Source organism: Lytechinus variegatus, chromosome 2 (genome assembly GCF_018143015.1).
Source record: "Lytechinus variegatus isolate NC3 chromosome 2, Lvar_3.0, whole genome shotgun sequence".
In the NCBI taxonomy this organism is placed as follows: Eukaryota; Metazoa; Echinodermata; class Echinoidea; order Temnopleuroida; family Toxopneustidae; genus Lytechinus; species Lytechinus variegatus.
The window spans coordinates 58,046,307-58,165,284 of record NC_054741.1 but is presented as its reverse complement, the minus strand read 5'-3'; the positions used below and the strand labels follow the sequence as shown (position 1 = coordinate 58,165,284).

At 36.5% G+C, this 118,978-nt stretch overlaps 6 protein-coding genes across 6 annotated transcripts; 2 read left to right on the top strand and 4 right to left on the bottom strand.

Moving 5' to 3' along the window:
* Positions 1–2,377: 2,377 nt before the first annotated feature.
* Positions 2,378–34,477, bottom strand: LOC121408467 (carboxypeptidase B-like). The gene is made up of 10 exons (XM_041599946.1): positions 34,156–34,477; positions 32,339–32,426; positions 11,388–11,639; positions 8,728–8,829; positions 8,005–8,121; positions 7,351–7,464; positions 6,014–6,113; positions 4,474–4,691; positions 3,855–3,939; positions 2,378–2,861 (listed from the first exon to the last, which is right to left on the bottom strand). The coding sequence occupies exons 1-10, from the start codon at positions 34,251–34,253 to the stop codon at positions 2,632–2,634; spliced, it is 1,404 nt and encodes a 467-aa protein (XP_041455880.1). The 5' UTR covers positions 34,254–34,477; the 3' UTR covers positions 2,378–2,631.
* On the top strand, positions 16,168–29,225 carry LOC121408468 (carboxypeptidase B-like). The gene is made up of 10 exons (XM_041599947.1): positions 16,168–16,288; positions 17,661–17,742; positions 19,063–19,269; positions 20,703–20,804; positions 21,333–21,434; positions 22,747–22,860; positions 23,384–23,471; positions 24,731–24,933; positions 26,433–26,529; positions 28,257–29,225. The coding sequence occupies exons 1-10, from the start codon at positions 16,224–16,226 to the stop codon at positions 28,430–28,432; spliced, it is 1,236 nt and encodes a 411-aa protein (XP_041455881.1). The 5' UTR covers positions 16,168–16,223; the 3' UTR covers positions 28,433–29,225.
* A 6,891-nt stretch (positions 34,478–41,368) lies between the features above and the next one.
* On the bottom strand, positions 41,369–50,187 carry LOC121406884 (carboxypeptidase B-like). Its single transcript, XM_041597755.1, has 8 exons — positions 49,933–50,187; positions 49,203–49,304; positions 48,181–48,291; positions 47,537–47,650; positions 46,384–46,474; positions 45,461–45,678; positions 42,719–42,803; positions 41,369–41,782 (listed from the first exon to the last, which is right to left on the bottom strand). The coding sequence occupies exons 1-8, from the start codon at positions 50,185–50,187 to the stop codon at positions 41,547–41,549; spliced, it is 1,212 nt and encodes a 403-aa protein (XP_041453689.1). The 3' UTR covers positions 41,369–41,546.
* Positions 50,188–58,229: 8,042 nt separating this feature from the next.
* On the bottom strand, positions 58,230–66,526 carry LOC121408466 (carboxypeptidase B-like). The gene is made up of 10 exons (XM_041599945.1): positions 66,427–66,526; positions 65,928–66,009; positions 65,366–65,611; positions 64,813–64,914; positions 63,691–63,801; positions 62,012–62,125; positions 61,490–61,580; positions 60,693–60,910; positions 59,348–59,432; positions 58,230–58,530 (listed from the first exon to the last, which is right to left on the bottom strand). Exons 1-10 carry the CDS (start codon positions 66,495–66,497, stop codon positions 58,298–58,300), a joined length of 1,353 nt encoding a protein of 450 aa, XP_041455879.1. The 5' UTR covers positions 66,498–66,526; the 3' UTR covers positions 58,230–58,297.
* A 3,627-nt stretch (positions 66,527–70,153) lies between these two features.
* On the top strand, positions 70,154–97,380 carry LOC121408465 (ATP-dependent RNA helicase DDX55-like). Its single transcript, XM_041599944.1, has 18 exons — positions 70,154–70,357; positions 79,528–79,578; positions 80,080–80,166; positions 80,600–80,751; positions 81,805–81,954; positions 82,614–82,761; positions 83,097–83,138; positions 84,005–84,061; positions 84,335–84,492; positions 85,507–85,599; positions 90,645–90,759; positions 91,164–91,249; positions 91,697–91,785; positions 92,622–92,748; positions 94,562–94,652; positions 94,921–95,016; positions 95,738–95,806; positions 96,706–97,380. The coding sequence occupies exons 1-18, from the start codon at positions 70,262–70,264 to the stop codon at positions 96,793–96,795; spliced, it is 1,797 nt and encodes a 598-aa protein (XP_041455878.1). The 5' UTR covers positions 70,154–70,261; the 3' UTR covers positions 96,796–97,380.
* Positions 97,381–98,431: 1,051 nt separating this feature from the next.
* Positions 98,432–116,765, bottom strand: LOC121408464 (leucine-rich repeat and WD repeat-containing protein 1-like). The gene is made up of 16 exons (XM_041599943.1): positions 116,662–116,765; positions 114,706–114,845; positions 114,109–114,351; positions 113,698–113,811; positions 112,450–112,602; positions 111,594–111,783; positions 110,696–110,925; positions 108,650–108,770; positions 108,037–108,143; positions 107,199–107,409; positions 106,719–106,788; positions 105,938–106,078; positions 105,066–105,199; positions 104,564–104,722; positions 103,251–103,354; positions 98,432–102,246 (listed from the first exon to the last, which is right to left on the bottom strand). The coding sequence occupies exons 1-16, from the start codon at positions 116,672–116,674 to the stop codon at positions 101,116–101,118; spliced, it is 3,261 nt and encodes a 1,086-aa protein (XP_041455877.1). The 5' UTR covers positions 116,675–116,765; the 3' UTR covers positions 98,432–101,115.
* Between the last annotated feature and the right edge of the window lie 2,213 nt (positions 116,766–118,978).

The window sequence follows — 118,978 nt, the reverse complement described above, 5'->3', positions numbered from 1 at the left end:
AAGTCAAATGGGTCCTTATTTTCAAATCTGTAAAAACGGGAATATTGTATGATTCAAACAATAAAGAATATAAGAGAAATTTCAAAATGTAATAACTTTCTTATTTTACATCCGATTTTAGTGAAATTTTCACCTTTATGCCTATTTGAATTTTCTCTATTGATTCATATCCACAATTTTCTGGGATAGACTTGACATTTAACAAGATTATACTCTCTCTCTCCTCTTTATGTCTCTTCTTCTCTCTTTTATACCCTTTCTCTCCTCTTAATAAGACATATGTTTCTACCTTCTCCATCTCTCTCCTCTTTCCCGCTTTATTCGCCGACCCAAATATGTGCTAGTAAAACTTCAACTCTTATTCGACTGTTCAAAAATTAGTGAACATCGCCACAAAATTCACTTCTTCATGCCGAGTGTTAAACAAGTTCGGCGAGCCCAGAGAAACAAATTATAGGCTACTGAATGTAATATCGTATCACCTGACTTCACAATCAAAATTTCTAAAACATGGCAGAACGTGAACACTTTATATAATTTTCATTTTCTTGTGGGTTCACTAATTTTTCAGCATATATATATGTATGTATATGATATGTTTCCACTTTCTACATCTCTTTCTCTCTCTCTTCACTATATATTCACCCAACTATACTTTTATAACGTCACCATGTCCAATGACCATGTCTCTCGTACTTTTCTTTCTTCTTTACCGAGATTGGCCCATAAAATATTTGACTGACACTGTGCGAATCATTTGTAGGTTTCCAAAACTATTTTGCGTAAGATTGCCACTGTAATTAGTAATGTGTCCCGATATGTTCGAATGATTCTCCAAAATAAACCCTATTACCCATGTGACCCGACCCTGTCTGTCTGTCTGTCTCGATCCCTTTATTGAAATGTTGACCTTACTGAACTTACTGAAGTCATCCAGAAAAGGCACAACTGGAACGCTTCTGCCTAAGTTCTCTTATATAACTTCGATCAAGAATCAACAATCAAGAGAACGAAATTATTGACAGAAGTAGGGCGATCCCATTTATAATTCACATTTCTTTCTTCCGCAATCGTTGTTGTTGACCACACCAAAGCTGTTTAAGACAGCCAATGATCTATTTCATTTTTTAAATTCAGAATAAGTATTTAAAATGCTCATGATATTTTCTCCGGGCTTAGCTTTGGAAATAAGTCAGTTCCCAGACAGTTTTAAACTTCATAATCTTGCCAAGTCGACTAAAGAATAAAACATTTCGCGATAACAGGGAATGTTTGACAGTCGACTTTAATAGTGAGATATGCCTACCTTTAAATACGTCGCAATGCCAAATGGATGTTTGCACCACGAGGCAGAACGCTTTTAAGAACATAGAAAATGTATTGTCAAATGCCCTTCATGACAATGAGCATCCAAGAAAGTCTTTGTCGAAAATTGGTGAATCATAACAGAGCTTCGTCCTAGACTATGGACAAATTATATTACATTTTTTTGTCACCAATATTTCACAAAGACATGTCAGCTGTTTATTGTCATTTGACGTGCAATTTCAATACATTTACTGTGCTCTAGCATTCGTCCTGAGTTGTAGTGCAAGAACTCGCCATTGTCACGCAAAGGAAACTGGCTTTTTAATGAAATTTAGACTGATCCCATTTTGAAAGTAAACAGAAATCCGAACGTGGATTTTATAGTGATTTGGGATCAATATTTTACATTCAACAAAAAGTTATCTAAATTTCTAATTTCAAGATTATCTGTTTGGACAGAGTTGACGGGAAATATGGTATAAATATATCCATTGTTGACATCCAAGTTCAATCCAGGTTTATTACGAATAAATCCATATAGGTTGTATAGTAAGTGTATACGTATAGATTAATCATTTCCAAAATAAACAACCAGTACATTGTGAATATTAGTATACGGGTATGTCGGGTAAATAGGTTAAAATGTTTCTTTTATCAACAACGTACCGTTCAATACAATTTTGTACACGATAAATAATTGTAAAGGTAATAAGTTTTTTTTCTAATTAACATACGTTATTCAGAATCAATTGCTCAAATATAACTCGCAAAAGTATTTTAATAAATGTTTAAACAAGATTCAATGAGAGCTTCAAAGCTAGAGAAAACAAGGTTCGAAGTTTGGGGTTCACAAAAGCATAAAATGTCCTCTCTGATCTTACATTTACAGTGAAACTTAGAGGAGGTCCGAAAAAATGATTGTCAACGAAACTCTTATATAATTATGTTCTTAAACGTAACTTTACAACGCAAAATGTATACAGTGTGAAGAATAATCATTCTTTCAGATAAGATAGTTTAACAACTGTTTTCATTTTTAAAGACCAAGTTGACATTATGGTTATTTACAGAGAACCTTCCCTGACGACTGTTTTTTTTTTGGAGGAGGGTGACTAGTCACATTTAATGTTATGTCCTAACTCCCTGATGTATTTTCAACAAGGGCTGATACAAGTTGTCCTCTTAAAACGTTGGCTAGTGTTGCTGGTAAGACATATATTTTTTATGGTTTGTAGAAGAATGTTTAGATGGGAATTATAACGGAGGCAGTTATGATATGTTTCGCCATTGATGGCCAAACTTTGTGTAACGAAGACCTGGAAGCTACGGAATAAAGCCAAGTTCTCTAAGAATGTAATCCCCGATGGCCCGGACCCCAGCGTACATCTCTTCCCCTACGGGTTGAATCTGGTCCTCGGGCAGCAGGAAACCATAGGTTCCCTTGTCACGAAGTTCCACAGTATAAGAGTACTTGGCACCAAGACCACCCCTAAACTTGCTGGTCTCATCGTAAGGGACGTATCCCCAATCTTTGCTGGATCCTGCGGCCTCGTCTGAAAGAGGTGAAAATGATACATTTCATTAACCTCTTGATGATAACATCAATACTGTCTTGATGATAACATCATTACAGTCTTGATGATAACATCATTACTGTCTTGATGATAACATCATTACTGTCTTGATGATAACATCATTACTGTCTTGATGATAACATCATTACTGTCTTGAGGATAACATCAATACTGTCGAGATGTTAACATTATTACTGTCTTGATTATAACATCATTACTGTCTTGATGATAACATTATTACTGTCTTGGTGGTAACATCAATACTGTCGAGATGTTAACATCATTACCCTCTTGAAGATAACATCAATACTGTCTTGATGATAGGAAGTTTTTTTTACAACGTTACGCAGAACGAATCCCAGAACACAGCAAATGCATTGAAAATGCAAGTTAAATCTCAATGGTTCGATTCCCAGCCATGGCATGCATTCCTTCAGCAAGAAATGTATCAGCACATTAAAATAGTGAAAAGAACATAGAATTTTAATAAACGGAACATCTTTCGAAGTTCACACCTCATCATCAGCCTAAAAAACCTTTCGAGGATTGAACTTCGTCGAAACATGTTCCGTTTGTTAAAATGTTACGTTCTTTTCCTTATTTTTGGCTATAAGTTTATATTGTGCCGTTCTTTGGAAATACTAAGGATATAACATCGATTTTCACACTTTTTTCCTTCCCCTTCTTTTTTTTTTTTTGGGGGGGGAGACTGTCGTTGAAATGTTTGGACGTCAGTGCCCCCAAGCGTACGTATACGCCAGTACCACCAGCCTGTGATATCGACAGCTGTGCAGCTGAGACCTTGCTTGGCTCCAGTCGTTGTATTTGAACTTGACATATATCACCGTTCATCAAAGAACTTCTCACACCTAGCATGTTCTGCCAATATTTCCAACAATTAAATGACCCTAATAATCATGCAACAACAAAAGAAACATCGATCTTATGAATTAAAAATTCCATCATACTTACTCAAGAGTTCAATGGATGAGCCGCTCTGAAAGACTGTACCGTGGACGGCTGCTATGGCATCACTCGCAGCCTTACCCATTGCCATCTATAGAAAGGAACCAGTAAAGGATTAGAAAGTATAAAATTGGTGAAAATTTAAAGGGGAATTTGCCAAAAGTAAACATCATACGAACTGACGAAAAGTTGAAGGAATATCCGAAGAATCGAATCGGAATAAATTCCATCGAATTCAGCTACATTGTCGAATCTGCCTTCGGAATTTGAAGCTGATTTTGGCAGTTTTATATATACGGTAGTAGTTTTCTATTTGATATTTTCCATTGTGTATTTCTTAAGTTAAAAGTTACATGTTAGTGGATGGTATAATTTTCCATCGAGTTGTGTGATAAGGGCTGTTATTCCTGTCATGATTTTTTGTTCAATGAAAAAGGACACTTTGATCATCAGAAATTTTCATTTCAACATTCTTGATATCAAGATTATTTTAGCGATCGCCAATATCATAATTATTCTTAAATTAATCAAATGTAATTATCCAATAAATTAATTTAAGTGTGTAATAGGACATCAAGGAAATGATCCAGAATTCATGAAAGGGGCCACTAAAAAATGTCCTCACCATTGCGTCATAGTCGGGAGGGTTTGGGGCGTAGGCCGAGTAGGACCACGGAGAGAGGAAGTATTGTCCGTAGCTGTGCCAATCGAGGAAGATGAGGAAGTTCTGGTTATTAGCCTTCAGGTTGCGAAGATATTCAACAACGCCATCGACTTCGGGTTCAGAGAGAGCCGATTTGCCGTGATAGATGTTTGAACACGGGAATGGACTGGTGCCGTTTCCTAGGATAGTGATCATATTAAGGTAGATATAATTAATATAAACAAGGATACCATTTCACTAGATGACCATTAGAGGTCACACCTTTCTTTATTTTGATGAGGGAGTGGGTGGAAGGGCCGGGTAAGATGATCCAAACGCGACGTATTTTGTTTTCTTCTGAAAAATAAGGATGTGATAGAATTAAACGACCAAATATCTCTTGTATACTTGAAAATATTTTCTTTTTATTCCTCTTTGCTTCCTTTCATTTCCCCTCCCTTTTCTCTTTCTATTTTACTAAAAATTACAAGAGGGAAGTAACCCCTGGCTGCCCCCCCCCCCCCCCGGCACCGCAATTTGGCTTCTCGAACAATCAAAGCCTATGAGTTCTCTGTACCTGTCATAAAATATGCTTTGCTAGTGATATCGACTTTTAAGAAACGTTTCCTGTTCTCTGTTATGTTGGCATTCTTAACAGGTATATCAGTATGTCTTTTTAGTCACGATTTCTTTTTATATACATTTATATATAATTTATTTGACTAGACGCCACTCCTTAAAATGGGTGGAGGTGCAGACTACTGGGAAGTTGACATTGTCAATATAATTCTCTAAAGTATCTTCTACCATTTGAACCATGTGACATTGAGTGGGGCGAGGTTGGAGGTATTTGAGACCTTTCGTTTTCTGTGACGTGCCATGTGGACGTACGAGATTAAGGAATTTTGGGAGCACTGCGCATGCGCGAAGTAATCTGTGACGAGCCTTCTCGTCCACTGACCAAATCTGTGACTCGTATTTGAGGGTTTTGACGTTCGGTGTCATAGTGCTCGAACGAGCGCTAGTTCGTACATGATGACGTCATCCCAGCTTGGCAAAAATGAATGAAGCCGCATCAACACTCGAGTTTCGTTGATTCAGCAGGGCTGGTAAACTGCAAATTACTGCTTGTTACCAGCTTTTCCATTACATTTAGTATGTCCTGTTTTCAGACACTACATATCCGATAGGTAATTTATGTTTTATTTCCAAAGAACCGTGTTTTTCGGCTTTTTGCGCAAAAGTGCAAATGTTGCACCCACACAGTCGCCCAACTGGTTCGTAGCGTGATGCTACGCCTGATTCTCCGGCCAAGCATCGGCCCACGGCCCGCTCACTATCACGCTGGTATATGCTGTGGCGTGGTACGGGTACGTCGACTTAAATCGAAACTGTTTTCATCAATGTACGAACGTGATACTGAACGAGCGGTGTCACCACTTCCGGTGAACTAGGAATACGTTGCAGTCGCAGACAATCGAAATCTCTCTATTGTTTCGACCCCCGGATTTAATTAACTTACCGGCCCATCCGAAAGGGAAGTTGCGGTTCGGATCGGCTCCCCTGCAACCACTACCTGTGCTGTCTAGATTATCCGATCTGGTCTTTCGCCAAAGTCGGTCCTGAAAATGATGAAAGGCGAAGACTAATCAAAGTCGATTAATGAAATTGCAATGGTGAATAGAAATAGAATGTCAAATATTTAACCAGTCTCATCTGTTTTAAGGGAGTTTTTTCAGCAGCATGTAAATTTTCTTTGATCAATTGAAAACATATTTACTTTTTGCATTTGGAGACTCAAAATAAAATTTATTTCTTAATATGTTGCAGGTTTGTAGTCCATTTTTAAACTAACTTTTCACTACTCAATTTGTATAGATATCTATATAAACTAATAGGTTGCTATTAAATCAACTTGATTTCATTAAAAACGACAAGAATTCTCGGAACTATGATTCTATTAATTTTAACAAAGTCATGCACATAATGCGCTGCCATATTTCTTTGAATTTGACTTGATTGTCTCAGAGTCTACTGTTTCCTACAATTTCGGCGTATTAACATATTCAGAGAGATCAATTCTTGTTCAATTGATAGATTGTATTTGTGTAATTTCAATTTGATCGTGGTAAATAACATAGTTCATGTACTTCGCAAAATATACAGGCACGCTCTGTTTGCAGTAGGGATACGAATAAACATTTCCATATTTCAACATCAGCTCATGTGGCTAAATTGATTAATGAACTCATTTGGGGGTTTCCCTAGCCTTGTCGTTCAAAATTTTACCAGCAGTTTATCCCCCCCCTTTCCATCCGAGATTTTTTTTAACAACTTTTAACTTCAGGGACACTATTTTTTCCTGCACAGTAAGAAAAATAGGTTCAACTTTGTGATTTCAAAGGTGCACACCGAATGTTACACTGGGGAAAACAGGAAAATATGCATCTTTGCACCTCTCTAAAAGAAACAAATTATCACCATAAGTGCATTTCATGCACCCCAAAGCTTGCTCCGCAAAGTTTTTGCACCCCAAATTCTTAGTGTGTGGGTACCACTTATGAATCCAGCATTTACCAACAGGCCACATGGGGCACACTTTCTTTTATTTTTGACAAGCCCCCCCCCCCCAAGTCAAAGCTAACATGCATATTCCCAATCTATTACAAACCCTACACAGAATTCGGTGATTTGTTTGTATTGAATAAGGCGAATAAAAGTATATTTCCAACATCATAGTTATTTTCCATTAAACAGTGCTGTCAGGGGAATTAGAATAAAATCTCATCATGTAACAATGAGGGATTTCGTCAATGTAACGTCCATTTTTGAAGTGGTAACAAATCCCGTCTTCCTTACGTTAGTCCAAGTGTAGGTGTAGCCATCTGGATTAAGAGATGGGACGATGTACCAGTCCATGTTATCAAACATACTCATAGCCAATTCATCACCGTCTTCATAATCTTGTAGAAGCTTCGTGGAAAATAAAGACGTAAAAAAAATGTTAATACGTGCTCCTATTCTGTGGAGCGTAACCCATCTTTACAATGGCTTTTCATTTTCGAGTTTTTACAAATATATTGGTATATTTTGATTCATTTATCTCTAAATGAGCAAATAGAAATGATATGCAATTTGTTTAAACGGGGTGATTCAATATTTAGTTTATTAAGAAAGAACTATTTTTACCATTCAAGCGGTTCTATATTACAAAACTACAAAGAAAAGAATGTTGCATTATGCTGGCCCCGTGCAAGTAGTTGAGGGCATGAGGTGGCGCTATTAAGGCTAATGCATATCTCTTTTCATTAAACAAGCGTGATTATTTTGCTCCCAAAATACAGAACGGGAAATAAAAAATGAGGTCACATAAATGCTATGATGTTAAAGGTACAATGAGATATTCAAACAGCAAGAATTATATAATTTAGGGTGACATATTTAAAAAAATAGAATGTACATATAGAAAATTGAATTTAATCCACAAACAAACATCTGTATAGGCCTATTTACCTGTGCTGTAAACCACATAACGGTGGCTGGGCTGATCCACTCTCTGGCGTGTATACCGCCCTCAAACCACACCGCTGGGGGAGGAGGATCACTGGCAACACTGTTTCTTCCTCTGATCTATACAGATGAGAAAATGGGGGGGGGGGTGTATACCCCTAGTCAATTAATTTTGTGTCTTGTTTTCCTTTTTTTAAAATTCCACCTTGAAATTTAATTACAGTGTTTATAACGTTTATTTTTTCTTCTTTTCTGTCTCTTTTCTTTCTCTCTCTCTCGTCATCTTCTATCTCTCTCTCTATTTGCCCTCGCTTTATGGCATTTTATATGTTGTCTGTCTCTCAGTCTGCTTCTATACTTAGATTTATGTTACCTTTCTTTCTTTATTTATTTCTTTCTCTCTTTCTCTCCCTCTCTCCCCCTCCCTCTCTCTTTCTTTCTTTCTTTCTTTCTCTCTCTCTTTCTTTCTTTTTTTTCTTTCCAATTAACTGTAATATTTCGCTTCCATTTAAGGGGTCCCCTATCTCTATTTTTTTCTCGTTCTGTCTCTCTGCCCTTCTTCCTCATTTGTCTCCCTTTCATCCCCCACCCCTCCCCCCCCCTCTTAATTCCTTTATGCCGCTGCCTGCCTGTTTCCGAGTCCCTTGGTCTCTCTTACCCCCTATACTCCCATTTTATAATCATAAAGTTCTAAACTGATTGTCATGAAAGTGTCGAATTGATTACTCGGAATCCATTGATTGGCCTTCCTTCATATGACGTTGTAAGCAAAAAGTGAGATGTGATGTCACTGTACTCTGTCACAATATCTGATACCCACTGCTGGATCTGAAAAGAAAATAAGATAAAAACTGCGGTGTTAAAACTGACACCAATTGGTGTTAATAGAGGACCACACACTGAGGTGTTAAAATTACACACTAGAGATTAAACATAACACCAAAGTGTGTAAATGTAACAACAAACGGTGTTGCAATAACACCTACAGGTGTAAAACTAACACCACCAATTTAACACCGGTGTAAAATAACTGGTGTGGTCCTCTATGTATACCGGTTAACACCACAATTTTTGCTGTGTTAAATCAAAGAAAGTTATTAGCTTTACCCATGATATGAAACATTTATATTGCATTTGCCATAATTACAATATTTCTGTACCCTGGCTTTAGCATGGCAACCAGGCGCGTAGCCAGGGGGGGCGGTGGGGGCGGTCGCCCCCCCCCCAAACGTCCCCAAAAAGAAAAAAGAAGGGAAAAAAGAGAGGAGAAAAGGAAAAGGGAAGGGAGGAAAGGGAAGAAAGGTAGCTTTGTGATTTTTTTTCTTTTTAGTCTTTACTTTTTCTCAAAAGAGAAACTCCTTCACTCTTCTTGCTCTAAATTCATATATGAATTTTGCTTCCGCGCTGCGCGCGGTTAAATGACAATATTGAAGTTCTCCATTGTTCCCCCACCTTTAGCTCTAACCCTGTTTTTCCACCTCAGCTATGTGCTTCTTGCCAGTTAAAGTTAAAATTGTATACATTAGGGCATGAATTTGAGTAAGGTTAGGCCGAAGTAAATATATGAAGTTATCTTTTTTTCAATTGATCGCGCAACTTCTGGTCTGGTCGGCTCCGAGCGGGTAAAATCTTTATATCAGTTTCTGCCGTCACCTCCATAAAGTCAACTTCTCCCGCTTTTCAGCTCATTACTAAACAACCATAATTTGGGGGCAAACAGGTTCCTAATCTAAAAAGAGGAAGGTATGGAATTCGTGTCGTATTAAATAAAAAAAAGTACAATATTTTTTTATCAAATTGTATTAAACTTCATGTCATTTCCCTGTATACATTCATCTCGTGTCCTGTTTTGCGCCCTCAGTTTGAAATTTTGAATGACACTTAAGTTTCTTTATATTCAAAATGAAGCGCTTCAGGATAAATAAAAAAAATTATGCATCCTTTTTTATATAGATAGATGAATTCAATAAATCACAGAAGTTTCAACTTTTTGCGCACTGTTTTCCTTATAATGAAGTTCAATAATCTTAGAAAATCAATTGAATTAGAGCCGATTGGGTATTAGAGATATCTACATTTGATGAAACGTCCGCCCTTTGAAATTTCAGAGTTTCATTGCTCTGCGCGGGGAGGAATATCTTCCTCTACCAATCTTCTCCTCTGTTTTGCGAGTTAAAAATATGCACTGATGCTAAATTGTTTGTAATCAAATCTGATCTTTCCAAAGAAAGTTTCAATATATCTTTGAGAATACCCTTTTCTCGGGACCCTTTTTATGGCAAGAAAATTGATAAAACACTTTAGCTTCCGCGCTTCGCGCGGAGTTATTATCATTTTAATTTCCTCCATTGTATACCTCTTTTGTGCGTTCACAATCACTTTTGAAAACAAGGTTCAAAATCGCAATATAGTCAACCGAATTGGAGGTACTATAGACAAGAGAAACGGCTCCTTTTCATTTTAATTTATGAAACACTAAAAGCTTCGCGCTTCGCGCGTCCCTGCACCCACCCCCTAGGGAGCGCGCTTCGCGCGCTCTGTAAGTGTTGGCACGCTTCGCGTGCATTTACCGCCCCCTCCAAAATGAAATCCTGGCTACGCGGTTGATGGCAACCACTTGTGCTCGAGCATTTAATGATTCTTTCCTTTCGGATACACATTTACTACATATTGGAGATTGGCAAATGCACATAAATTTCATTTCATTTATTTCCATTTTCAACAATTACAGTTTGTTTTGTACATTTTGACATATAAATATAACAAAACGTATTTCAAGTATCCTGTACAAAAATTATATTCAAGATCAGGTTGGAAATGGAGGAGGCTGCTAAAAAGCGGAGCTTGTAGATGCAACCTCCTAATAAATATTATTGCAGTTACATAGCACATAAAAATCAAAATAACAACTTGAGCATAAACCAGCTAAATTAAAAAGAAATAGACGAAATCAAAATAGAAAAGGAAATAAGAAAAAGGGAGATTAAAGGTCTCCACAATCCAGCCCCAGCACTCACAAACGGACCTCCTTGATCAACAGGAAAACGAAAGAGATGGAAAAATGTACGTCACATAATAATCATGTTTGATTAAAAAAATGAGAGTTTGAGTAATGAAGAGTTAATTCAATGGTTATCTTGGAGAAATTTTTTGAACTTATATTTGAAAGAATTTAGGCTTGGTGATTCTTTGATGTTATTATTAATAGTTCCCCAGAGTCTTGGGCCTTCAAAAGTAAAAATGGATTTTGCAAGGATGGTCCAGGGAAGTACCTTGCCAAATATTTCGAGGGTGGTTGCACTGAGATTTGAAACCCGGGCATTGTGGTTCGAAGTACTGAGCCACAATACCTTTACTTAAAGAAATTCCTTTGATGAATCCCTTACCTCATCGTAAGTGTGGTACCGTGTGTAGTCGAAATCTGACAGGGCTGCTGTACCGACTGGCTCGTTCGCGCGTCTCGTTTGAATCTCTGACATCTGGCCAGTCACTAGAGCTCCAACGTCAGGGATGTTGATTTCGATGTCGAGAGAAAGGGACGTCAGGATGTCACGGAGGTTATTACGTAGGCTCGGTGGAACCATGATGTCGACCGGACGGTGAAGCGACGACGGTGTCGCCTCTCTCCAGAAGTCGACCTTTAAGAAATCGATAAAAGAGCGGCAATTCTTAGACGACAACTAATCATAGTATTCCACGGGGTGTTTTATTCAAGAATATGGATACATTAGAAAATATTTTTTCACAATGTCCCCATAAAATGTCATAACATATAAGATGAACATTATAGTATAATAGATTAAAGAATATTATGCAACATTAATAGAGTAATTCTTACACTATTTCTAAGCACTGCATATTGTCCAGGCCTTAGCATGCACGGCTACCCTCTTCAAGCGCTCGAGCATTTTCCCTTACTATAGGGTACCCATCAACTACACCTGAGGCCCGTAACACAAAGCGTGACATTGATCGTCGAACATTTTTCTACGATTGATTTCATTGACTACAATGTACAATCCATCGTAAGAAATCAAGCGTACAATTATTGTTAAACTTTGTGTTATGTGTTACCGGACCCTGGATGGAGAGTGTAAAATGTAGATAAACGCCGTGCAAAAGGACGCGAGTGCAGCTGCTGCGATGGGATATGAAACATGAACCCTTTTTTTCTTTTGTTTGCTTTCTTTTACTCGATTTTTGTCCTTTGTTTTATTGTTGTTGTTTTTTATTTCAATTTGTCTGTTCTTATACTATTTCGTATGTCTTGTTTTTGTATAAATTTTTGTCATGCCTTGTTCTTGTACCGTTCTGTCACGTCCTGTTTTTGTAACGTTTTGTTTTGTGAGTCCTTTTCACTTTTTCTTCATATCTTGTAATATAATCAAGCCTAGCTTGTTCATCATTTACTTGGGAGAATATGTTAAAAAATATATTTAACAAGGATTTACATTTAATTTCTACAAGAAAGATATGATGACTTACAAGTGTATTATATATATTTTAAACTTCTACAAGAAAGATATGATTTGTATATATGTATTGAACTTTGTATTCTGCATTAATATGTCTTATTTATTGAAGGAAACCTTCAATAGCAAGCTTTGCTTTTCAGAAGGTTTCTATTTCATTTCATAATGTAATATTATATTTTGCTTTATTTTGTAACCTTGTTGAAATTTTGGAACGAAATGAATTCGTTATTAATCAATCAATCAATCAATCTAAAACCTCGTGCTAAAAGTTCGGCGACTTGCAGTGAGTCAGACCATTGTGTTAACAGAGGGGCTTGTCACGATTGGGCATATATGCTACTGATTCATCAATAAGATATTGCTAGAGATATTTACAAAATAGGTAATTCAATCTGTACAAATTTTCATCATCATCATCATCATCTTCTTTTTTCTTCTTCTTCTTCGTCTTCTTCATCTTGATTTGATTTATTTATTTCCACATTCCAATAATATCATATACAAGTGAAATAATGTTTTTTTCTTAGCATAACATAAGTAAATGATATAACTAATAACATATACATTAATAACATATACATATATACAATCTAATAATCTAATTAAAATATATTTATACCTGACATTTTTATTTAATTGTTACAAAAAATGGCAGAAAAAATCATATATATATATATATATATATATATATACATATATCAACATAGTACATTTTGAAATATGGAAGACCTTCATCTTAAGCTTAGAGCTTGAAATTGATGAAGGCCTCATCATCATCTATTTCTTCTTTTCTTCTTCTACTTCTTCTTCTTCTTCTCTTCCTACTTCTTACTTGTAATACTTCTTATTTCTGTTAATATATATATTTTTTCTCTCCATCATCTTCCTCATACATCCTGCTATTGTTATGTAGAATTTTGATCCGAAGATATTTGCATCATGGCTACACTGTTAAAAAAAACCCTGATTTTACAGAAAAAAAAGAAGATTTTGCAAAAAAGCAATAACAGAATCATTCTGTAAATTCATAAGACAGGAATTTTTCTGCAATTTAATAGAACAGGTCTGATTACAAAGGGGAAAAGGGTGTTTTATTAAAGGAGATGTGAAAATTCCATACACCAAATGCCAATTTCCTGTAATCCTATGACATAATGTAAGATTACGCAATCTGGTAAGATTACAGGTGTTCTCCAGAGTCTGCGACAGGAACTTCTTTTATTTTAACATGTTTAAGGATAAATGTTCTAACAGTGTAGTATATCAATATGTATTTAAATTTCATTTTGATGTAATTTACATAAGTAAAACAAGGCAATAATTTTTAAATAATCAATGGTTAATTAATTGCAGCATTCTGTTAAGCCTTTGATCTATTTGATTTCTTTGAAATGGAGGATGCACCCATGATCAAATATACATAAAAGAAGTTGAATAATTTGAATAAAATCACTCATGTAAGGATACACGTATTTTTCACGATCAACTAAGAATAAAGATTCTCGACCCTATAACCTGATGATGACTTATGAAATGATGTAATATTAAAACAATCATATCGTATTTTTTATACTAACTTAAACATCATAATCAAACAAATGATAACAGAGAGCTATGGGAATTTATGCAGCTGTTATGTGGAATGATAAAACTAATATCTGCGGTTTTGGTATATACCTACGTTATGCTGTATGCACAGCTCTGGGCTACAGTCCCTCCATCAAAAAAAAACTTTAAACCGATATAAAAGATGGTTAATAACGTGATAGCTTTTGTCGGTCTGGCCCCTCTTACAAAGAGTTGCGATGGATCCAACCGATATATGGAAAGCCAACAACGCCAACATTTAAAATGCATGTTTGTTCAAACTGTTTTCTAGGTCAGATGCATATTCATACATTCATTGTTGTCTTGACGATTCGATATGCTCCTCCTTGTTTTCAAATAACACTGTGCAAATTTCCGGTCGTATGACACTGGCGGATTTCCATATAGTTGAGTTTGGTCGGATCAAACACGACTCTTTTGTAAGATGGGGCTTTGATATCAGTTTCGCTGGTATTATGCACGACAGGTTAGTGCAAAAAAATCAGATCGTCAAGCTTTCTTATTTGAGTATCTTTGATCGACATGCAATCACTTTTATGATCACTAGAAAATAGATAGCCGCCGTCGAAATACAAGCATACAAAATAACAACGTCGACTATCTACTTTAAATTAATTATATCCCGGGAAATGTGTAAAAGTATCATTATGTATAGGGAATTGAACCCTGGACCTTGGCATCTTTTCCATTCATAAATATATACCAATAGGCTTCTACCTCTACGGCTAATTGATTATGAAAGTTCAACTTTCGAGGTGAAATGGTTTTGAAGAAAAAGATAACGTCGCTGAAAAATAACTAAAATGCCAACAAGATGATGGGAAACAAAGGATGTTTATGACATTATCAGATCAAAGTGATGGATGTGACGAGGAGTGGTTGCCTAGCAGACCGCCGGTGTGCAAAGTCGTGAATCGTGTGCAAAGTCATGGACCGTGCGCAAAAAGACAGAGGGTGGAGCAATGATCTGTGGATTTGTTGGGTGGAATTGGAATGTTTAGAGAAATAATTCTCTTACCATGCTTACTATTACTTTCATTTCGAAAATGAACGTTGTTTTTTTTCTCCCTAAATGTCTATAAGTAATTTGATTCGTGTATAACAAAAAAATCTGTATTGAAATAAGTGTGTTACAAAATAAAAAAAAAGTTCATACACTATACTTCAGTAATTGAGCAATCATTGCATTGTTACATTCACTTTATTGTGCACGGGGTTTAGATAATTCATATTTGATGATTGATAGTGACGGCAGTGCATGGACCTATACAGATGTCCAACATCGATGTATCATGTTAAACTATAATATGTTTTGATCATTCTGAGTTTGAATTGTACAATTCTTCTTTATTTACATTATGTATGGCAGACCTGTTTCGTACTTATATTGCTTGTATACTAATGGTATTCAATCTATATATATATATATATTTTTTTAATTGTTTTGGGGGACCTTGGCATCATTTTATTGGAAATGAGAAAGACGAAACAAACTGAATAAAACTACCGTCAGAATAAAGCAATTTTTTGTGAAAATGTTATTAAGGTAATAAATTGTCTTCCACTGGGATGACGACAAATACACATGATACATGATTTAAAATAATGATCACTGAGTCCCGTATTCTGAAGTCGGGTTTAACTTAAACTCAGGTTTAAAGTTGTGGTTAAGTATGGGAAGCCATACGTATCAACATTTTTATGAAGTTGTATGTTTCTTGTGTTTACTGTGCTCTTTCTTGATTCATCAATGGTGAATACAATCATATATTTATACTTCCTACACAATTATGAATGATTTGAGAGCCAAATGAGCTGAAGTATGATATCCCTACTGTTAGTGATTTATGCAACAATTGGCTATCCATACTTAAACCACAACTTTAGAACTGCTATCAGAATACGGGCCTGAGTGTGCAATTGTTGAGAAATTAATATGGGGAGGAGGATGTTGTCTCCTTTCAGCACCCGCTCCGTCTCCTAAAATTATGTACCCTTAAGTCGTTGAATATTCATTACTTTTATCTATCCCATAATTATCTATTCCCCAGGTGGGTGATAGTGAACGACTATTACAAGTCATGATGAACTGTTACCACTTTATTCTTTGCTACCGTTCCTGATAGAACAGAAGTGAAGATGTTTCGTGTTCTGACATTTGCCGTTCTTTTAGCCAGCGCGCTGGCTGCCAAGAAATACAATGGGTACGTTAAAATCTAATTAATTTCAGAGTTTCCTTTTCAAAGTCTTTTGGCAATAATAATGTGATATTGTTTATCAAACATAATCATATTTTTTTTCATTACGTAAATATGTTTGATAAAATATAGAGGAAGGGAAGACGAGAGAGAGAGATTATTTTATTATAATATATTTCCTTTTTTTCAGATTTGACGATGAAGACACACTTTAACGTTTGTTTATTTTATTTTGTTTCAGAATAGTAATATATTTATTATATATTATGAACAATATACGGGTTACATGCAAATGAAACAGTCGATGATATTTCACACACTCACTAATGCCTTTATATTTTATCAAACGAAAGATAAAATATATGTTTTGCTGACTTGAAAATGATGACGCTCTCCGTTGAATCACCATTGTAGTTTTTAATTATGGTAATTCCGCATGTTCAGCAGCTCAGAAAGAAGGAATATTTTACATTATCATGAGGGGAAAAAATGGAAAAGTAATAGCATAAGTAGTATATGATATCACTGTTTCCCTCGTATGCATACAACCGTGACGTGCATATAAATGTTCTTTGAGAGTAAGGTAAATATTGGAATGCCATTACTTTGCACCCGATTTTTTTTTAATGTTCATGGTTTGTAAAAAAAAATTCTTGAAAACGTTTTGTTCATGTGGACTTGGCTTTTACAGCAGAAAAAGATAGATTTGTGACAAAAGACCGTAAGTCTGATGTTGGGCAACATACTGTACACTGTGTTGGGTAATGTACGTTGGTAATTTATATATTCTGGGCGATTGTTATCCTAAGTAAAAGAAATAACCAGTTGTCTCACAACGTAGTTGGAAAGCGACGTTTCGTCTTCAAGCTGCTGGACTTCGTCAGGCAATGAGCAAAGACGCTGCCGCGCACGAGTTATCATAGCGTCGGCAAGTCTTAGGGGGCTGGTGCAGGCGCCGCGCGATGTGAACAGTGGACGGTTATTAGTGATGATTATCCTATTGAGCAAATTCATTACCTAGTTATTCGTTTTTATTACCCAACTTGGGCAGATTTTAACCAATAGTTGTGTGGATAGTGTATTGCTCAGGGTTGAAAGTTGGGCATCCAAATCTTGGCAGTGTGAAAGATTTACATCAGGTATTTTTGGTCAACCAAAATGATCTCTTGAAGGGCCAAGCGTTTGATCATCATGAGGAAAAAGAAAAATTGCACAAAGTCTGCAACAATTGGAAAATTCTTAATATTGGAAACGGCCTATTATCGAAAGTGCTTCAGTATCACTATTGCTACAACTCGAATACTCAGCAGTTACCTCAAATGAATAGTGTATTATCGTATGATATTAATTTCATTTATTTTTTTCATCTTCGTGTCAGATACAAAGTACTCAGGGTAACTCCTAAAAATGACCAGGAGCTTGGGAAACTCTTCTCACTTAAGGACACCGTGAAAGATTATGTAAGTAATGATTCCATAATAACACTTGCCATTTCTTATAATGATTTGCATGTAGGTTAAATAGAAATATAGCAACCTTTTCCATACCTCCAAAGGTGTTGTAATAACACCTATAGGTGTTAAACTAATACTGTCAATTTAACATCGCAGTAAAATAACTAGTGTGGTCCTCTAAGTACACTGGTTAACACCAGAGTTTTTGCTGTGCAAACATATAAGGATTACATCATGCTGACGAGTTGCTCCAGGTGTTGCAAGTTTCTTGATATCTTTACGAATCGTGTTTACGAATATTCATGAGATGTATTATTTGACGGAATAAATCTTGTTATTGGGTTATCTGCCGCAGGAAAGAAAAAATATCTAGCGTGCATGCGACCCTGTTGAAGGTGCAAAATCCAGCAAACTTTCGCAGTTGCAACGCGGACGAATTCTACAACGTAGAAAATCTATTGAAGATACGAGTCAAATCACAGTGGACAGTTTGTTTGTATTTATTTATTTCCATATAAAAAGATAAAATATATACATGATCAATTAAACATAACATACAGATGGAGGATGGCCCATTTCAGCGGTTTCAATAATATACCACTGTGCTTCCATGGGATCCTTTCAGAGGCCTTTGTCGAAAATCGGTGGACCGGGCCAGCTGGTCGTCCTAAGATTCGGAGCTGACGAAACATTGTATATTTGTCGTTTGTCCAGAGTCCAGGACGACACAGCTGTTTTGATTCAGCGATTTTCGACAAAGACTACTTTGTCATGATAGGCTTTTGACAACAGATTCTCTACGTTCCAGAAAGCGTCTGATACGAAAACGACGGACGTAGTTAATTTGTTACCTCTGTGCATGAATGCACTGTGGAAGAGTCGTGGAGTAGTGGTTCTGACTCTCGCCTTGTAAACAGAGGGTCGTGTGTTCGAATCCCACCGCGGTCTTGCGTCCTTTGGCAAGGCGTTAATCCACACTTTGCCACGCTCGACCCAGGTGCTAAATTGGAACCCGGTAGGATGCGAAAGAAATTGTATGTTTGATTTTGCCAGCGCCATAATGTGGCTGCGACGAATGCAGCCACATTGTGCACTTTTCGTGCTTGATTAAAATGAATCCAATGACCGGGGTAATAATATGCTGTAACGCACTTTGGGCCATTCTGAAAAAAGCGCTTATTAATGCGCCCTACGTCTCGGAGCAAAATACACGCTAATGAAAGCGAGATGAATTTATTTGTAAAAAAAAGAAAGAAAATTAATGTACCCCGAGTCCCGAGATGTAATATTTTTAGACGAAGTTTATCATGTTTATGTCCCTTTTAGGTCGACTTCTGGAAGTCCCCTACCACAGTCGATCGCCCTGTCGACATGCTAATCAGCCCTCTGCACCAAGATCTTGTTGTCGGTCAAATCAATCGTCGCAATCTCGAGTTCGAAGTCACAGTCCAGGATCTTCAAAAGGATATCGATGGGGAGAGGGTGGAAGCGGTGCCTGGCTTTAGCTACACCGATTACAACACCCTTGATACGGTAACTATATATTTTTTTATATATATATCATGATATAGTCTGCAAGCACAGGCCCTGATTGGAACTTTGATCAACAAGTGTGCCTCCACGCAAAGACTAGCACATGCAAAACTTAGAGCCTTCAGTACGCAAGGCATGAGAAGGCTGCACATTGGGTGATTTCAAGTCCGGTGTTGGTGTTGAAATTTTGATTGCTTCCCTTGCTCCAAAACTTACTCAGAGTTTGTAAAACTGATCCAGATCATATTATTGACATCTCATCAACTAGTGAGTGACTTTTCGGGACCAACTTCATTTTATGTTTGGTGTTATAATCGTGTAAAAATTGACCTAACACCCACCAACACCAAAAGGTCAACACCGAACTTGAAATCATCCATTCAGACCCTTAACTCGAGTGAAGGGTTTGCCCAGCACACTACGGCCCGGATTGGAGTGAAACTTTCCAACAACTGATTAGAAGAACATATGCACAGTCATGGTTGTAGACCAGTTGTAATGTTGCCTTGCTCAATGAACCGCGTGGCTGGAATTTCGTGTATAACGGACCCCTTAGACCACTCTTCCATGGTACCTCTACTGGCTCTTTCCTCTCTCTTCATTAACAAGATGGTAACATAGAAATTAATGGCAATAACCAACTCTGACTATTATAGGCCCTAGCATTTTGCTTTTTTTATTTTTATGCGATAGATAATGGAGACACTCAATAGCAGCTATACAACACGCTTACAGATTTTTTAAAGCGATTTATTTTTCTTTTATAATGATTTTGTTCCTTTAAATTACGAAAGAAAAAAATAAATCTATTATTGAAACGGAGTATACAGTTTCACGTCCGATCCGGGATGCTTCTTCAAATCATCTTGTCTGATTATTGATTTTACTCCGCAATGTGTGAATAACTCAATATTGTATTTGGTCTCGAATCAAAGAAGAGATTCCAATCTTACGAGTAACGATGATTTAATGATCGAAACATATTATTGAGCTATCATACTCTAAATACGGGTTTCCTTTTATTTTATGTGGGAGACACTGTATAGTGGTTCTTGTCATCTCTTCCCACTATATCGCTATTGAGCCCACGATGAATCCCCTCTCCCTCCCTTTCTCTGTCTACCTATCTCCACTCTTATTTCTGCGGAGTAAATTGACTCGGAATCAGTGCAACTTGGAGTCAACTGTATTCAGAGTGATAAATTATCCGCTGAAAAATACTCAAACTCCGACTGAAAGTAACTGGGAAACGAGTTACTTGCCTCGAAAATGAATTGACACCCAGTTAGCGCCATTCATTAGTCAAATTGACTCCTCAGAAAGAAAAGTGTATCTCTCTTCCTCTCTCTCTCCGGTCTGATCTTCTCTTCATGATGATATTCACCCACCCGCGATTCCCTTTTTTTCTCTCTTTTTGTTATTTCTTTTTCCAGATTAATAACTGGATGGACGACTTGGCTTTGTCATATCCAAATCTCGTAGAAGTCGTTGACGTCGGAAGTTCTTATGAAGGACGGACGATTCGGGCTTTAAAGGTTTGCTTCAGAAGACCCCAGTAAAAAAAAATGAGCACAGTTTTATATTTTAGCGTTTATGAGTGTCAAGATGACTAAAATAAAAAGGTCATTGACTAATTAATCAGAATGCAGTTTTCTTATTTTCAAGCTGCTAAATGTCCTTGGCCAATATGGAAGAGTGATCTTGATCCGATCAAACCAAAACAATTTTTTTTTCAAACTTACATTATATGAAAGCATTGATTTTTTTTAGCTTTGACATAATGCATACATTATTTGGGTTCAAACAATAAATTACAAAGTGAAAACAGTAATTTTTGTAGAATGTCTTACTTCCACAATTTCTCCTGTATCACAAATGTTTTAAATATACGGATAAAATCCTTTTCTTTGAACAACCCCCCCCAAAAAAAAAAAAAAATCAGTATGAATCAATCAGAATAGATGTCTGCAATTTGTATCTGAAAGCATATAGCCAATAATGGCGACCGTGCTTTTTTAAAACATAATTGTTATTACAGCGTTGATTTGTGTTTCTATCACCAGATAAGTGGAGGAACGGGAGGAAAACCGGTCGTTTGGTACGAAGGCGGCATCCACGCCCGCGAGTGGATCTCCCCAGCTACAATTATTTACATGACTAAACTGGTATGAGTATTGATAAGCCTACACACTGATGCTTATTATGAAAAGCTAAATGTTATTTCAATTTGTATAAAAGTGTTGCAAGTTTTGGTAACGACATGAATATTCGGGGGCTTTATAATTATGTCAAAATACTTGGACGGTTCCCGGGGGACGGTTACACAAACTAACACAACCGACTTCTAGAGAATATATCCTACTCTATGACAGTGTCGTAACCAGATTTGTTTATGTGGGTGGGGGCATACATGTAAGTTATTTACTCGGGGGGGGGGGGTCTCCGAAGAGGTGTGTATGTCTTCCCTTTGAAAAAGGTGTGTTTTTCTTTAATACCTCAGATGCAAAATAGTGAACCTTCTGTAACATAACTATTTTTTTTCGTCGTAACAAAATCCCAATTGACCTTCGATTCTGACGGAGGGGAGGAGCAAGTGTCTTTTACTCGAAATGATGTTGGAATGGTTCCTGTGACGAGTAGAATAAATCGGATTGATCTTTTGATAAACACTTGAAATGCTTTCATAATCACCCGTAATCAAGAAAAAAAATGTGCATTATAGTATACAATCCTCTCGCTGTATTCGCCTATAGATCAAACAGGGAACAGTTATGTAGACCAGATAATGTGAATTTCCTTACCAAAATTTGTTCGCAATTTGAAGGCAATTAGGCGCATACTCATCTCAAAATGAATGCTTTCTTCGATAACGTGATAACATATTTGGGTAATTTAATTGACAATAATGCACATTCTTACACTAATTTGGATACTCTCCTTCAATATTTTCTTGTTTTTAATTTTTTTTTTCAATCTTATTTCATTTATTCACTATTTTTGGTGGAGGGAGGAGGGGGGGGGGTCAAATCTTATATCTATGTTGTTTGCATCCTACTAAAGGAAGAGCTTTTTCACTTTTGCTACGAAATCAGTCAAAAATTTCCTTTTTTCTTTTCAACGATGTAAAATATGTATGAAATGTTATTTGTCACATATTTGATTAAGATGAATTGTTTTCAAGAAAAATTAAACTCCATATGGATTTATAGAGAAAGATTTAAAAACTTTTAGTGTTTTGAGTTGATGAGAGCCGAGTGTGTTTATTCCATTAAAACTACACATTTTGCTTCTTTTTGTCATATAATGTCATTATCCCTCTCGAAAAAAAAACCACAAAATAAAGCTCAAGTGGGCCTTGGGGTGGAATGCCTTGATCTAGTCGAGCAGTCGTTAAACTCCATGTCTTTTGTCGCAATTTTAATGCATTTAGAGCATTTTGAAATTCATAATGCATTATTTTTTTTTTCTTTTTTGCAGCTCGTTGAAGGTTACGTGGCCAACGATTTGGACGCAAGAGATATATTGGACAATTTAGACGTGTACATGCTGCCTGTGTATAACGTCGATGGTTACGAGTTTACCTGGACCGACGTAAGTATCTACGATTATCTACGATTTCATAGCGCAGGTACGATGACCGTGTGGCCTAATAACTCATTCCCATTGTCGTGCGATCTTTATACGAACGACACGATTGGCCTATCGTAACTGATCGCAAAAGTTTATGAACCATTCAAATTTTCTTCTACGATCAATACGATCGTCACGACTGATGTGATATGATCTGATACGATCTGATAAGATCACTAAGATCACTTCACGATTGAGTACGTTTGAATCGTGAAAGTGAGAACTTGGTATAAGGCCTCATGACAATCCTGGGCTTATCGTTAATCAATTAAAGGAAAATACCATATGCGTTATTGTTGCAAGTGTGTACTTGTGTTAAAAACATTAAACGCGATTGTGATTATTATTACTCTTCTTCTTCTTAAATACTCATTGAAACGTTGTTAACTGATGTTGAGCATCCATTAAAATACTCCTAACTTGACGTTGAATATTCATTAAACCATTGTTAATTGATTATTTGCTTGTCATTTCCTTTAATAAGGATCGCATGTGGCGCAAGACACGCAAACCACTTCCACTCTCATCGTGCTATGGTGTAGATCCGAATAGGAACTGGGATTACGAGTGGGGTAAGTTTCCTTAGTTCAATTCAATTCTTAAATCTCCCGTCTTTGATATGTATATATATATATATATATATTTCAAAAAATAGTATATTGTTGAAGCCAGTCACTCTAACAACAAGTTGTTTAAACTTTTTAAACAACTTATTTGAAAAGTTTAAACAATAAGTGTTAAACGACGTGCTTCAAATTCCAAACAGCGTTTTTACAGTGTATTTTTACTCATTATATACACACACATACTCAAAAAAATGCTCCAAGAGGGTAATTATGTGTCCAACCAATATTTGGCATTTCTTTTGGGCAATTTTATTTATGCAGCGTGATGAAAATTTTTGAAAAAGTAAGTGCTGCTTATTTTTTAATCTTACTGAAAAACATGCTTCCCGCATTGGGTAATATACTGCCCCAAATCGGTTGGACACATAATTACCCTTGCGCTGGTTAAAATGTTACGCAATGTTTTTACAGTGTATATAAACCACTGCTGGTTTTCTTAAAATATTTCATGCATAAGCCATAAGCCTATATTGTACATTATATACAAAAGAAAGGGGGATGGAATGGGAGGAGTGAAAGAGAGAGCGATAGGGCTGTGGAGGGGATATAGGTAGAGAGAGCCAGTGGCCACGGAAGCGGAGGGCTGGTGGGGGGGTGGCGCTTCAGCCCCCCACTTTTTCCAAAACCGTGCACAAAAACGTAAAAATGACCATATATGATTGTGATTTTTTGCATGGTCAGCCCAACTTAGAAAACCGTTCCGCGCCCCCCTAGAGCAAGGGAGGGGTCTGCCTCTTCACATTGCCCTGGGAAGCGGGGGTGCTACATGGCGTGCTGAAACACATCCAAATATTTATCTCGGGGGTTATACACCATTGGCATCACCTTTTGAAAATAAAGTTGTTGTACCAAAAAGTAGAAATTTGACCAAAATCACCTTTATTTTGGATCAAATTTTTTTCCCCTTATGCTTGTCATTTTTGTTTTATAAACGTGTTCACCTTCATTTTTTAGAGCAACGACCTTTTTCAAATTACTGTTTGACTCTTTACTGCCTATTGAATTGTATTTAATCGTATCTTGAGATGATGAACCCAATACTTATTTCTTCCAAAATAAAGAAAACAAAATCTTAGAAAAGAAATCATGATTTACCGATTATAACACATTTCAATAAGATGTATTTTTTGGACGATTGTTAATATTGTCCGTGTAATGAATATGCTCACAATTAATTAATTTTCTTATCTTCTACATGTCTTTAGTTGCATCCTCGATTAAGTGTTCAGAGACATACCCCGGTCCTAACGCATTTTCCGAAATTGAAGTCTCCTCGGTGACCGATCACATACAAAAACTTAACAATGAACGTGGCGTTCTTGCTTTCATCGACTTTCACGCATATGGTGAGATGTGGATGACTCCATGTGGATACACAGAGACTTTACCACCAGACTACGCCGAACAGGTGACTATTGTTAGCACGGGAGGATCCGGGGCCGTGCCCCCACCCTCGAGAGGCACAATGAGAATTTATAATGAAAAATGGCGTTTAAACTGAAGTGTGCCCCCCCTTGAAAGTAAAGACCTTATTATTATTTTCCTTTTTTGTTTTCTTTTTGCTTGTCAAAATTGTTCGTGGACGAAATGTACTTAATATTTTGAGGCTGAGAACTTTTTTGTTAGGTTTATTTATATGTTTGCTCGCTCGACCAAGAAAGCCGACAGTGCACTGAATGGATTCCAAACAAGCAACTGCATGCGCGTATACCCGCAGAACTGCGTCTAGTTCTAGTCCTTTTCCTTCATAGACCAGATGATTTGGTCTAGTTACACTTGTAGAAAACAAATATTTCATGTTTTGTCATTCGTGCTGATGTCACATCCCCACTTTCCTTTATGCTTTTACATTAAATCATACTTGTTTTCATGTTTTTCATACATGCGTGAATGATATATCTCCCTTATAATGACATAACATCAAAATCTGATAATAGATAGCTAAGTTATTTATTTTTTAAGATTAGCAATATACTATTGTCAAAACAGTTTCATGCATGTCGTCATGAATATTCATGAGACGGGCTGATGATATTACATCCCCACTTTCCTTTATGCTATTACATGAAATCATAATTGTTTTCTTGTTTTTCATGTCATGTGTGAATGATAATATGTCTTCCTTATAATGAAATGTGATTGAAGCAAATAATTTCGAATGCACTAAATGATTTGTCAATCGATTTCCTTGTTAGCTATTGGAGGAAAAAAATGAATAAACCGAATTCATATAATAAACTACAAACGAACAAGAGGGGATATGCAGTTTGCTCACTGAATGTTCATCTTGAAAAGGCCATAACTTCGTAATTCCTAGTCCAATCTTTATCAAATTTTTAGTGTTTTGTTTGTCTGATTTTTCTTCATCTGTTCAAATCCTATTATTTTGAGGTAAGGGTACTACTTTGACTAGAAACATTGAAGAAATTTCAATAAAGGAAGACTGACAAATAAAATCGTGCATGCGTTATTTATACGCAGATGCGCGTTTGGGCGTACACAATTTTACGCAATATTGCAAATAATGTATAGTAGAAAGCAAATATGTCCTACAGGAACGAGCACTTGGAGGGAATTTGACGATGACGATTCACCAAATATCCATTATATTCATAGATGTCTCATAATTACTTCGAAATCGAGTGTTCATGTTACAATTTCAACCTACGATGACACTATAAATTGCTCGTTTTGTAGTCCTATACGTCATTGTTTTGCCTCCCGAGGAATGAACGATTTCGCTGACTTAATTTCTACCTGCATTGTAGCGTATATGACTTCGCTTGTGTAAAATTTATGTCATTAATTTCTTATCGATTTATTATTATGTTACAAAATAAACAATGGAAAACTTCTTCTTCTCATTCCTCTTCTTCTTCTTCTTCTTGCTCTTCTTCTTTTTCCCAGATTGATGTGGCTACTAGGTCAGTAAGTGCACTGCAAAGTGTGTATGATGGCGAAACAGTGTACCACACCAATTTGGGTCCAATTGCTACAGTTATATGTGAGTAATGTATTTCATTTGTTTGGATATTCCTTAGTGATAAATATTGATAACAATGATAACAGTTGTACAAATAATGATTAAAATAATACTAATAATATTAGTAGTAATAATGATAATAATTATAGTAATAATAATGACAATGATAATAATATCAATATATATACCAATAATAATAAAGATAATTACAATTTGTTGATAATAACAATAACAACAACATTGTTGATGGTGACTATGAAAATTAGAACAAAAAATGAATAATATTATCATTATTGACACATACCGCCTTTGCTCGGGAATTCGAATTCAAACCACAGTTTTCGAGTGAGCGTGTGAAAGGTCCGATTATTCTACAGACGAATTGCAGTCATAATTACAATGATGATTTAAGATTCACATGTGAAAAGGCCCTGTCATGCAGGCCGCCTTCTGCACTGTAAAACTGTGGTGTTAAAACTGACACCAGTTGGTGTTGATAGAGGACCACACCCTGAGGTGTTAAAATTACACCCTCGAGATTTACCAAAACACCAAATAGTGTAAATGTAACAACCAGTGGTGTTACAATATAACCTATAGGTGTTAAAATAGCACTGACAATTTAACACCGGTGTAAAATAACTGGTGTGGTCCTCTATGTACACCGGTTAACACCACAGATTTTGCTGTGTGGAAGATCAGTTATAGCATCAGCGGCTACCTTGCTTGGGTAAATAAGGATTATTGTTTGTCTGTATGACAGATCACTTATTGGATAATAAGTGCGCTAGAAAAATACCTTTTATTATTGTTATCTTCATTATTATTACTATTATTATCATCACTATTATCAATTTCGTCGGAATCATCTCTATCATTTTGTTTTAATCTAATAGCCATTTTCCCCCTTCATTATCTCAAAATCGACCACTTCCTTCACCATACTCACTTTCATGTCATCTATGGAGGTTACTATGGATATGTGCAGCGAACCTTTTTCAATGTCATCAGGTCATAACGAAGTCTTCAAGGCGCCGTTTGTTAAATTCCATCAATGATCACATCAACATTACGGATCACTATAAATATTTACATCACATTATTAAACTTCCGAGTCGACGGAACATATCGACGAAAGTAGACAAAAAGTCATGAAGCGCGCGTATTTTCAAGCCCGCGTAAAAATCAAATAAGTGCTCAAAATTGACCATAATAATAATGATGATGATGATAATAATAATCATGATAATAGCGGCTACTTATATAGCGCACGGGTAAACATTTCAGTGCTCATGGCGCTGACAGAAAAGCATTTCAAAAATTTGTGCCCGCGTTTTCGGAACAACGAACTTTATTTCGTTTTCGGAATCACGAACCTTCGGAATTACGAAGTGTAACCATCAAAACTAGGGTCATACTCAATACTCCTTACCATGTATATGTCCATGATTGTTTGTTGAAAAGTAAAATAAACTGAACCGAAGCGATGCCATACCGTGAACGTTATCACCATGCAATACCATCAAAATCACTAATACCATACCACCACTATCATCATTATCATAATTATTATCATTATCATGATCATCATTTTCATTGTAAAAAAATATTCTCATGATTATCATGATCAAGATCATCAAGGAGTTCATAATGTAAATAATTCTTTTGCATATTATGTTACTAAACACTGCATGAAAAATGACGACCAACTACTTATTTGTCTACTTTTCATCATTATTGTTACGTAGATGAGGCGCATGGGTCGAGCGTTGATTGGACGTACGGAGAGCTTGGCATTGTTCACTCGTACGCCGTGGAGCTTCGTAATACGAGGAGTTTCATTATCAGCTCGGCGTACATCGAAAAATCCGGGAGAGAAACGTACGAGGCTCTGAAAGTCACATCTTTACACGTTATCCCCTAATTCTTCAGCCTGGGTGGTTGTCTAATTCCATTCTATAATTCTACAGGCCTAAAAATGTGTTTTAAATTTGTGTGGAGGTAGTATACTGCATTCATAAAGCATCCCGAGCGACATTGTTAATCAGTTTTGTTAAACCAAGTCGGAGGTTTGGTTAAAAATTAGTCACAAAAAAGTCACCAGAAAAATAATTCAATATTACAAACAATATCAATGTAGGATATGGGAAATTACTGTTTAGATTTCAAATCTCTTGAGTAAATTTAAACAATTATGATCATTTCTTGTAATAAAGGTTCTTATAGTATACAAGGTTGGAGAATAGTGTTTTTAACGTATCAACTCGGATTTTTAGCATAGCTTCTTTTACTGAACAGCAATGTTACATGTCTAGGACTGGTAGATGTTATCACATGCCTGATAACTTGAACTTGAAATAAGAAAAAAAATAATAACTGTTCCAATCTAAAAGAACTGTGCGACGCCATACTGCTGTCAATATATACGGTGATGATCTTTCAGAATAAGCAATCCAAATAACAAGGTTTGGATACATTGGCATCGCATCTGTGCTTGTTCTTACAATTTACTTTATTTCATCCCATTTTTCTAATTCTCAGATTTTTAACAAATCTATTGGACTGTCATATATTTCGTCAAGGGGGAAACTAAAACACCAAATAACACAGTGTTGAAGGGTTTCAGAAATACACAAAATACCGATGCCTGCACTCGCAGTATATCTATAGCAATTCATAATCTATGAAGAATAAATAATTATCTCCTTTGTCATTGACTTGTAAAGAAAAATTATGTAATACACGCAGACCCCTGTAAGTCATTAAAAGTGAAGTACAAATCATTATAATAAACTAGAACTACGAATGTTTCGCTATGTGAACCTCGATAAACTCGAATTAAAAGCAATATAGAAAGTTTATTGTCTTCGTTTTTTGTGTTAAATGTTTAGAAATATTTTTATCATGCTTTATATTTTTTTTTTTACAAATATCAACAATCCCACATATTCAGTTATGTTTCTCACTATTGCCGATGCTTTGCTTTTTATGATATCTTGATCAAGAAACATAATTCATGACAAAGCTTTAATGTATGTTCAAAGGGCTTTAGTATTTCCCACGCTTGATATTCTTTCAAATGTTTTTTTTTTACGAATGCATAATGGCATACTTGGATTAAATGTTAAGTCTGAAAATTTTGAATACCATACGTGTAATTCATGTTTTAGGATGAAATATTTTGTGATAGGACTATATACCTACTAAGTAGCCAGATATTGTCCAATTGTCTTTACAAGCACATCACACTATATTCAAAGAACTCCATAATCGTTTGGCAATTTACTAAAAAAAAGTCTCTGCTCAGCCTTTCGCAGTGTGACTCGGGCTAAGCTCGAAAGTTCCAATAGCCCACAAAAATTCGTATTCGCGGAGTTGCATGCACAGATTTTGTCATCATAGACCCCCGTTATTGATAAAAACATATAAACAGTAAAGCATCGGCAATAATGAGAACGGGGGAGGGCGTTTCATGAAAGGACTTGTCGACGTTTAATCCGACAAGTCCCATTTTATCCGACAGTTACCATAGGAACAGTGCCTCTCAGCCGATCAAAATCATGGAAAGATGTCAGATCTGACAACTTGTCGGATAAAAATATTGATGAAACGCTAACTGAATATGTGGGATTCTTGATTTTTTTTTGAACCAGACTCGAGGCGCCCCGAGTCTGGTTTAAAAAAAGCTGACCTAAATTGTTGACCCCTTATTACACCGGAATCGTTCCGAGTCTCGGGGAGCCCCGAGACAGCTATCTACGCGTTTGCACCGACTTTACCAAAGCTGTCTGAGGTTTGGAAGGGCTCCAAGCGCGCGCTATGTAATCTTTCCACATGGAGCGTATCAAGCGAACCTGTTTCGGACCAGTCTCGGGCGGGTTTGCGTTTACACCGAATCCAAAGCGTCCAAAGCAGTCTCGGGGCGCCCCGAGACCGGTCTTGGAACACATTGTTAGTTGATCCGAGCACTAGCGTAAATCCCGGGGGTGGGGGGATATATCCTTTACAAACATCCCCCACTTTTTACGAAAGAAATGAAAAAAAAATCACAAGAGATAATTGTTTTATTGGTGAAAATTCTTCCTGAAATACCACTTAACAAATAAAACAATATTATTGAATCATAAAATGCAAATAACGAGCCAGTTCACCATTTCCAAACGAAATACTTATGTCCTTATTATAACATTGAAGAGAAATTCCCGTTTCTTCCAAATCATTAATGTTGGGATCTTTGGGAAGGGATTAAGATGGAATTTCAATTTTTTTAATGTAATCTCTAATAAACCATTAATCCATCATGGGATAAAGAGGATAATAATATTGGAGGGGTATTTGCCATATGGACATACAGTGACGTGAACTACGGGGGGCATGGGGGGCACGTGCCCCCCCCCCCCCCCCCCCCCCATCGGACGAACAAAAACCCCAAAAACGGGGAAAAGGGGGAAAATGAGAAAAGAGGGAGAAAGGAAGAGAAACGTATAGTGGGAAAAGAAGAAAATATTATTCATTATAATGTTATATTATAATTATGTTATGTTACATTACATAAGAAACATTTTTATCAAAACTTCATGAAACATAATTTGCCCAGGGCCTACGTTTTCATTGTTCCCGGTGCTTGCATTGTCTGTTAACGAGATATATAATCCTGTTGTACTGAAACATCCCGTTTTCAAGTCAATATAAACCAAATATATTTCCTAGCACTTGAGTTATCATTGTTTTATGTAGTGGCATATGCTTCGTTTTCATGACTCAAAAAGTGATTGCCCCATGTTAAAGTCTTCGTATATATGAAACATTTCCTGTCCGTGATTACGTTCGCATTAGTGGATTGGTGAGATATGTCTGCTCTTCATGAATTCCTAAAATCAGTCCTTAAACTGTCCCTTCTTCTGATCTGAATATCAAAAAAATTTCAGCTAGCGCTTCGCGCTCGCATCATTTGGATAATGAAATACGTATGGTCCTAGTTAATTCCTACAAAGAAACATTAGAATGCCCTACTTCAGGGTTGAATTATCTAAATTTCCAGCTCGCGCTTCGCGCTCGCAATATTTGATTAGTGAGATGATAATCATGATTGCAATGGCTACAAAAATTGTTTCATGTGTTCAAATGTAATTCTTATAAACCAGCAAGCGCTTGACACTCGCATTAGATGACTATGGTGAGATATGCATACTCTTAATGGGTTCCTATAATATATTCCTAAAAATCTCGCTGTTTGGGGTCAAAATATACAAAAACTTCAGCTCGCGCTTCGCGCTCGTATTGTTTAGCGAGACAGGTACCTATCATGATTACACAAATTTGATTATAATGTCTCTTTTTATGGGCCTGAATATAAAAAAAATTCAGCTCGCGCTACGCGCTCGCATTATTTGATCAGTGAGATGCATATCCGTTTAGTGACATTGTCCAGAAAACTGAGGTCAGTGTAACAGGCAACTGAGCGCGCTCACTGAGTGATTCGAACATTTTGCTGGTGCCCCCTCCCCGATGCCGTGACCCACGGTACGCCACTGTGGACATATCAGTGACAATTCCTTGCATATCTAAAAACTTGATTGCCAAAAAAAAGCCAAAATATTTTAGTCATCCCCCCCCCATCAACGCGGATTTACGCCAGGTGGATCCGAGATAAGTTTGCTGAGAGGGTGTCTCGGGTAGGTTTTTGCGTTTACATCGAATTAGAAACCTACTCGAGACTACTTAGGAAATCCGGTGGAACAGGGGTCATTATCACTTTCAGTCATTAATTGTAATTTAGATTTGATTGTTTTAATTCCCACGATCCAAGTAAATAAATTGTGTAACTTACTAAATCGAATCCATCGAAGTTGTGCTCGAGTTTAATGAGACTTCTGATTTGGTCTACGTTGGTAGGTACTACGCGCCAAACTTGATATCTGTATGGTATAATACAAACATGGAGGTATAAGTGGAAATTTAAAGATAAGGACACCCCTAGACGGGTTTATTAATTTAATTCAGGATCGACGGTTTTTTCTCTCTCCCACAGAAAACACTGTTAAAAAACACCTGATTTTACAGAAATAGGAAGATTTTGCAGAAAGCAATAACAGAATAATTCTGTAAATTCATATAACAGGAATTTGTCTGCAATTTAACATAACAGGTCTGTTTAAAAGGGGAAAATGATTGTGTTTTATTAAAGGAAATTTGTAAGGTTCCACACACCAAATATCAATTTTCTGTAATTTTATATGATCTGGTAAGATTACAGGTGTTCTCGAGACTCCGCTGCAGGAACTTTAAGGAAAAATTTTGTAACAGTGTAACTGCAAACCTTAATAGGTCAGACAGGAATCGCCTGATAATTTTAAGTTGATCGGTCGCTTACAATATTGCTGCAATGATGTTGACTGCAGTCATAAGCGCCCATTTGGATGCTTAAAGTTTAAAGTTTCGTACTGTAGGCTATGGATGTTGGATGTTGTATTTTACGAAGCATGATTATAATAATGGTGATTATGAAATATAATTTTCAGAGTTCTCTCTTGAAACTTTATTGGATGCACTGACAGCATGTTGGGTCTTAAAGCTCAGCTTTTTTTTTTTTACAAATCTCCACAAAGTTGCTCAATCCCCGTAAAAAGGATATGGTCAAACTAACAGAAATAATGTGTAGGTGATGAATAACGGTGTCCGACCGTTGACCAATATCAACCCAAATTCTGGTAGATTCCAGCAATGAAATAGCCCGGTGAAATAGTTGATTTTTACCAATCCTTTTTAAAAGTTTAGAAACACGTAGATGAATAAGGGAAGAAAGAATTAGCTATTTTAATGAATGGAAGACAGAAAAATACAGAAAATTACTAAGCGGGACAAATGAAAGAAACTGAAGGAAAGGGGAAAGATGGAAACAGAGAGAGATGAAAACAGAAAATTCATGGTATTTTCGTACCTTGATTTAAACCTCGTCTTTTGTCTTTAAAAAAATCTAATATCGTTTCGTAATGTTTTAAAATTTTCAGGGACTGCCACACCCCACCACTATTTCATTCTGTTAAAATTCGCGTTTCAAACCAATTTCTGACAATATAATCAGGATATAGGTTAGATCTATGATCACCTGTTTGTTTTATTTACTTCATGTATTAAAATAATATTCACATTGACAGAATAGAGTGTTATGTCGGCAGATGAAAATACATAGTAGGAATAAATTGTTGATGCATGGTTGAAGGAAGACGTATCTTAAATTGAAAAAATAAAATTAAATTAAATCTAACAATTAAATAACAAAACTGCACAAAGTAAAGTAGGCCGATGTAACCTAACAGAGAAATTGGGGGTATGAATAATTCAGTGTACAATATGGTAAAAAAAAATGATACTGATGAGACTGCTAAAAAGCTATTTGAAAAATATTTTCCTTGTTTATTTTCATCGTCATAATCTATGGCTAATCAAGGAAAGTCGATGCATTTAATACCTCGGTCATATTTGCTCTACGGCGGCTGTAAGGCGAGTGGAAAACAGCCGTTTTATTCATTTTTATTCAAACCACCCATATTAAACTGGTACAAAAAATATGAAAACGGCTGTTTGCGACTCGCCGGACGGCCGCCGTAGAACAAATGTGACCGAGGTATTACCAAATACACTTACCCATTATATTTGTCTCCAGGACCTAAAACAGCAAGTATTGATCCACAAAAGAACGCCAAAATCCCAAATACAAGAACAATTCCTTTGCACCAAACCATCTTGAAGCATTTGCAGGGAGTCTTGCGTAGGCCTATACCGAAACCTGAATTTGTTTCCGATTACTACCGCGAAAACCTGGAGCGCCTGTGCAGAACTAGGTTAAAATATCCCATCAGAGCTAGCTGCCCGTTTGGTGCTGGACGCACTCCTCAAATTACAGTTGTTCGCTAACAAAATCTTCAAGAAACAAATACCCATTTAAAAAGATACAGTGATAAAGTGTGGGAAAATGAACATTCCTTCACGCCTTCTAATTTCTTAATCGACGTTAATTAGTCTAAGAATTTAAGGTGATAACGCGTTGGACAGTTGAAATACGAAACGCACCCCTGATGATTATAAAATGTAGAAATATACTAGTGAGAATAAAAACAGGTGCTGGAGGACACTACAGGGGGAATAGCGGTATGTATGATTATGTTTAAGTTCATATTTGGGCTAGATAATATATAGGTTGCTCGATTTTATTCATAAATTAGTTATCCTTTAATTTCAAGACGGTCTACTCGGTATATGGGCTGAGTGGGGCTAAGTGATAATTTCATCTTACTTGCAGAATATGATGGAAGATTAAAATTATATCAAAACATAAATAGAGAGTGGAAAATCTGTCTTTAGTAGGATTATTTGGATCTCGCCTCCGACTTCGGAGGCAAGACCCTACTGGAGAAATTGAAAAGAATACCATTAGGACGTCTGCCTCGTTTCTTAAACAATTATTTCACACTTCTCAAACAGTTAATTTTGTATATTCCTGTTAGTGATGAAATATACAGATGGTTCTCATTATCATGTATATGATAATGATGTTCAGTTCGAAATGTGAAAATTAAATAAGCCTCATATAGAACGAATGGTATAACTTGACTTATTCAATTATTCATGATTTAAAAGGATTGTAATAAACAAATTCGTGAAATTCACACGTTATCTTGAACGATGAGGCATTTGAATGTCATTTGTATGGAGTATTTTGTCATGCAAATAGACCAAAGACTTTTTAAAAAGCTATACATTTAAATAACAATGTGGCACAAGTTAAATGGCAGTAAGCCAGTCGGTTTAACTGGCGGCGATTTGTGCCGGAGTGTAACCAGGCATGCGGGTAATTTCCAAGGGAGGCATGCAAGGCTCTCGATGATCATGGACCTGATCAATACCCCCAAAACACGCCGCTCATCGACCAGGCGTTGAGTTATAATTCCCCAGATTCAGCCATATTAAACCTTAAATATGGCAGTTTCTACCTCCATGGTTTTACACAACAGAGTTACTTCAAGCTAGTTGCGGAATGACACAAACATTTTGAGGGGAGGGGGCATAACATTGACATGTTTTCAAAAAATTGTGAGCGAACGAAGTGCGTGAGAAATTTTTGGGCTTTGTATAATGCAGTTCCAATTTGGTGCTACGGTTTTTTTTTAACAAACAATATCATAAATCCCCCTTGTCCCTTTAATTTTTCCCCTTTTTTCTTTTCTTCCTTTTCCAGTTCTTTCTCCCCCTTTCCCTTTCTCTTTTCCCGTTTTTATTAATTTATTTTTTTTTTTTTTGGGGGGGGGTAATTTTCCCGGTTAAGGGGGGGGGGGGGGTGGACGAATGCCTTTCGGTTGCTCCGCCAAAAGGCTCATCAGTAAGGCGAATCAGCGTAAAGATCCGCTGAATTCGTGTCTTATGAAAAATACGGTGACGCAACATTTGATTAATCCTGGGGTGCGATTCATCAATATTTTCATCCGACAAGTTGTCAGATCTGACATCTTTCCATGATTTTGATTGGCTGAGAGGCACTGTTCCTATGGTAACTGTCGGATAAAATGGGACTTGTCGGATAAAACGTCCGACAAGTCCTTTCATGAAACGCCCCCCCCCCCCCAGGCCTTATACCTCAGTCACATTTGCTCTACGGTGGCCGAAAACAGCCGTTTCAATAGTTTTACCAGCTACATACACTGTAAAAAAACCGTGATTTTACAGAAAATAAACAGAAGATTTTGCAAAAAGCAATAACAGAATCATTCTGTAAATTCATAAAACAGGAATTTTTCTGCAATTTAACAGAACAGGTCTGTTTAAAAAGGGGAAAAGGGTGTTTTATTCAAGGAAATTTGTAAGATTCCATACATCAAATACCAATTTCCTGTAAGATTACGCAATTCAGTAAGATTACAGGTGTACTCGAGACTCTGCTGCAGGAACTTCTTTTATTCTAAGGATAAATTTTCTAACAGTGTACAGGTGGTTTGTATAAAAATAGATAAAACGGCTGTTCTCGACTCGCCGTACGGCCGCCGTAGAGCAAATGTGACCGAGGTATTAGGGTACGGGTTGAAAAAGGAGTTTACGTTAGGTTTAGGGTAGGTGTAGGATCCATGGTATAGTGGTAAATTCAGGCTGAAATTTAATCATTCGAATAGTGGGTGGAATTTAAAGCGGAGCAATATTCGTCGGAGCAAATGTCATGAAACCCGATATACATCAATTTCTTTCCACTTCTCCCCTCCTCTCACACCCACTCTCTCTCCTCAAATTAGTTATTCACTAACAAAATCTTCAAGAAACAAATACCCATTTGAAAAGATACAGTGATAAAGTGTGGGAAAATGAACATTACTTCACGCCAATTGATTACTTAATCGACGCTAATTAGTCTAAGAATTTAAGATGATAACGCGTTGGACAGCTGAAATACCAAACGCACCCCTGATGATTATCGCAGGAGGGGGGGGGGTTCTTTTTCAATCTTTTCAATTCTTTTATTTCATTTCCATTCAAAACATAATACAAAGTAATACAAAGCAATGTAAATCAAGTACAATTTTATAGGGCATTCTTACTTCGTAAAACAGAAAAAACAGTATAATATAGAGCATAAATGGAAATGAGGGGGATCCACTAAACAGCAAAGCTTGTAGAGTGTGGATCCCCCTTGGAAATGAAGAAATTATAGTTGACTTATTCTTATATGCGTACATGCATGTATTACAGGAAAGAAAAGGAGAACAAAAGAAATCATATTGATGCAAACATGTTCAGGGGCCGGGGTGTTCAACCCCCGGCCCCTACAATTTTCTTTTATACCCACCTCCACCTAAAAATTTGTCGAAGACCTTTTTTTTTTGCTTGTCAAATTTTGTCGATAAGACGTAAATTTTTTAGTGAAGCCCTTTTTCTTTTTTTTGCTTGTTGGTAGGAAACGATTTAAAATTTGAAGTGAAGACCTTTTTATTTTATTATTTATTTTTGGTTGTCAGCATTGATTTAACATTCAGCTTAACCCCCCCCCCCCTTGAAAAATCCTGCTACGCTACTGATTATCAGTGCATGTAGACATTTTACAGTACGAACCAGGGAGAAAAAACAGATGATAGAGGACAATGAAGGGGGTATTTTGGTTTTTTTATATTCAAAAGTTCATTTTTCTAATACATGTGGGCATTATATTTAGGTTGTTAGATTTTATTCACAAATGAGTTATTTTACTTTATTTTTAAGAGGGTCTACTCGGTAAGTGGCCACAGTGACACTTTCATCTTACATAAGAATATGGTGGACGATTAAAATCTTATCAGAAAGAGATAGTGGAAAGAGGGTCTACTCGGTAAATGGCCTAAGTGACGCTTTCATCTAACAGAAGAATATGATGGAAGATTAAAATTTTATCAGAAAGTAAATATATAGAGTGGAAAGTCTGTCTTTTATACGATTATTTGGATCTCGCCTCCGACTTCGGAGGCAAGGCCCTACTGGAGAAATTGAAAAGAATAACATCAAGACGTCTGTCTCGTTCCTTAAACAATTATTTCACACTTCTTAAACAGTTAATGTTTTAGAATCCTGTTAATGATGAGGGTTTTTATAATGATATAACTTATCATGTACAGCTCGAAATGTCGTGAAAATTAATATTCATCACATAGCACGAATTATATAACTTGACTTATTGTTTTGATTATTCATGATTTAAAAGGGTGTAATAAATAAATTCGTGAAGTTCACACGTTATCCTGAATGATGGGGCATTTGTATGGAGTATTTTGTCATGTAAATAGACTTTTTTAAAAGCTAGATATTTAAATAACAATGTGGCACAAGTTAAATAGCAGTAAGCCAGTCAGTTTATCTGGCGTCGATTTGTGCATGATCGAGTGTAACCAGGCATGCACGCAAGGCTCTCAATGATCATGGATCTGCTCAATACCCCCAAAACACGCCGCTCATCGACTTGGCGGCGAGTTTTTACTCTCGAGATTCATACCTCGGTCACATTTGCTCTACCATGTCTACGGCAGCCGTACGGTGAGTCGAAAACAGCCGTTTTATTCATTTTTTTCAAACCACATAAGTGTAGCTGGTGCGAAAAATGTTAAAACGGCTGTTTTAGACTTGCCGTACTGCCGCCGTATAGAGCAAGTGTGACCGAGGTATAAAGTCGACCGCACACCTTACGATTGGTCTGCGACGGGGCGACCCGATTTCAGAATAAAATGCAGTAGGATTTGATGCTAAAATTGAGACTTGGAACATCTTCCTGTGTAATGTTCTAAATCATCGTACGAATACCTATGTTCAAATCTGTGACTATGCTATCATCCTTCTTAGAATAAAAGCGAATTTGATATCTAGTCGTAATGACGTCATAGCAGTCGTATGATTGGCTACGATTTGAAACTAACTTGGCCTTTACTCCAAAATCTTTCAAAATTGCTATATTAGTATTCTTTCAATTAATTTTAGCCTCACATGAAATGATATGTTCCAATCACATTTTCAGAAAATGAGCTAAATGCGATTTGTTCCGAAATCGGATCACGAACAGTCGTAAAGTGTGCGGTGGCCTTAAGCCATATTGAACCATAAAGATGGCGGTTTTTTAAAACCAAATTAAGCACGGCCCTGCACTGGGAAAGGTTTTACACAACACAGTCACTTTATTTGAATGACGTAATGACATGAGAAGAATTGAGAGGGGTGCAAAACATGGACATTTTTTTCTAAAAGTGTGGACGAAGTGCAAGAGAACTTTTGGGGTTTTGTATAATGCAGTTCTAATTTGATGCTAGATTTTGACATAATATTAAACAAAACAATATCATAAATCACCCTTTTCCATTCATTTTTTTCCTTCTCTCTTTTTCTTCCTTTTCCATTTCTTTCTTCTCTCTTTCCCTATTCTCTTTTTCCCGTTTCTATTTTTTTGTAATTTTCCCAGTTAAATCCTCCAGAGGAGGGGGGGGGGGTGCACTTGGACGAATGCCTTTCGGTTGCTCCGCCAATGGGTTCGTCAGTAAGGCGAATCAACGTAGAGGTCCGCTGAATTGCTCCAGCAACTAATGCTCCGGGCTTTAGGGTTAGGGTTGGAAAAGGGAGTTTACGTTATGTTTACACTGTGAAAAAAAAGAGTAAATTTACGTTGGTCATTTTTTTGTTGGGTAATATATACGTTGGTTATTGTTTTGTTGGGCATTATGTGCCCAATACTTAGGCAAATTTTTACTCTGCCGCTGCCAAAATACAGATGTCCAATTGTTGGGCTAGTAATTGCCCTGCTGAGTGGTAAATGTTGCGAAACTTTACGATCACGAGTTGCGCTTGCAGCATGCTACACACGGTCGATAAGATATGGAGGAGCTTCTAGATGACTGGGGGCTGGGGAGCCTCGCTGAATCTTTCATAGATGAGTTGCTTAAACGTTTTTTTAATTTTTTTATTTTGGACTTTACGTTAAGCATAATTTGTAAGGAATTTGTCAGAATAGGCCTACATACATGACATATATCTGACGCTGTTTTGTTTTTGCTTCACTCACTTGAGATATGCACTTGCACTTGTATGCAGCGTTATTGTGCATGCAAAGCACTTTCGGATAAGGTCTCTGGATCGACACGGACCAGGTACACGAAGTGAGTGTAGGCCTTGCCCAGATGTTGGGTTAATAACTTTATTAAAAAGTTGGGCAAATTAATGTCCCCCAAAATGTAGTTCAAAATATTACCCAACAGTTGGGCACATTAATGCCCCAACAACGTTGGGTAAAATATTGCCCAGTAGTTGGTAGGGTTGACTATCGGCCCAACGTTGGGCAAAATATTGGGTAAAATATTGCCCAATTTTTTCACAGTGTAGGGTAGCGTATATTGGTAAATCCAAGGTTGAATTTAATCATTCGGTTAGTGTGTGGAATTTATAGCGGAGCAATATTCGTCAGAGAAAATATAATGAAACTCACAATAGGCCTACATCTCTCTCCCCCCTTTCCCCTCCTCTCACCCCCCCCCCATATTGCCTCCCTCTCTTTTTCACTACAACAGAAAGCAACTCATATCGAAGATTTGATAAAGCTGATTGACAAAGTAAATGTATAATCATGATTAGCAATCTAACACTGATTCTAGGAAGGGTAATTGCTGTACTTCATTTACCCAATATGGGGAAGAAATTTCACTTTACTTTTCGAATAGTGGCAGAATTAGGGCTACTTCACTGTCATTGACTGTTTCATGTGATTAATGAGATTTCGCCTCTAAACATTTTCATTAGATTTATGAGAGTCCCCCTAATTTGATTCTCATTTTATATGTTGTTTTAAATAATTTAATACGCATATTCAGGGGGGAAATAAGCAAAATTGTTGCACCTATAGGCCGATGGTTTGTATATGATCTCCATGGTACTGGCGATAAATGACTATTTTGGAAGAATTTGTGAGGTGCCTGCTTAATTATACATTCTGCAATACCTGTCTGTAATATTACAATTAAAAAGTGATAACAGGGGCCACATGCGAATTCCTCACAAGATTCAATATCAACCCATTCTGGCTAACCTGTCAATAAGATGTTTTGGGGTATTTTAAAAATGAATTCCTGCCATCAATTTCTTACTATTTAACGAACTTGGAATTAAACCCCCAACCTTCAGGTATAGTTTTAATGTTTTTTTTTCTAAAAATTTGACGCCACCTCCATGATATATCCGTTGTTGGTGTGGAAAAGGTGTGGAAAAGGGAATATTGCCAACCAAGAAGGTCTGATGAATATTTTTTTTCATTAAAAATATTTCAGGACCCTATATGAATATTTTTTAGTCATCCAGTATTTTTTCTAACACGAAATGCGTGGTTTCAATCAATACTATCTCACAAAATCAGATAATTCAGTAAGATAAAGACATCGATCTGTAAAACTTTGAAGTAACCATTTCTTGCTTAACCTTTGAATAACTGATAAATCATTAAATTAGCGATGTTATAGATAATAAGCTCGTAAATGAACGGTGTTTATCAAGGTTGTTTATTGAACGGTAGCACTCATCTCGTTCAGGACATGAGCCCCGAGAGCGCGCACGGCAGCGTGCATCTCTTCGTAACTTGGTTGTATTTGATCCGCAGGGAGAAGAAATCCGTGTTGGCCTTCATCGCGCAACTCTACAGTAAAGGAATACTTGGCCCCCAGTCCACCATCAGTGTTGCCCCCGTGTGTGGAAAAGGTGCCATAACCCCAGTCGCTGGTCACACCAGAACAGGCATCTGAAAGTAAAGAATTTTTCACTGTAAGAGTCTAAAAAATATACAAAGTGGCTCGAGACAAGGGCGGATCCATATTTCATATTTTAAAATGTTTTGTTATTTATTTATTCATTTATTTGTCTATTTACTTTGTTTAGGGATGGCAAAGATAATATATGTAGCAGTATCTTCACTTTATCCTTATTTTCAAAGGGGGTGGACACCAGAGCAACTTATTGATCTAAGTTTCAATCAGGGCCTGTGCCTGCAGACTAGGCACCCCCCCCCCTGAGAGGCACAATTAAAATTTGTAATGTAAAAATGCCGTTAAAACGGAAGTGTGCCCCCCCCTTTAGAAAGTGAGGACTTTTTTTTGCTTGTCAAATTTTTCCTCGGGAAAATGTGCCCCCCCCCTTATTGGAAAACCCTGAGAGGGGCGTTTATCATTACATGACTGTGTACAAAATTGAACAACAACAACAACAACAAATATGTATTAGGAGGGAGAAGGTTGACGCAATAAGCTGTTATTTTCGTCAGGATGTTGTACTTCGCGAATTTCGCAACTTGCCGTTGAGACGAACATTAAAAAATACTCAATTACATTGACATGGTTGGCAAGCAATGCTTGATTTACCTAAAATTATCTTAAAAAAATAAATATTGTAATTTTCCACGAAAATAATTAAGGTTTCATTAACATGATTAACCCCTTTATAGTTATGCATCTTGATACGAAGAGTAGGAGGATGATAAAGAGGAGAGAAGAAAAATAATAAAATGGAAAGAAAAAGAAGTAGAAGAATGGGAAGGGGGAGAAGAAGAAAAACAAGAAGAAGAGCGAAGAAAAAGGGAAGATGAGGAGCAAAGAAATACTGTCAACAAAGAGGGGGAAAACGAATTTTAAAAAAAGAGAGAAAAAGAGGCGAACGAGATAGAAAATAGAAAATATCTCACACAAAATGTCTGCCCCGGCCCCGTAATTGTATACAACACCATGTGTATCTTTGATGGCCGACTGCATCTCCAAAGCCAACGCCATCTATTATGGATGATTAAAAGAAAGAAAACAAAACATCTCAAACTTAGTTAACATCACACTTCCCATAAAGCCTTGAAAGGGATGTCCATCGTAACATAAAGTCCGTTTGATGTAAACATAAGATAATACAAACATATTGATCAATTTGATGAAACCCATTTTCAATTTGAAGTTTGTATTTTAACATACTATAAATTCTTATCTTTTAATAGTTCGCGGTGAATATGTACTGTAATAATGTGTCTAATAATAAATTACGTGCACAGAATAATTTTCAACTTTCTTAGAAAGTGGAATGATACCGAAAGCGTATGACATGACATATTGAGGAGCTGCTTGCAATGACGTCATAAAATGTACACGTTAAACATCATTTTCCGTTTTTATTTAGACAAGATTGATACTGTTGCGGTGAATTTTCCCATTATTAAGCTATTTAAAAAAAAAAGTATTACATCGATTACATGGAAGAGCCGTGGTGTAGTGGTTCTGACTCTCGCCTTGTAAACAGAGGGACGTGTGTTCGAATCCAACCGCGGTCTAGAGTCCTTTGGCATGGCGTTAATCCACACTTTGTCACTCTCGACCCAGGTGCTAAATAGGTACCCGGTAGGATGCGAAAGATATTGTATGTTTGATTTTGCCAGCGCCATAATGAGGTTGCGATGAATGCAAGGAATGCTCCCCAGGGAGTGGAAATTGTGCACTTTTCGTGCGGGATTGAAATGAATCCAATGACCGGGGTAATAATATGCTGTAACGCGCTTTGGGCCATTCTGGGAAAAGCGCTTTATAAGAATTGGGTATTATTATTATTATTTACATGTTAACATTGTTATAAGGTGATGATTAGTCTAGTCATACTACAAATTATCTATGAAGAGAGGATGCAAATGATTAGAAGTGCGGTTACAGAAGGCTAATGAAGAGAAATACGTAAGAATGTGCATGGTGCCGAAGCCTGATGAGTTTGTTTAAAATCTCATAAAATAAAACAAAAATACAGAATATCAAAATATTAAAACGCAATAGCCCATAAAATAAAACAAAAATATGGAATATCAAAACTAGGTAGGCCTATTTGTAAAGCTTAGATTAACTTTTTTCATTTGATGGAAACGATGGGTGAATAATGAACATTATAAGTTGAATACAAGTTTCTTTAAATTGTACAAACAATTTATTTGGGGGAAAGCATGTAAATTTCTGAGAATAAAATCACATTTCTAGAAAGTTCAGTTTATGTACTTTCATAAATCTTAATGAAGAAATGTGAGCAAGGAAAGGGAATAGTCTCTCTGTTTGCCCCCTATAAGTATGTTTGCACTTTCATAAAACGATGAGTTTTCACCCCAATACTGCTTACCATATAATATAGCTATCATGGCTATACGGCACTGGCAGTCCGCGTGAACTAGGATTTGTCTTGTGTAATTATGGAGATGCAAAGATTATTCTTGTTTACCGTATATAAGTCGCTCATAAAATCATTCGTATTATATGTGAAACTCACAATCCCCAAGATCCTAAACATCCGAGACTTTCAATTTTTCCATTCATTTTAAAACATCCAATATTTACTGCACATTTGGTGATTCCAAGTTCAGTGAATATAATATATAGCTACTGGTGTCAATTTTGAGAGCACAATAATTGATTGCCTTCCCATGCTTGTATAAGCCTAACGTTAGTTGAAAACAAACATCATACGCATTGCGTTATGGATATAGCTCAACACCTCGTGAAACTTTCCCCAGAAACAGCTTTATGAATTGAATTGAATTGAATTTATTACAGAACGTCACTGGCAATTGCCAACATTTTGTTCAAAACAAGAAAATATATAACAGATAAACAAAAACAAAATAGTATTTGATGTCAAACAAAACAAAAGACAAAATCAAAACAAAACATAGCAAAACAACTTATATATACAAATATACACTATAAACATAGGCATTATTCGGGTACTCATTTTAACAATGAGTAAAATAAGCTGATGTCCAAGAAAGGACAAGGAAAACAAAAGGAAAGTGGGAGAGGAAAGGGAAATAAAGAGGAAAGAAGTTCGAAAATAGAGAGGGCGGGAGAGAGGAAGAGTGAGAAGAATGGCATCACATGTAAACTTATTGTGTAAGAATATTGCGAATGTATTACTTCAAAGTGTTTGCCGGTTGATATTTTTAGTACTCAGAATTCCCCCCTAATATTAATTATGTTTTGGACAAAAGAACAAAATAATTTAATCAAAGCATCAGTTTCCAATTTCATGATGTAAATAAATTTTTCCTGGCACTCCATTTCAGTAAACCTAATATTAAAGGTACTTATCTTTTCAAAAAAATCTTTGCGCAAATCATTATATTTGTTACATTTCATTATAATGTGAAACTCATCCCCGACCAAATTCAAATTACAATCCTCACAAAATCTCAGGTTAGATGGTATCTTCTCCGGTCTTTTGTACATCCCTGTTTCTATTGGTAGATTATGAGCGCTCAGTCGGAGCTTGGTTATATATTTTCTCAAATTGACATTGTGTATTGAACATAAATATGTTTATGTTACACTGATGTAATCATCGACCGAACACCAATACCAACACCGAATGGTCAACACCGGACTTCAAATCCTCCAGTTAACACTTTGTAACTCACCTGGTCATCATAGTCTTCGGTGCGAGGTTCGGACTCTAGGTACGACCACGGTGCGATGATCAACTGCGAGTAGCTGTGGAAATCAATGAACACGATGAAGTCCTGCCCGTCATCTTTCTTCTTTCTCAAGAAATCTATGGCGTTGAAAACTTCGATCTCGGAGACGGCTCTTTCGCCTCGATAGGTATCTGAACATTCCCAAGTGCTGGCCCCGACACCTTCGTAAAGACATCATTTTCTTGCAATTAGTTGAAATAATAAAAAAAATACTGGTGGGTCTTGAGAACACAATGTCTTTTTAAAATGATTCTGAAAGGAAAGTTTGCTTCCTGTAACATTTTCGTTTACAAGAATATAGCCTCTGCAGTCGACATAACTGACTGATTAATGTGACCCCTCCCCCTTAACGCTCTTTTCTTTAAAAAAATATATAACTAGAACACAAGAACGGATCACCAGTGGTGAGTAAATTTGTGTGGGCCTATAGGTTTGGAAAAAATAATACCCCCCATATGGGACACGTTTACCCGGGTACGAAATCTATAGTACATCGTAGAGAAAAACGTTTTCGATTCGCAAGAAGACTACTCACTGCGCTGGGCAAATTTATCGCGATGATTCTGAAAAATCGCAAAAAGAACTGTCATTTGAATCACGATCACGATCGCCTCATTTCTCTTTTTTTATTTGTTCTGTCGGCACACGCGAAACACGTTCATAGATGCGAAATGAGCAGAAGAACATTGAGGAGCACAAAATGGCGCATGTGGCAAATTCCTACTTCTATGCTTGTACACAAAATATAAGCTGGGTACCGTAACATGGTTTGTTGTACATTGTAGCAAAAGAAATAAATCATAGAAAATTTTTTCTACAATCAATGCTATAAGCTTTGTGTTATTTTACTTAAAACACATAAATACCTCCCCATTCGTAGGGCCAGTTTCTATTTGGGTCGGTACCAATGCATGCTGATTTGGCGTTCAGTGAGCGGGTCTTACGCCACATTCGATCCTGAAAAATAACATTGAGATAATCTTTTAAAGAAAAAAAATCTAATAGAATAACGAACAGTGCATAGATTAAAAAAGGATAATCAAATTGAAGACTGAAGGGAACATACAATTTGAAAGACTAATCACGTCTCAACTAAATAGAATCGTGATTTTTTTCAATGTTTGAGGAATGAGCAGAGAATTAATGACACGAAATGATTATTTGTGTATATCTATAATTTGTTCACATTGTCTCTATATAGTATGAGTTGTTCACGTAATGTTATTTTTTAGGTAAAATATTAATAAAACTTTTTGCCTTATTAACAATAGAATAGATAAATAAACAGCTTTATGTTGAAAAGTGAAGTAGAAAATTGTACCTATATACGACTGATCGTTCATTGCGATTTCAAAAGCAGGCATAAGTTAATCTAATTCATTCAGGAAAGGATGGTGCACAATATACGGGTTCAATAGTACAAATCATTTTGATTTCAAATATAGATAATTATCATTTAAGATGTTTACGTATGTATATATTCTTGCAGTTATTTATTTTGATCAAGTCAAAATAATGTTTAAACATCTGTGCATATATACAATGTATGTTACGTTACTCGAAAAAAATGTTATGATATTGTACTGATGTGTTGAATGAATTGAATAAATAACAACTTAAAACATGGAGCTAACAGAGAACAAAACCAAACTCAGCGTCAAATGAAATAATATTCATTGGGTGATCAAGAAAATAGACAAGATATTCAGTTTTTTTTCTCCAACAACACCATAAGTCTAACACACGCAACCGCTTTGCGAAAGTCTGCCTGTAAAATTATTCACAGGTAGACCGGGCGGGATTCGAACCCAGTACCTCTGGGTTACTAGACCATAGTCACAACCACTATACCACCAGAGTGCTCTTAGTAGTGACCTGGGTTCAAGCTATCCCATAGCAGCAGTTGTGTGTATTACCTTTGTGGCATTGTTGAAGAAAAAATGAATATCTTATAACTAATCGTCATTTTAACACCGTATACGCGTAAAATGATATAGATTATCAAATTATTTTTCATACCGATAGCCATGTGTAGCTGTAGCCGTCTACATTCAGAGATGGGATGATGTACCAGTCTAGGTTGTCGAACATTTCGACCACGAGGTTATCACCGTTGTCGTATTCATCAAGAAGCTAGAAAAAGAAGAAAAAACTTAGATGGTTGAGAGAAAGACAGGGTCATGCAAGCTAATTAACATTGTCCATGCCAGTAAAAATTAATGGATGATAATATTAAAGGTTTAGTAGTGACGATGACGATGATGATGGTGCTGAAGATGGTGATGACGATGATGCTGATGATGATGTTGATGATGATGATGATGGTGATGATGATGATGCTGATGATGATGATGATGATGATGATGATGATGATGATGATGATGATGATGGTGATGATGATGACGATGATCACGATGACCATCATCATTATCATCATCATCATCATGATTATAATAAGGCTGCTTATAATGACGGTGATGGTGATGGTAATGATAATCATATTACAACATCAACAACAATGACAATAATAATGATATAGTCAAATGAATAATAACAATTGATATTGATTGATTATAACAATGATTATTCCCTCCTCTCTAGTCCCGATCTCCCACTCTCTCGCTCTCTCTCCCTCTCTCTCTTTCCCCTTCCTTTCTATATACCTTCTGAGTGAATCCCATGACAGTAGCCGGTGAGATCCATTCTCGAGCATGAATGCCACCTTCAAACCAGACAGCGCGAGGATTTGCATCATGGCTTCCAGTTCCCCGGATCTGAAACACAAAATGAAAATGAACTGCATGGAATAGTCATATATTATTTTCTCAGCTACATTAAGAGGAGTCAACCTTCATTCATTTTATTTGCAATGAAGGTTGCAAATTAACTCTAAAAAAGAGAAATGTTAACTAAACATTTGAAGGTTGGAGGAATGACAACATTTTCTAAATGTTGCATTTACCACTTTTAATGGTTCTACCCAACACTTAAAATGTTGGATTCAGCTTTATACAAGGTTGGATGTAACATTTGGAAAAGGTTGACACTCCTCCAACCTTTCAAATGTTGAGTTTAACATTCGAAATTTTTAGAGTGTTTCTTCGCTCTCCTTCTAGAATATAATATACCAATTACGTCTAAATAGAAAAAAAATCATATTTTGCCTATTAAAACGAAAAATTTGTCTAACAAGTGTAATAGAAAGGGTAGGTTAAGAAAATTATATTAGATTATAAAACGTGGATAGGGCAACATGTCGCAACCGTAAGACAGGGAGAATTGGATTAGTCGCGGCAGGAATATATTTGATGAAAGATAGAAATGTACCATATATAGCCATGAACTCAATAGCGACGGTGATCAAAATAAAAAATGTTTTTGATCAAATTGAATAAAATGATAGCCATCAGTGATTAATTAAAAATATTAAGTATTAATTGATTCAGTGTTTCCCTTCTAGCGTTCCATACTTGTTATGACTGCATATTTAGATTGTTTGGATGAATCTGAATTTATAATAAGGATTATTGTTATTATTCCCTCTACCAAATATGGATTGCTTGAAAAATATTTTTATTTTAGTTTTGCTACGTAACAAATCAATTGCATGATTCTACGCCCCCCCCCCCCCTTTTAAAATAATAATAAAAAAGATCGGTTGGTGTCAAGTTAAGAATCTACATACCTTTATTCCTTTAATGGGCCGTCCTTCGTATGAATACCCGAGTAGGAACGATTCGACAATATGACTGTATTCAGTAGCTACGTCATCTACCCACTGCATAATCTGTGAGAAATTAAAAAAAATCAGTAAAAATCTTTACTGGTGCTTGATACTCATGGTATGGTCGTATGGAGAAATAAAAACGTGCTGTTTACTTCTTGTTTAGTAATGAAAGTAATATTATTATTTCATTATTATCATTATGACTGTTATTATTATTGTTATCATTATTATTCATCACTATTATCATTATTATTATCATTATTATCATCATCATCATCAGTATCATCATCACATCATCATCATCATTATCATCATCATCATCATCAACATCATTATTATTTGGTAGCTTTAGAACCATCCACCCAAATCAACTATTAAGACACTTTCTGGTGCTTGTATACACTCATGATACACGTGTCGGGAAATGAAAACGTGCAGCTTATTTCTTGTTAAGTATGAGCAACATATACCGCCGTATAAAAATGATGGAAATTCTCCCTCCACCACTCACTTCTCTTCCTTCTTTCTTCCTCACTAATCCTCTTATACGAGACTGATTTCAGTGTAAATTTGAAACGACCATGGCATAAATCCTCATAAAATTAATGGAAACTTTGCTACACATACTTTTTACTTTCCAATTTCAGAGAGGTTTATTTTTCGTTATTGATTCAAATATATCAAGTACCTCTTCGTACGTATGATAAACATTATAATCGAAGCCACTCAGTGCAGTCCCACTCAATCGCCCATTTTCCCGCCGTTCTGATAGTTCTGACATCTGACTGGACACAAGTTTGCCTACGTCATCTATCATGACGTGGTAGCCCAGCCCCCTGTGCTGCAGGAGCGTGCGCAGAAGGTTTTGGAGATCAGGTCGTACCATAATATCGACAGGGTGGTTTACTCTTTTAAGAACGGGAGTCCAAAAGTCAAACTGCATATTGCCAAAAGAAAAAATAACATGGAGTTAGTCATTGGTATTTTGCGGACTAGTCCTGACGAGGGAGCCAGAATAGCTTATCAACTCAAACAATGTCGTGCAAACAAGATAAAACGAGCGTCTATTACTGAGGTGTAGTCAGCTGGAGAGGTTCTCATGCTTGTAAATTATTGATGAAAGCAGATTAATCTGGTCCTCGGGAATGCCACAAAAGTTTTATTTCATTAAAAGAAGACATAGTTTACACGCATTTAAGAAATATGAAATGATTATGAATTGTTACAGTTAGGGCCCCTAGGGGGGGGATAATTGGACTGACATGACGCCATCGGTATTGTATATTCATGATGACATAACTCTTCCCCCCAAATAATGTCAGACTTTAAAAATCAACGAATTCCTTAATGTTCAGATTTTGCGAAATTTTCATCGTTTTGCTCGTATAATTGTTTAACTTCTGAAGATTTTTTATTAATGCCCAAAAAAGGGAAAAAGTGTAGATGTTTCATGGTAAACCATATATTTTATTTAGGACTTGTGTTGGTCCTATTAAGGACCAACCAAACTCGACATTCCGACAAGCGTGTTTTTGTCATGCAGGATAATGTATAACTTCACACTATTTATTCAAATGTTACTATTATCTGCCTGGAGTATACCCCTTCGAGATTTCTTACCTCGTCTCCCCTCGTCCGTTCAAGTTCACCGAGCCATTCAACATGTTGATATGTCGCTGGTATTATCCGCCATACTTGATGTCTTAAAATGAAACAGGGGTATTAAAGGTTATTATGAATACCACTGTGCACTGTTAGAAAATTTATCCTTAAAATAAAAGAAGTTCCTGCAGCAGAGTCTCGAGATCATCTGTAATCTTATTGAATTGCGTAATCTTACAGGAATTTGGTATTTGGTGTATGGAATCTTACAAATTTCCTTGAATAAAATACCCTTTTCCTTTTTTTTAACAGACCTGTTATGTTAAATTGCAGAAAAATTCCTGTTTTATGAATTTACAGAATGATTCTGTTATTGCTTTCTGCAAAATCTTCTGTTTATTTTCTGTAAAATCACGGGGTTTTTAACAGTGTGAACACGATGAGAGGATGGGCGCCAATGGGTAAGATTTGACCTCCTCGTATGTTACTTTTTTTTTATCAAGAAGAGGAGAAATTGAGATACAAGAAAGAATAGTATTGAAAAAGAGTGATGTGCTATCCGGAGGATGCTTGGGGGGAGGTCATGTCCACCTTAGTTCATTTTCATTTTTTTACAGCAGCCTAGGGGGTCGTCGTGGGTCCCCCCTCCTCTTTGCCGGGACAAGGACATCAGCCAATGTCTCTCGTCGGAATTTCAATTATTTTAGGCGTAAGTCAGCCATTGGCAAAATGCTTATTTTTCGAGAGCCTTTAAAGTGCCATCGACTTGACGACTTGGCAAGATACTTTATCTTGCCATGTCGATATAATAATCTTATTTTGTGTCGACATGGCGAGATAAGTTATCTCGCCAAGTCGACTTGTAAAAAGTTGTATGTCGACATGGCGAGATACGTTATCTAGCCAAGTCGACTTATAAAAGTCGTATGTCAACATGGCGAGATATTCTATCTTCCCAAGTCGATTTATAAAACATGGCGAGATATGAAGTGTCCGAGGCACGGCGAGAGTCCAAATATCATGAATATCTCGCCAAGTTGACATATAACTTTTAATACGTCAACTTGTCAAGATAAATATTTCTCGCCATGTTGAATATAACTTTTTATAACTCGACTTGGCTAGATAACGTATCTCGCCATATCGACATATAACTTTTTACAAGTCGACTTGGCGAGATGACGTATCTCGCCATGTCGACATAATAAGGCTATAATGTCAACATGGCAAAATAAAGTATCTCGCCATGTCGTCAAGTCGATGGTACTTTAAAAGCTCCGTAGGTTTAGGTCAATCAGGTGACTGTTTTTGTTTTACTTTGTCCATTATCTTGATCGTCATAAAATAGAAAAATATATGTCTTTATCGGTCGCACTGGCCTTGAGAAAATTTCATTTAGGTATTCAATGAATTGAATACTTTACGAGGCATAGCACTCGGAACAGTGATCAATTAAAAATTCATATGAGCGTTTATGTTTTAATGATTAAATGTTTCATTGATTTCATGATCAGCAGAATAATAAACAATCAGTAACATTAATTACAATACTACAAAACAAAACATATCAACAACATTAAAATAATAATAATAATAGTACTATGGTGCCTATAATAATGATAAAGAAATCTGCCATGGGGAGTTTTGAAATTTGACATTTATACAATCTACAATAATGGACATTTATAAACGATTCAAAATGTTTTGGAGGTCAAATTTCCATTTCTAAACATGAATATGGAGTTTTCTTTCTTTTAAGCCAGATAATACTCAGTTTCCTTTTGTTTTCCCATGTATACCTTACAAGGGCGCCGGAAGCGGGGGGGGGGCAGGGGGGGCACTTGCCCCCCCCCCAATAAATTTTTGGGGGGGCAAAACGAGATTTTGCCCCCCCCCCAATGTCCCCCCCTGAAAGTAGAAAAATGATAAATTATTTAAGGACAAAAGTAAACGAAGGCACTTTTCTTCCTGAAAATTGTCATTTCCATTGTCAAAAATGAAAAAAATTTGCCCCTGACGGTGCAAATACATTATCATAGTAAGCCTCGCGTCTTTTGACGAACAGTTCCTCTGTGAAACATACCATTTATAAGCCCCTTTTCCATCTTATTACAGTGTGATAACGTTTAACCTTTCAATGAATAGGGGAAGGCGGGGTAAGTTGTGACAGTTTTTGCTTTTTGCATGTTAGAATTGATATGATTAAAAATCTTGTCGAAATAAGTACCTTGCCTTGAAATTTAATTCTTCCGGAATATTTTCCACCTATATATAACTTTCTATCCCCACACTGAAAGTCATCGTGACCTTTGAAAAAAACGATGTCAAATGGCTCAACTTGCCCCATGTATGGGGTAAATTTGAGCCACCTTCTGGGGTAAAACTATGTACAAAATGTATGAGGGGAGAACCAGCATATCAATATTTTGTTTAAAGTCTTTTCACTTGCTAATTCTCTATAAATACTAACATCCTTTAAAAGGAAAAGAGCAGCCATGTAAATTAACTCCTTTCAGCCAGCATTTCAATCGATTTTTATGGTTTGTTTGTTTTCTAAGATACATTACCATAGGAATTACCATGGCTCAACTTGCCCCATGCTGTTTGGCTCAACTTACCCCAGTCCGAACTTAATGCGATAATTTTGTATCCACACATTTATTATGCATCCATCATATAAAAGACTATGACAAGAATGAAGATCCATACCTGGACTAATAATGTTGTTATCATGTCTTCATTATATTTAAAGACGTGTGTGTTTATAAAGCACTTATCTATTTCACACTCTTTTTTACTTTTTTGGCTGAAATTCATATTTTTCCCTCTAAAAAACTACTTTTTGTTTCAAAGTTGAAAACAATATGGTGGGGTTAGGGGTTATGCTATGGGTCATCAATACATGACACCACCACAATGTCTGACTCATTCATTATTGGCCTGGGGCTGGTGGCTCAACTTGCCCCTATGCTCAACTTACCCCGCCTTCCCCTACATTTCAGACTAAAACCGAATGGCAAATTGATAGTGGTCCACCAATGATTAGGTTTATAACTCTATGATGCTGGCTGTGTCGTCTAACAAACGCGCGGTCGCCCAGAAACGCTCAGACCGGACCCGATATCACTAACGCGCGTGAACACTAGTTACTCATAGAGATGTACATCTCTATGTAGTTACTCGAGCAATCTATGTCATAGCTGTCAAGCCCAGAAACCATAATATCTCGAGAAACTTGTTTCAATTATTTCATTTAAAAAAATATATAAATTGAGTTAATACAGTGATAACAAGTCAGTGCCCTAAAGAAAATACCAAGGTTATTTCAACTCAATATAGACATGTTATCAGAAAATTACACACAGAATAATCATGTGTAGAGGATTATAATTTATAATTTCTGAAAATGGTGAATCCCAGTCGAAAGAAACTTAGAGATAATGTTTAGACATGAAAAAAATAAAATCGTCTGTGAAAGAGTCTTCTTGACCGGACTCATATTATCCGAGATATGAATAAAAATGTAAATAAAGAATATAATAGAAAAAAAATAAGCGTTACAGTACTGCTCTACTCTAAAAAAAAAAAATCTTAAGATATTTTCACAGCCCCGTATTTTCCTCAATTCCTTTTCATTGGCATGATTGGAAGGCGTTTTGTCTGATACTATTTCAGCTCATATGATATAGCACTTATGTATTTTAGATTCCAAAACTCCTTCACATTACCAGTTACTAATCAGAACGAGATGGCAGCTATATGTTCTGTGGTTCATCCCAGCTTTTGTTATTCATGGACGTTTGCAAAAAAAAAACAATCCGGGAGTGGGTGGGGCTGCAAGACCTAAATTTTCGAAGAAACTTAAGAGCGAGGGGGTTTGTGATGGGGAGCTTTTGCATTTTCTAGAATAAAATTGAAGGATTCCGTGCACACTTTTGGTGAATTTTGTGAATTTTGCCCTCTCGATCGGCGGCCACCGGCTGCGTACGGTCATGTTTGTCATCTTAAAGTCTTTAAAAGGCCTATATTACATCGGTTTGAAACAATTTCGTTTGCAATAAGGCTCGTAATTTGCTGGAACTGCGACCCTGATCATGAAGAAACACCAGTCTGGGTCAGAAGGGAGGAAACAGAAGGAGCAAAAAGAACTCCAAGACTGTTTAATTCTCAAGAAATTTATTTTTGAATGCTCTTAGAAACGCAACTTTTATACTCCATTTTTACACAAAGTCCTTACCGTGGGGGGGGGTCCCACAGCCTCTCCCGCTCGATCGCTTCGGTATCTCACGCTGTCAAAAATATTGTGCCCCCTTCGGGATTTTGCCCCCCCCCCCAAACTGAAAGTGTTCCGGCGCGCCTGATACCTTAAAAGAATGGAAGGTTGGTTTATGTTTTGAAATTTACAGCAGTAGATGAAATACTTGAGAGATAACATTAAGTAAGTCAGAATTTTTTAAAGATACAATCGGAGTCTTCTTTCAAGAGGATTAATTGCAAAAGCTCTTTCCACAATCTGGCTCCGGGATCTGGCTGCAAATTCACAATCACAAAAAAAAATTATATCACTATCTCTATTTTCTCTGTCACAAATGACTGTTTAGAAATTGAGTGCGTATGAAGATTTGTCATTGTTTAACGTTATTCCCTAATCGGATTGCAAATCGACCGGAAGCATGTTAATGGCTTTCTATCTTTAATGTATTGTATTCATATCTAAGTCAAAGTTTGCACCTTTTTCTAATTTCATTTTCACTACATAATCTTTTCAGCTTAGCTGTACCAACACAAAGAAAATAAACGAGTGGATCATTTATCATATTCATGATTACACTTACCCTTCATATTTTGCTTCTGAAAAACGACCAACTGCTATAAGTATAAAAATTATTCCCGCCAAATTCATGGTTGCTGATATTCAAATAATCTCTGCTTGCAATATGAGTTCTAAAAATCTTTACAATCCAGAAAGTGCATGTCTTCAATTAAATACCAACAGGTGCGTTATATTGATAACAGAAGAATACATCATTATCATATGACAAATATCATCTTGTTTGACTGTAGATATGTAATAAGTAAAGGATCTAATAGTAGCGTAATTAGCTAATAAAAAATAAGGGGCCAAACACGGCGTAAAAAAAAAATTTTAAACAAATAATTTTTACTGCTTTTTACATAATATTCACAACACAATCACATTTCACCTCCTTTCCTTTCCCCTTTTCTTTCTTTTTCTCATTCATGTCTTGATCTTGACAAGTTGTAAAGGTACTTGGTTCCAAGCCCCCCCCCCCCCCGACATCCATATACGCCAGTGCTTGGAATAGAATACATTGGATAGTGTTAACTAAAGCATTTCGTGGCGACCAAATAAATTGCGTTTATGGAATGGGTTCCAACGGCGTTCTCTCAGAAAGAGTGACTAAACATGTTAAATAATTAGAATAAATATATATCATTTTTAGAATGTGTGGGGGTGTCGTCTTATAGTGATCACGACTCTTGTCTTTCAATAGAGGAACGTGGGTTCAAATCCCAACCATGGCGTATATCCACATTGTGCTGCACTCGACCCAGGTGGGTTGATTATGGCCGGCAGGGTTATTCCTTGAATGCAACAAGCGCCTTTGGCAGCTGGAGGTAAAGCCGGTGTAATATATAGTGCACCATTGAATAGGCAACTATAACATGCTGACGTTGAGATACATGTCTAAAGATTTGATATATCTTACTGAAAATTATGAGTAGAAACTGTCTTCTTAATGACCACCCTTCCATCCCCCTTCTCTCTCCGCCTCTTCCTATTTTTTTTAGTCATATCTCCCCTCCCTATAAAGCTACTATATTCAATGGCATAGGCTGGGTGTGCATGTGCACCTTCCCGCTGAGGCAGAGGAGTTCCGCCACTGGCATGCAAAATGAAATCTGTACCCCTTCTGCTTTCAGCAGTTGATTTCCCAAACTTTAGTTCCATCTCCCCAAGATGTGCAAAACTCAAATGCCACTTTAGTTAAACCTCCCCATACTCAAACCATTCTACGCTCTTGGTATTTTCTTATCCATCTTCTGTCTATGTCTACATTCAACCCTTACCCCCCCCCCCCCACTCTCTCTCTCTCTCCCCATTTCCCCCTTCCTCGTCTCTCTCCTCTTTTATCCATTGCTCTCCCCCATCACCTATCAATCTCCCCCTCTCTCTCTCACTCTGTCTGTCTCTCCCTCCGTCTACTCCCTTCACAGCAAAAACTGTGGTATTAACCAGTGTACATAGAGGACCACACCAGTTATTTTACACCGGTGTTAAATTGTAGGTGTTACTTTTACACCTATAGGTGTTATTACAACACCTTTGGTTGTTACATTTACACTCTTTGGTGTTATGTTCAATCTGTAGGGTGTAATTTTAACACATCAGGGTGTGGTCCTCTATTAACACCAATTGGTGTCAGTTTTAACACCACAGTTTTTACAGTGTTCGTCTCTACCCTCTTTTATTTATTGCTCTCCCTCCGCACCTCTCAATCTTCCTCTCTCTCTCTTACTCTGGTTTGCTTCCTTTCCGTCTCCCCCTCCCTCGTCTCTCCCCTCCTTTATCTATTGCTCTCCTTTCGCATCTCTCAAACTTCATCTCACTCTTTCTGAATTTCTTTCTCTAATTTTCTTTTCATGACACAGTCACACTATTTGATCCCTACCTTCCCATACATTCAGTGGTACATTCACACCCATGAAACGGACTCCAATCAGACCGATCATTATGCCATTAGCAACAACGTAACAACCTTGATCGGTCTGGATTAAATGCCGTTGATGTGACTGCAGCAATGGCTTTTCTTATGCTGCGGTCCCATTTTCCCTTCGATGAGTCGAAACAGCAATTTTATTAATTTTTTAACTCCAGTGTGTATCTGGTACAAAAAAATGTTAGAAAGCGGCTGTTTTCGACTCGCCGTACGGCCACCGTAGGGGAAATGTGAATGCATCATAATCTTTTCAACTCCCTGCTCTTTTCATGGACTCATAATGAAAGAAACACAGTAAAGGTGTTGACAAGAAACCTTTTCAATAAGTGTTTATTACATGATCGAAACATGAGATTTCTCTTTAAATTAATTTTTCGTCCATTACTTCCAGTTAAATCAGTCTCCACCGCCCTCCTCGGTCACATTAAGTCATGACGCCATCCCCATTTATGAATGAGCTAAAAAGAATGGCAAATTTCACCTGATGCCAATGAATTTATGGGAATAATTATTTGTGATGTTATTATTGTTCGTTAATTCAAATTTATGCGATCGACTTGATTGATGATTCGGCCAATCCTCAATTTTTAGTAATTTTCTATCTTCCCTTCCACATCTTCATCCATATTACATGTATTATGTATTCATTAATTCTCCCATTCATCCTTAATAATTCATTTTGTCTGTATATTCATTCATTATTGATTTTCAAGCTATAAAACCAAGTTCTCTCAAAATATGGTCACCCATGGCTCGCACGGCGGCGTAGATTTCCTCGTAAGACGGTTGAATCTGCCATTCTGGAAGAAGCTGGCCGTACTCGCCCGTGTCACGGAGTTCGATGGTGTACGAGTATTTGCATCCCAAGCCGCCGTTCTTATCGTCGCCCGTCGGTTCAAAGTCCGCGTACCCGAAGTCCTTGCTAGATCCGGCAGCCGCGTCTGAAAGTTATCATTGAATGGAATTGAATAGATTTTTATTTCCATTATTTTGTAACATTAACAAAACATACAAACAATATGATGTCATTTTGATGACTGTGATGAAGGCGGTGATGGTGGGGTTGTTGTCATTGACGATGATGATGATGAGTAGGGGTCGCGGAAGTGGGGGGGGGGGGGATTGGGGGATGGCTTTAGCCCCCTCCCCACTTTTTCAAAACCGTGTACAAAAACGGAAACTGACCATGATTGTTTTGCATGGTCACCCCCCCCCCAATTTGAAAACCGCTCCGCGGCCCCTGATGAGGACAATGATGATGGTGATGATGATGATGATGATGATGGTGATGATGATGACGATTATGATAATGGTCATGATGATGGTGATGATGATGACGATTATGATAATGGTCATGATGATTACGATGATGGTTATGATGATGATGGTGGTGGTGACGATTATGATAATGGTCATGATGATTACGATGATGGTGATGATGATGATGGTGATGATGACGATTATGACAATGGTCATGATGATTACGATGATGGTTATGATGATGCTGGTGGTGGTGACGATAATGATAATGACGATCATGATGATCATGGTTATGATGATGACGATCAGACGATGACGGTTATGGTAATGATGATGTTGCTGCTGCTGATGATGATGATGTTGATAAAAGATAATGGTGATAATGATGATCGGGAGGTAGACGAAATTTGAAGTTATATACACGGGGAATATATAAAAACTGCCCTATTATTTCCTACATTTTGATTATTCCGAAGGGACAAGATGTCATCTTCTTACACATAATTTCAGCTCCAGCTCCGTACGTAAATTCCTTGCCATGAACCCCGTTTATAGCATCTACTACAGCTCGAGCGAAAGCCATCTAACAAAAAATAAAAACATAAAGAGGTTAGTAAGATTTAAAACACAGTTATCAGGTTGCCAATATCAATTAAATTTTCTTTAATTTCATAACATTGATAATATCATCAGTTGCAGAATGAGTCAACTGTTTCGAGTAGCCATGAACGTCAAGGGGGGGGGTGCTTTTGAGAGCATGACCTTTTTTTAAAACAAAAATCTCAATTTGTGACAGATATACCATTTTCTTTTCCCTTTTTTCTCGGTCATGGAACATTTGTGTGTGTGTGGGTGCATCTATCCCTATAATCTCCCATCTGCACGCCAGTGTTATATAGTGCATTTGAACAGTGTAGAATTATGACATCATGAAATAGCAGGGGATGGTGATATTGTTTTTATAACAAGATTTCATCTAGAATTTCGAAAGAAATCGCTTTCCATTTGGGATGGTTTATTCAATTCTATAATTGTTCCAAAACAGACATGGCTCTAAAGCTGTTTGGTGGCAGCACCAATAAGGTTTCTCTGCCTTCTAAGTTGTCTCCTCGTTTCGTAAATTATTTCTATTTCTTGCATATTTTTCCATCAAAAATGTTTTTTTTATTTGTATGTTTTTATATCTATATGTTTGTGAATGTTATTCTTAATCTATGAACGAAATAAATGCATAAGAATGAATGAAAAAGCTTAAATTTTCGGAAAGTCTTTTGAGCTTAAATGTTCGGAAGATTCGCCAGTTGTTCGCGGGGTCGCTTTGAGTCGCCTTTCGTTCGGGAGAAGTTAAAAAAAAATTATTCGCCAACGAAAAGGAACAATTGGCGAAGCTTCCACATTTTACACACTTTGTCGCATAAAATACGAATGCTGGATTTTTTAACATTCGCGTCCTTGCAAGACCTTACTGTAATTCGCAAAACATTCGCTAGCCGCGTGAAAACGGCACTTATCTTCCGAACTGATAATTTCTATCAAGCACGATCAAGATTTTTTTTAGTCTGGTTATTTTGCTTAGGAAGGCAAATGAGGGATTAAACCTCAATTTACAACAGTCTTTATCCACATTGATATGTTGTATTGATATTTGGTTATATTATTTGAAGGGAGCTTAACTTTTTAAAGTTAATAGTGTTATACTAGACCGATATCACCGAAAATAACTAGATCGGACTTGAGCGAGTTGTCAAGTTTTTGTTCGCATGTCCTGCTTATGAATCACATCTGGAACGCGGTATCTTCAAGTGTTGCGGACAGCGTCTCGTCCATTAGCACAACATTCTACCTGGTCATCGTAATCTTTGGTGCGTGTATCGACGTCCTTGTACGACCACGGAGCGATGACCTTCTGTGAAAAGCTGTGCCAATCGATAAAGACAATGAAGTCCTGGCCCTGGGCTTTACGTTCCCTCAAAAACCTGGTCACAGCGGCCACCTCGGGTTCGGAGAGTGGTTCTGGACCATGGTACTTGTCTGAGCAAGGCCATGGACTGGTACCTGGACCTAGAAAAAACAATAAGATCATCCAATCAACAAGATATCTTGAATATGTAGAAGAGGCGGGGTTCGGTCAGCGTTCTATGCTTCAATCTTAGCATGTTCCGTCCTGTTAGTGTTTCTTTTTTGGGGCCTTTTTTCTGCAGTTTTCGATTTGGGTTAGTGTGACTAAATCAAGTGGGCGTTTTATAAAGCTCTTCGTAATTTAAGAGCGACTAGTGAACATCATTGAACGTCTAATGGTAAATATTATTTACCACAAGAAAGAATCACCAGTCGTTCTTAATGTCACTTACGAACAGCTTTATGAAACTGCCCCCGTTCTGTTATTACTGACGGAGCGTAATGCGTGCTCCCAATACCCTCGACTGCTACGAAGCGATGTTTACTGTGGCCCCTACAAGCTTAAACCGTTACCGGGCAGTCGGCTGTACGCGCCCAGTTGGTATCCTCCATTGATAATCATTGATAATAATTGATTATCAGTTTATAATAAAGGACTACGGGGTGGGGGCTTTTGGACGATAATATAGCTATTCAATCAGTCCCCTGTTTTCTCACAAGTAAACTTAAAAGAAGACAAACCTCCCCATTCGAATGCCCAGTTTCTATTCGGGTCCTTCCCTGTACAAGACGAGCCCTGGTTTGGTGATCGGGTTTTCCTCCACAGACGATCCTATCGATGAAGATATGAAACACGAGAGGTATGAAATGACTGGGGTCCCCACGTGACGGGGGATAGGGAGCGAGAAATCAGTTATGATCACCCCTTTAAGGTGCCCTTCTCTTATGTTGAAAAAAGGCCCCGATAAAAACGAAGAGGGGAGAATAATTTTGATCCAGCACTCCCTGCTTCTTCCAATAACATGGTGTGAAATATATTTTGACAAATATACATTTATGATAATGTGAAAGTTCAAAAGGAGGGGTAATGTGTGCTGGATTTGGGTCTACTCCCCTTACTCCAGTAGTAAATAAACAGATGTGATTGATTGACTAATTTTCATTCAAATATCCATACTTATGAAGATTGGCAAATTTGGTCCCCAATATGACCAAGAAAAAAGGAATCCCATTTGTCAAAAGATTGATAGCTCTCTTTCTTACCTGATCCCATGTGTATGAATAGCCATCTACATTAAGAGATGGGACGATATACCAGTCTATATTATCAAGCATATTCACTGCCAATGTGTCGCCATTTCTGTAGTCGTCTAGGAGCTATAAGATTAAAAAAAAAGGTATTTTAACGTTAGGTCGCCATACTTCTACCGATATAAAAATACGCGGGCTCCACCCCAGCTAAAATATCGAATATAAATAAAGCAAACATGAATTTCACAAAAACAATTCTGCAGAAAATCTCTACAGTTCCTATAAGTTATATTACTATACGTAAGTGTTAGTTAATATTTTCTCAGTAGTTCTACACAATCCAGTGAATTCAGCTTCATAACTTTTTTTAATGTTCTATGATTATGATTTAGGAAAAAAATGATTATATTTTTTCAGTGCAGTTTCAAAGAGAAATAACAAAAGGTTTATGGGTGTATCAGAATGGATTACATGAATATATGCAAAATAACAAAGGAAGTAAAGAATTTAAGAAAAATGTCTGTCTTTTATTCTGATCGTTGGGCACTCGCGTCCGACTTCGGACACGAGACCCTTCTAGAGAAAATTGAAAGATATCGTTGCTAATTTCTGCTACCTTTTTCATAAGATGAAAAACAATTTGGTAACAGTTGGATCTATATCAATAAAGCATTAAAACTTGAGATAAAATCTTGTACATTTGATAGCATGCACGAGATGTTTCATCATCACAAAGTGTACTATAACGTACAAGTTCATTATTGATTTTTTTCATGTAATATGAAAATATTCTGAAAAGGTACACATTGGTGCATCAAGGCTGAACGTAATTATGAGGCATGTTCAAACGAGGCTTATATGTCATTTATATTCAAATTCGTGTCGTTTTAATTATAAAAGACACATGGCTCGTTCATTGGTGATTGGTTTTTGTTCATGCAGAGAACATGAGGACTCATGATGCATAACAGTGCATTCATACATTGTAACAAAAGTCAGAGAGTACCCCCAATCAGTGGCAGATCCAGTGGAGCGGACCGGTGTCCCTAACTTCTGGTGTGTGAATTTTATTGAAAATGACGGTAGAAGGTTGTGTAAAAATGGGATCTCCCACCTCCTCGGAGTAAAGTTGATGATTGGAGCTTGCCCCATTTTTGTCATTTGGCCCCATGATACTTTTTTTTTATTTTTGGCTTGTCGAAAATTTTTGAAAGAGAGTTTTGCCCCCCCCCCTTTACTGGTGAATTCTTGATCAACCACTTATTACTTTTTTATTTTGTACTGTATTACAAAATGTATGCAAATTAAAACACGGGTTGTTCTTAACAATACTAACACTAGCAGTTTACCCAAAACTTTGCCCGACATAGCAACCACAACTAAATGAACACTGTGTTCAAAGTTAAATAGTTCATTTAATTGAAATATATCAACAAAATGTATCTCATTAATATAGGCGGGCACGAATTACTTACTCACTCTCTCTCTCCTACCCCTCCCGTCTGTTGCGGACCGTGACCCGGAGGAGACAAAGCATTGGGGGCACTGCATTGTTTGTGAACAATGACGTGCCCCCATGCTTTGTCCCCTCGGGGTCACGGTCAGCCGCGCCTCCCCCTCTCTCTCTTTCGATCCCACTCCCTTTCCCTCTCTCCCCCCTCCCCCTCTCTCTATTTTCCCTTCCTTTCTACCTTCTGAGTGAATCCCATGACAGTAGCCGGTGAGATCCATTCACGAGCATGAATACCACCCTCAAACCAGACAGCAGTTGGGTTTTCAGATTGGCTTCCGGTTCCCCGGATCTGAACAAAATAAATTTAGATATATAGGATCAATAAATGAAAACCAAACAAACAGAAAGACAGCCAAGCAGATGTAACCCATCTTCTCCTGGGTCGAATTGTTGTTGTTTGTAGTTAGTAGCAGTAGTAGTAGTAGTAGTAATAGTAGTAGTATAGTAGTAGTATAGTAGTATTAAAGTAGAAGTATAGTAGTAGTATAGTAGTAGTAGTAGTAGTAGAAGTAGTAGTAGTAGTATAGTAGTAGTATAGTAGTAGTAGTAGTAGTAGTAGTAGTACTACTACTACTATAGTAGTAGTAGTAGTAGTAGTAGTAGTAGTAGTAGTAGTAGTAGTAGTAGTAGTTATATTAGTAGTAGTAGTTGTTGTTGTAGTTAGGAGTATAGTAGCAGGAGTAGTAGTGCAATTGCAACAGAAGTATAGCTGTAGTGGAGGTAAGAGTACTAGTGATATATTTATTTATTCATTTCATTTTATTTAATTTATTTTTATATTTTGTATTTGATATTTTGATTCACATAAAAGAAGCAGCAACAATAGGCATAATATTGAATTATAGACAACCAGAAATGTATACAAATAACATAATAATAAACAATCATTTAAGTTATAAAGTTAAATCTTAATTTATGCCAAACAAATAATTATGATAATATGATTGGACCCACATAAAAGCAAGCTTTTAGAACTGCGGGCCCCGGTGAAGTTAGCTGCGAGTGTATTATGATGGAAAACCGGATAAAATTTTATGACCTTTAATATAGTAGTATGATTTTCATCTAAATCCAGGGGGAAAATGTACAATAGAAAACATTTGACTTGTTATTATAAAACGGTCATTCTGTTCTTTATGCTATCACTATATATTAGGTGCAATGGTCATATTCCTTTGTGTATTTTAACACCTGTGAGTCTGCATGTGTGGCTTTGGCCTTAACACTGCATTTTATTTCATAATGTAGTTGCACTGTAGTCTACGAATTAAATTTAATACTCATAATGATCCAATCTCACCTTGAATCCATTAATTGGCCTTCCTTCATAAGAGTGGTCTAGTAGAAAAGGTGAGACGATATCGGAATATTCTGTTGCTATGTCAGACACCCATTGCTGAATCTGAAATTGTTTTGAAAGAGAGGTGTAAATTACATGCCCGAAACCAATAAATAATCCATTTTGAACTAGAGCAATAGTTCATGAAAACAACCTCACTTTGAAAATCAGGTAAATTTTAGGTTTGCGAATATGCTCAAAAGAAGACCCATTATTGCGAGAAATTTAGATATGGTCACAAATTTAAATAATATAGAATAGAGTCACATCACGGGGAGATGATACGTGAAAGAAAGGAATATTTAGATTTAGTGAAAAAAATATTAAAGAGGAAATGCAATCACCCCGCCCCAGTTAAAATACTATCATTCGAGATAGTGATACATCTATCGTGTGTAACATAATATATGCTGTAATCCTTCACAACGGGGTGGGTAGGACCTACTGATGCTTATGAAATGCAATACTTTAAATGATAAATTATCAATACAACAATCGCTTCAAATACAAATACCTCGTCGTATGGGTGGTACACGTTGTAATCAAAGTTTGCCAATGAACTTGATCGCGGTTCACGATCCCGCCTCTCATGGATTGCTAACATCTGATTGGCTATAAGTTGACCTACGTCGCCGATAAAGACCTTATATGGGAGTTCGATGGTGTTCATGACATCACTGAGAGTGCCCTGGAATCGGGGAGGGATCATGATGTTGACCGATTCGCCAGGGATCTTGGAGATGCTTGACCAAAAATCAAGCTAAGGAAAGGGAAGAATGAAAAAAAATGAATATAATTCTTTTTAATTTCTTGGTTGATGACATTGAAGATCATGTAGTGGTTATATTGTATCAGCCAAACTTCTTAAAAACACACCCTTTCAGGATCGCAATAGAAAATTCATTTGTTATAAATTCATTTACATTAATTGTTCCTAAAACCATTCGATTTAGTCTATATAAACAATAATAAAAGAAGAGAGAGAAGGAGAGAAGAAGAAAGAGAGATGTTTGAGAACAATTACTTTTCTTTAAATAATAAAGGAAGTTACTTGAGAGTTAATATGAGAAACTTACCACATCTCCAAGATTAGATTCTATTTCCCTCAGCCATGTCCTGTGCGCATTGCTGGCGGGAACCACTCTCCACACTTGCCATCTATGATATGGTTTCATAAGCAGATAATGTTTTAAATGTAAGTCCATATTCTGATTTATGACATTTTAACTATAACTATCTTTTAACAAAAGCACGTACAAGCATGCGCGGGTTCCAGGGGCGGCCAGTGTGACTATTTTTATTGACCTTTTTTGCTTGTCATTTTTTTGAGGGGGGGGGGGGGGGGTTGAATCCTGGCTTCGGCCGTGGGTACTATCTATCTATCATGCATAATCTGTAATTTTATCTCACAGAGTTGGATATACCGAATATACTTTATTAGATGAGAGGGCTCATAATTTTGATGGCTTATTACGTGGACTAAAAATCACATTGATTAAGTGTATAGTTCCTAATTAGTCATCGGACTAATAAAAGTTTAATGATAGTATAGTAAACTGTCATTATTTTACTCACCCCTCATATTTGGCTGAAGAAAAGCCGACGGAGATGACCAAAATTGCGAGTACTCTCATGAGCATCTTCATGATGATGCATATAAGGTAACCCCACGATAACAATGGTTTTTATCATGAACCTCTTATCGTACCAAAAATAGATTATTCGATGACGTAACGTGTCGATGTTTTGAAATCATTACCTTGGGAACTTGAACATACAATATAGAGTTGATTGATAGGATTACTATGCATTAATAAGCTTATTGGATAGAAAGACGTTTTAGGCAAGTTTACAAACTTGGATTACATAACTTTATAACCATTACGAAATCAAATTGTACTGAGAGGAAGGTAGGTCCTGGAAAACTCCCATCAGGCAGGAGATGCAATGTCTAACAAAAGGTCATTGAAATCCTGTCAGAGGGGGCACTCTGCCCTTCTCTTTCTCAGGGCCGCTGAATGGGGGAGGGATCATATTTTGTTGTTTGTTTGAGCGCTTGGTTGGAGCATAGAGCTATTAGCTCCATGGTTGGAGTTTACAGATTTGGGTTTGCCAAACCTTTCAGTACAATTCCACCCCAACAAAAATGATTTAAATAATAAGAGAAAAATCCAACAAACATAACACTAAAAGTTTCATCAAAGTCCGATGTAAAATAAGAAAGTTATGACATTTTAAAGTTTGCCTTAATTTCACTGGCACAAAACGGTTATGATTTAATGACATCACCCACTCACTATTTCTTTCGCATTTTATTATATGAAAATCTAATTCTCCCGTCATTGTCCTGTGAATTTTTTTTTATTTCTCAACGACTATGTGGAATTACAATTTTTTAAACATTTTATGGTTCAGTCAGATTAGTCCTTGTTGTCTAATCTGTAAAAATCGGAATATTGTATGATTCAAACATTAAAAAACAAATGAAATAATGAGTAAGGTACATCATCGTTTTTTTCATTTGAATGTGACCAAATTGGGTTACCACTTACTGTACATATAACTCTTGTGAAAAATAAGAAAAACTTTAACTATCATTACTTTCTTATTTTACATCCGATTTTGATGAAATTTTCGGCATTATGCTTGTCTCATTTTTCTCTATTGATTCAAATCAACATTTTTTCTGGGTTGGACTGCCTTGATCTATAAGCAGGCAGGTGCACATTCCCATGAAGTAAACATAATCTTTGCGCTGAATCCGTCATAAAACAACAATTATTCTTCTACTTTTTCTTCTTTTACTACAAGCCATGAAGTATGGAAAACAGCCGTGTTCGCAGCGACCATTGAGAAAATGTTGAAATTAATGCACTTCTAATTAGGTATAGTTGATTTAGGATACATTATAGGGCTATTATATAATAGCTATGTTTTTTCTAATAACAGAAACAGAGGGTCGTGGGTTCGAATCCCAGCCATGGCGTAATTTCCTTCAGCAAGAAACTGATCCACATTGTGCTGCACTCAGCCCAGGTGAGGTAAATGGGTACCGGTAGGAAGTAATTCCTTAAGTAGCTGTGTGCGCTATGAACGCCTAGCTTAGCCGGGTAATATAGGAGCGCCTTGAGCACCTCACAAGGTGGATATGTGCGCAATATAAATATCCTATATTATAAAACGGGTTCAAGGATGCAGCCAATGGTGAGTGCGTATTCAAGTCACGTGTTCATGCTTTAATTATGCGCAGCCTTCCAGTCGTGCATTTTTCGCGCAGCACTGTGCATTTTTTGTGCAGCACTATGCAATTTTTGTGCAGCATTAGTTCCAATAGCACGTAAAAATTGATACGCGTTCAGTAAAAGAGGCTGGCTAGGATTTTGATGCGCATACTTAGGCGCGAATAGTAGATACGCCTGTGATGTCATAATAGTCTTGTGATCTCTTCGTCTGTGCGATCGTACACAAGTTGGAGGGATTTGAACAAGATTTCCATGAAAAATTCTTTTTGCCGACCCGTTTTATGAAACAATTAATGCACATTTTAAGATTGTATATTATTATATTAAAGTGGACCCATAAGCTGGGGTCGAAAATTGACCCCTTTCTGCTTTTTGCCAGCCAACGCCACTCTGATTTGTTATATTATCCCTATCAGAGCAGAGACAACCATCAACTGCACCACCAACAACAGAATGGGCCGGCCAATTAAGAGACGAAAATTGAGTGCCCTCCCCCCTAAAAGCTTAACTGCCTCTAACCCCCCCCCCCCGGCCCCTCCCACTTCCGGCGCATCTGACCACCTCCACTGATCTGCATCTGTATATTACTAGTACCTGTATCAATGCGCATACATTCGTAAGCTTCGTTATTCCGAAGGTTCGTTCGTCCGAAAACGAAATGAGGTTCGTAATTCCGAAGGTTCGTTAGTCCGAAAACGAAGTGAGGTTCGTAATTCCGAAGGTTCGTTAGTCCGAAAATTTAATGATTAACTAACCTTATTTCGTTTTCGGACTAACGAACCTTCGGAACAACGAACCTTATTTCGTTTTCGGAATTACGAACCTTCGGAATTACGAAGTGTAACCGTATCAATGCCCATTCACCAACTGCAATGTTGTTTGTTGGATATTAATATTATCGCCAACTCGTAAGGCCTACTATTATTTTCTTTCTTTTCTTCGACGTGTCCTTTCAAATCGTTCCTCTCCGCTTCTTTCTTTGTTTTTTTCTTCGAATGATTATTATTATAATTATTATAAAGACTATCGTATCTTACAGTTTACCGCGTGATCCCGTCCCTTCTTACGACCCGGCTTACGACACCGTCCAGACACCGTCCTGTCTCTCCAGTGTAGAAAGGGGGCTCCCTTTGGAGTACTCTATATAGTCTTGAAACTCGGAAAAGAAATAGAGAAATAAACTGTTAAAGAATCATTTCCCGAGAAAAGATCTCGCATATACCAATCAAATACATGTATGTCCGTTTTGTTTTGTAAAGAAAAAAGATTAAATTTGATATGGGGAGATTCGGATGATTCGAAATTTATGGGGGCATCCAAAGTGAGGGCTTTAATAAATGAAATGGTGCATTGTTAAATCAAAGTTGTAAATCAGATGGACATGGAGATATGGTGTTAGTAAAAAAAAAAAAATTTATATATATATATATATATATATATATATATATATATATATATACATACACACATATATATATATATATATATATATATATATATATATATACATACACACACACACACACACACACACACATATATACACATGCATATACTTATTTTTTTCCTTTCTTCCATTTCTTCATCTTTATTCTTTTTTTCCTTTCATTTCTTCTCCTCTTCCTCCCCCGGTTCCTCCCATTCTGCCTTTTCCCTTGGTTTTTTCTCCTCCTTCCTTTCCTTTTCCTTTCTTTTCCCTTTCATTTTCTCTTTCTTTCCTTATTTTTTTTTTCCAAATTGGATAATAAGCTCTACTTTAATACAAGGAATATAACCTAGAGAGACGAGAGATAATTATTCCAGAACAAACAGAGCAATGACGATCTTATTAAATGTGGTCATCATACTCATATAAATGACATATATATGTACACACAAATACACACATATGTATCTATATGAACAAATAAGTAATTAGATACTCATCAAATATATAATTTTCTCTTTTCTTTCACCCTTCAAGAACACCCAACCGACTGACTTGGAATTGGTCGGATATCATTATTTGGATACTTGACCGGTCTTGACGGTTACCCGGCATATACCGGTCCGGTAGTCTGCACTTGACTGCGCCTGCTCTTGGCCGTGTTCGCACGTTCTAGAATTTTTAAGTTCTAAACAAATTGGGTGACTGTTTTCATTCTTGTTCCTTGTTTTATCATATTGTAATGGAGGGGAAATGGAAGGAGCTCCCTGTTTCACTCAGTTGCTGCGTGAAGACAAGTTTGAAGAAAATGAAATTTGACAGAATGACTCCTGTTCAGGTAGGTGCTGTCCCACATACTGATTTTCGTGTTAGTTGACTTGACGTGGGGGGGGGCACCCAAGCAAAAAAAGGGTTCATTACATGCCACCGTGCACGGGAAAAAATCAAGGCACGACGCATGCAACTCTCTCTTTGTGCTGATCCTTCCACTTTTGGGAGATTCCTGGAGCCAGGCCAGTTGAATCCAGATAAAAGTAACAGTAACACTCCATGACTGAGTCCATGCGATCGCACGAAAGACGAAATAAAGTATTTCTACGAAATCTTAAGTACGAGGTTAGTACATACTAACCTCGTACAATAGACCGTGTTTGACCCTGGATTTCGAAGTAGTCGGCAAACATCGCTTCATTGCTGAAGTAATATTTGCCGAAGCTCCTCGCTACGCACCGGGGCTCTTGCCGGTAAGTAGCAAGAGTTTGTTGAATATAAAAATAATAATAAAATAATAATCCGATAAAAAAAGCACATTTTGCTTACCTCGGCCTCGAAAGTGACTTCGCTTGTCTCTTCCACGGAAATACAAGGAAGCCCGTTGGTGGCGCTAATAATTTCACAACCTTGATTCAGCTCCTCGGTAATTTTATAACTGTATCTAAATTCTTTGAATGCGCAATCCTCATGATTAATTTACTAATTATGGGCACCAATTCATGAAATGCCTTCAAAAAACATAATTAATGATTATTATTGGTGATGATAACACTCATTTGCATTAATTTAAAAAGATGACTGATAAAAAAAAAATGAAAATAATATACGTGCCTGGAAAGAAACCAGCAGTACAAGCTTTGACGAACGTCAATAATACGTATACGTAATGCCTTGCGTCGATATGCGTGTAAAATAGTGTAGGTGCCTATTCTTTCCCTTGTCGTGTCTTTGATATGAATATAAATCGCGCGCCCTCTTCAGGAGAAAATTGATATCAACGCTGACTGATTTCTATCTCCGTAAAATCTTCACTAAAGATCAAGAAAATATACATATTTTTAGAAAGAAACTTCAAGGAGAAGTCACGGAAGGATCTAAATGATTCGGTAAGTGTCATAGCAGGATGTGGAATATTTATTTATACATAATATTTTATGTGGGCAAAAGCCCACTGTATTTTCGAAGTGTAGTGGTGTGTCGCGTGCGTATGACTGATAATCCTTCACTCGCGAGACGATATGAACCCATGGGTGTGTAGTCCCCTTGGTTATTTTAGCACTCTGTTCCTTAGCTTTTCTTGCTCTTGACGTCGCTGCCTGTTAAAACTGTGGCGTGACAAATAACATTAGTTTTTGGCAGAGGAGGGCGAGCGATTAGTCATCGTTATAAATTATTTGCAAAAAAGTTTTACCATCGCCAATAATAATCTTAAATTATGTTTTTGAAGCTATTTTGTTCATTGGTGCCCATATTTAATCAAGTAGTTATAAGAAGTGCACATTCAAAGAATTTAGACACACAGTTATAAAATTAACGAGAAGCTGAATCAAGGCTGTGAAATTTATTAGCGCCACCATCGGGCTTCCTTTTATTTCTGTAGAAGAGACATGCAAAGTCACTTTCCAGGCCAAGGAAAGCAAATTTGCTTGTTTTTGTATGATTTTGATTAATGAATTAAAAGAAAAAATATTGTATGGCTACTCACCAGAAAAAGCCTCGGTGAGTAGCGAGAAGGAGTTTCGGCAAATACTACTTCTGTAATGAGGTGATGTTTGCCGACTACATAGAAATCCAGGGCCAAATGCGGTTCGGTGTACGAGGTTAGTTTTAGTTTAGCATATTAACCTCATACTTGTGTGGGGGGAGTACCTCAAGTGATGTTCGTATAGGTGCCACTCCACTTCACAACTGCTACACTATGCTACACCTACCTGAACATCAAGGTACAAAAATCGCTCTGATACTCTGAGTGACAAAGGTGGAACTTTATGGGGGAAAATCTAAAACTCATGCAACAACAGTCAACACGACCTTCATTTTTAAAGAACAATAAAAACTAATATTCTTACATTTCACATTGTTTCACTTTTTTCCGCACTTCTATCAGTCTCAAAATTGGAAATTAAAGGACAAGTCCACCCCAACAAGGAGTTGATTTGAATAAAATGAAAAAAAATCAAACAAGCATAATATTTAAAATTTCATCAAAATCGGATGTGAAATAAGAAAGCTATGACATTTTAAAGTTTTGCTTAATTTAACAAAACAGTTATATGCACATCCTGGTCAGTATTTTCTCTTCATTGTAAAGTGAAACAATTATTTTTTTTTTTTCTTTTAAACTTTTTATTGATCAAACAATCGGTATGTACAACAATAATCATGATATCAATCACATTTACAATGGTATAGGATACACTCACAAACAAAACGATACAAAAACATACATCACAGTTGTACATGAAAAGTGGGTAACAAATAACATTATCTGTATATCAATGGTATAATCAAAAGATTTTTTCAACAGGGGTCCATTTTTTATAGTGCAATCCTTCAATATGCCTCTGTTTTGCAATGTTAAGTTCAATCAGTTTAATATTAGAAATAAAAGATATTAGCCCTCTTATACATGGTTGTGTGTTTTTACACTTTTCTACGTAAACATATCTTTTGAACATTAGTACCAAATGGTTTAGTAGCATTTTGTGGGGGCCTTTCCAGTCCATAATGAATCCAAATATCATTCTTTTCTTAGTAAAATCTTCAAACTTAGTATTAAAGCTCTTGCCAATCTTATAGATAAATTCCCGTCGAAGATTATAAATAACATCACAGTCATAAAACAAATGAACAGGTGTCTCTAAATTTGAGTGACAGAACGTGCAAGTTTCTGAGTCGACCACTTTTATCTTAAACAATCTATGATTAGTATACAGTATATTATGAATTAATTTGAATTGAAAAACTCTCATTTTTGCTTCTATTGTGCACTTGAACGGAAGGGTGTAGATTTGAGACCAGTCATCATCTTGAATATTAAAGGTTGTAGAAAATAATTGTTCACTAACTGGTCTGGTTATCAACCCAGATAAAAGGTTCTTGTAGATTGCTTTGGATTTCACATTACATAATGCAGAAGACACTTTTTCTTGTTGTAACTGATATTCATTATTTTTATCCCAAAACATTTGTAATATTAGGGGATGGAATTCACATTTCCATTCTTTCTTCACTGACTCGATTATTGCCATGTATTGTAGAAAATAATTATTTTTAACGCCTTTTCCATTCCAATACTCAAAATGTAAAAAATTTCCATCACTGTTAAATAATTGATAAATATTAGATAGCCCTGCTTCATGAAGGGCACTGCAGTACATTGACTTGTTATTTATCAATATGCATTTGTTATTCCATACACCTTGTCTCAGTATGCTAACCTGGCTTGTATCATTAGTAACCAAGTCCAAATAGATATCCGTCTTTAACCACGCTTTTAATAAAGCAATATAAAATGGAGGGATATCCTTAGTTTTTGGTAGTTTCTCCATTGCATAATTACTGACAAATATAAATTTTCCACCATATGACTTTACAAAATATTCACACAAGGTTATCCAACTATGATTTGATCTAAAGAAATATCGCTGGACCCATTTCACTAGCTGAGTGTTGATCATACATTGAATGTTTGGGAATTTTAGTCCCCCTTCTGCATAATCAGCAAACATAGTAGTACGTGCGATTTTATCTGGGCCATTCCACAAAAATGAAAACATGAGCTTCTCAACTTCTTTAACAAAAGCAATGGGTAATGAGATGTTGGATAATAAATAAATTACTTTGGACATTATAAAAGTTTTCAATATCTGTGTTTTGCCAATCAAGGTAAGTCCTCTGTTTTTCCATTTATTTAGTACAATTCTCATCTCTTTAACTCTGGTTTCAAAATTCCTTTTCCTTGCTTCTTCTGTATCATATGAAAAGAAGATGCCTAAAACTTTAATTCCTTTCTCTGGCCATAAGATAACACTGTCCTTTTCACCTAGATGACGATTCTTACCAATCCACATGCCTTCAGTTTTTGATTTATTGATACATAAACCAGATATTTTAGAAAATTCCTCAAACTCTAAAAATACATGTTGTAGGGAGTGACGGTCTTTACAGAAACATGTTATGTCATCTGCATAAGCAGTATATTTTATTACCTTTCCTTCCACTTCAAAACCCTTTATACTGTCATTATTTCTAACTCTATTCAAATAAACCTCTAATCCCAAAATAAATAATAAGGGCGCAAGAGGGTCCCCTTGTCTTACTCCTCTACTTACTTTGAAATAGCCTGTAGTAAATCCATTTACGAGAACAGAGCTATTGATATCATTATAAACAGTTTTTACCCATTGGATAATCGAAGGCCCAAAATTATAAGCTTCCAGACATTGAAAAATAAATGAGTGGCTTAATGAGTCAAATGCCTTGGTAAGATCTAACGCCATAATTATGCCTTGAAAGTCTTCATTTTCTGCATAAAACATTAAGTCTGATATTAATCGAATTCCTTCACCAATGTTTCTACCTTTTATAAATGCTGTCTGTTGACAGTTAATCAGGTTTCCTATTACTTTAGAAATTCTTTTGGCTAAGCATTTGGAAAGGATTTTTGCATCAACATTTATCAAAGTAATTGGTCTCCAGTTACTCAATAAGGATCTTTCTTTATTGGGCTTTGGGATCAATTTTATCACCCCTTGTCTTTGTGAAACTGACATAGACTGGTCTTTGTAAGCTGCATTGAAAGAGTCTATCATATATTTTGAGACCAGGGGCCAGAATGTTTCATAAAACTCCACTGTTAGGCCATCATTTCCCGGTGTTTTATTTTTAGCCATTTTAACCAGTTCTTCTTTTGCTTCATTACATGAGATTAAACCTTCACATGAAACCTTTTCTGATTCTGTTATTTTCTCCAGATTACTATGACAAATATAATTGTTAGAGATCTCTTCATCTACTATATCTCTGTTTTTAAAAAAATCAGTGAAATATTCCTTGATAAATCTTTGAATGTCTGGTTGTTTTCTGAAAGTCCCTTCATTCGTATCTAATACATCAATAGATGTATTTTCAGCCTGGCTTTTCTCCAATGAAAGAAAATATTTGTTGCTTTTTTCCCCCTTTTCATACCAATTGCATCTCGATCTCAAAATTGCCCCTTCTGCAAAATAATCATACAATTTATGTAATTCCTCTTCAATGTATTTCTTTCTATCTACAACTTCTTCATCTAAGCCATTTCCTTCCATTTCAATACTTTCACATATATTTTTCAATTCCTCCTCTAGTTCTTGTCTTTGTTTTTCCTTTTCACCTTTTTTCTTCTTTGAGTATGGGATGGTAAATTTTCTAATTCTGTATTTCAGCCAATCCCACAACATTTTCTTATGTTTTTGTTCACATTCATCAACCCAAGATGGGAGGCTGTCACTGAGAGCTGTAACAAATTCCTCATTCCTTAGTAAGCTGTTGTTAAATTTCCAATATGAGGGTCCCATTTTTTGTTTTTCAATATGGAGTTGCAAGGTTACATAATCATGATCAGATAAGACACATGGGTACATATCATTTTCTACGACAACAGACCGCAGAGCGTCTGTGACCAACCAGAAGTCCAGTCTTGACTGAATATATGGATTAAGTCTCCTCCATGTAAACCTCTTTGTTGTTTGGTTTCTTGTTCTCCAAATATCAATAAGACAAAAGCATTCTTTCAGTTTTTCTATTGTTGTACATGAACGTTTCCACACTGTTCTCATACTACCACCTTCTCTATCCATATCCAAGTCCTGTATAAAGTTAAAGTCTCCTCCTATTATGCATTTGTGTCCTTCATCATTAAATTCTTGTAATTTCAAATAAAGATCAGTAAAATATTCCACATGTTCCTTTTCATTATTGGGTGCATATACATTAACAATGATATATATTTCCTTTCGTACTTCAACTTTGATGCATAAAAAGCGACCTACTTTATCTTTAATCGAGTCGAGAAGTTTAATATCAGGTGTTCTCCTCAAAATCATACAAACTCCTCTGCTCATTGATGTACCATGACTAAATAATATGTCTGATCTAATTTGATTCCTCCACCATATCTCATCCTTTTCTGTGGAATGTGTTTCTTGTAGCAAAATTATGTCCTTTTTTAATTTCGATAAGAAATTGAAGTATCGTTTTCTAGTCTTGAAATCCCCTAATCCATTTACATTATGCGTCATTAATTTTAAATCCATTGTTTGAAAAAATCAGACGATGGTCCCACTAAAAAACACAAACAATTACAATATAACGGCAAACAAAAAAACAGAATGATTGCGGCTTTCCCAACCACTTGCTTCATGCTTGGAGTGACGCTTTGCGTGGTGAACAAAATGATCTTATAAGCCTTGTTTATACTCTTCTTCCTTCTGTGTTTGTTTGTCCCGATAAAACAGCCTAGCCGGATACTTGAAGTAGGCCTTTCCATGCTCTTTCTTCAGCTTCTGTCGGGTATGCGACATCTTCTTTCGCTGGTCTCTTATCTCCTTCGGCAGCATTTCATCAATGAATATGGGGTTCCCCTTCCCCTCGTAGACGAATGGCTTGTCTTTTAGTAGTTTTCGAGCACTTGCAAGTACAGAGCTTCTTGTGGTATACCTATTGAATGCCACCATAATCGGGCGGGGTGCCCCTCTTTCAGATCGCTGACCTGAACGGTGTGCCCTCTCTATGCATAAATCCTGCCCTCGTAGATCCAAATGAGACTCTCCAAAGGCCTGAATCAGCTTCTCACAATTGCCTTTCTCACAGCCTTCAGGAAAGCCAAAGAATACAGCAGTGCATCTCATTTCTCTGGCTGCAAGATCAACAAATTGACCCTTCATTCTTGCATTCTCTTTCTCAAGCTCTCTAACTCTGTCCTTCATTTCCTTCAGCTCAAAATCAGTGTGTTGTTCCTTTTCTTTCAGTTTGTCAATGTCTTTTCTATTTTCATTAATTTTCTGAAGGGCCAGATCTAAGTTCACATTCATTTTGTCAACTTTATTATTGGTACAATCTACTTTGGTGATGATCGTAAGAAGCATTTCTTTCATATCAATCGGGTTACCTGCCTCGCTGTCATGCCCGTTCGTTCGACGTTTTTTCTCAACATGTCCATCCTCCGGCGGAGCGCCGGACTCTCTCCCCGGTCCGCGCCTCAGGCTCGGCTCCTCGCGGGTGTCTAGTTCTTCAGCACGCGACCCGGCATGGTCGACAACGGGCTCTGTTTCCATATTTTGTTGTCCTTCTTTGTTTTTTACTTCTTTTATGGCTTCTGATTCGTCTTCAATCTTTTCCAGATACTTATATATATTTTGATTTTTTAAGATCCTCTTCATCTCGTTAAAATTCCTCGGTCTTTTTCACCAGTTGCAAATTACGTTATGTGCTTCACAGCGCCATCTTCCGTCCCGAAACATAAGTGAAACAATGATTAATTCCTCCCTGAACATGTGTTATTAGCATTGTTTGATACTATATGGCTCAGTCAAGTTGGTTCTAATAGTCAAATCTGTAAAAAATGAAATATTGTATAATTCAAACAATAAAAAACAAAAGAAATAGTGGTAGACATCGTCGACCTTCTCATTTGCATGACACAGTTGTGCATATCACTTTGGTGAAAAATAAGCGAAGCTTTAAATTCCATAACTAATTTTTATGGAAGCTTAAAAGTGCCACCGAGATGTTGAGATAATTATCTCGGGAAGTCGACATCTTGATAGCAAAGGATAAGATGACGAGATCCCAGATCTCATCATGTCAACATCTTTAAGAAGAGATGATGAGATGACAAGATCCTGGATCTCATCATGTCAACATCTTTTAGAAGAGATGATGAGATGACAAGATCCCAGATCTCATCATGTCGACATCTTTTAGAAGAGATGTTGAGATGACAAGATCCCGGATCTCATCATGTTGACATCTTTTAGAAGAGATGATGAGATGACAAGATCCTGGATCTCATCATGTTGACATCTTTTGGAAGAGATGATGAGATGACAAGATCCCGGATCTCATCATGTTGACATCTTGTAGAAGAGATGATGAGATGACAAGATCCTGGATCTCATCATGTCAACATCTTGTAGAAGAGATGATGAGATGACAAGATCCTGGATCTCATCATGTCAACATCTTTAGAAGAGATGTTGAGATGACAAGATCATCTCATCATCTCATCATCTCTTGTACAAGATGTCAACATGATGAGATCCAGGATCTTGTCATCTCATCATCTTTTCTACAAGATGTCAACATGATGAGATCCGGGATCTTGTCATCTCATCATCTCTTCTAAACGATGTCAACATGATGAGATCCGGGATCTTGTCATCTCAACATCTCTTCTAAAAGATGTTGACATGATGAGATCCGGGATCTTGTCATCTCATCATCTCTTCTAAAAGATGTTGACATGATGAGATCCAGGATCTTGTCATCTCATCATCTCTTCTAAAAGATGTCGACATGATGAGATCCAGGATCTCGTCATCTCAACATCTCTTCTAAAAGATGTCGACATGATGAGATCCAGGATCTTGTCGTCTCATCATCTCTTCTAAAAGATGTCGACATGATGAGATCCAGGATCTCGTCATCTTATCTTTTGCTATCAAGATGTCGACTTCCCGAGATAATTATCTCAACATCTCGGTGGCACTTTTAAGCTTCCATAAATTTTACATCCGATTTTGATGAAATTTTTACCATTATGCTAGTTTGATTTTTCTCTATTCATTCAAATCAACATTTTTATGGGATGGACTTGACCTTTAAGCATGCTCTTTTATTGTGGTACAGAGAACATGCACATACATGCAGTTCATTAGACCCAATTTTTCACTATACAATAGATCATAGTTCCCAAGATCCCATGTTTTACAGCTTGTAGTCAATACCTTAGACCCCTGTTTCAAGTTTTCGTGAGGCACATCCCAGTTAAAATAATGCTTGTGGGGAGAGTTGGATTCAAAGCCTTTGTCATTTCCTGGAGCAGTTTGTTCCAAACTAAAGAACAATCAAGAGTCACTTTCCTTTTGAGGTGGGATATTATTAGAAACAGCTTGTCCTATAGCCCTTTGTGAGTTAAGTGAATACAGATGTGATTGTATGATATAAATGAAATTGTTCATCTTTTTTTATCAGGCAGCAACAATTCCACTTTTTCTGAAGAACAAGGATGTGGCTGCAGAAGCAGTAAGTACCTTGCTCACACTTTCATCTCAGGTTAGGGTATGTTTGTGGTTCGAATGAGTGTTGACACTCTAACCTCAAATTATTTATGAGTAGATACTTGGGGGCATTCCATAACATCTAAACATTAAGAACCAGTGGCCTGTTTTTCAACACTGCCATAAGTCTGACTTGTTTACTAAAGTGAGCTATTATCTGCTACCATTCCATAAAGCCCTATCTGCAAAGATCAAGGACAACTTGACCGAAGTTAGTTATGACACCCGACCCTGTCATATCTTTTTTGTCATATTCCGCAAGTGCACCATATAGGTAGACTATGACAGGCAAGGGCTTCAAAATTTTGAAAATTTAATATTATGCAATTAATTAAAAAAATGAATTTACATTTCAAACAATATTGAATTGACAAGAAATCTGTCATGTCCAGGCTTCCATACTCAGACACGCATTCTTCAGTTTGTTCAGGTAATTTGTTCATTATCTTTTGTATGCAACTAACAGGTGACAGGCAGCGGAAAGACACTAGCCTTTGTGATACCAATCATAGAAATACTACAAAGGAGAGAACAGCCGTGGAAGAAGAAAGAGGTACGGATTCATCAAACTTGTACATCTTACAGAAGAAGACATTGAGACAAGAATACATTAAGACATTGAGACAGTAATATACTTACATGTATTTGTTAGTTTATGTAAGTTATTGAAACTGAAACTGATATTAACAAAGGCCTAACACAAATCTTATTAAGGAAGCAGAATGGGGGCATTTTTCAATAAATAATTCTCAAAGTAATAAGTAGTTGAACACACACAGAAAGAGGAGAAAGATATTGAGTATGTCTTTTGGTTGAGAAAGAGGAGGTTTCATTTTTGACACAGGATCCGTCAAGGCTGCGATCGTAACATCTTTTGACAACAATCTTAATGATCCAACACCTTAATCAATGTTATGATGATCTTTGATTTACCATTGATTAAGAATTACAACTCAAACTTGGAAAACAATTTTTTTCCTCCAAAGGTTGGTGCCATTATCATCACACCAACACGAGAATTGGCGACACAGATCAATGAGGTGTTGGAACATTTCACTAGTCTCCTTCCCAGTCTAAAACAACTTCTTCTGATAGGGGGCAGCAGTCCTCTTGCCGACCTGGAGAAACTACAAGAAGGGTCAGTAAAATATTGCGATTGTATTTTGCTTGATTATGTTGTCTTTTATATCATCCTCAGCCACGGATTACAGTAACTATATCTTACAGGAAAAGATGGAATTTGCATGCATATGATACAGAATGCTGATAACTTGACAATGTTTAGCCCATCACTCACCTTTCCCTTTTTATTTTTTGTCTGTCTTTATGAAATTAAATGATCTTTCGATCTCTCGCGCCAAACGATATAGAGGCACACTACACTATCAATGATGGTGTGATAATACTTTTGATAGAAAAACAAATGGATAACTTTCTTTATACCCCAGTCACATTTCCCCTACGGTGACCGTATGGTGAGTCGAAAACGGCCATATTTTACTTTTTTGTACCAGCCACATACAGGTGGTTTGAATAAAAATTAATAAAACGGCTGGTTTGGACTTGCCGTACAGCTGCCGTAGGGGAAATGTGACTGCAGTATTAGACATGTAGATACAAATTGAACCTTGAAAGCTTCAGAACACATTAAACATGAAAAGATCAAAGTTCAAATTCTCAAGAAAAAGGCCCCAATTTATGGGAGATCGAGATTGTACAAATCCTGTTTCAAGCTGGAGAACAAGGTTTAAAAAGGCCACATCTAATCCTTAGCGGAAAATCAAGATAGAAAACTGCATAAACAGTCCAGGATTTTTCTGAAGGGCTTTTCATTTTTCTCCTCCCTGTCTCCTTTTTTCTTGCAATTTTATGGAGTGTACCCACACCTACCTATCCCCCCTGGATTCATGCCTGATGATCAGATGACCTGAATGGAATTCATATTAATAATATGCAACATTGTACAGGATATAGTACATTATTATTCAAGTTTTCCAAGTGTTGAGTACTATTACCATGGCTTTAGCACTGTAATGTTACCTTGATCTGATGCTCGAGCATTCAAGGAATTCCTTCCTAAGAACCACGTTCCCATTTAGTAAACCAGGGTGGAAAGTTGCAAATGTAGAGAAGTGCCATGCCAAAATGATGCTAGTGCTGCAATGTATTATTTGTCACTCTCTTTCTCCAGAGCCAACATTCTGATCGCCACACCAGGTCGTCTTGAAGATCTGTTTGAGAGAACCACTACAGGGATCAGTCTACCAGCAATGGTCAAGTCTCTGGAGGTCCTGGTGTTGGATGAGGCTGACCGATTACTGGACATGGGATTCACAAAGAGGTATTTACAGATGGGGGGGAGTGCATGGTGAATTTGAATTGACCCGATTTTCAAAAATAATTTCCTGTGAAAAGCAGAAGTAAAGTACTTGCCTTTGAAGCAGAGATTTACTACATTACACTGCTCATGTTGGGATCACACAGTAGCTCATCCTCCTGAGCAGTAGGTCTGATACTTTAAGTTCCAACACTTCAATGCTTCAATGATTATGATGTAAATTACAAATTAAAGTCAGATGAAATGAAAAGACACAGGCCCGTATTCTGAAGTCGGGTTTAACTTAGACAGTGGTCTAACTCTGTGCTAAAATTATGGGAAGCCAAACGTGTCAAAATTTGTATTACGTTGTATATTTCTTATATTTACTGTGCTTTTTCCTGATTCGTTGATGGTGAAGACAATCATATATTTATACTTCCTAGACAATTATGAATGATTTAAGAGCAAAATGAGCTGAAATGTGATATCTCTACTGTTAGTGATTTATGTAACAATTGGCTATCCATACTTAATCCACAACTTTAAATCTGAGTTTAAGTTAAACCCGATTACAGAATACGAGCCACAGTGTCCAAGTGAATAATGCCTTAAGTAATTTATTGTGTATTGCATAATTGTATTGTCATTCAGTTATGTTTGTCTTATTTATATTTTGACAGCATCAACACAATCTTGGGTTACCTCCCCAAACAGAGACGGACTGGTTTGTTTTCAGCCACTCAGACAGATGAAGTCGAAGCACTTATTAGGGCGGGACTTAGGAATCCAGTCAGGATTGTTGTCAAAGAAAAAAACACTTCATCTACTGTAAGTTTCCATCTGACAGCACTATTAATCTAACCTCTTTTGTATTAAATGCAAGAATATTATGATTATATTTATGAAACAAGACCATTTCAGTTATCCAATATTGCTCTTTTACTGATTACCTTTTATTTTTGTGCTCAATGTATTGTGTGGTATTTGTCCATGGTTGCAAAAAGTTCAGCATTAGTGTTGATGGGTTTAACCATTTTGGTATTAAAGCCCACATGCATGCATGTTCATTTATCAAAGGGCATATATAACAAAACAAACAGAAATGTATTTGTTTATACCATCTTGTATGTTTATATTAGTATTTACTTTTGTTTATTGTACAGGATGTGAGACGAACACCTGTAACTCTAACAAACTACTATGTGGTGAGTAATTTGCAATTTTATATGAATTTCTGTTTATGCTCAGATGAATTAATAGAATCATACTGTTGTGCATCATCAGACAAAGTTTGGAGATGGTGTTTAGAAATCAGTGTAGGGTTGGGCAGGTAGTTATTAACCATGTTGCCATAGAAATGGCTTATGGTGGTGTTACCATGATTAATGTTCTCATGTAAAGGCGACTGCACACCTTACGGTTTGTCTGTGACTCAATTTTAGAATAAAAAGTACAATTTGATGCTAATATTGAGACTTGGAGTATCTTATTGTGTAATGTTTGAATGTTCGTACGAAAACCTATGTTCAAATCTGTGACTGTGCTATCATCCTTAGAACAAAAGCAAATTCAGTATCCAGTTGTAATGACGTCATAGCAGTCGTGCGATTGGCTATGATATGAAGGTAATTTGGCCTTTACTCCAAAATAAAGGCTTACAATTTTACAAAATGGTTATATTATTATTCTTTCAATTAATTTCAACCTCAAGTTAAATGATATGTTTCATTCACATTTTCAGAAAATGAGCAAAATGCGATTTGTTTCCTAATCAGATCGCAAACAGTCATGAGGTGTGCGGTGGCCTGTAGGCCATCATAATGATAGAGTGTTAGTATTAGCACCCTTTAGTGACAAAAAGGAAAATGGTTTGCCAATATTTTGTTTTTTGCTTTATTCAAGAGTATGACTTTACATCCTAACAATAGCTTAATTTTGTATACTGCAACATTTCAATGTATTTGCTACTCGTTGATTGGATATTTTCTGTGTGTTTGTTTTACATGTTTGTGTTGCTAATTCAATAGGTTTTTTTTTTCTCCTGTCATTGACTCTTTTTTCTCTCTTTTAGGTTAGCCCAAGTGACGAGAAGTTCAGGTTGTTGGTTGCTTTTCTTCGAAAGTACAGAGTGAGTCAAAGTTTACAGACATAGCTTATTAGATTGGGCAGTACTGATCTGCACCACAGCCTCATATGTCAAAAAGTTTGATTGTGCCCTTCCTTTTTTTAAAGTGCCTTTTAAAGTGATAATATACCTTTTGTCAACAAAATTTTCATCAGATTTTTATTGAAGACCCTGTAGATTTATGATAACTACATTGTAAATCAGTCTGATCTTATTATCCTTTGTTTTTAATAAAGATTGATTAAATAGATAAAAATTTGTGGTCATTAATTCCAGGACCAGAAACACATGGTTTTCTTCAGTACATGTGCTTGTGTGGAGTACTTCACTGCAGCTCTTCAAGCTCTCGTACGGAATACCACCATCCTCTCGCTACATGGAAAGATGAAACAAAAGAGAAATAGTATCTTTAGTCAATTTAGGGAACTTACTAGGTAAGTAAACTCTAACATGTCATGGACTTTCGCTATTTAAGCCTCTTTCTTGATTTAGTACATCCTCTAAAAATCTCTGTTACTGTTCTAGTGCATTACATACATATATCTATGCGTATGTCCTGAAACTGATGTGTTGTGAATTATATTAAATTGAAATGTGTTTAAGTGGATGTATTTAACTATTTCATTGGAATGTTTATTTTTGATTGGATGCTTGATAAAAAAAATATCTACTTAATTTTGTGTTTTCAAAGTAAAACCATTTTTCAATTATGGAAAAGGATGAAAATTTTAGGATTTGATCTTTGTATGAAGTATTAGGATACGCAATCACTTAATGTATTACCGAGTGTTAAAAGGTTCATTTTTAAAAAAAATCTGGACATTACCAAGGGAGGGCGTAAGATATCCATATATTCAAAAGTCAAATTTTTACAAAGATTCAGCTGGCAAAAAAAAGTAATCAACAGCCACTTCACTTCTTTAAGATTAGAATGTTATAATGATGCACGAGGAAACGTATATATATATCCCATTATTGATCCTTGACGAAAGCTTAAGATCAACTTTTTTTTTCTCTCTCTGACCCAGATAAATCTGTAGTATATGTCATGGTGTTGAATAAAAAAAAACAATTTGCAAGTCCATCTTATCTACAAACATGAGTTCATTAAGTGATACTTCTTTGAATAAGTTTGGTGAAGATACTTTGTACTATGATACCTGTAAATGTTCCTAATTTGGTGAGGAGAATATTTATTTATTTCATTCAAAATGAGATAAACCACTTTCTATATTCATATCCATTAAACTAGACACTCATTTCAAGATTCTTGTCAAACATATATATTTTTTATAAAAATTAAGAATTTATGGTATTTTATCTACAAATATTACATTGAGTTAGCATTTTTTCAATTAAATAATAATTGTAGTCTGTATGCATTCTTGCATGTGAACGTGTATTCATATTTCTTGATCTTATCAGTATTTATTTATTAAACTCTACAGTGGCATTCTGGTATGTACTGATGTGATGGCTAGAGGGGTTGATATCCCAGAAGTCCATTGGGTTCTACAGTATGACCCGCCAACCAGTGCAAGGTAGGATACTTTCAATCCTATTTTACTAATCTACTATTATACTGTCGGTTAAAGCTTGTTCCCAATATTCACTAGTCTGAATTCCCTAGCAATATGCTTACTTAAAAATTAGCATCCAAATCAAACAGGTTTGCTTACATAATGTATTGAATGGGTACCTGGAAGAATTAATTTCTTAAATGTACCAAGCGCCCTTATAGCAGCTGGAGATATAGCCAGGTTTGTATGCCATTGAATTAGCAACTAGATTATTATGAACAAATTTTTATTACAGCCACCATTCCATTGAAACTTTCTGTGCTTAAAAAGAGGAAAATTAAAATGAAATTTCTGTTATCTTCTCAAAAGAATATTTCCAAAATTTTCAAAATCTATTGTGTTGAAACATCACCTTGTGTCAATCCTATAATGACCTGCATTGTCAATATAGAAAAAAAATGAATATCAGAATTAGAGCAACTGCAAACCTAAAGGTTAGCATATTGAAATGGAGAATAGATTAATTATGAAATTGGTATAGAAAAAAGGTGGGCAAGGCGTTAGCAAATTTATGATTAACACAGTCATTGGATTCAGTCATTCATTCCTGCACACAATATATGCACATCTTCCATTCCTGTGAAGCTATTGTAAACTTGTTTGTGTGTGGCAAACTTGGATAAAGCAATTAATTTTGAAATATACAAGGCACAGCTGTTGCACAGGATGTAGATGTAATTTACCATCAGTGAATTTTGATTGCATGAAATTAACAAGAAATCGACAAACAGATCCTCATACTTCATGCCACCTGTCAATCAAAGAATGAAATTTACTTTTAAAGAATGATGAAATTGACAAGCAAGCAATTAAAGAGGGCAGTGAAATGTACTCTGAATTGGTAAACAAGGAGGAATTTGGGTTAAGTCATTTCCCATACACTATAATCTGAATAATATCAGGCATAGGGCTTAACCAGCTGAAATTCTTTCTCAATCATTGATGATGATGATTGTGGATGTTAGTAGTACAATTTTATTAATTTTGGCTTTACATTTGTTTTATGTAAGCGTGAGGAGAATAATTTATTTGTATGTAAGTATGCTTCTGGAAGCTTTGCAGTTCATGAACTGAAGAATGATAAAAAGGTGACATAAAATAATTGATAAGCCATAGTTTAGTAAGACGTTAGTTTTCATTCTGCTCTGCACCCAAAGGTCTCTTAGATGTGATTTGTTATATAGTGACATTTTTTTTTAACACCGCCTAGGGCAAGTGCAAAATTTGTGCCTCTTCTAACATTAAATGCCAGAGACTCTTGCTGAAATTGCAGCATAGTTGTCAGGACTGCCAATAAAAGTGTGGCTCTTTCACTTTGAATGCTTACAGCTTCCTTGATTGCCATCATATTCGAATAATTTAAGTATGTTCATTTCCATTTTCTTTAACCTTCTCTACTCTTTTTTTTCCTGTTTACTTTTGTTTTGTACCCCATGCAAGTGGTGCGGTTGGCTTGGTTACACTTCGTATTTCCGAAGCTTCGTAATTCCGAAGGTTCTTTATTCCGAAGGTTCGTAATTCCGAAACACGTAAATTGCCTATACCTCGATGTTCGTTAATCCGAAAACGAAAAAGGGTTCGTTAATCCGAACATTTGTGGCGTAATTCCGACGATTCGTTATTCCGAAGGTTCGATAATCCGAAAACGAAATAAGGTTCGTTGTTCCGAAGGTTCGTTAATCCGAAAACGAAATAAGGTTCGTTGTTCCGAAGGTTTGTTAATCCGAAAACGAAAAAAGGTTCGTTATTCCGAAGGTTCGTTGATCCGAAAACGAAATAAGGTTCGTTTTTCCGAAGGTTCGTTAATCCGAAAACGAAATAAGGTTCGTTAATCCGAAAACAAAATAAGGTTCGTTAATCCGAAAACGAAATAAGGTTCGTTAATCCGAAAACAAAATAAGGTTCGTTAATCCGAAAACAAAATAAGGTTCGTTAATCCGAAAAATGAAAACCGGAAAAGCAGAGGCAGAGGCGGGGGACACTGTTGCCGTTCAATTATCATATGAGGATGGGAAGGCAAGGGCGGCCGAACGAATTTTCGTTGGGGTAAAGCCAAAAAATGAAACTCATACGTCAAAATTGGGACTGTGGTGATATTTTCACCTTAAGATTATCATCTGCTTGAAGTCAATGTCTGTTTGATAGTGATTAAGTAGAGAATAACTTTTTTGAAGTGACTTCTTATTATGGCAAAATGTATATTTAGGTTTTATTTTTCGGGAGAGAGTATAATGAGCGAGCGGCTTGGTAAAACAAATTCAAAGGTGAAGTTGTATAACGTTTTTTGTGGTCAGTTATTCTTAAAATGGCATTATTGCGAGGTGTTGCGAGCGTGAATCACAAGCTAAACTTTAGGTTATTTCAATAAAAAATGAAAATTAGTTTTTAAAAATCCGAGCAGATTTCTGCTGTCATTAAAAATAAGTGTGCATCTTACTAAGAATTAACACGAGCGCAAAACGCGAGCTTTAACATACTGACCAGAAAAGGAACCTGTTAAAGAAAGCATTTAGTGACCTCTTTAGGATGCATATTTCACCAATCGAATGAGAGTGCGAAGCGCAAGCTGAAATTTATCAATATTCCAGCCTGAAAACTTAACTTAACTTGTATACTTTAAAAAGAGTATTTTATTTCGAAAAAACATGAAAAACGGCATATTTATTTTTGAAAAAGGAACTTTCCCATTTTGGAAAATATTAATTCCCCTGTTTTTTATTCCATTTTTGATGCCCCCTGCCTCCCTCCCGGCGGATCCAACTTTCGTCAAATAGAGGGGGGGGAATTTTTTTTTAGCCATATTTTCCTTGATCGGCAGTTTAAAGTTGATTTTTGTTTGTTTCTTTGAAAGGGTAGTCCTAACAGTCAATAATTAGCTTTATCCTTATAAAATAAAGTAAATATGTAATAACATGATAAACCCTTTTTAAATAATGCGAGCGCGAGCTATATTTTTGTTAATATGATGGGCAATATGTTTGTGATCTTCAAAGCGAGATGCCTATGTAACTAAATTTAGATAATAACTGCTAGCAAGAAGCGCGAACAGAATTTTTAAATATATAAGCTCTGATCTGATCTAAAGGGGACATTTTAAGAACTTTTTGCAGTTAGCCATGAAGACGATCGTGTTTTAGCCAATGGCGGCGGAACGTATTTTTTTTTTTGGGGGGGGGCAAAGTAAAAAAAAAAGGGGGGCCAATAGGGGCAATTTGGTGCAAACGGATATTTTCACCATTAGATTATCATCTGTGTAAAGAGGTTGTGTGTTTTTGTAGTAACTAAATTGAGCACAATTTTTTAAGTGATCACTAAACATGCTAAAGTTATATATTTACGTTTCATTTCTGCGAGCGTAGAGAGCAAGCGGTTTGGGGGAAAAGTCAAATCTGAAGATGTAAAATTCACCTTTTTGGTCAATACTGTGAAAAGGGCATCCTTGTGAGATGTTGCGAGCGAATCACGTGCTCAAACTTTTGGAAATTTCATGTGGGCCTAGAATGATGATATTGATAAAGATATCATTTACCCAGGGAAGCCACTTCAGTTCTGAAAACTATTCTCCCAGCTATTATTATTTTTTTTACAAGAATGCTATAGAATGTCCAGTTTTCAGGTTGGAAAATCAGAAAAATTTGGCTCACGTTTCTCGCTCGCATCAAGTATTGTTTATTGAGGAACTCATTCTATTCCTGGTTACAAAAAAGAAGTATGAAATGTCCAGTTTTCAGGTTGGAATATCACAAATTTTAAGCTTGCGGTTCGCGCTCTCATTATTTAGTTCGTGAGATATATATTCTATTCATGAGTCACTAAATGCAGTCCTTAAAAGATTACTTTCTGAAGCCTGTTGCATAAAACTTTTTACCTGAGAAAACTCCGGTAAAAACTGAAAACTAAGGTTAGTCTGATTTCCGCCAATTACTTTAGCACAGGGCAAAAACTCCTGTAAAAACAACCTGAGTTTTCTCAGGTAAAAAGTTTCATGCAACGGGCCCCAGGTCAGTATATAAACAAATTACAACTCGCCCTCGCATTAATTCTTTAGAAAGATACACATCTTTCTCACGATTACAAAAAATGCTCCGAATGCTCACTTCACGTCTTGTTACATGAAATGTCTACTAGTTTCAGCTTGCGATTCGCGCTTTCAACATCTCACAAGGATCATTATTAGTATTATTTTTATTACCAGCAGAAGCTGTTATTAAAAATGACATCCCCTCCAATATACAAATCCTATTATCTAGAGGTTGCTCGCACGCTTCCAACACACTTGATCCCCTGGATCTTTAATTAAACCATTTGCTTATATAGGCAGCAATTGCTCAGATAAAATCGAAATTAGCCTATGCTTGATCAGGGTGCAATTCTTAATGAAATACATGCTTTGGCCCCAACACACATCATCGATCGTTATTACTATCATTGCATAATATCGTGTAATCTTGTAATGACAACATCGTTTTTGTTACCAAAATGAATTATTTTCATTTTCGGAAATACGAACCTTATTTAATTTTCGGATTAACGAACCTTATTTCGTTTTCGGATTAACGAACCTTATTTCGTTTTCGGATTAACGAACCTTATTTCGTTTTCGGATTAACGAACCTTCGGAATTACGAACCTTATTTCGTTTTCGGATTAACGAACCTTCGGAATTACGAACCTTATTTTGTTTTCGGATTAACGAACCTTCGGAATTACGAACCTTATTTCGTTTTCGGATTGACGAACCTTCGGAATTACGAACCTTCGGAATTACGAACCTTCGGAAATACGAACCTTCGGAATAACCGAACCTTCGGAATTACGAAGCTTCGGAATTACGAATGTATGCGGTTGGCTTTTCCTCCCCCCCCCCATGGCACTACATTTTTTACATCCATTCTTTGGAAAGTTAGTGGTCACATTTGTACTTTGTATTTTTGTAGTTATCATATGTGTTTTTTTTTTATGATCCAACCCATGCATACTTCAAATCCTTTTCCCTTGTTCTGCAGTGCCTTTGTACATAGATGTGGAAGAACAGCTCGTATTGGTAACACAGGCAATGCCCTGGTGTTCTTAAGACCTTCGGAGGATTGCTACATTGAGTTCCTTAAAATAAATCAAAAGGTTAGCAGCACCATTTTCTCTTTCACTTATCTGTAAAATGGCTGCATTCCTTAGAATAGAGCTTACATATTTAAAACATCGATCTGAATTATGTTACTTTGTAGTGACCATTTACATGATGTGAGTTAAATTATAAGCTCTCATTGGCAAGAATGTTTAAATCGTGACAGTTATATTAACTGTCAAGTATCTTAGATCAAATTAAAAAAACATACTTAGATAATGCACTCAACCCATGGGCTATATTTTGGCAGTAACAATATCAAACCAGTTTTATGAAATCTACTTACAAATTTGTTGTTTCTTTTACTCAGTATTGACTTTTGTTTCAATATTATATGAAATTCTGACTGAATAAGTAACTGAACAAATTCACCGTTATTTTTTTCTTTTTATTTCATCAGGTTCACTTAGAGCCTTATGAGAAGATAGATGAACTTGAAGTAGTGGATGTTCTTCCTAAGTTGAGAAAACTAGCAACTAAAGACAGGTGAGAAAGACCAATATTTATGTATCCAGAGTTCTTAATTAGGTTTAATTCCCATGAACGAGATCACCCATTAATAATAATAATATTTTGCTTTTTCATAGTGCTTTTCACCTCGGAATGACGTATTTCAGGGAATGTTATTATGCCAGTCATTGTATTCTGGCTTGGCCTTTCCCTGGGGAGTATTCCTCTCACAAACAGCAATTTTCCAATCTCATCCTTCCAATTTTTCCCATTAAATGCATTCTCCATCCTTGACCCAACTCTAATAATAGCAAATGTAACTTTGTCCTATTTTTTCCAGGAATTCTTTATTATTTTTTTTTTCAAATATACATTCTTGTAATAATTTCCTCCTTAACTTGCCTTTTTGTCTTATTTGACTTAACCAGCCAGCTTTAATTTCATTTTATTTAATATTTCTTCATCATGCTTGCTATATTCCAGAGCTTTATTTGAGAAAGGAACAAGAGCTTTTGTCTCCTTCATCCAATCATACGCAAAGCATGAGTGCAGTCTTATCTTCAGAGTCAAAGGTATGTATTTATTCAAGTTTTCTTGCAAACTAGGTAATATTTTGAAAAATAAGAAGCATCTAGGCCTATACAGAATCAGATAAGCAATGGAGTAGTGAAGGATGAAAATATTCTGAATGTGTTTATTTAAATTCATGGAAGGGAGTATAATGGCACACATTTTCTTAAACTCTTTGATAAAAGGATAAAATTCTTTCATATTATAGACAGTGATTTACATATAGCTTGTGAAACTTTGGATCTTTTAATCATACATTACAGTACATGTTATGGATTTGACAAATCAAAGTATAATTAAATTACTGTATGTGGTTAGGCATTATGATTTGGTTAGGCATTATGATTAAGAATGTCTGAACCCCGTATATTAGACCTTTGCTGAAATAATGTATCTTTTTTATATGCCTGTCCTAGAAACGTATTATAGTATCACGCTCGGTGTCTGTCCGTCCGTTAAATTTTCCTTGTTAACATGACAACTTTAGTTTAACTTAACCTAGGCTCATATAATTTGGTTGTATGATACTAGCATAGATCCAGAGAATTCTATTGGTTTAAGGTCAGAGGGTCAAAGGTGAAGTCGCCACCTTCCACTTTTCTTTCTTGGCCAATAACTCCATTTTCCGCGTTACAGGCCGGTGTATTATGTGCTCACCTTAGCGACACTCTTGTTCTAGTTCTATTGACAATTTTTTATACTTGTATAAATGATCATGAATCGGACGATTCACTTAGTGAAGTAAGAATAGGGAAAATAACAAGTTTATAATTTTATACCATTGTTCAGCTATAAAGATACTGAATTTGATCACATGCATTCAACTTTACATTACCAGAGCTTGACATTGCAGCGCTTGCCAGAGGCTTTGCTCTCCTACGACTTCCTCGAATGCCAGAGCTGAAAGGGAAGAACTTCCCAGACTTTGAACCAACAGAAGTAGACTACAATTCAATACCTTACAAGTGAGTGGGTCTATTTTATTGCTAGGAGTATTGTAATTGAATTGTTTTAATATGTGATATGTTGTGACTTACATTGGTTCATATGTTGTTAGAAGACTTGATTGAAGTGGTGTTTTTATAAAGGAGGCTCAAACAGCCATCTCGTATATTGTACATTTAATTACACTTACCCCATGTGCAAACTTAAAGAAAATTTATATGATTATTTCATCAGATATAGTTTAAGCAATTACTTTTTAACAAATCTAGGAGAATGTTTAAACCAGAAAAGAGTTTAAGCTGCCTTTGTGAATAAGGGCAATTCTCTCTATATGTTTGAAGGGAGATGTAAACAAATTGGATTAATCTTGATAAATGCATTGATCATTGTCACTATTGGGACATATCTCTTAACAGTTAGGCCCGAGTTCACAAAGGTGGTTTTTACAGCCATTGGTTGAACCCATGGTTTATGCAAATTTCCTGTATAAATTACGCTTATTTACCGCATATGTCAAAAATTGTCTGATGCTGATGCGCGTTTTTGTCACAGTGCGCCGAATTGACGCCTGTTGCCATGGTTAAATACGCTATTTTATTCACGAGTCCACTGTTTTAAGAGTGGACTCATTAATTCAAAACAGTAGACTCATGAATAAAATCTGCATAAACCATGGATTAATCCGATGGTTGTAAAAAATTTTGGACTTGTTTGTCTTGTATCCAGTCTTGCGGAGCATTGCAAGAAAATATTTGTAATCAATTGCAAATTTTACATCTAAATTTGACAGTGATGGATCAGTTCAAACTAAATTTTTTTTGCAAGAAGCAGACAATCAATCAGTTGTAAATTTGCAATAGATCAAAAGACTTGATATTGATTTTGTGACCTGGGTCCTGTAACACAAAGGTCAGCGATTAATCATACTCTTTGATTTTTACGATTGATTGTACATTGTAGTCAATAGAATCAATCATAGAAAAATGTTCTACGATCATTGCTAAGCTTTGTGTTGCAGGCCCCTGAAATTGACTAGCAATCCATTGCAAGTTTCTTGCAACACCCTTACAAAGGAAGTGGTCTCACGCTCTCTGATCTTTGCCTCTGGATGGAAATGTCTTGCTGTGAAGAAAGAACTCTTTTTTTAAGTTTATTATACTGCTTTAAGTTTATCTGTCAGTGAAATGTGCATTGAGACACTTCTCTAGACAGTGATTGTTTGTCTTGTTTTTTTGTCTTTGTCTTGGCTGGACACAAGTATCTCTGTTTGGGATAGGGGGCTGTCTTGGTCTCTGTCATCAACCCAACTAATCATTGTACAACGCCTACTTAGCTTGTTGTACGCGATCAAATGGGAGGCTGAATGTCACACATTCGTACTGTTGCACACAAGACGTACCATCCAAAATGTACCGTCCAAAATGTACCATTGCACGGCTTTAGGAGGTGACGTCACAATGCGATTTCATTGAATAAGGTGACAATGCGCGTACAGCCCGCTGGCTAAATGCGCAATGCTGTCCAAGATCATGTGCGCTTGTGGGCCCGGCTTGTGGGATTTTGCTTTTCGCTTTCAATATTTTTGCTCCCTTTTCATAGATTACTGGAGGGAAAAACTCTTTTTTTTTTTATATTTTCGCTAGATTCCGAGGCGTTGTACAACACAAATAGCGAATATTCTTATTCGTGCAATGGTGCGAGATTTCGCATTCGGTGACAGAAAGAACGCTCTATTCAGCTCTATAGAGCATCTTTCTTTCACCTTATGGGAAATCTTGCACCATCGCACTCATGCCTATTCGCTATTTGTATATTGTATGTTGCTCTTTGCAGGGATAAGAATAGGGAGAAGCAGAGGAAACAAAAACAAAAGCTGATTGAAGAAGGAGTTATCTCACCCCACTCAGGGAAAAGGCAAAGAAGGGTAAGTAGTGCTTCTCTTTCTTTAATGCTTGGTAATCTACCGTACCCTGAGTTGTGTAAATAATATGCATTTCCCTCAATGGATTTTATAATTTTGTTTTTTAATATACTTAAATGTGGTAAAGCAGATACCTATTCTGTTTTGATGTTTGTTGTTGTTTTTTTTTTTTTTTTTTTGGGGGGGGGGGGTGAAAATTAATTTCATTTTGTCATGCCAATGAGCTGTGTATGTAGAAATGATAATGCCTGTGTTTATTTTTTGCTCAAAGGGTAAAAGTGTAGCATGGTCAAAGAACAAAGAGCAGAAAGAAAAGAAAAGAGAGAGGAAGCAGAAAAAAGAAGCTGCCAAAAAGAGAAAACAACAGGTAAGTGAACAAACACTATTGGCCAAAATTAATCAGCTATCTTCCATACAAAAACACTTAATATTGACAAGGGCAAGGCCATTCCTTGCCCTTGTCAAACATTGATTGAATGAAAGGAGACAAATCCAGCCAGCATAACACCAAAGTTAAGTTATGAAAACCAAAGAAAATATTGAAATCTTATCTTTTTTCATTAAATTTCATAAAACAGTTATTCGTACATCATGGTACGTATGCAGATTCGTGGACTGATGATGTCACCCACTCACTATTTTTTTGTATTTCATTTTTATGAAATATGAAATATTTTAATTTTCTCCTCATTGTCATTTGAGATAAAAATTGATTCCTCCCTGAACATACTGAATTACCATTGTTTTAACATTTTGTACTTCAGTCAAGTTAATCATTATTGTCAAATTTGTAAAAATTGAAATATTGCATAATTCAAACATTCAAGAATTCAACATTCATTCAATAAGAATCCTAAAACCTTGATTTTCTGGGGAGGACTTGACCTTTAATGGGCTTGAACAGATTTTATATCAGTGTTCACCAGAGTGTTTGGGTGAATCAGTAAGAAAAAATGCAATTATGAAGGCTTAAATGTTGACAGAATGCAGTCAAGAATCCTTTTTTTTTAGTGTGTAATTACTGTACAGGTTCTATATAATTTTGTCTTTTTCAACATTTCATATTTATCCGTTGTTTTTTTTTTTAGTTTGATGAAAACGATCTCAATGAGTTGGCAGATGACGTTCGTCTCCTGAAGAAACTCAAGAAAGGAAAGGTACATATATATCTTCTGTTGTTCACTAATGATGATAAAAGCTACATGTATATTCTTATATCGCTTTTTCCTGAGAATAAAAAGCACAACTCTTATTATCCAAAATTGATTTTGAGCTGCCGTTTGTTCTGCAGCACTCGGTGGATTCGAGGAATTGGGATGATGGTTATGGTTGTGCTTTGTGCCTTATTAGAATTGATGTGGACATACGTTAAGGGTCCATTCCACTACCATGATTTGAAACCTTGATTTACCATTAACCTTGGTGGAGAGTGGGACAGTGATCCGTTGAAATCAGGATCATTTTATCAACAAAGTTGTAAGGAAAGTTCAGATCAGCGGGAAATTTGTAACATCTTCCATATTTCTTGCGGACATTCCTGATCAGAAAATGCCCAGTTTGAATTAGATATACGGGGAGATTGATGGTGACATGTTGCCCAATTGCAGGATGAGCTTGTGAGGTTTATTCAGATGTATTAACAGTGCCACAAAAATGTGAAGTTTACGAGACAAAGATGTCTTGCCAGCGAAATGTTATTTCTACTATTTGTCGCTTCTGGCAAGAGATTTTTTTTATATTATTTCTCTAAAATCTAGAAGTTTAGTGGCATTTAGAAACAGCAACTTTAATCTTTCTCTTGGGTCTGCAAAAAGTGGTCTTGTAATTGCATCATCACATTCAAATTAGAAATTGATACTTCTTTATTTTTAGTTTTGTGCAGCATCCATGAGCCTTTCAACTGAATTCAATCCATGTCATTTGTATATGTGTGTGTGTAGTTGTTATTTTCAGAAGTTGATGGATAGCACTGAAGATCATTTTTCTCAAGTGTAACGTTATGAGCAGGGTTTAATTCTACAATGGCGTAATATTTCTCTGTCACCGTCATTTTCAGATAAGCAAAGAGGACTTTGACACCAACTTTGGAGTAGATGGTGAGGATTCATCAGCGCGGCAAAAGGAAAGCAAGGCCGACAAAACATGACAGTCCCGTGTATCCCATTTTAAGTTGGACAATGATTAGAAATATGCAGATAATACTGTGGTATTCCTAACAGACTGGATGGAAAGACTTGAAATGTGGGACTGAATTGCTCAATTACCGAGGTTGAATTCATCATTCACTTTATACAAAACTCATCTGAGCTGTTCTGAGTTACTTCTAAATTCTTCATTCGCAGAGGATTTGTACAGGACCAACCTAGTCCCAGTTGACAATTGGTTAAAGGGGTGTTCCTGGCAGGAAACAATATTTGCCATATCCCCATCCTCCCTTTCCCAATATAGTTACATGAAATCATTATTATTTCATATTTTCATGTATGTGTGTAAATTATGTCTTCCTTGTAACAAAATAAGATTCAGTAAAGATGATCTTAAACATTAAATCATTTGTCAATCCTGTATTTACTTTTTTGGAGAGGAAAAATGAATAAATAGGATTTTATATAACAATATGCAAAACAATAAGTGGGGAAACGACATCGTCAGCTTGGTCATGGCACATTCTGAAGACTTGTTCAGAATTGTCATGTCTTTGTTATTCAAATTCCAATTTTGATCTGTTCAAATCATTTTTTTTTTACATTCTATACCCCTTTATTTCCACAAATTTTGAACTACATGTAGTTTCATCATATTCACAAGTTATTTTGATGATTCTAGGGGGTGTTTCACAAAGAATTTAGTATATCTTGGAGTCACACTTAAATTCTCATTTGCTTGAGGTGTAGGTCTCACTATATGGGTCAAATCATGCAAAGAGGATGCACACTTATGCATCTTTATCAATAAGATTGCGTGTTACATATCATGTCTGTATCGGAATTTAAGCATAACTCTAATTGACAATGAGTACAATTTGTCCTCAATTTTAATGTGAAAATCAATCTATTATTGTCAGATGAAATTAAATGTTTTATTTAATAACATGATAAAGCTGCTTTTCTAATTACCAATATAAGAATAAGTCGATTAGGAATGCCAACAAACATAACAGAAAGTTCTGCTTTTTGATTGCCATCATAGCGTTTTTTTTGTGAATGAAATTGGGCCCAGGGGGAGTGTGGTGAGAGGTAGAGAGAAAAGGTGGAGGGGAGGGCTAATATAAGGGGAGAGACAAGATGGAGGATACAGGGAAGAAGCTAAAATGGCAAGAGAAGTAGGAAAGAGGAGAGGGATGGAGTGAAGAGGAAACAAAGAGCAGAGAGCAGGAAAATGGAAGATGGAATGCACAGGGGGATTGGAAGAAAGAAATAAGGACAGCAATTGAATGGGGAAGAAGAAAGCATTTACATAGTTGGTTGTGCATAATATATCCTTTCAACCGAGCAGAACCTTTCATGTGGGGGCAGCTTATTACTGATCTTCACATTTCAATAGAAAACTGGGAATGTGGGATCACTGCTCTGAAAGATGGATAGCACCTTTTGGGAAAGATTCAAAAGGGCTTATCAGTTTTCCCCTATTTCCCTTCGCTTTGTCTATGAATGTGAGGACAAGTAATAAGAAAATGTTTGCAGAATTCCAGACTGAAAGATATGAGGACATACATGTACTTTTACTGCATATCTTACTTAACCAAGGAGATACCATTAAAACTGAGATGCACACAATAACTGTAAGGTTTCAAAATTTTTGTGTTTTTAATTACAATTGCTGTGACATGAACTTAAATGTTCAAGTCTTTATATACAACATCACGGGAAGTACATAAACAGCATAATCTGAAGAAACTCCTCAATGATTTTAAGAAAAAAAAAAATCAAATATATTCAACAGGTAAACACATGCACTCTTCATATGGATTTAAAACATTCTAATGATGAGCAACATGATAGCTAAATAACAAAAATATAAATCAACATTCCAACCAGCTGAATCGAACCAAGGCAATTTTGTGTTATTTACAAGCACATGATATGGCCATCAGATACTCTAAAAATGTTGTACATACAGTCTTATTAAAACCACACCTAAAAGAAAAACATCTCCCCTTGAAACATTCATCCATTAAGGATCCTAAAACCTTGACATGATTATGGTTCTATTTGCTATCAAACTTTCCCTTCAAGTATTAACTCTAAACATTGCATACACGGAAGGAAAAAAACCTGACAAGAAAAGGGAAGAATTACCATCAGAATGTCACACCTTTAACAAAAAAAAACTTTCGGCATGTAATTCAAGGATAGGAGTTGGGCACCATCTCAGACAATAACAGACATGAATCTATGGAAAGCCAGCAATGCCATTATTTGTCTCAAGACTGTGTAGCATTGTAATAAACATACACAGAGTAAAATTTTATCTTTATGGCAACACAGTGATTGAAACGTGGACAGGTAGGGTTGTCCTACTTATTGCAATTTACCAAGCTGTTCACATTGTCTTTTGAATTTGTTCACCCAATTCACGTTATCAATCAAACATGCAACAAAAATACCATATTCTGGAGAGCACTATACTTTGACATGGGCATGTAGACTTATGTCGTCGCTGGCTTCCCATAGTTGAGAGTGGTTTTAATCAGTGAAGCTCTCTATGAAATTGAGCCCTGGGAGGTTTTTAAAAAATGGTACAAAACAGAAAGAAATTAAAGGGCTACACATTAAATTTCCAAGGAAAATCCCCACACCCCCCTCTTTCTATCTCTGTATCTCTATCCATCAATAGTGTTGACAAGAATATGGAATGTAAAAACCTAATATACATCTATGAAACATACATAATATACAGTGTGGAGTGATTCCAGGAAGATACACGGTTCAATAGGGTTCAAAGTTGATGGTTTGGCAGACAATTTTGTCGTAGGGAATTTAAAAGAAATGTTATGTCGTTCAGATCATTAAGGGTCAATATCCCCAATAATGACAAAATCAAGTCAAAATTCATTTCAAAAGTACATTGCATTAACAATATCAGGCAAACCTATGACCAGCATAAAAATCAGAACACCAGAAAATCATTGCTGATACTTCCTTAAAAATATAAAATTGAAACTAACCACAAACACTCCTAAAAATAAACACATTGTGGCTGCTTGGGCAATCAAAGTGATCAGATTGAAAGTATTTGATGAAAGGTGTTCGGCAGAAATGACAAGTAAATTATCGCAGAGAGAATGGTAGCGTAACAAGTATACAATCGAACAATGTGCCTACATGTACAGTAACTGTTCAACTGCCCGAATATTGAAAATATGAAATTATGTCAATGGTAATAAAACGCTTATGAACTTCTTAAGCAAATTTTAACAGTTAAAACAAAAGCTTTAAAGTTGAAATAACCACATTAAAAATAAAAACATTGATAGGCAAACATATACCACGTTTAACAAACATTGTGCATAGATGGACATAAGACAAATGAATGTTTGCAGGAAAATCATGATTGTCTTTGGAGTGAAGTAAGCACAAAGTGTCATTTAAATTCATTGTAATAATTCATCTCTACACTTGGAAGAAAATAAATATAATTTAGAAGAGTAATTCATCAATGCATTATTCAATTTGAGGAATTCTTGTTCTTCCAGAAAGTTTCCATATTGGGAAAGAAAATTTAAAATATTACATCTGTAACACAATCATCCAATATTCATAATAAAATAAAATACTGCATCCAGATAAGATTTCATAATCATTTTCGATTTCTAGGTAGTGAAAACTATAGAGCACTGGGAGGTAAATGTAATTCTTCAAGTCCCAGCTCATAAGAAGTAATTTAGAGGCTACATATATGTCACGTGTTCTGGGGGGAAAAGAGACAGCGAAGGAAGAAAGCATGTACATGACCGAATTTCAGAAAATTCCAACAAGATAGCGTGTACATGTAGCTTGCTTCATTACAACTCAAACAAAATAAAACCCCAAAACCATAAGGTTTGAGAATTTCAACCTTAGGACTTGGGCATAATGTAATCTTGGGATAAAAAAAAATTGGGCCCTGTTTCACATATAAAAGCTATCAATGACAACTGTCAATGCAAAGACAGGTTCCACAGTAGAGTGTTTCTGACCAATAATAACTAAGTTATTTGACAACTTGTAATTGATGACAACCATTATGAAACAGGGTCCTGATACTAAAACATTCCTGATCAAAGTTCTACATTAAGCCCTATACAACAGGATTCATACTAGAACAAGTCATTTAGGTATTGTCTGTTTTGCACCAAGGCCACAATTCTACCATCCAAGAAAATTTACAAAGCAGTGTGTAACATTTTGTCCTCTTGGGTTGCAGATAAGGATCAATTCTAAATATGGTAACTCGGAAACTATATATAAACACACATAGGTTATGATTATACTCTCTGCCACACACAAATCAGGTTCTTGTTTGTAACAGAGACAATGAATTTACAGTCAGAGCTGATTGCAACGTCATTGACGATGATTCTGTCTTCTGAGTCAGCCAGGATAAGCTCTTCAGCCCCTTTGGACTTTTTCAAGGATTGTCTTAATTCTGCGATCTCAGCCCTTGCCTTGGCATTCTCAGCTTTCAATTTAGCCTTTTCTGCCTTTGCCTGCTCTGCTTCAGCCTTCTTCCTGGCTTTCTCCTCAAGTTTCTTCTCAGCTTTGATCTGAGCCAACTTGGCTTTCTTGGCAGCTTCCTGGATCTTTGCTTCCCTCCTTGCCCTTGCAGTCTGCGCTGCTGACCCGGGTGCTGCTGCTCTGGGTGTCTGATCTCTTTGCTTTTCAGAGTCTTTATCATCATTAGTAATTGATGTTTTCCTTGGTCTACCCCTTCCTCTTGGTGTTCCTGATGGAGTACTTGGTGTTCCTGATGGAGTACTTGGTGGTTTTTCCTTCGGAGCTTCTGAAGAAACATACTTTCTAGGTCGTCCTCGCCCCCTCTTTTGTGGTTCTGCTGCCTCATTTCCCACCTTCTCTTCCACTTCTTCCACCTTAGCATCTTGATCGTTTTCTTTTGCCTCTGCTTTGTCTGCTTCTTCAGTCTTTTCTTGTTCACTCTCAGCTGCTTTTGAAGAATCGGCAACCTCTTCCTCCTTGGCCTTTTCCTCAGCGACCTCTCCTTCATTGGTATCCTTTGGTGCAGCCTCTGCTGCTTCTTTTGCAGTTTCTGCATTCACTTCCTGTCCATCAACTGGTGTCTCCCCCTTTTGCTGATCAGCTGGTTCCTGAACAACAACAGCTTCTTCTCTTTCATCATTGCCCACAACCTGAGTGACCACTTCCTCTAGAACTTGTGCCACTGCACTCTCTGCCGTTTCCTGCTTTTCAACAGTGGCATCGGAAGATTGTTCTTGAGCCTTCTCTTCGGTTTTGACTTCTTCCTCCTGTTGCTCGCCGGCTGCCTCTTCCGCTTCCCGTTGTTTGAGGATTGCTTCAGCTTCTTGATCTGATATCTCCTTGACCTTAGGTTCCTCTTCCTCCTCCATCTCTTGTTCATTGTTTTCAGGCCAAGGAAGAAGCTGTATATGAGAAAACCAAAATGAACAGGATAATCAGGTTACCAAGTACAAATACATCACAGTAATTCTGACAATTACATGTACCAATTTCATTGGGCACTTATTTGTGACCAGAGAGGAAGAAAAGCCCCATAGCAATTAAACAAGCTAACAAAATTCCAAACTGAAATACAATTTTAAAGAAAAATTTTAGAAAACAGGGAAGGAGTTGAGACAGAAAAGCTCACAATTACCTATCAACATTCAAGTATTATCCAAGGGCAACATTTTCTTTCGTTTTATTCAAGATCATGTTACTGGTTGAACAAAACAATCATCCTATTTTCTCATATGAAACAAGCAAAAATGATCTATATCTTAATCTACTTTGAATTACCGCTGTATTAAGTATACAGCAAGACAACTAGCATTGGTTATCAACCACTGACAAATAAAACGCGAGTTACATACAGAAGTATTCAGAGTATCAAAATCTGAATGCTCATTCATAGTAGACAACATGCAAGGTAATGTTTGTTTGTAAACACAAAATATTTTACAGGAAATAGGTCCTCTTCTCCCAGAAGAAACGCTTTTTTCAAGATACTGAATTTAACATGCTGTAGTTTGTGCCTGCATATGGAGCCTTGCTGTTATTCCTCTTTTCAAGTGCACATAAAGAAAACAGTTATGGTGACATTAATGAGACTGCATAGTGCATACCATTCAGGCATTTCTTCTTTTTTTTTGGAGGGGGGGGGGGGTTGGGGGTACTTTTTCACAACTTACAGCCTAAATCTGGAACATTGGATAAGCTTTATTAATGTAATGAATGGGATTTCCAGGGCTACTTTTTTTCTTAGTTTACAGGGCTCTTTCGAGCTGCATTTTGGGAGGATAAATCACCCCCACCCCAGTGTAATATTTTTCCCTGATACCATTCAAGAAGGCCATGGCTATTCAATAAGACCAACAATGCATCGACAGACGATCGAACCTTCACTTTGCAAAGGACTGTAACTCACCTGGCTTGGTTTAACTGGTTTCTTGATCTTAGTATTCCACTTCTTGCTGACATCGTAGACCCAGACCTCTCCTTGATCATCACCACTGACCAATACTCCGCATCCTGTAAAAGGTACAAAGGCAACACAATTATTCATTCTTATCATACTTGGTTTGAGAATGGGGAGGTGGAACTAAAGTGGCATGGGGGTGCACATCTTAGGGAGGTGGAACTAAATTTGGAAAATCAGCCGTTGAATGCAGAAGAAGGGGTGCAAGTTTTGTTTGCTTTCCAGTGTCAGAACTCTTCTGCCTCAGCGGGAGGGTGAACGTGCACCCAGAGCATCCAACACCCCCCCCCCCCCCCCGCCTACGCACTTGTATAGGACGAATATTTGAATATATGAAAAGGATTGCTCTTTACATGTCATCACATAAACAATTATATCAGGAAATACATGTACATGAAACTAGGCCTGGGTCGGAACAAATGGACTACCGGAATCTGTCCGATATGTGCGAGTTCCAGTTTTGAATTTCAGTTCCAGTATTCCAATAAAACAATGCAATACATACAGATAGTTTAACATTTTCTTCTTTTGAATATCTTAACATAATTATCGGGAATGTTTTATTCAGTCCTACCAATCATAACCCAGGTTTCCACCGAGAAAATATTCAAAGTTTTTTCCCCATCTTATAATATTTTTCTCTTCTTTTTTATGAACGTTTCCAACCAGCGCAACACCAGCGGATCCCCGATCAAAAAAATTCAGACATGACTCAGGCCTTACTGAAACTGCTAGGCCAACAATTTAGGTATAGTCCCACATTTATTATTCTATTATTGATTTATTTGTATATAATGCACATAAAGCTTGACCAGCAGCACATGCTGAAAGGGTCAATTTACAAAAGAATATGAAGTACAATATAACAAGGGAAATGAACGAAAACATAATTACAGTATTTTATATCAGTCTATATGTGTGCAGTGCATATAATTTTCCTTCATATGTCATTGTTTTCAACTTTTTAATGCTCTTAATCAAGGCTTGGGAAGTTCATGAAGTGAAGTACGAAATGGAAAAAATATGGGGGATTGGAAATACAAAATGAATAGGTCATTATTTAGAACTGCCCTTAAAAACACTATCTAAGTTGAACAGTTCTAATGGTTTATCACATTGAATACGACTACTTACCAAAAAAGCGTGTTTGACATTCTCGGGTCATATTTGAATGTTTGGATATATAACATCCAATGTATTAAACAATTTCAACGCTTGTAAAACATCACACACAATGTCTGACAAAAAGCAATTAGACATACCAGGCCACGTTCCAATGTCAAGATATACACTGTCCGAGTCGCACCATTCCAAGGTGTAATGAGGATTGATCGTAACCTCCTTGCTACCAGGTACCTGACGCTTTCGAGACTTGGACAGACTCCATACGTGAATGGCGCCATCACAGGCCACTTTGCTTGCTATAAAGATAAACAATACATGCATCATATTCAAAACATATCCACTGCAATTACATTACACAGATAATTATACAGCAGCATTATGTAGATTTCAGATTATGGTCTATCATTTGCCAGTGGTCTAAAGACATATTCAAAAGTCAAAATAAATAATCAAGTTGCTTAATCAATGACAATGTTGGGACTTGCAGACTTCTCAATGTATCTAACGTAGAAAATTTAGCCCAAAATAAACATACTTTGTTAATTTTACAGCCTGGAAATTAAAAAATGTACCAGTTGCACAAAAAACAGTGAACAGAAAACAGTACAATTGAAGTCACCAATACATTGCAATACTCACCAATGAGATCATTTCTAAGGAGAGCAAGTCCATCAATCATGTCTCCCTCTTTCTCACTATCATCTTCCATTTCCTCTTCTTCATCCCCCATTAGCCTTGCCTTGCTTGGCAACAGAAACTCTACATTGTGGCTCCTGTAATATATAAACAAACATGTGCAATTAATAGTAGTAGAAATATAAGGCATGAACTTTTGGATGGGTTGGATATCATGGCTTGCCTATACATGTACTTCCTTTTTCTTATCATGGGGTATATAAAGTCAGACCCACTTTAGGGACCACCTGTCTATAGAGACCTCCAGTTGGATTTCCAAATGAACAATTTCCCCCATTGAAATAGGATTTAAAGATAAATGAAAGTTGCTGCAGTAAACACTGGTTTCATAAGAAAGTCTATAAAACCAGGCTGAAATGTCAACTTTATCCCAGATCAAACTGAGGTAAAGTTACATCAACTGAACTCTATGCAATAATGAAATCTAAGCTGAAAACAATCACAATGAAGATTGCCAACACAAATATGCACATGCGGGAAAGTGTATTATTAGTGTTTGGAAAAAGACCTGACAATTCTATAAGATTCTATGGTTCTTTTGCTGATTTCTCGGTAATTTTGCAGCATCTTCCAGAATCCTTTGGCACTGATTTTGTATGGATACATTACAGACACTTGGGTGATTGGTCACTTAAAAGAATTCTGTACAAACTCGTTTTGAAATTAAGTAACTACAACTTAAATTTATATTTTAAGGAACTTTTCTTTAATTAAAGAAAACTACAACCTTTTCAACATTTCTTTGCGTCCCTTGGGGAGTCTTTATTGACAAGATTTAGTGTATTACTGACTTTCAATCAAAGTTAAGTACTCACTTTTCTCTCTTGGACATTGGTCCCTTGACATCTATATCCCATCCGTAGCAGCCATTGTCACAGCCAGCCATTAAGAAGTTAGACTTGGGGCAGATAACCAAACCAAGACATCTACCAGGTGCTTCCAATGTGAATAGTTTTCTGATTAGAGTATACAAAGAAACTGAATATGATTGTTTCTTGTGGGAGGAAGATGGGTGTTCTGTTCATATTTGCAGAATCTCTGGCATTACACTTTAATTTTACAGGTATCTGAAGCCTTCCCAAGGCTTCTGTAACTCTCTCTGTATCCAATTTAAGCACACCAGCCGAATAGAAAAATTACTGTGTCAGCATAACCTTGTACTTCTACGGTCTCTGTTGATATATTCAGAATGAAAATCCCATCTCTTTAGAAGTTTTGACACAACTGGAAGTGTCCAATTCATTGTTAGTACTTTGGGCATAATAAGAAATCTACAGTCTAAGAACTAATGACTACAATATAGCCCTATCACAGTGATCATCCTGGTGACTGTATTGGGTCTACTTCATCAAAGTGAATGTTACACTACAATCACTTTGAGTGTTGTTACCAGCATATAATGGTAAAACCAGTAAAGATCCCAATTTTGAAGTGAAAAGTATAAGAGCAAATAATTTGACGAGATGAAGTATAAAAGACAATAGGAGCATACAAATTAATTTGAACGAATTCTTTTCTTCCTTAGCATTTGTCATGAATATCGAATAAGGGAGATAAAACCTGGCATTCCTCATATGTGGTGGTATTTGAACTTACTTGTGTCTCGTCTTGAGATCTGCTCCTTGAGGAATGCCAATATCGATAACAGTGATGTCTTCTGAACCACCTTGGTCAAAAAGGGGGGTACAAAAAGGGGTGGAGACAAGGTTTCACATAATCATCAATCATTCATTTCATACTACTTGCATGCTGGTGATGTCACTTTCTCGTTCTAACCAAGAGAGATTGCTTGACAACAGAATACTCAAAACCCTATATCAATCACCATGTTATTCTTTCAGAGTGACTGTATATGAACAGGGTAATATATTTCTAGAACTTTTATCTTTCTTCGAGGGCTTATCTCATTGTCAAGGTATCGAAAAAATTAATTCTGAGGAAGTGGCTTAAAATTAATTGTTAACCTGTCCCAAAATCAATCACCTATTTGAAGATAGGAACGAAAGGAAAACCAAATCACAACATCATTAAAGTGCACTTTTCAAGTAATAAAAAAGAGAGAATTTTGCCACTTACAGAATAGCCATGTGGGTCTCTTTGGATGGAAGAGCAGGCAATTTACCGGTTTGCCTTTCTTCTCGCATTTGATCTCGGCATAGCAGAGTAACTGGGTGGTGTGGAGTAGTTTGATGGTACCTCGTACCCCTCCTGCGGCAAGGACGGTGGTGGGTCTCCGTTGCTGTTCGGTGATGACGCTAAGCTTGGTCCATGCTATGCAGTAGAACTCCTATAAAATGGATACGAATCAACATAAATACCACGATATTGGGTAATGATGCACACCCACCAACTCATTTAACTGTAAATGATTTTGCTCAAAAAGAGGGGGGATCAGTATTCAGCATAGGATTGTGCAGTAAAGTCATCAGGAGTAAAAGGAAATTGTTTTGATATCACAACCTCAGAAAGGTATCTGCATATTCTTACTTCCAAATTCTGAATGGTTGAAAGGTCTGAACGGTGGTTAGCTCAGTGAGGGCAACACAGCTTAATTACTATGAAAACATTACAGATAAAGACAGGAGAGAAATGATAAGTTGAGTAGATGAAGAATACTCTTGTAATAGCTATAAAGATTTCTAAAAAGATAAAAAATCCCATTCTCCAACAAAAGAACCCAAAATATAAATATCAGGATTTTTATTTATCGTCCACAAGCAGAAAATGGGTGATTATGAGTAAATTCTCGCCAATTTCATCATATGAGCATTCTTTTGTAGTCATATTCAGTGGGAAGCATGTATTCATGTCAGTTTGACCTTAAAAGGCATTTTAAGCTCCAAAAAAATATCAAGGTATCACAGACAAGTCTAACTAATAAAATAGCAACTACAAAGACAATTAGGAAACTTACCTCTTTCTCTCTTGTGTGTTGATATTTCTTGAGTACTTTTCCAGAGTTACAGTCAATGACACACACTTGGTTACTGCCACACGTTGCAACAGTCCATTTACTTGCACCTGTTACAGAACACAAAATTCACTTCAATGATCCATTTGTCCCCTAACAGTATTATGCAAATGATACATTAAATTTGGAACAAAAATTACTACCTAAAATACACCAGAACAGAAATATTATTTAACATCTAAAACAATCCATAAAAACAACAGATAATTAAAAAAGTCAAATACTTGGTCGCAACAGAATAACACCTTCATTCTAAAGTACATGTAACTGTTTTCCAGTATTAAGCGATGGTATCTCCAGTTATTGTTACCTTCACAAGAATGTTATTCATACATTTATTAATTATCAATAGTGCCTATAAAATATATATCATCATTCTGTAGTAACTCTGTTAATCAATTTGAATTGGTCGCAACTCTTTACCAAGTGGACCCAGAACATTGCTTACCAATTATTAAACATTTTGATATGTAACAAGATTATAATGCAATGCTGTTGCTTTTATTACCGGGGTATCGATTTTATGAAAATGATGTTAAACTTAAAGCAAATTTACCGTCTATTTCAGGGTTCGGTTCGAAAGCACATTTCCATACATTGGTCTTGCAGTCTGTTGGATCGTTGTCTACAGAATGGCATCTCAAAAGATGAACAGGCTCATATGCAATACCACATTCCTTCAAAATTCAAACATAAAATAAAATATAATACAAATTCAATACACCGATTCTTTATGCTATCCGAAAAGGGGGTGTAACCTAAAGAAAAACACTCAATTTTTATAACCGGGCTCCACAAAGATTAGCGATCAATCACTAAATGAACTGACCAATCAAGATCAATGTTACATGCACGTTTGGCGCAAAATAATGACTAGGAACCAATCAGAAGTGTTCTTTCATATTTGCTATTCATCGCAAACCTTTGTGTTACGGAGCCCTGATTGCAATTTTCTAGCACATGGCTTGCCATAGGCTTACAAGTGAACAAATGGCTGTATCTTTATCATAGCGCTGGCGGGACCTAAGGAAAGATGTTCAATTACACTCTTACCAATCAAGTCAAACAGGGGAGCATTTCAATAATGCGTTTTTTAGTGATTTCCACTAGGCCCGTTTTGAAAGTCCATTTTTGATGCACGTGTACACGGCGTGTTTTTCGGTCGTGTACACGTTGTAAACACTGTGAGAGCGAGTTCTGTTTTCATGTCGACACGGACCCGCATCAATATGTCATAAAAAGGGGTCTATATAGCCTAAGTCACGGTTTTAAAGCTTACCTGAGAAGTTTGAAGTATCAATCCACAAAAATTGGTGCAAATTAAAAGTTTACTCGGCTTAGCAGCGCATTAAATTAATAAAGAATGCAAAAGAAAATCAGTGCAGGGCCCTAGCTATCGCCAACGCTCGGTGGATGCGCATTTTGTATACTGTACCGTACATGCATGCACAGATCGCTGCAGAATAAGTGTAACTGAAGTTATCGATTAATTTTCATTATTATGTTGCCAATTTGAAGAGCGTTTGTTTGTAGGCTTGTGTGCGAGCGTATAACACGTAAGTTGTAGCGATGATCGCTATCGCAATTGGTGATTCTCAAATTGACTCTGAGTGTGATTGAGCAACGCTTTCGAGCTTTTGAGACCGGAGCAGACCCATTTCGTGCCGATTTCGTGGTACAAAAACGTGAGTCTCCAGAAAGAATGTGGATTAAATTGGCGATTTTGGAAGTGAACTCACTCTGGATTAATTGAAATATGTTGACATATTAGTAATTAAAACATGTGCAGTGTCTGAGAACTAAGATTTAATGTGAGGCTGTGAGCTTGTTTATGCAGATGCTACCGTGTACACGGTGATGGAATTTAGTACACGTGCACTGACTTGACCGTGCGTGTACACGTGTACCCGAAACGGGCCTAATTTCCACTGACTAACATGGTCAATAGGAAGCATGTATTTTTCAGTAGCTTGTAACAGCTGGAAGAGAAATTCAGATAAACATTTATCAGAACATTTTTTTATGTAGTATGAATATAATGCATGAAATATCAAATCCATCTTTGAACATTACGGGCTGAATTCTCAGAGGTTTCTATTGTGCCCTGGTATTACACCATGGACTAAGCAGATTTGTGTACATAATTATGTTTATTTTATTACAAACCCTTGAAAAAGTCAAATTTTAAATGCGGGCTTTTGCTAAAGAGCACCTAATCAAAGCACAATAGAACAAGATATCTGCATATTCCAAAGTTTTGTACCATGGTGCAATTGAAACATCTTTTGAGAGAATACATGTAGGCCTAAATATTCAAAGAGGCATGAGTATATGGTAGCACTCAAAACCACAATGGGACACCGAAAGGGGGAAAAATTGGGAAGGTAACAACCTTTTGACAAGAACATTAATGCCTGAATGAGAGATGGGGTTTTATTCTGCCAGTGATACCCTGCATATTGAGAAGTTGTGATGTCATAAACATAACCATTTCATCTACCAAGTATTGTCTAAATATTGAAGTCCTAGGTCATACTGCAAATAAAGTTGAAAGCAAAGCCCTACTAAGGGCATGTTTTGTGTTACATTTTGATCATCTCACCTGATTAGAATCTTGGCTTTCCATTTCTTCGTCCTCATCATCCACCTCTTCTTCTTCTTTGACTTCTGGTTTGGTATCATCATCCGCATCAACTACCCCAGCTTCTTGCCTCTTCTGGGCCTCTATCATTTTTTTCTTTGCCGATGTCTTAGGGACCTTGCCCTTAGGGGTGGCACCTCCCTGTACTGCCTTGGCCTTCTTCTGGGCAGGCTCTTGTTCACTGGATTGTGCTGTGTAAGTATAAATACAATCAGCATGTCTTGCAGTGAATGCATATACTTCAAGATAGCGATACTGATGTAAATGGTCACTTCCATGCTTCACCCCATTTTAATTAGGCTACTGAGACAAATTTCTGACCCCCCCCTTGAATCTGACCACACTTGACCTGTGGATATTGAGCTATGTGTACAGTGTGTCATGGTTTTTTTTCACCAGGGAAATATTTTCAAATTTCAAAGTTATGCCAAATTTCTCTTGTACCACATATTTTCACACACTGCCAGGCCTGGCAAAACAGAATACAGTAATTTCAAATTGTACAACACTGCTTATCAAAATTTTAAAGAAATCTTGATTCATTGATTATTGATTCATTCATGGGGGCATCATGGTCTAGTGGTTATGACTCTCGTCTTTCAAATCGAGAGATGAGGGTTCGATTCCTGGTGTGATTTCCTTCAGCAAGAAATTAACCCACATTGTGCTGCACTCAACCCAGGTGAGGTGAATGGGTACCCGATAGAAAGAAATTCCTGGAATGCTTAAGCGCTAAGGCAACCCAGCTAAAGCCGGGGTAATAATGAAAGCACGGCATGCTGGGAGAATAGTTTTCGGAACTGAAGTGGCTACCCCGGGTAAACATGCTGTTATTATAATTATTATTCATAAGACTTACCTTGGTTTTGTCTTTTCTCCACAGATTTAGCCAGTGCAGCTGCACTTCCATTGCTTATAGCCTTGCTTGCAGACCCTCCAGTCTCATTCCTTACAACAATCTGAACTTTAGATATGGGTGTGCCAGGCTCAGCAATCTTACGTAGATGAGCAGTCATCTGCCTAACACACTTCTCTGCCAATACAGTGAGCTATGGGTATAAGACGAAACAACATTATCTCAAACATCTGATGTAAGTGGTGTTAATCGGGAAAACAAATGTAATTATCAAATACATTTTCACAAGCTCCAAATCAATATCTTGACTTGGTTAGATTTGAAAATAAGGGGGGGGTACAAAATCAAGAATTCTTGTAATCAGCAAATTTTTGTTTATTGTTAATTCATTTTCTTTCGCTTTGTTCTAGGGAGCACTTCATGAATGGACTTGTTGGATGTTTTATCTGACAGTCCGTGTTTAACACAATTATCACAGTAAACAGTCAGATACCTGTGATTCAAATGAAACGAGGCAAAGTTGTCATGATCTGAAAACTTCAGACAGTAAATTTCTGGAAGTGTAATAAAAAATGAATCTTATTTCTTGGCAAATATTGTGTTATGCATGTTTTATGTGTTACTTCACCAGTGAAGAGAGAATTGTAAGACTACATCAAAATGTTGCAATTTGAATAAAGATGCAGGGTCCATATGAGAAAGTTTTAGGTCCTGTTGATAGGGAATAGGGGCCTCAACTCCAACTGTACATTTTGAATAGCATGTGCTTGCTCTTATGCCAGCAGCACAGGAATTGAAAATGACTGCACATGCACATACCAGGCGACAATATTCTATGTACACAACATCTAAATATTACCATGTGATGAGTGAAATCTGTGAGAGCATCAGGTCCAAACTGAACTTGATTCTTGAGAAGTTCAATGAACTGTTGTTCCAGCATCTGGACTTCTGCCCTGCTCATCGGGTCCTTCAACAGAGGAGCACAGCTCTCCGCCCACAAGATATGCACCTGTCACAAACAGTCAGAAAAAGACATAAGGCCCTTTTTATCAGCACATCCAAAATGATCTTCAATTGGGTATTGGTCATTGGACTTACAAGATTCCCATAAAACTGAACAAACTTGATTCTCTTGTAATATACTCAGGGTGCTTATGATGCAAGTAGGTGATTTCAAACAAGATCAGATTATATTGTATTCAAAATCTTGTTGGAATGCTTCCTAGGCAGAGGAGAAAAGGTATATAAGGTCTGTAGGAAAGCAAGACTATGGTGACCAATGACCCATAATTAGAATATCCTTCTGCAGCCCATGGTCATGGTGCCATCTCAGTATCAAGGGCTGTATAAAAGGGGAGTCAAGCAATGGTTTAAAATGACTGGTTTAATCGGTTTGTGCTTCCAGCTTAAAATACATTCAACAGTCCTCTAAATAACCATTACTACACCACTTCCATTACACATACATTTCCCCACTTACACACGATGATAATAAACGTATATAAAAGGCTCTAGAATAGGTGTAATATTAATTGGGCATAAACAGCACAGAATCATCTTTAATCATCAAAGGGGCATTTTGATCCCATACATAGACTATTCTTCAATATTCCCCAGTCCAAGATATCTAATGTATCATTGCTATGCATTCCCAATCAATAAGCTACAAAGAATAGAATGGTGAACAAGGCACATCCTGCTTATAAGAACCATGAACAGGAATGGCAAAAAGAAACAAAGGATGCAACTTTTTTCATTCACACTACCTCACATAATAGACCACAGAAGAGCTACAGAATCAAGAGTTCAAAGGTATTAAGAACACAATACAAAGGCTTTTTTTCACATCCCACATGCATTGCACTCACAGTGCCAAACATATCTTTAGTATGTATGCAATGCAAAGATGATAACAAAAATCCAACAAGTAAAGTTATCCTGACTTTAAAGGGGAGGAGAGTTCATCAAGCATCTTGCCATTGATTTTCATCAACAAATTAAGATTGGTCTATCAGATGCAAGAATTTCAGTAGCTTACAACAAACAGTCAGTGAAAATCCCTGATTATTAGTTCATGAAATGCTACCCAAATACGTATACAAACCTGTTCCTGCAGTGTCTCTTCCATGTTGAGGATTGTTTCTCTAAGATCAACTTCTTTTCCATTCAACACCTTCAACTTGGGAAGCATGTAGACTGCAATGTATTGGTCAGCAACCTAAATCGGATAATAAAATAAATATACAATGTTCATTTAAGAAATAGTAAGAAATAGCAAAGATTATGAATACAGTAATCAAATTTCTCTAAAACTTTACAATGTGATACCAGGAAAATTATACCCCATTTTTTCAAATTCTTTTTACTTGGTCATGCATGAGTATGAATATCATATTCTGCATAAAATCACCAACAGAATCCAAACTTTAATTTCCTATGTGAGGTGTCTTTTGCTGCTACTAATGGGATTGAGAGAATTCGGTAGTTGATGGGTTACATCAATCAGTTCACTCACAGTGAGCTCATTGTTCTCGATGTGAAGCTCCTCTACACTGGGGAACTGCTCCAGGGTATGCACAGACTTGAGGAGGTTGCTGTTACAGTTGAGCTTCTTGAGGTGACGCAGTCCCAGTGAGAGAGGGAAACCAGTCAGGCGATTGTTAGTCAGGTTCAGATCTACCAGGCTGCTCATACGAGAAAACACTGCCGGGTCTAGGGTAGAGATGCGCCTGTTGGACAGGTCAAGGTGCACAATATCCTGGTAGAGGTAAAAAAAAGTTTATTGTCACATTAATAATAATATTACCACAAAACACAAATTTTACAATATTCAATCACATGTGCAAAAAAAATTAAAAGACGAAGAAAGCCCCCCAATCAGTGACACATTTTGTACTAAACTCAAAATTTCTTTTGTATTTTATTGTATAACATCTTCTCCCAATTACACTTGAAGGGGGGGGGTAATCACTCTCTTTATTGTAAAACTTTCTTATACGTCTGATTTTGATGAAATTTCAACATAATGCTAACTTGATTTTCTCTATTCATTTAAGTAAATTTTTGTTGGGACGTATGTGTACTTGACCATAGAAATGGGACTAATATTTACCTGGAGGGTGGAACATCCACTGCAATTAAGCATCATTTTCTCAACAATGGTACTGCTTGAGAAGATCTTGGTGGGAATGACCGGAGGGGCATCCGGGTCAGGACATGGAAACACCCGGCTTGTGCCAGTCATCCGACTCCCTGCAACATAAAAGCAAGCATATAATGTTGCGAATAGTTTAAGGACAAAAAATGCTTTGAAAAAAGGGGGAGAGTTTTGACATATTTCATGTAAATTAAAACTAAGGACAATTCAAACAAAATGAATACATCATTAACCTGAACATGTACATTAGTGACAAACTTGCACATTGAATTGTTCCATACCTTAATTTCACAATTCACTTATTTTACACTTTACAATTTACTTTGGCTTCCATTACTTTATGGCCTTCTCGTGAAAATGATAAGCCTCTCTCTTATCCCGATCTAAATGTGCACTAATTAACAAAGATTCAATCATTTCAATGTGCTTCTATGGGAATTGTATAGCAAGGTTTTACTTAACCTGTAACTTTGTTATTCAAAATTGAATTGGCAATAGTAGAGTACATGTAACCTGCTTGAAATCACTTGCTCACTGCCTGTGGGGAATCTACAGGTAGGACTATGGTATGCAAATGCAGTACACAACACACACTTTTAAAATCATTAAAATAACACTTTTGTGACCAAAATACTAGTTTCCATACAGTTGCAATTTATTTTTCATTAGTAACTTGGGCATAATTTTTGTGTACGCCCTTTATTGGTAGAAAGTAATATGACAAGAAAATTTTTCATTTTCTATCTCTATTTCTAATTTTGAAAAAATATTTAAAAGAACCAGATTTACTTCAGACCCATGTTATATGATGACTAGCTGTAATCTAGCTGGAATCTGACAGTGTGAAACAATCAAGCATTTGTTTTAAAAAAAAGAGAGAAAATAAGCCAAACATTGCCAATCTTATTTTGCCACACATGGAGTATAGTACCAACAGAGAACAAGGTTATATCATAACCTTGTTCATTGAATTAGTGCCTGAAATTTGACATGTTGAGCTTTTCAGCAATATTGTTTTAATTCAATTTTTTCACAAAACATAAATTAGCATCAAGGTTTGTTGAACATATTTGTCTCTTTTCAATTGCAATGTTAATTTTCAATGTTTTGCGGCCATGATACATCAGAATGCGCCGTTCTTTTGACATAATGGGAATGAATAGGGCATTCAAAAGTCAGTGCATTGGCATTGCCACATGCAACCAGACTTGTAGCGGTCCTTCGCTCCCACATTTTGAAGACACGATCCTACATTTGCAAGAAAGATCACAAACCAGGAACACCACAAATTCTATATTTTTAGCACATTTTTCGGTGAACCGCTTTAATCTGAGCTACATTGTATTTGTAAGCTACGGCATGCTGTGGAAATATGGCACAGATTACACATTTTCAAGGCTAGGGCAAATTTAATTTCCAAAATTTAAAAGCAAAAGGGGATAAAAAAATAAATTGACTGAGGCAGCCTCAAATTTAACTTGGCCTTGGCCTGGGAAGCCGGCAGAAATTTGTGTGCATGTGAGTGAAATGAGACATAAATTTAAAAATCAGACACATCGAGTAAATTACGAAAGTACAAGGACTTCTCGTCACACGCCTTAGCTTGAACACCATGCAAACATCCACACTCCAGTCACACTGTTCAGCACTGCACAGCTGCCCAACTCTCGACCTTCGCTCAGCTCATACAGCTCTGCGCGGCTGCACACAGGCGTTTGGGCATCTGAAAATGCACTCAATACAGAAAAGGACGCGGAGTCCCACCACGACTCACGCACAGCAAATTGAGTGAAATAAATAACACCACCACGATTCAAACATTAAACAACATGTCAATCCGTAATAAATGAGCTCTGAAAGGTATACGGTTGGAACCAAAAATATATGATTCATCAATAACATTAAGCTCACCTTTGTATGACATCTTGAACGAAGCGAAATTTCCTTAAAAATCCGGGTTGATTTTGTGTCGACGGCGTTTTTCTTCACCGTCTCGCTCACAAAAGGATGTACAGGTGGCGAACATTGGTGGCGCTAAATAGAATTAGAATTTTTTTCAAACATCTTGATTAAAAATGAATACTCTTTTTATTTTTATTTGGCTCAAAAAAAATTATTACATTACAATATCGATATTACGAATTAGAATATTTTCTCATGCAATCTTAATTCAGTCATATTCGAAGAAAATTCATTTATTAATATATATATATTTCTGATCTATTTATAAAAGGTTTGTTTTAATAGACTACGTAACGCTATCTGCTGCCACCATTTGAGATTTTGAGAATAGGTTACGAAAAAGTGTGGCAATCATGAGCCTTTCAAAATCGCAAAAATGGTTCAGATAATTATAATAGGACTAGAATCTACTGACGACATGCGTTGATTTCCATGATGAAATGGAAAAGGGTGTCGGATGACAAGGAATAAGAAAACAATTAGAAAGATGTATATACACATTTTCACCCTCATTTATGTCTAATAAATCAGGAAAAAGTATAATGGGATAATGTAAACTGCATTATCAGACAGACCCTCGGCCAGTTTTATGTACTGTACAAGAGACAAGAACGTCATTGATAAGGGAAATCGAATTTTGTTTGTCCGATTGTTGAGTGTGTGTGTGTCCAGTGACGAATTGTTTTAATTGATTCTGCAGTGCATTATTTGTGATCTACGATGTGAGATGCTGTGTTGTGGGCATCTCACGTTGACTGTCACTGAGCACCTCACACTGATTCATCTAGACACTAGGTGACCCTTTTCAACCACTCGTATGATGATTATCAATTATACCATTGCAGAGAAGCATAGATCTAGTTAAGTCGTCACCTTTTAAACAAAACCTGCACTGATATTAAATAATAAACTAAATTTTAGTTGCCTTTCTGCACACCTCCCGTGGAAAAGGTTACACTTAGCGCCCTCTCATGCTCCAAGAATTTTCCAAGGGCACCTCAAAAAGGGTACCTGGGAAAATTAGACCATAAAAGACCTGGATCGGAAAGGGTTATTTCATTTTGTTTGTGTCGAGAATATAGCCCCAAATACTTCCCTAAATACCTTTTCCGTGATTACAACGGTATAATAACTTCCATAACAAATGAGATATTTCAGAGAATTTGTGTCAAAATAGGCCAACGCCCTCTAGTAGCAGAACAAGGAAAATATGTGTGACCGGTACATGATATCATTCTTTGCTCATGCTTATAAACTACGGAATTTATTATTCGATGACTTTAAAACTGTCTTACATTTTCATCTGTAATCGTACATTGAAAAAAAGTTAGATCTGCGACAATGCCTATAGGGTGGGGATTTCAATACCATGTTTGTTTTTGTTTTAATAGTGTAGATCTTTTTTTATGTACACTCTACATGTATATGACGGGAGTCGACAAGTCAATGACCTTTGCCGACTCTTTCATGGACCTATTACATTTTTACATTGCATTTTAATTTAAATTTACTATTGTAATCAAGTTTCTGTATTCTTTATATTCTTTATGCTCCATTGAATATTAATGAATGCAAAAAATAATAATAATTGAGATTAACATCTAAATGATGGCATCAATATCTGATATCAATTTTAAACACGCATTGTCTACAAATTTTATTTTGTGTTTCTTTCGGATCTATCTAGTTTTTAATCTACCTATCTATTCTATCTATCTATCTTCTTCTGGCCCTTTCTCTACACACTCTCTCAGTGTCTCTGCTCACACACGCGCATACTTTATCCAGCCATGTATTTATCACTCAATCCTTAAAGGGCAAGTCTATCCTGACCCCTCCAAAACTTGATTTAAAAAACACGAAAAATCAAGCAAACTTCACCAAAATTTTCAACAACATAAGTAAGTAAAATAAAAATGTTATGAAATTTTGAAATTTCGCCTTATTTCACAAATAGTAGGCCTGTTTGATTGCATATTCAAATTTAATTTTTAATGGGGTGGACTTATTCCTCCCTTAACCCTTTACCTTTCTCGAACTCTCATTTATCTTTCCCTTCCTCATCCAATTCTCTGCCCCCCCCCCCCTCTCTGTCTCCCTTCTCCGCCAATTTCTCTCACTCACTCTCAGCGAGTGTGTCTCTCTATCTTTCTTTTTCTAAGATTCATAATGGATAACCGGGCATGGTGGCTCAATGGTAAGAGCGTCCGCCTCATGAACGAGAGGTAGTGGGTTCGATCCTCGGCAGAGTCATACCAGAGACTAA

What these genes read in the sequence shown, in the direction of transcription:
- LOC121408465 (XM_041599944.1), top strand. Translation starts at nt 70,262, where the DNA reads ATGGAGGGGAAATGGAAGGAGCTCCCTGTTTCACTCAGTTGCTGCGTG. An exon ending in ACAGAATGACTCCTGTTCAG is followed by an intron (nt 70,358 to 79,527) that starts GTAGGTGCTGTC and finishes TTTTTTTATCAG; the next exon opens with GCAGCAACAATTCCACTTTT. An exon ending in AAAAAAACACTTCATCTACT is followed by an intron (nt 82,762 to 83,096) that starts GTAAGTTTCCAT and finishes TTTATTGTACAG; the next exon opens with GATGTGAGACGAACACCTGT.
- LOC121408464 (XM_041599943.1), bottom strand. An exon ending in TCGAGAACAATGAGCTCACT is followed by an intron (nt 113,812 to 114,108) that starts GTGAGTGAACTG and finishes TATCCGATTTAG; the next exon opens with GTTGCTGACCAATACATTGC. An exon ending in ACCGAACCCTGAAATAGACG is followed by an intron (nt 108,144 to 108,649) that starts GTAAATTTGCTT and finishes GTTCTGTAACAG; the next exon opens with GTGCAAGTAAATGGACTGTT.
- LOC121408467 (XM_041599946.1), bottom strand. Translation starts at nt 34,253, where the DNA reads ATGGTTTGGTGCAAAGGAATTGTTCTTGTATTTGGGATTTTGGCGTTC. An exon ending in GGCCAATCAATGGATTCCGA is followed by an intron (nt 8,122 to 8,727) that starts GTAATCAATTCG and finishes TCATCTGTATAG; the next exon opens with ATCAGAGGAAGAAACAGTGT. An exon ending in CTCATCCATTGAACTCTTGA is followed by an intron (nt 2,862 to 3,854) that starts GTAAGTATGATG and finishes CACCTCTTTCAG; the next exon opens with ACGAGGCCGCAGGATCCAGC.
- LOC121406884 (XM_041597755.1), bottom strand. Translation starts at nt 50,187, where the DNA reads ATGCAGTTTGACTTTTGGACTCCCGTTCTTAAAAGAGTAAACCACCCT. An exon ending in GGCCCATTAAAGGAATAAAG is followed by an intron (nt 48,292 to 49,202) that starts GTATGTAGATTC and finishes TTTGTGTTTCAG; the next exon opens with ATCCGGGGAACTGGAAGCCA. An exon ending in CCGAAGACTATGATGACCAG is followed by an intron (nt 42,804 to 45,460) that starts GTGAGTTACAAA and finishes CATCCATAATAG; the next exon opens with ATGGCGTTGGCTTTGGAGAT.
- LOC121408468 (XM_041599947.1), top strand. Translation starts at nt 16,224, where the DNA reads ATGTTTCGTGTTCTGACATTTGCCGTTCTTTTAGCCAGCGCGCTGGCT. An exon ending in TTATTTACATGACTAAACTG is followed by an intron (nt 21,435 to 22,746) that starts GTATGAGTATTG and finishes TCTTTTTTGCAG; the next exon opens with CTCGTTGAAGGTTACGTGGC. An exon ending in GAACTGGGATTACGAGTGGG is followed by an intron (nt 23,472 to 24,730) that starts GTAAGTTTCCTT and finishes ACATGTCTTTAG; the next exon opens with TTGCATCCTCGATTAAGTGT.
- LOC121408466 (XM_041599945.1), bottom strand. Translation starts at nt 66,497, where the DNA reads ATGAAGATGCTCATGAGAGTACTCGCAATTTTGGTCATCTCCGTCGGC. An exon ending in AATCTAATCTTGGAGATGTG is followed by an intron (nt 65,612 to 65,927) that starts GTAAGTTTCTCA and finishes CCCTTTCCTTAG; the next exon opens with CTTGATTTTTGGTCAAGCAT. An exon ending in TGTACCACCCATACGACGAG is followed by an intron (nt 64,915 to 65,365) that starts GTATTTGTATTT and finishes AAACAATTTCAG; the next exon opens with ATTCAGCAATGGGTGTCTGA.